Raw genomic sequence first — 144,179 nt, forward strand, 5'->3', positions numbered from 1 at the left:
TCACCATACAATATGCTTTCTTTTGTGTTTGGCTTTCTTTAACTTAACATTATGTTTGTGAGGTTTATCTGTGCATTTTCTTTCTGTATAGCATTGTACTGTATAAATATATCACAACTGATTTATCCATTCTACTATTGGTGGAAATGTGGGGTGCTACGTGTTTGGGATTATTATAAATTGCTGCTGTGTACCTTATTCTACATGTGTTTTGGTAAGTACATATACAAATTTCTATTGTGTATACCTAAGAGCAGAACTATTAAATAATAAGGTCTATATGGCCAGCTTTTAGTGATACTACCTCAGTTGGGAGACTCTTCTGGAAGGATTTTTATGCCTGTGGTGAATTTGCATCAAAAGCATTTATATTGGTTACTTTTGGGGCCATAACAATCCACACTGAAACTTAGTGGCTCAAATCAACTCTTTTTTGTTGTTCATGATTCTGTAGGTCAGCAATCTGGGTGGCATCCTAGTCCATTTTCTGTTGCTATAACTAAATGCCTGAGACTGAGTAATTCATAAAGAAAAGAAATCCATTTCTTAATGTGGCACATCTACACCACGGAATACTATGCAGCCATAAAAAATGATGAGTTAATGTCCTTTGTAGGGACATGAATGAAGCTGGAAACCATCATTATCAGCAAACCATCTCAAGGACAAAAAACCAAACACCGCATGGTCTCACTCATAGGTGGGAATTGAACAATGAGAACACATGGACACAGGAAGGGGAACATCATACACCGGGGCCTGTTGGGGGGTGGGGGGAGGGGGGAGGGATAGCATTAGGAGATATACCTAATGTTAAATGACGAGTTAAAGGGTGCAGCACACCAACATGGCACATGTATATATATGTAACAAATCTGCAGGTTGTGCACATGTACCCTAAAACTTCAAGTATAATTTTTAAAAAAAATCCATTTCTTACGGTTCTGGAGGCTGGGAAGCCTCAGGTCAAGGGCTGCATCTGGTAAAGGCCTTATTGCTGGTGAGGACTCTGCAGAGTCCCAAGGTGGTTCAGGGCATCCCGCAGTAAGGGACTGAGCATGCTAGCTCAGGACTCTCTTTCTCCTCTTATAAAGCCACTGACTCCCCATCCTCATGACTTCATCTAATCCTAATTACTTCCCAAAGGTCCCTCTTCTCAAATGCCACAGTCAGATTCCCCACCCTCTTAATATGGTTACAGTGGGGACTGTGTCAACATGAGTTTCAGCGGGGACTAATATTCAAACCATAGCAGGTGGCTATGCCAGTCAGGTTTTCTGCTGAGGTCACTAACGTAGCTGCCGTTATCTGGCAGCTCCACAGGGTCAGATGGGATAAAACGACCTCATTATGTCTGGTGGTTGGTTCTGGCTCTTGACTGAGCCGCATGTCTCCCGAAGGTCAGCTTGGGCTTTTCACATTAGCGTGGCATTCAAAGAGGAAGAGAGCAGACACTAAGATCTCCTGAGGCCTTGTCCTCGTCCAGGAAGCCACCCAGCATCACTGCAGCTGCATTCCACAAGTCAAAGCAGGGCACAGGGCCAGTCCACATTCAGGGAATGGGGGATAAGCTCCATTTCTTTTTTCTTTTTTTTTTTTTTAACTTTTATTTTAAGTTCAGGAGTACAAGTGCAGGCTTGTTTCATAGGTAAACTTGTGTCTTGCAGGTTTGTTCTACAGATTATTTCATTACCCAGGTATTAAGCCTAATACCCATTAGTTATTTTCCCTGATCCTCTCCCTCCTCCCACCCTCCACCCTCCAAAAGGCCCCAGTGTGTGTTGTTCCCCTCTATGTGCCCGTGTGTTCTCATCATTTAGCTCCCAAAACTCCACTTCTTGATGAGAAAGTCAGCAAAAAAAAGTCAGCCATTTTTTTTCCAATCTCCCATAGTCTTTCGTCTGACCACAATTATTTATTTTCCTCTCACATGCAAATTATGCTTGCCCCACCCTAGGAACACCAAGTGCCTCTAAGTGCCTCATCCAATTATGGCATCATGCTCAAGGCTATGGTCTAATCATCTGCATTGCGTCCACGTGAGGCTCCTGGAGGACTTATCCTCAGGTGCAGCACCCCTCAGTCTGGACACCTACAAAATAAAAAGGCAAGTTTTCCACCCCACACATACCCAAAATATCATAGTAAAGCAGGATAACCACAATAAATAATCCTATTCAAAAGGGAAGGATGGAGGGACATAGAAGTCATTTTTCCATGGCAATTCTCAAACACAGCTGGACACCTGTTGCCAGGTCCCCCTAAACTGGAAGCCGGGAAAGTTCTTTTTTTGTTTTTTGTTTTGTTTTTGTTTTTGTTTTTGAGATGGAGTCTCACTCTTGTCGCCCAGGCTGGAGTGCAATGGCGCTATCTCGGCTCACTGCAACTTCCGCCTCCCGGGTTCAAGTGATTCTTGTGCCTCAGCCTCCTGAGTAGCTGGGATTACAGGTGTGTGCCACCATGCCTGGCTGATTTTTGAATTTTTAGTAGAGACAGGGTTTCACCATGTTGGTAATGCTGGTCTTGAACTCCTGACCTCAAGTGATCTGCCTGCCTCGGCCTCCCAAAGTGCTGGGATTACAGGCGTGGGCCATTGTGCCTGGCCCTGGAAAAGTTCTTGATTAGGGTTCATTGCTGTTCCTTTGGCATGGAACCACCCAGCTCATATCTCGGAGTGGTTCTTGGTTCTACACTACACTGGGGGCCCTTAGCTCAGCCCTCTGAGACAACTTTTCATTTCTATAAGAAATGGCCCATTTTGCCACTTGAGTAGCTTTCTCAGTCTGCCTCCTACCTAGAGAAAGTTGGGAACCCACAGTTCATTTTCTTTTTTTTTTTTTTTTTTTTTCTTCCACTTTGAACAGTCTGTTCCTTTTAGTGCAAGCTGGCAGTGCCTTTACCAGGAAAATTCTCTTAAAATTTTTGTGGATTTCTTGTGACTTTGCTATAGATCTTCATGTGGCAAAAGTCACATTGATAATTTTTGTTTAGACACTTATTTTTCTACGTTGGGTCATAAGTCAGGCTGAGTGCAACAATGCTCCTCTGTCTACTGAGAGTGTTCAGGAGACGCTGCCTTGACTCTTTTGGCAACCTTAAATATGATGTCACAGCTGTACACTTAATTTGGGACTGGGCCCCGGGTCTCATTTCATTTTGAGAATCTTCTATGAGCTGTGGAGACCAGGGATGATCAAACAGTTTTGTCTTCCAACCCAGCAAATCTTGGATCCTTTCTTTTTTTATTAATATGTCATAGTTGTACACATTTGGGGGGGTGCATGTAATATTTTGATACATGTATATAATGTGTGATGATTTGGATCCTTTCTGTTTTCTCTGAATTCTACTTGTAAATGAAACAGCTACTTCTTGACTTCATCTCTCTCTTCCTCTACCTTACCATATATATATTTTAGACCAACATGCTGACACTTTCAACATTCTGCCTGGGGACTTCCTTAATGAAATCCAAAAGTTTATTAGTAGCATTTGCTGTCTTCCAAGTTATTGTAGACAACAGTCTTGCAGATTGCTCTGTCATTTACCCCGATTGCTGGAGCCATCTCTTCATTGCTTTTCCAATCTCCGCTAATAATTGGTTTGCCACTTACACAGCCTTGATGAAAAGTTTTATCATCACTGTCTGTTCTTTTTCTCCATGTCATTTCTCAGGATTGTTTATTCAGCTAGTAACCTTGAGAGATGGGATGGTGTCTCCCCCAGGACAAATAGTAGGCTGCTAACTGCTTGCTCTGAAAGTGTTGGGGTCCCAAAGCTCAGTGTTTCTCAGTGGCATCTCAGACCCACTGCATGGGTGGCATTCATCTAGGTCACGTTGCATTGTCCCCTTAGGACTTGGAGGCAGAGAAAACCAAAGCAAATATGCTGACACCCATGCTGCTTGCTCTGCCATGAATAATAAAGGCCTTTATCTCTGACACAGGAATCTTTGTCTAGCGCCAGCATCCGTGAAACAGGCACAGGCTCACTTATCAGCTTGTAAGTAGGCAAAAAACAAATCCCAGATCCAACAGTCTCCATCTCCAGAAGGTATTCTCAGATTAATTTCCAACAAACCTCAAGTTAACACTACCAAAATTTGGACGTGACCTGAAAAAAACTCTCTTCCCTGAGATAGAATTGGAGGAAAAATTATGTCCATAGCATTTTTAAAAATTCAGAACCATGTCAGGATTCAGAAATGGAAGTAAATCCTATTAACATCTCTGTGCTTATGCTTCTGTGTGACCTCAGAGCTAGCCTAGCCTAAGATCAAATGAAATATTACAGCATTGTCAAAAACCACGTATTCTCTTCAGGAAGTTTTATCTTTAGGATCACTTATCCATCTTGCAAGAAAAAAATTCCAATAACTTGCCAACTGCAATGCTTTATGTAGTTTCTGAACAAACATTGTAATCTTTAACTCCATGACTCCCAAATAATGTCTGTGTTACAAAATAACAAGTCAGAAAAAAAAAAAGATTAGAGACATAAGGAGGAAAAAAAGATAAGTAGCATTCATATCTCACCTACCACATGCCAAGGAACTGTAGAAACTTTGTTGATATTTATGTAAAACCCTATGATAATTGCTACTGCAACTTAAAATAAAAGTTACATTAAAAAAATAACAATTACCTCAAGGATCCGTGGCTCATGCCTGTAATCCCAGCACTTTGAGAGGCCAAGGCAGGCGGATCAGTTGAGGCCAGGAGTTCTAGACCAGCCTGGCCAACATGGCAAAACCACAACTCTACTAAAAATGCAAAAATTAGCCAGGTCTGGCAGCACATGCCTGTAATCCCAGCTACTCAGGAGGCTGAGGCACGAGAATTGCTTGAATCCAGGAGGCAGAGGTTGCAGTGAGCTGAGATTGTGCCACTGCACTCCAGCCTGGGCAAGAGAGTGAGACTCTGTCTAAAAAATAAAAATAAATAAATAAATAATAACAATTGCTACTGCTTTAATTTCACGATGAATAGTACAGCCTGGTGCCTAGGAACAGACTCTACGACAGACCACCTGGGTTTACAGCTCAGCTCACTGCTAATTAGCCCTAAATGTGGGGGCAAGTTACTCAGCTTCTCCAAGCCTTTGTTTCCTCATATGCAAAATGGGGATACTATTCATTCCTACTTCATAGGCTTACTGTGTTATTTGAGGTAAAAGGGTTAACTCCTGTAAAATGCTTGTAAATGTGCTGTTTAATTTCAATGAATAGTATCTAGGTCAAAAACACTGAATGAGGAGGATGAGAGAAAAAGAAAAAATGTTACCATGTACAGGAACAGAAATGGCTGGAATACACTCTCAATGATCCAAGAGTCTGGGAAGAAGGAATGCAGTACTTCCAATGCCTGGATTTCTGGATGACTGCAAGTTGACTCCAGAAACTTTTTTTGCATTAGCATCTTTCTAAAATATAGAAATCTAATGTCCTTAATCTCAGACATCTAGCCTCAAAAACTATGAGACAATGCATTTCTGTTAGTCAAGCCATACAGTTTGTGGGTCTTTGTGACAGCAGCCCTAGGAAACTAACTCAAAACACACTATGTAAATTTGCACTATCTTTTCTGACTTCTTCTTTTCTTTTTTTCTTTTTTTTTTTTTTTTTTGAGATGTAGTCTCGCTCTGTCACCCAGGCTAGAGTGCAGTGGTACGGTTTTGGCTCACTGCAACCTCCGCCTCCCAGGTTCAAGCAATTCTCCTGCCTCAGCCTCCCAAGTAGCTGCAATTACAGGCACTTGCCACCACGCCCAGCTAATTTTTGTATTTTTAGTAGAGATGGGGTTTCACCATGTTGGCCAGGCTGGTCTCGAACTCCTGACCTCAGGTGATCCACCCACCTCGGCCTCCCAAAGTGCTGGGATTGTAGGCGTGAGCCACCGCGCCCAGCAGACTTCTTTTCTAAATGAAGACACAGTACAGAAGTGCTTATAATAACAAGTAACAATTCCTTACCCCATCCCTAGTCCCTCTCAGTTACAATCTAAAGAGCCTTTTAAATTGCTGTTAAATTTCGTTTTTCTTTAAAGCCTTTCCAACTACCTGGAAATGCAGTGTGGGTTTCTCATTTCTCGTCCATGTACTCTGATATGAATGTTCCACTTTGCAGCACACGAACCGCCTATGCAATGCATATGCATAATAAATTTTATTTTTTTTAGTGTTTGAACAACTCCACGTCAGACTGCTTTGGAAGGACATTGGTTTTATGAAAGTCTGTTTTACGTGGAGGTGCTGTGGGCAGCTGAAAATAGCCCAGGCTTCACGGGGGGTCCACTGCCTGCCTACTCTACCTCTAGCCAGGTGACTTCAGTGCCCCACACATGGTTGCCTTATTTTTTTTAATGGATGTAGGGAGATAATATCTCAAAATATGAATCTCAGTGCTCTTCTTTTCTTTTTTCTTTTTTTTTTTGAGACGGAGTCTCGCTCTGTCACCCAGGTTGGAGTGCAGTGGCACGATCTCAGCTCACTGCAACCTTCGCCTCCCTGATTCAAGCGATTCTCCTGCCTCAGCCTCCCGAGTAGCTGGGATTACAGGCGCCTGCCACCATGCCTGGCTAACTTTTGTATTTTTAGTAGAGACAAGGTTTCACTGTGTTGGCCATACTGGTCTTGAACTCCTGACCTCAAGTGATCCATCTGCCTTGACCTCTCAAAGTGGTGGGATTACAGGCGTGAGCCACTGCATCCGGCCACTTCTTTTCTTATTTTACTGTGAAATACAAAACATTCATAGTTTAATCACTACCTAAGTTAGAAGATAGAACACTGCCCCTCCTCCAGGAATGTTCCACATCACTCGCCATTAAGGAAGTGCAAATTAAGGCCATGATGATCTAACACTACACATGTATCAGAACAGGGGAAAAAAGTGTAATAGCAGCAATAGCAAATGCTGGCAAGGATGCAGAGAAATTGCACTTCTCACACATTGCTGGTGGAAATGTAAAATGGTGCAGTCACTTTGGAAAATAGTGTGTTGGTGTCTTTTAAAACTAAGCATACACTTACCATAAAACCCAGCAATTGCACTCCTGGGAATTATTTAAGAAGTAAAAATGTGTATACACACAGAAACCTATGCACAAATACTCGTAGTAGCTTTATTTGTAACAGCCAAAACTGGAGGCAACCGAAATGTCCATCAAAAGGTGCATCCATACAGTGAAATGCAACTCAGCAACACAAAGGAACAAACTATTGATAAGAACACGTGTTGATCTCAAGCAGATTCTCTGATTGTACAAAGCCAATCTCAGAAGGTCATGCGTTACACAATTCCATTTATATAACATTTCCAATGACAAAATTACAGAAGAGGAAAATAGTCTAGTGGTTGTTGCCAGGGTCTAGGGATGGCGGGGAGGGGCTGGAGGGAGGAAACTATGAAGGAGACGCACACGAGGAGCTTTGTGTATGTGTAATCAAATGACACAGAACTAGATCCATACATTGGACCAATGTCGATTTGTACTATCATTATGCGTGATCCAACTATTGGGGAAATTGAGTGACAGGTATGCAGGACATTTATGCACAGTGTTTGCATCTTCCTGTGAATTTATAATTATTTTAAAATATATATATTTTTAATTCTAAAGTAGCCACCACCTAAGTCAGAAGATAGGATAGTGTCTCCTGTCCCACACATTCCTCCCCACTGAAAACCCTCTTCCTTGCCATTGACATCTTGCTTCCTATTATATATTGACCACCTGTCTTTGTCTGTTTATGTTGCTACAAAGGAATATCTGAGGCTGGGTGATTTATAAAGAAAAGATATTTGGCTCATGGTTCTGCAGGCCGTACAAGAAGCATGGCACCAGCATCTGCTTCTGGTGGGGACCTCAAGCTGCTTCTGCTCATGGCGGAAGGGGAAGGGGAGCCAACGTGTGCGGGTCACATGGTGAGAGAGAAGGAGGCAAGACAGAGCGAGCAAGAAGGTGCCAGGCTTTTTTCAACAACCAGTTGTCTCGGGAACTGAGAGTGAGAACTCACTCACTCCCAAGAGAATGGCACCAAGCCATTCATGAAGGATCCAAACACCTCCCACGAGACCCCACCTTCAACACTGGGGATTAAATTTCAACATGAGACTTGGCAGAGCTAAACAAACTGCATCCAAACCATAGCACCACCTACACATGCTTTCCTAAAAATAAATTATTTTTTGCCTAATTTAAACTTTATACAGATGGAAGCAATCATACGAAATCTTTTGACTCTGCCTTTTTTCACTAAACTTTTTCACTAAACATCATAATTGTGAGTTTCATCCATGGTGCGTGTAGCTGTAATTCTGTATTCCATCAAATGAATACACCACAATGAATGCATCCATTGTGTTGCAGATGACTTTTTGGGTTGTTTCTGGTTTGGGGCTATTATGAGCGATGCTATCAGGAGCATTATTGCACCCTGGTGCATCTGTGCATGCAGATTTCCAGAGAATATACCCAGGAAATAAGCTGCAGGCTCCTGGAGTATATTTATTTTCAACTTTACAAGAGAACAATAAATTATTTTCCAAAGGTTTGTACCATTTTTTACCTCCATTGGCTGTGTAGGTAAGTTCTTGCTTTGTTTAGCTTTGAAAGACAGATTTAGCCATTCTGGTGGGTGCATAATTGTGTCTTGTTGTAGCTTTAATTTGCATTTCTCTGATTACTTTTTGGTTGAGCATTGTTTCATTTTGGATTGTCTCTGTTATGAAATGTTGGTTCAAGTTTTTGACCATTTTCTATTGAGTGACGCTTCTTTTCCTTACAGATTTGTAAGAATTCTTGTATATTCCGAACACTAACCCTTAGTCTGTGGCTGTCCTTTTCCTTCATTCCCTGCTCTCCTTTCCCAATTCAGCAGGCATGGCCCTTCCTTTCTTCAGCCAAAGGCTTAGGTAAAAAGAAAATCAGTAATAGGAATATAACCAAAATCAAAATACTGTTTATTTTTATCTCTTAAATAAATTATTTAAACTATATTAGTTACACCCATGATCATAACAGCTCTATTCACAATAGTCAAAATGTGTCTGCAACCAAAGTACCCATCAATGGATGAATGGATAAACAAAATGTAGTATATCCATCCAATGGAATATTATTTGCCTTAAAAAGGAAGGAAATTCTGATACGTGCTATAACATAGATGAAGCTTAAAGACATTATTATTGCTAAGTAAAACAAACCAGACACACAAAAAATAGCATCTTTGAGCAAAGTCTGTGGGATTCCACTTAAATAAGGTACCTAGTCAAATTCACAGAGACAGAAAGTAGAATGGTGGTTGTCAGGGACTAGAGGTGGGGAGAATGGGGAGTTAGCATTTAATGGATACAGAATTTCAGATTTGCAAGATGAAAAAAATTCCGGGCCGGGTGCTGTGGCTCACACCTGTAATCCCTGCACTTTGGGAGGCTAAAGCAGGAGGATCACTTGAGTTCAGGAGTTTGAGACCAGCCTAGGCAACATAGGGCATGGACCAGCCCATCTCTACAAAAAATTTAAAAATTAACCAGGCATGGTGATGCACACCTGCAGTTCTAGCTACTCGGGAGGCTGAGGTGGGAGGATCACTGGAGCCTGCGAGGTGGGGGCTGCAGTGAGCAGTGATTGTGCTATCGCACTCCAGCCTGGGCAACAGAGTCAGACACTGTTTCAAAACAAAAAAAATTCTCGACATGAATGGTGGTGATGGCTGCACAACATTGTGAATATATTTAATGCTGCTGAACTGTACTCTTAAAAATTGATAAGACGGGGCCGGGCACAGTGGCTCACACCTGTAATCCCAGCACTTTGAGAGGCCAAGGCGGGCGGATTGCTTGAGACCAGGAGTTCAAGACCAGTCTGACCAACATGGCGAAACCTCGTCTCTACTAAAAATACAAAAAATTAGCTGGGCATGGTGACTCACGCCTGTAATTTCAGCTACTCAGGATGGGAGGCTGAGGCATAAGAATTGCTTGAACCTGGGAGGCAGAGATTGCAGTGAGCCAAGATCACACTACTGTACTCCAGCCTGGGTGACAGAAAGAGACTGATCTCAAAAAAAAAAAAAAAAATTGATAAGATGGTAAATTTTGTCATGTATATTTTATCACAGTACAAACTGTATTAGTACAGTTGTTTAAAATAACCTTTCATTAATACAGAAAGAAGCAATATGTGTATTTTTAAAATTAGAAAAAATAGGCAGCATGCAAAATAAATGAATAAAATGTTTTCATTTCTACCACCGTCACTGTGACAGTGAATGTAGAACTTCTGATCTGAAATGAGCCTTCGGCTGTACGTGTTTGATAATCTACCTTATTGTATACATGATTTATACTTTTTTTTTTTTTTTTTTTTGAGACGGAGTCTCGCTCTGTCGCCCAGGCTGGAGTGCAGTGGCGCGATCTCGGCTCGCTGCAAGCTCCGCCTCCCGGGTTCAAGCAATTCTCCTGCCTCAACCTCCTGAGTAGCTGGGACTACAGGCGCCCGCCACCACGCCTGGCTAATTGTCTGTATTTTTTTTTTTAGTAGAGACGGGGTTTCACCATGTTAGCCAGGATGTTCTCGATCTTCTGACCTTGTGATCCGCCCACCTCGGCCTCCCAATACATTTTTACATTCGATTTTTTCCAATTGAGCTAAACACATAACAATCGTTTTAAAGCCAAACCTGAGTTTGGCGTTTTGGTGCTTGTTTGTTTTGTTTGTTTGTTTGTTTTTAAAGAGTCAAAAAGCAAGGCTCTAAAGAGGCAGCCTATAAGATTCATCCTTAAGCAAGAGCTTGGGGCCAGGCACAGTGGCTCACTCCTGTAATCCTAACACTTTGGGAAGCGAGACATGCAGATTGCCTGAGCTCAGGAGTTCGAGACCAGCATGGGCAACATGGTGAAACTGTCTCTACTGAAATACAAAAAACCAGCTGGGTGTGGTGGCGGGCGCCTGTAATCCCAGCTACTCAGGAGGCTGAGGCACAAGAATTGCTTGAACCTGGGAGGCAGAGGTTACAGTGAGCCGAGATCATACCACTCCATACCGAGATCTCATACCGAGATCACTGCACTCCAGCCTGGGCAACAAAGCAAAACTCTGTCTCAAAAAAAAAAAAAAAAAAGAGCTTGGGAGGAAGTTAGAGCATGCTGGGGAGGAAGAGAAAACGGGAGGAGTTGAGAAGGAAAGAAGGTGGGCCCTCCACTCCTAGAGGAGCAGAGAGTGGCCTCAAGATGGCCTGGACCCTGTCAAGGTGAACACCCTTAGTCTCAGCTCCAGAAAGCAAGCTGGGACCTTGGCCAAAGACAGCAACTTCATAGACTTTAGTGAGCACTGCTTGTTGCTGTGCTAATAAACTACAGTGGTTTGCTGTGCCCTGAGTGGACATCCCAGTAGCAGCAAGCAATGTGCCAGGTGACCCCCAGCAAAAGTGACAGCTATCAGCAACTTAAGACTGCACAGCCCATCTGGAGTCTCCCATGGCCCAGAATATGTGTGGATATCCCTGAATGTCCCGTATTCCTGAGGAAAGTACCACCTGTCACAAAGGGTAGCTTTAAGGATGGAATAACACACCTGAAAGTATCTGGGACAATGGCAATCTCAGCTCTATGGATGTTTATTGTTCTTCATTTTTTTTTTTTTTTTTTTTTGAGACAGAGTCTCGCTCTGTCGCCCAGGCTGGAGTGCAGTGGCACAATCTTGGCTCACTGCAAGCTCTGCCTCCTAGGTTCACACCATTCTCCTGCCTCAGCCTCCCAAGTAGCTTGGGACTACAGGTGCCTGCCACCATGCCCAGCTAACTTTTTGTATTTTTAGTAGAGACGGGGTTTCACCATGTTAGCCAGGATGGTCTCGATCTCCTGACCTCGTGATCCACCTGCCTCAGCCTCCCAAAGTGCTGGGATTACAGGTGTGAGCCACCGTGCCGGGCCTATTGTCCTTGATTTTAAGCAGGCCTATCTCTAACTCCAATTACACAGTAATTGGCATGATCCCATTGTTACCTATGCAATCCATCCTATTTGAAGATAACTCAATAGCTTACCAGAGAGGAAAAGCAAACATCATTAACCACATTGCGTGGCTATAAGAAATGAGGTTGATTTTCCTGAGGGATGGTAATCTGACTCTGGATAGATTCCAAATTCCAAACAGGGGAATTTCCATGCTCTTTTGAGCAAAGCTGGTACCCCTGAAAAATCATACAGTCTCCCTGCTTGGAAGACCATCTCTCCTTTAAGTGTGTCAACTTTTGCGACTATTGTTCAGTTTCCTAAGTTTCATGATGTCATTGATCTCATGAATACCATGAGATATTTGTTATTGCCTAAGATGCTTTAAATTAGCTTTATGGTTCTCAGAAATCACTAGACCCACACAAAAAAATTCTGTCTGGACTGCAAATTTTCAATGTCCTATTTACATTGAGCAGTTTAACCTCTTCCATTAGCAGGCAATAAATGTCATCAGTTTTTAATGAGTAAATACCAGGTGCATGGCATTGTTACAGGCATTAAGGTGTAACAATGGAGAGATTTGACATGGTCCCTTGACCTCTGGTTCTACTCAGAAACATAAGACACCGGACATGGATGAAGCTGGAAACCATCTTTCTCAGCAAACTAACACAAGAACAGAAAACCAAGCACTGCATGTTCTCACTCATAAGTGGGAGCTGAACAATGAGAACACATGGACTCAGGGAGTGGAACATCACACACTGGGGCCTGTTGGGGGGTGGAGGGCTAGGGAAGGGATAGCATTAGGAGAAATACCTAATGTAGATGATGGGTTGATGGGTGAAGCAAACCACCATGGCACGTGTATACCTATGTAACAAAACTGCACATTCTGCACATGTACCCCAGAAATTAAAGTATAATTTTAAAAAAAGCAACATAAGACACCTTAACAATGAGAACAATATAGATGTGAGGGAAGTGGCAACTAGAAAAATGCTTAACGATTTTTATAATTAACATAGGCTTTTACAAAGCCAAATTTGGAAGAAAAATACTTTTTATTAATTTTTAATGTTCATGTAAGCTTTGTTCACGTTAACCATGATTTCATTAAGCTTTTATTCTTATATTTCTTTACATTTTACTATGCCATATTCATTAAGTTTTTTGTTTTGTTTTGTTTTTGAGACAGTCTTGCTCTGTCGCCCAAGCTGAAGTGCACTGGCGTCATCTCCGCTCACCGCAACTTCTGCCTCCCAGGCTCAAGCAATTCTTGTGCCTCAGCCACCTGAGTAGCCGGGATTACAGGTTTTCCCACCACACCCGGCTAATTTCTGTATTTTTAGTAGAGAAAAAGTTTTGCCATGTTGGCCAGGCTGGTCTCGAACTCCTGGCCTCAAGTGATTTGCCCACCTCAGCCTCCAAAAGTGCTGGGATTCCAGGCGTGAGCCACTGCGCCCAGCCTATATTCATTAAGTTTTAAGAGGAGATAATAAAACCAAAATGAAATGAATTAAAAAAAAAATAGGTATCATAAATTTTCTTTCAAGGAAAGAATTGTTTCAATAACAGCAGTTCTGTTGTGAATCACATATAAAATATTGTTATAATCTGTGCATTACAATAATATTTACTTGTTTAATCATTCAGTGAGAACATTGCTTAGAGAGAGGTAGGCAGGTTATACGATGACCATTTTATAGAAAAGAAAATGTACTCAAGAGGTCATGTGACTTCTCCCAAATCTTACCATGAGTCATAAAAGCAGAGATTAAGTTTCCTGACTCTCAGGTCTTTGCTGTGCCCACTTCATGCTGTGTTCACTGATTTTAAAACTTGACTCCCTCAGTCTGTTTCCAGCTTCTTTTCATAGCTGATTACAGTTTTGCCTTCCACAGCTCAGAAAAGTGTTTTCATTTGTACATGTTCATGCTTTCTCAAAGGATGCCGACGTTCATCACAGGACTTCAGACCTGCAAGGGGTCTTTGAGATCTAGTCCACCGGTCTCATTTTATAGGCAAAGAATCTAAGGCCCAGAATGGTTAAGAAGCTCCAAGAGAGGTAGAAAGGCAAATAATGGCATAAAAATGAATCCTATAAGAAAAGGTTAAAGGCACTGAAATCATTTCCTCCAAATGGCTAATATAATAATGGCCTTTGAGTATTAGAAGATTTATGATTCAAGACAAGGAAGTTTTTTACTCTTCTCTATCTCTACCAAAAACAAAACAAGTGTTTATCAGAGTGAGCAAAAAGAAAAATACTAAATATGGGAAAGAATTTTCTGGCAAGACACAGTGGCTCATGCCTGTAATCCCAGCACTTCGGGAGGCCAAGATGTGAAGATCACTTGAGTCCAGGAGTTCAAGACTACCTGGGCAACATAGGGAGACTGTTTCTACAAAAAAAAAAAAGTTAAAATTAGCCAGATATGGTGGCTCATACCTGCAGTCTCAGATACTTGGGAGGCTGAGGTGAGGGGATCACTCAAACCTGGGGGGTCAAGACTGCAGTGAGCAGTGATCATACCACTGCACTCCAGCCTGGGTGACAGAGCAAGATCCTGTCTCAAAAAAACAAAAAGAAAAAAAAGAATTTTCTGGCAGCCAGGAAGAAATCTAGAGAGATTTCTTTTTCATTCTTTCTTTCTTCTTGAGATATAATTCACATACCATACAACTCACTCATTTAAAGGACACTTCATGGTTTTTAGTATATTCATAGCTGTGCAACCATAAACATAATCCATTTTAGAACACTTTTATCAATTAAAAAAAACCACACCCTTTAGCTATCATTCTCCTGCCCCACCCCCAGCTCCACTAGCCCTAAGCAACCATTTAGTCAACTTTGTCTTTATAGATTTGCCTATTCTAGTTCATATAAATAAATCATATAATATGTAATCTTTTGTGACTGCCTTCTTTCCCTTAGTGTACAGTTTTTAAAGTTCATCCAATGTTGCCGCATATATGAGTATTTCATATTTCTTTTTATTGCTAAATAATATTCCACTGTATGCATGTACCACATTTTATTTATCCATTCCTCAGTTGGTGGACATTTGGGTTGCTTGCACTTTTTTTTATTTTAGAAACAGGGTCTCACTCTGTTGCCCAAACTGGATTGCAGTGGTGCAATCATAGCTCACTGCAACCTTGACCACCCACGCTCAAGTGATCCTCCCACCTCAGCCTCCCAAGTAGCTAGGACTACAAGTTCCTTCTTCTCTTGGGTATATGCCAAAGAGCAGAATTGCTGGGTCAAATGGAACTCTGTTTAACTTTTCAAGAAACTGCCAGACTATTTTCCAAATCAGCTGCACCACTTCACATTCCCACCAGTAGTGTAAGAGGATTCCAATTTCTCCACATACTCACCAACATTATTATTATGACTTTTTTTTATAGCCATTTTTGTTTGTATGAAGTGGTATCTCACTGTGGTTTTGATTTGCATTTCCCTGATGACTAATGTTGGGCATCTTTTTTTCCCCCTGAGACAGAGTCTTGCTCTGTCACCCAGGCTGGAGTGCAGTGACACAATCTCAGCTCACTGCAACCTCCAACCTCCACCTCCCGGGTTCAAGCGATTCTCCTGCCTCAGCCTCCTGTGTATGGGCATCTTTTTATGGGCTTATTAGCTATCTGTATATCCTCTTTGGAGAAATGTCTATTCAGATCTTTTGCCCATGAAAAATTTCTTTTTAAAAGGTTAGGCCAGGTGCGGTGGCTCATGCCTGTAATCCCAGCAATTTGGGAGGCTGAGGCTGGCAGATCACCTGAGGGCTGGAGTTTGAGACCAGCCTGACAAACATGGAGAAACCCCGTCTCTACTAAAAATACAAAATTAGCCGGGCATGGTGGTGCAGCACCTGTAATCCCAGCTACTCGGGAGGCTGCGGCAGGAGAATCGCTTGAACCTGGGAGGCGGAGGTTGCAGTGAGCCAAGATCGTGCCATTGCACTCCAGGCTGGGCAACTGGAGCAAAACTCTGTCTCAAAGAAAGAGAGAGAGAGAGAGAGAGAGGAAGAGGAAGGAAGGAAGGAAGGAAGGAAGGAAGGAAGGAAGGAAGGAAGGAAGGAAGGAAGGAAGGAAGGAAGGGAGGGAGGGAGGAAGGAGAAGGTTAAGTGCAGATTAGACTCTTATTCTCTGGGTTGCTTCGTATCTAGTCCTCTCTTACATAAATTATGTAAGTCCTAATTGTATCAATTAGAGTTCTTCTGGCCCTTTCTAGTTCAATGAATCTATAGTTTAAAAGAATTTTCATATCTGAAGTTTGATTTTTGTAGAATACAAGCTGAAGACAAAATGCTACAAAATGTCCCCTCTCCCACAGAGATGAATTTTTGAGTAGAGAGTCTGCGGAGATGCATTTCAGGAAGATCCTTTGTTTCAGGGGCAAGTCCTACAGAACAGAACAGGCTGTCCATATTGGTGCAAAACCTGGCACAGATAGGGGCCAGTGGGCTAAGGGGCTTCATTTCCTCTAGCATTTTAGAATGATTGCCTGAAAAAAAATAAACCTCGCTTTTGTCTGAATTACAACACGATAGGCTGATTCATCTTCAACCCCCACTGAAAGGGTATAGCTGAGTTGCTTCACTACATGTATGATGTAGCATGAAAATATGCGTCCCAAGAAAGGCAGTTCAGCAGGGTCTCCGTACAAGAATGCTCAGCCTTGGTGGAAATGCCAACACTTGGCTTCCAGGCCTTTCCCTTCCTCTCTAAATGAGTTGCTTCATTTATATGTGAACACTTTAATTTTTCTTTTTCTTTTTTTTTTTTTTTTTTTTTTTTGAGACAGGGTCTCTCTATAGCCCAGGCTGGAATGCAGTGGAGCGATCTTGGTTTACTGCAACCTCCACCTCCCAGGTTCAAGTGATTCTCCTGCCCCAGCCTCCCCAGTAGCTGGGATTACAGGCGCACAACACCACGACAGGCTAATTTTTGAATTTTTACTAGAAATGGGGTTTCGTCATTTTGGCCAGGCTGGTCTCAAACTCCTGGCCTCAAGTGATCCGCCTGCTTTGGCCTCCCAAAGTGCTGGGATTACAGGCGCAGGCGTGAGCCACCGCGCCCAACTAAAAATATTTTTTCAGTTGGATTTTTTCTTTCTTTCTTTCTTTTTTCCCCCCAAGACATGGTCCCTCTCCATTGTCCAGGCCAGAATGCAGTGGGGTAATCACGGCTCACTGCAGCCTCAACCTCCTGGGCTCAAGCGATCCTCTTACCTCAGCCTCCCAAGTAGCTGGGACTGCAGGTGTGTGCCACCATGCCTGGCTAATTTTTTATTTTTTGTAGAGGCAGGATATTGCTATGTTGCCCAGGCTGATCTCAAACTCCTGGGCTCAGGCAATCTTTCCACCTTGGTATCCCAAAGTGCTGGCATGAGTCACCATGCCTGGCCCTAAGTTGTATTTTTAAAGCCTGCAGGCTCAACATTCAAAAAACTAAGACTAATGATGTTAAAAAGGAAATAAGTATGTACCTGTTTGTATGTGGGTAGATGTGGTGTTAGGTTTAGGAGTTAGAGTAAAAAGTTATGACTACTTCAGGGGCACCTAAAGGCACCACAGTTAATCACTTGAACACAGTATAAGCTCATTGAATATTTTAAGAAATAAGGACAAACATTTTTCATCCTTTCTCTTCCTTTTTTTTTTTTTTTTTGACAGAGTCTTGCCCTATCACCCAGGCTAGAGTGCAATGGTGTGATCTCGGCTCACTGCAACCTCCGCCTCCCGGGTTCAAGCAATTCTCCTGCCTCAGCCTCTCAAGTAGCTGGGATTACAGGTGCGAGCCACAATGCGCGGCTAATTATTTGTATCTTTAGTAGAGATGGGGTTTCACCATGTAGGCCAGGCTGGTCTCGAACTCCTGACCTCGTGATCCACCCACCTCAGCCTCCCAAGGTGCTGGGATTACAGGCGTGAGCCACTGTGCCCGGCCCCCTTTCTCTTCTTTTAAACAAAAAACAATGTACATTATTATCCATCACTAACAAGGATACCACTGCCCTTAATAGTATAATAGAATTAAAAGAAATGTCCTAGGCCCAGCCTGGTGGCTCACACCTGTAATCCCAGCACTTTGGGAGGCCAAGGCGGGTGGACCACCTGAGGTCAGGAGTTCGAGACCAGCCTGACCAACATGGTGAAACCCCATCTCTACTAAAAATACAAATATTAGCCAGGCGTGGTGGCAGGTGCCTATAATCCTAGCTACTGGGGAGGCTGAGGCAGAAGAATCACTTGAAACTGAGAGGCGGAGGCTGCAGTGAGCCAAGATCATCCCACTGCACTCCAGCCTGGACGACAGAGTGAGACTCTAAAAAAAAAAGAGAAAGAAAGAAAGAAATCTAAAATAATGTTAACTGAAGGACAACATATCAACGTATCTAAATGATCATCAGAGGGTGGACATTTTAGAAGAAGAAAAAAGAACAGACCATGGGGTTTTCCGATTATCCAAGATTCTCACAGCCCATCTATGGCTACATGAAGCGAAATGAATAAAAGGCAAATAAGGCCACTCATATGGTTTGGCTGTGACCCCACCCAAATCTCATCTTGAATTGTATCTCCCACAATTCCCATGTGTCATGGGAGGAACCTGGTAGGAGGTAATTGAATTATGGGGGCAGGTCTTTCCTGTGCTTTCTCATGATAGTGAATCAGTCTCATGAGATCTGATGGTTTTAAAAAAGTTTCCTGGTTGGGTGCCGTGGCTCACGCCTGTAATCCCAGCACTTTGGGAGGCCAAGGCAGGTGGATCACCAAATCAGGAGTTCAAGACCAGCCTGGCCAACATGGTGAAACCCCGTCGCTACTAAAAATACAAAAATTAGGCCAGGTGCAGTGGCTCACACCTGTAATCCCAGCACTTTGGGAGGCCGAGGCAGGTGGATCACCAAATCAGGAGTTCAAGACCAGCCTGGCCAACATGGTGAAACCCCATCTCTACTAAAAATACAAAAATGAGTCCAGGCATGGTGGCTCATGCCTGTAATCCCAGCACTTTGGGAGGCCAAGGCAGGCAGATCACCAAAGATCAGGAATTCGAGATCAGCTGGCTAACATGGTGAAACCCCATCTCTACTAAATATACAAAACAGCTGGGCATAGTGGCACACACCTGTAATCCCAGCTACTCAGGAGGCTGAGGCAGGAGAATCGCTTGAACCTGGGAGGTGGAGGTTGCAGTGAGCCAGGATCGCATCACTGCACTCCAGCCTGGGTGACAGAGTGAGACTCAGTCTCCAAAAAAAAAAAAAATACAAAAATTAGCCAGGCGTGGTGGCATATGCCTATAATCCCAGTTACTCGGGAGGCTGAGGCAGAATTGCTTGAACCCAGGAGGAGGAGGTTGCAGTTAGCCGAGATCACGCCACTGCACTCCAGCCTGGGCAACAGAGCAAGACTTTGTCTCAGGAAAAAAAAAAAAAGTATCCCTGCACAAGCTCTCTTCTCCTGTCTGCCGCCATGTGAGATGTGCCTTTCACCTTCCGCCATGTTTGTGAGGTCTCCCCAGCCATGTGGAACTGTAAGCCCAACAAACCTCTTCCTTTTGTAAATTGCCCAGTCTTGGGTATGTCTTTATCATCACCGTGAAAACAGACTAATAAAGCCACAATGCAAAATATCCACCATAGTGCTCTCTATATGTGACTTTCTAGCCTACCCTTATCCACCATGGTGATTTCTATTCAGTATTCCACTGGTTGTGCCTGCTGATGAAGAAATCAATATATATTCCCCTAAATCCTGTCTTTGGTGTAGGTTTGGAATGCCCAAGGATCAGCCAGTGCAGTCAGGTCTGCTGGCACCTTCCAAAAAACCAAGTGATATGGTTTGCCTGTGTCCCCACCCAGATTTCATCTTGAATTGTAGCTCCCATAATTCCCGTGTGTTGTGAGAGGGACCTGGTAGGAGATAATTGAACCATGGGGGTGGTTTCCCTCATACTGTTCTTGTGGTAGTGAATAAACCTCACGAGATCTGACGATTTTATAAGAGGTTTCCCCTTTCACTTGGTTCTCATTCTCTCTTACCTGCCACCATGTAAGATGTACCTTTTGCTTTCCACCATGATTATGATGCCTCCCTAGCCATATGGAACTGTGAGTCCATTAAATCTCTTTTTCTTTATAAATTACCCAGTCTCAGGTATGTCTTTTTTTTTTTTTTTTTTTTTGAGACCAGGTCTCACTCTGTCACCCAGGCTGGAGTACAGTGGCACAATCTCGGCTCACTGCAACCTCCACCTCCTGGGTTCAGTGATTCTCCTGCCTCAGCCTCCCAAGTACCTGGGACTATAGGCAGCCATGACCATGCCCAGCTAATTTTTCTACTTTTAGTAGAGACAGGGTTTTGCCATGTTGGCCAGGGTGGTCTTGAACTCCTGACCTCAGCCTCCCAAAGTGCTAGGATTATAGGCATGAGCCACCATGCCCAGCCATGGTCTTTATCAGCAGCATGAAAACGGACTAATACACCAAGCAACTGGTCAATGTCATAGGCGCTAGAGAAACTTCTAGGATTTGTTCTTTTAAAATGTTCTTCAGGACGGGCACAATGGCTCACCCCTGTGATCCCAGCACTTTGGGAGGCCAAGGTGCTCCCAGCTCACTTGAGGCCAGGAGTTCAAGACCAGCCTGGGCAACACAGTGACACCCTCCCCCAATGCACCCCCAGCCCAACGTCTACAAACTTTTTTTAGAACATTACCCAGGTATGGTGGCGCATGCCTCCAGGCATTCAAGGCTGCAGTGAGCCATGATCGCATCACTGGACTCCAGAGTGGGTAACAGTGCAAGACTGTCCCTAAAAAAAACTAAAAAATACATAACTAAATAAAATGTTCTTCATACATTCTGCAGTAACGTTGTAACCATTCAATCACTGATTCTGAATCTATGTAAATTCTGGTATCAGACCCTTGGTAAGATGCTTGAGCAAAATGCCATGAAGAGACCTGCCCACAAGCCAAAATGTTAGAAGTCAGGTGCAGCAGCGAGCTCCTGCAGTCCCGACCACTTGGGAGACTGAGGCAGGAGGATCTCTTAAGCCCATAGTTCGAGACCAGCCTGGGCAACATAATGAGACCCCTGTCTCAAAAAAAAAAAAAAAAAAAAAAAAGAACAAGTGACATAGGATGAGGACAGAGAGAAGCAAGGAATAGTGCTGAAGAACTTTCAGGATATGCGGGGTGACACTAGAAAGTGCTTAGACATCACATGTTACCAAGAAAAAAATGTGACCTATAGAAAGGAGTCTGCACATGTCCTATGAAACAATTTAAAAATCAAAAACAGGCCAGGCGCGGTGGCTCATGCCTGTAATCCCAGCACTTTGGGAGGCCAAGGTGGGTGGATCACGAGGTCAGGAGATCGAGACCATCCTGGCTAACACGGTGAAACCCCATCTCTACTAAAAATATAAAAATTAGCCGAGCATGGTAGCACGTGCCTGTAATCCCAGCTACTTGGGAGGCTGAGGCAGAAGAATCGCTTGAACCCGAGAAGCAGAGGTTGCAGTGAGCCGAGATCACACCAGCCTGGGCGACAGAGAGAAACTCTGTATCAAAAAAAAAAGAAATAAATAATAAAAATAAAAAACATGGAGTTTGGCTTCAATTAATGATCTGAATTAATAAAAACAACAAAATGCTAGGCCAGCGCAGGGGCTCATGCCTGTAATCCCAGCACTTTGGGAGGCCGAGGCGGATGGATCACTTCAGGTCAGGAGTTCAAGACCAGCCTGGCCAACGTGGTGAAACCCCATCTCTACTAAAATACAAAAATTATTCGGGCATGGTGGTGGGCACCTGTAATCCCAGCTCCTTAGGAGGCTGAGGCAGGAGAATTTCTTGAACCCGGGTCGTGGAGGTTGCAGTGAGCGGAGATCACACCACTGCACTCCACCCTGGGCAACAGAGTGAGAATCTGTCTCAAAAAAAAAAAAAAAATGCTAAATGTACAAAGCTAGGACATTGAGAACCATGAGAATACAGGGCAAAATTGACGTTAATCTGTCATATAATAATTTAATTACACCCCATAAATATCTACAATTTTTTATTGTTTATTTTTTGAGACAAGGTCTCACTCTGTTGCCCAGGCTGGAGTGCAGCAGTGCAATCACAGCTCACTGCAGCTTCAACCTCCCCAGGCTCAAATGATCCTCCCACCTCAGCTTCCTGAGCAGCTGGGACTACAGGTGTGCACCGCCACACACATCTAATATTTGCATTATTCATAGAGATGGGGTTTGGCCATGTTGCCAAGACTGGTCTTAAACTTCTGAGCTCAAATGATCCTCCCACCTCGGCCTCCCAAAGGGCTGGAATTACAGGCATGAGCCACCCCGCCCAGCCAATATTTATAATTATTACATGCCAACTAAAATAAAAGAAAAAGTAATTGAATTACAACCCAGTTGACATAAATGTATGTAATATGGAATTTCCTGTTGTTTCCATACAAATTTATCTTTGTCTATTTGAGAGATCAATTTCTCTTTTCAGTATTGAGTAGTGAATAGGATCAAAATCTGTAGGTAAAGAAACTACTCAGACAGTTTCAAAACTGAATTTGATGACACATTTGTACCCAATCTGAGTGGCCCCCACCAACATGGGTTTTGAGTTCTCAAAGGCCAATAGATAGCTCCCCTTCCTTTCCACAGCTTTGGGAGCTTGGGCTACCCTGTAACGTCTAAATGCCTGTGTAGTGTGGGCCGGTGAAGCTGGCAGGGTGGGCAGGGTGCCCACCAGCAGGAGCCAGCTGACCTCCTGCGTGTCACAATAGCAGCCAGGTGTCTCCACAGTGACGTCTCTGAGCCAGGAGGTCAGAACTGTGGGATTGATGACCTCCCACAACTGGAGCAGCCACAGTGCCGGGAACAGCTCTGACCACAGTAAGTCATCCCACAACCTCACATCCAGATGAAACCATTTAAGAATTTCATCTGCACCGAGGAACAATTGAGCGTGATACTGGAGGGAAACAGTTTCCCTGTGAGATCCAGGAGGTCCCTTTAGCTTGTCTCCTGATGTCACCACAGTCATACCCAAGAGGAAGGAAAGGTCAGAGACAATGATTTGGAGAACATTCTACATGACGGCTCACTGTTCTTTGGTATCGTGCCTTACGTGAGCTGGGGACTAACTCCGTATCCTTAAGGAGGCATCACTTGATTAGAGTTGCCCAAAAGAATGTGGGTTATTATCCTAAAGGTCTGTGTAGCCATCCTGAAACAGTCAGAAATGAGTTTTTATTTCACTTAGGTGGTTCCGGGGAGAAGCCTTTCCAGGACCCATGTGCAGGCACAGCTGTTTTACCTGATCGGGATCCTTGCGGCACTCAAGTGAGTCTAGAATTATCAGATTTTGTTCTGTCTCTGTTCACTGTGAATTCTATTCTTTATTTCCTTTAAAACAAAAAGCTCCTGCTATTTTCTCCTATAATTATGATATTTGTTTCTCGATCATTTTACCTTCTATTCACCAATTAATTGAAATCCTACCCATCAGGATTATCTACCCTGCTTTCCTATAGGGAAAATAAAAAGTGCTTAGAAGCAGTCTGATTTTCACTGCCTTTAATTTCTCAAATCTCAAGATGTTCCATTTAAAATCTTTAGAGTATCTATTTTGTCTTCTGTACATTATGGTTGTATTCCCTCAGAGGCCGAGTATATTTTATCTTAGTTTTCAGAGATCACTAAAGTCAAGTAAATGAAGGAAAACAGAATTCATTTTCATTATGGGAAAACAAAATCAATCCCTAAGTAGTCAAAAGATTACTTACTTAAGGAACCACCTGGTTAACTTCTTCTCCTAGAACTTAATCCCCTAACTAGGGGTAAAAAAGGCTCATTGTCATCTTATAAAGTATTAAGATACCAGGGACTTGTCAAATGGGAATGCCTTTATTATAGAATGTTTAATTTAGGCCTTCCTAAACAGTTTTGCTTTCTTCTGTCATTTGTCTGTGATGGAACCTCAAAAACACTAACTAGTATGCGAGACAGATTTGTGTTGGAACATTGTGTTAGCTTTCCAGTAGAGTTAAAATTCTGGAATGCAGTTATAAACCTCCAAATGAAAAATACCGGCCGGGCACAGTGGCTCACACCTATAATCCCAGCACTTTGGGAGGCTGAGGTGGGAGGACCACTTGAGCCTAGGAGATTAACGTCAGCCTAGGCAACATAGTGAGACCCTATCTCTACAAAATATAGAAAAAAGTAGCCAGTTATGGCGGAATGCGTCTGTAATTCCAGGGACTCAGGAGGCTGAGGTGAGAGGATTCCTTGAGCTGGGGAGGTCAAGACTGCAGTGAGCCATGACTGTGCCACTGCACTCCAGCCTGGGTGACAGAGTGGGACCCCATCACAAAAAAGAAAAAAAGAAAAATACCTAAGTGGCCAAATGCCTTATAAAGTTCACGCATGCTACCCTACAGGAAATATCCTCAGCTGTCTTCTCTGTGCCGGGTTCATATGCTCTTGTGCCTAGTTCATACGTGTTTGGTCATCTGCTTTCCAAAGCACACAGCAAACCAGATGATGAGAGCAGCTGACAAGTGGAGACAGCTGTCATTTTACGTTGGCAGCTACAATAAATGACACTGTCTGATGGAGAAAATAAGCGGGGAAAACACTTCCAAAACACAGGCAGAAATATAAGAGTTGAAATCCCAGAGTTCCAGAACAATTTCACTTCAGGGCAAGCAAGCCTAAGTGGCCTGTGTATCCACCACTCTACTACAACCCAGTGACATAACCGACTTGATGGTCCTCAGACGCCGGAGCTGGGAGGATCCCCTAGGGTGCTGTCCAACTCGCCCCAACTTACAGATGAGGAAACGGAGGCCTCAGGAAGCAATGAGAGCCCAGTTCAGGATCATAGCTAGTTAAGAGGGAAGCTGCAACTACAGTTAGGATCCCCTGACCCCAAGGGCCAACTTCTATCCTATACGCCCCACTCTGGAAAGGTGAAAAATAATTCAGCATTTTGGCCGGGTGCGGTGGCTCATGCCTGTAATCCCAGCACTTTGGGAGGCCGAGGCAGGCGGATCACAAGGTCAGGAGACCGAGACCTTCCTGGCTTAACACGGTGAAACCCCGTCTCTACTAAAAATACAAAAAAATTAGCCGGGCGTGGTGGCGGGCACCTGCAGTCCCAGCTACTCCGGAGGCTGAGGCGAGAGAATGGCGTGAACCCGGGAAGTGGAGCTTGCAGTGAGCCGAGATCGCGCCACTGCACTCCAACCTGGGCGACAGTGCGAGACTCCGTCTCAAAAAAACAACAACAACAACAAAAAAAAACATAAAAATAATAATAATTCAGTGTTTCAAAAGGTTTCAAAAGGCCAGGAAGGAATTAATACATGTTTAAAGAATTTTCTTGGCAAAATGGTTGAAGGCTCATTGGTTACATATGAGAATTAAATGAGATAAAGCATAGAAGGTTATCCCTCAAACACAGAAAGAAATCAAAATGTTGTCAGTTATTATTATTACTTAAAAATCTGATATATAAAAAAGTGCTTTTTTACAGAAGTCAGAAGAAAGTAGGTTGAGCATTTTTAATACTAATCTTTTAAATACCTTTGCTCTGCCAGAAAATTAATTTTCATAAAGCAATACATTGTTGGATCTCACCCTGAGGAAGGTCTTCCCTGGGCACCCTATTTTAACAGTACCCCATCACCTCTAGCTCTTTACTTTGATTTAGTATGCTTTATAACCTATTACCATATGAAACTAAAGATACGTATAAAATCTTTTCTCTAAAGCTTCTCCTAAAGTTCACAGCTAAAATACTACGATTTCCTTCTGGTTTTTAAATAGTCCTCTTGTTAGAAAAGATTTAGCCCTTATCCTCAATCTCACAGCCACTAAATAGTCAATTCACACAAGCCAAGTGATTTGTAGGATAGGAGTCTCTGCAAACTGAGTCCAACCAGCTTGAATAATAACATCATAACATAATGGGATCCCTTTATAGTGGTAGTGTCCGGGTCCAAATACCAAAATTCCTATTTGAAGCTGTATTAAGATTTTCTAAATGTAGCTATGTTTCAAGAGAAAATGCTTGGTCTATGGATAGCTGAAGCCACGTAAAACAAGCATTCTTATCACACGGGTCCAATATCGCTGATTTTACATGGCAGATAGACCTTAAAACGCATTCCTACTTTTCCCACTCCCTCCCACATTCTTTAAAAGGGTAGGGTTTAATATCTCTCTGAATACTCAAATGAAAACTTCAGTGTATAAACAAAACTAGACAAATCCTTAGATTAAGATGGAAGGAAGATGGTCTTTTGACCTCTTAATATTAGTTTGATCTAACATCTTTTTTTTTTTTTTTTTTTTGAGACGGAGTCTCATTTTGTTGCCCAGGCTGGAGTGCAGTAGCGTGATCTCAGCTCACCGCAGCCTCCACCTCCCGGGTTCAAGCAATTCTCCCACCTCAGCCTCCTGAGTAGCTGGGACTACAGGCCTGTGCCACCATACCTGGCTAATTTTTTTTTTTTTTTTTTTTTTTTGTAGAGACGGTTTCAGCATGTTGGCCAGGCTGGTCTCGAACTCCTGACCTCAGGTGATCCACCTACCTCCCAAAGTCCTGGGATTACAGGCATGAGCCACCGCACTCAGCCTGATCTAAGTTCTTTAAATGATCATTCCATATTGTTAAACAATGTTTCTAAGTGAGAGGTAGAGAATTATATTAGATGGTAGGAGGCCTGAATGGTTGAAGACAATTTAGAGAAAACTAGTTATTTCCTTGGCACAAAGTAAATCCTACTACTCCTGAAGTATAAGAAAAAATAAAAATTAAAAACAATAAAAATAAACAATTCTTTGATCAAACAATTTTTTTAATTGACTTGTTCTGATCATTAGTGCCTACTTGTTCAGCCCACTATCCTTACATGCATTAGTGGATTCCTTCTCTTTTTTATCTCTGAAGATTCCAGAAGTAGATCCGTGGATTCCTTAAATGTTAAAGAAACCCTGTCTTCTGTAATCCCAGCTACTCTAGAGGCTGAGACAGCAGAATCACTTGAACCCAGGAGGTGGAGATTACAGTGAGCCGAGATCGCACCACTGCACTCCAGCCTGGGTGACAGAGTGAGACAGAATGAGACTCTGTCTCAGAAAAAAAAGTAAAGAAAGAAACCCTTGCAATCAGAGAGAAAAAGAGAATTAGAACTTAAAGTGACTAATGTTAAATATACTATTATATTTGTACTATATATAAACTAGAAACCTCCAGGGCCTGGCCTCAGGTAGAGTTGTCTTGCAGCTGATTGCTTGGCTCTCTTCTCTCTTCCCAACTTGATGTCATCCACTTCCACAACTTTAAATGCCATGAAAGTGATGGCTTGCCACTTCCAGCCCTGCCCTCTTCCTGGGCTCCATTGTCCCTCTATCCTCAGCCACGTGGCTGTTTCCTGGGTACCACAAAAGTGCCACGAAAGAAACCCAGCTCTTCTCTCCAGACCTTACCCCAAACACCTCCTTCTCATCTTAATAGCATCATCAGTTCCTCAGTCACAAAACCTGAGCATTCTTGATCTCTCCCGACCTCACCCCCACCATCGGGGGAGGACTCACCAAGAAACTCCAGAAGCTTAAGTGTCAGGGACTCTCCTTTGCTCAGGACCCTCTATCTCATTTTGTGTTATCCCATTGCAGGGTCCTCTATCTCATTTTGTGTTTAGTTTTTATTTTTTCTTATGGAAGGCCCTCAAACCATATGATTTAGGCCTCACAAACCTTGGATCAGCCTCTGCACCCTCTGTCCAGCTCATTTCCAAAAGAAAACTATCTCAAAAAAAAAAAAAAAAGAAAGAAAGAGAAAAGAAAACCATCTAAAACCGACCACCGTGAACACTGTTGATTGCTACCACCTCAGTCCAAGCCCCATCCCACCCCACCCCATACTGCAGCCAAGATGATCTTTCAAAGTTGAAAGCTTTTCAGGTCAGATCTCTTTCTTAACCCTCCACTGGATTCCCCTTTCCCCTAGAACAAGTCACACTACAAGAGGCAGGACACGGTGGCTCACACCTGTAACCCCAGCACTTTGGGAGGCTGAGGCAGGTGGATCACCTGAGGTCAGGAGTTCAAGACCAGCCTGGCCAACATGGTGAAACCCCATCTCTACTAAAAATACAAAAATTAGCCAGACGTGGTGGTGGGCACCTGTAATCCCGGCTACTCGGGAGGCTGAGGCAGGAGAATTGCTTGAACCTAGGAGGCAGAGGTTGAAGTGAACCAAGATCACGCCACTGCACTACAGCCTGGGTGACACAGCAAGACTGTCTCAAAAAAAAAAAAAAAAAAAGAGAGAACAAGTCACACTACAGAACCATCACAATGCCCTAGTAGCAGAACATGCCGCTGAACTGTCAGGGTGCCCTGGGTGATCTGGCCTCTGCTGGCCTCCCAACCCTCTCAGCTTTAGCTATCCCCTTCTTTCCTTCCTGGAATACCCCAACTTGTTTTTGCCTGTCCTTCGTATTGTCACCTCTGCTTGAGAGAGCCTCCTCCATTTCTTCACTTGCCTCATCTTTCATTGTCACCTCCTCTCAAAAGACTGTCCCGGCCGGGCACGGTGGCTCACGCCTATAATCCCAGCACTTTGGGAGGCCGAGGCGGGTGGATCACAAAGTCAGGAGTTCAAGACCAGCCTGGCCAACATGGTGAAACCCCGTCTCTACTAAAATACAAAAAACAAAAATTAACCAGGTGTGGTGGTGGGTGCCTATAGTCCCAGCTACTCACGAGGCTGAGCCAGGAGAATTGCTTGAACCCGGGAGGCGGAGGTTGCAGTGAGCCTAGATAGCGCCACTGCACTCCAGCCTGGGTGACAGAGTGGGACTCTGTCTCAAAGAAAAAGAAAAAAAGACTGTGTCCCTAGGGTATGACCCCACCCCAATCCAGTCATTCGTGATCCCATTATCTTCTTTTTTCACCTATAACTATATGCAAGTATCTTATCAGTTTACTTGTTTATTATCTGAATTCTTTCAAAAGAGCTAAGCTCCCTGAAGATGGGAACCCTGTCCACATGCTCACCATGGAATCCCCACAGCCTAGCAGCACCTCCCACAGAGGGGTGCCTAATATTTTTCTAAACAAATGAATGAAGGAAATGTTCATTAAACAAATACTACTGCAGTTAAATGTGGCATCAAGCAGTACTACACATAGGGTGCATGGAATTGAAGCCTATGAACCATTAGAAGGTCCCTTTCATTTGTTCCTCATTAACTGTGGATGACTAAAAATCCGTGCTGCCAATAGCTCCAACTATGAGATGTGGATCGATGTCACAATCCAGACTCCATTATGCATGTCCTCATAATGCAGGAGGTGAAATGTGTATGTCATGTGTCCAAATTGTAAGATATTTGCTGTAAGTAGCAACAAGATGGGAAGGAAAGTCTACAGGCCAAATCATGTCTGAATCTCCCCATTCTCCCTCTCCACAAATATTGGTTTAGGAATTCTCCGAGGTTTGAAGGTTATGAATGGTTATCATTCAAGGATTCAGAACTGAGGTAAAAATACTGTGAATTATAAGGAAAAAAAATCACTAATTGAAGTCTAAATCAATATGCTTCAGCTCTCTGAGGAAATGTATTTTTAATATAATAGCTTTATTGAGATACTCATACACCATAAAGTTCAAACTTTTACATTTTTATTTTATTTATTTGTGTGTTTTTTTTTTTTTTTTTTTGAGATGGAGTTTCACTCTTGTCACCCAGGCTGGAGTGCAATGGCATGATCTCAACTCACTGCAACCTCCACCTCCTGGGTTCAAGCAATTCTCCTGCCTCAGCCTCTTGAGTAGCTGGGATTACAGTTGCGCACCACTATGCCCAGCTAATTTTTGTACTTTCAGTAGAGACAGCATTTCACCATGTTGGCCAGGCTGGTCTCGAACTCCTGACCTCAGGTGATCCACCCGCCTGAGCCTCCCAAAGTGCTGGGATTACAAGCATGAGCCACCGCACCCAGCCTAAAGTTCAACCTTTTAAAGTGTACAATGGAGTGTTTAGTATATTCAGTGGGTTGCACATTCATCACTATCACTCTTTCCTCACCCTAAAAGAAAACTCCATACCTACTAGCACTTACTGATTCCCCTACCCAACCCATGCCCAGGCACATGGAGAGCACCAATCTACTGTCTATGGATGTGCTGATTCTGGACATTTCCCATAAGTGGGACGAAAAAAATGTGTGGTCTTTGTGTCTGATTTCTTTCAGGCAGTCTAATGAGTTTAAGGTTCACTCATGTTGTTACATGTATCGTTACTTTATTCTTTTATTGCCAAGTAATATTTCCTTGTATAGTTAGATGACATTTTGTTTATCCATTCACCAGTGGATGGACAGTTGAATTGTTTCCACTTTTTGGCTATGGTGAATAATGTTGCCATGAACATTCATGTACAAGTTTTTGTGTCGACATATGTTGTCTTTTCTCTTGCATGTATACCTAGGAGTGAAATTACTGAGTCAAATGGTAACTCAGGCTGGAGTGCAATGGCAGGATCTCAGCTCACTGCAACCTCCGTCTCCCAGGTTCAAGTGATTCTCATGCCGCAGCCTCTCGAGTAACTGGAATTACAGGCGTGCGTCACCACACCCAGCTTATTCAGACTGTTTTCCAAATTGGCTGTAACATTTTATGTTCTTATTAGCAAAGTATGAGCGTTTGAATTTCTCCACATTCTTCTCAACACTTGCTACTGCCTTTTTTATTAAAGCCATTCTATTGGGTATGAAGTGGTATCTTACATTGTGGTTTTGATTTGCATTTCCCTAATGATGAACGATGTTGCACATCTTTTCATGTGCTTGTTGGCCATTTGTATATTTTCTTTGGAGAAATGTCTATTCAAATGTTTTACCCATTTTTTTAATTGGGTTGTCTTTTTTTAATCGAGAGTAGGGCTTTTTAAATATTCTGGCTATAAGTCCCTTATAAGACGTATGATTTGTGGCCAGGCGCAGTGGCTCACACCTGTAATCCCAGCACTTTGGGAGACCAAAGTGAGTGGATCACTTGAGGTCAGGAGTTCAAGACCAGCCTGGCCAACATGGCGAAACCCCATCTCTACTAAAAATACAAAAATTAGCTGGGCGTGGGGGCGCACATCTGCAAACCCAGCTAATCTGGAGGCTGAGGCAGGACAATCGCTTGAACCTGGGAGGCGGAGGCTGCAGTGAGCTGAGATCATGCCAATGCATTCCAGCCTGGGTGACAGAGTGAGACTTTGTCTCAAAAAATATACATTATTTGCATATATTTTCTCCCATTCTATGGGTTGTCTTTTCACTTTTTTGATGGTGTCCTTAAAAGCACAAAGGTTTTAATTTTGTGAAGTTCAATGTATCCATTTTTCTCTTCTGCCTTTTGTGATTTTGATGTCATAGCTGAAAAATGATTGCCTACCCCAAAGCGATGAAAATTTAGTCCTATATTTTCTTGTAAGAATTTTATAGTTTTAGCTCTTACATTTAGTCTATGATCCATTTTGAAGTTTTTATGACGTGAAGTATGGATCCAGCTTCATTCTAACGCATGTGGATATCAAGCTGTACCAGCAACAATCTTTCCACAGTGAACAGTCATGGCTCCTATATTAGCCAGGGTCCTCAAGAGAAAATGAACCAATAAGAAATAGACAGGATGGGCACAGTGGCTCACACCTGTAATCCCAGCACTTTGGGGGGCCCAGGCAGGCAGATCACTTGAGGTCAGGAGTTTGAGACCAGCCTGGCCAACATGGTGAAACCCCTGTCTCTATTAAAAATACAAAAAATTAGCTGGGTATGGTGAGGCACATCTGTAGTCCCAGCTGCTCAGAAGGCTGAGGCACAAGAATCACTTGAGCCTGGGAGGCAGAGGTTGCAGTGAGCCAAGATTGTGCCACTGCACTCCAGCCTGGGTGGTGACAGAGTGAAACTGTCTGAAAAAAAAAAAAAAAAAAAGGTAGATAGATTAGATTTATTTTAAGGAATCTGCTACATAATTATGAGAGATGGCAAGTTCAAACCCTGCAGGGCAGGCTAGCAGGCTGGAAATTCAGGTTTGAGTTGATGTTGCAGTCTTGAGTTTGAAATCTGAAGGGCAAATCAGCAGGTGGAGATTCGGGCAGGGTTTCTGTGCTGTGGTCTTGTAGCAGAACTGTTTCTTACCCCATAAACCTCCATCTTTGCTATTAAGGCCTTCAACTGATTAGATGAAGCCCACCCACCTTGTGGAGGGTAATTTGCTTTAGTTAAAGTCAACTGATTATAAATGTTAAATTGTATCCACAGATACTTTCCCAGCAACATCTAGACTGCTGTTTGACCAAACAATGGGGCTCCAACAGCCTAGCCAAGCTGAAACATAAAATTAACCATCACAGTACCCTTGTCAAAAATCAATCTGACAACACATGTAAGGTTTATTTCTGGAGTCACTATTCAATTCCATTGATCTATATGTCTGTCCTTATGCCAGTAACACAGTGTTTTAATTATTATAGCTTTTTTTTTTTTGAGACAGAGTCTAGCTCTGTCACCAGGCTAGAGTACGGTGGTGGAATCTCAGCTCACTGCAATCCCGCCTCCCGGGTTCAAGCGATTCCCCTGCCTCAGCCTCCCAAGTAGCTGGGACTACAGGCACGCACCCTCACACCTGGCTAATTTTTTGTATTTTAGTAGAGACGGGGTTTCACCATGTTGGCCAGGATGGTCTCGATCTCCCGACCTCATGATCCGCCCACCTTGGCCTCCCAAAGTGCTAGGATTATAGGTGTGAGCCACTGCGCCCGGCCATTATTATAGCTTTATAGTAAGCCTTGAATTCAGCAACTGTTAATCCTTTGAATTTTGTTTTTTTCGACTGCTTTGGCTACTCAGAGTCTCTTACAACTCTAGATGAATTTTTAGAATCAGTTTGTCCAATTTACACTCCCACCAACAGTGTAAAAGCATTCCTATTTCTCCACAGCCTCGCCAGCATCTGTTGTTTCCTGACTTTTTAATGATCACCATTCTAACTGGCATGAGATGGTATCTCATTGTGGTTTTGATTTGCATTTCTCTAATGACCAGTGAGGATGAGCTTTTTTTCATATGTTTGTCAACAACATAAATGTCTTCTTTTGAGAAGTGTCTGTTCATATCTTTTGCCCACTTTTTGATGGGGTTGTTTTTTTCTTGTAAATTTGTTTAAGTTATTTGTAGATTCTGGACATTAGCCCTTTGTCAGATGGATAGATTGCAAAAATTTTCTCCCATTCTGTAGGCTGCCTGTTGGTTCTGATGACAGTTTCTTTTGCTGTGCAGAAGCTCTTTAGTTTAATTAGATCCTATTTGTCAATTTTGGCTTTTGTTGCAATTGCTTTTGGTGTTTTAGTCATGAAGTCTTTGCCCATGCCTATATCCTAAATGATATTGCCTAGGTTTTCTTCTAGGGTTTTCATGATTTTAGGTTTTACATTTAAGTCTTTAATCCATCTTGAGTTAATTTTTGTATAAGGTGTAAGGAATGGGTCCAGTTTGTGTTTTCTGTATATGACTAGCCAGTTTTCCCAGCACCATTTCTTTCTTTCTTTCTTTTTTTTTTTTTTTGAGAATGAGTCTCGCTCTGTCACCCAGGCTGGAGTGCAGTGGCGCCATCTCGGCTCACTGCAAGCTCTGCCTCCTGGGTTCATGCCATTCTCCTGCCTCAGCCTCCCGAGTAGCTGGGACTACAGGCACCTACCACCACACCCGGCTAATTTTGTGTGTGTGTGTTTTTACCAAAAAAAAGTAGAGACGGGGTTTCACCATGTTAGCCAGGATGGTCTCGATCTCCTGACCTCATGATCCGCCTGCCTTGGCCTCCCAAAGTGCTGGGATTACAGGCGTGAGCCACCGCGCCCGGCCTCCCAGCACCATTTCTTATATAGGGACAGTGTGGCGATTCTTCAAGGATCTAGAACCAGAAATACCATTTGACCTAGCAATCCCGTTACTGAGTATATACCCAAAGGCTTATAAATCACTCTACTGTAAAGACACATGCACACGTATGTTTATTGCAGCACTATTTACAAGAGCAAAGACTTAGAACCAACCCAAATGCCCATCAATGATAGACTGGATAAAGAAAATGTGGCACATGTATGCCATGGAATACTATGCAGCCATGAAAAAGAATGAGTTCATGTCCTTTGCAGGGACATGGATGAAGCTGGAAGCCATCATTCTCAGTAAACTAACACAGGAACAGAAAACCAAACACCACATGTTCTCACTCATAAGTGGGAGTTGAACAATGAGAACACATGGACACAGGAAGTGGAACATCACACACCAGGGCCTGTCGGGGGGTGAGAGACAAGGGAAGGGAGAGCATTAGGACAAATACTTAATGCGTGCAGGGTTTAAAACCTAGATGATGGGTTGATAGGTGCAGCAAACCACCATGGCACATGTATACCTATGTAACAAACCTGCACGTTCTGCCCATGTATATCAAAACTGAAAGTCAAATTAAAAAAAAAAAATCAGCTTGTCCATATCTGAAAAACAGAGGCAGCTGGAATTTTAATTAGGATTACCTTGAATCTATAGATCAAGGGAGGGGGGTATCACCATCTTAATAATATTAAATCTCCCAATCCATGCATATAGACTGTGTTTCCCTTTATTTAGATCTTCTTTAATTTCTTCCAACAATGTTTTATAATTTTCAGCATACAATTTCTACAGTTCTGTGAAAGTTACTGTTACTTTGTTACTGAGTCTTATTTTTTTTTGATGCTATTGTAAATAAAACTGTTTTCTTAATTTCATTTTCGGATTGTTTATCGCTAGCGTATGGAATTACAATTGATTTGTATATATTGATCTTGTCTCCTGCAACCTTGCTGAACTTGTTTTGTTTGTTCTAATAGTTTGTGTGTGTGTGTGCTTGTGTGAATTCCTTAGGATTTTGTCTATACGAAATCATGTCACCTGTGAATAGAGATAGAACTTCCAAGGCTGGGTGCGGTGGCTCATGCCTGTAATCCCAGCACTTTGGGGAGGCCGAGGCAGGAGGATCATGAGATCATGACAGAGATCGAAACCAGCCTGGCCAACATGGTGAAACCCCATCTCTACTAAAAATACAAAAAATAGCTGGGTGTGGTGGTGCGTGCCTTAATCCCAGCTACTCAGGAGGCTGAGGCAGGAGAATCACTTGAACCAGGGAGGTGGAAGTTGCAGTGAGCCGAGATCTGCACTCCAGCCTGGGCGACAGAGCAAGGCCCCCTCTCAGAAAAAAAAAAAAAAGATAGAACTTTCAGTAAAATATTGAGTAAAAATGGTGAGAATAGACATTCTTGTCTTGTCTTGATCTCAGGGAGAAAACATCCAGTTTTTCTCAACTAAATATGATGTTAGCTGTGAGTCTGTCACAGATGGCTTTTATGAAGTTGAGGAAATTCCTCTTTATTCCTAGTTTGTTGAGTGTTTTAATAATGAAAAGGGATTGGATTCTGTGAAAAGCTTATCCTGAATCAATTCAGATGCTCATATAGTTTTTATGCTTTATTAATATGGTATGTTACCTTGATTTTCATATGTTATGCCAATCTTTCATTTCTGGGATAAATTTCACTTGGGCATGGTAGATAATCCTCTCTATATGTTGTTTAATTCAGTTTGCTAGTATTTTGTTCAGAATTTTTGTGTCAATATTGGTCTATAGTTTTTTTGTTTTTGGCAGCAGGGCACAACTGGCCTTATAAAATGATTTATTAAGTGTTCACTCTGCTTCTATTTTCTGACAAAGTTTGAGTAGGAATGGTGTTAATTGCTGTTTAAATGTTTGGTAAAATTCACCAGTAAAGTCATCTGGTCTGGGACTTTTCTTTGTGACTTTTAAAATTACTAGTTCAGCTGGGTGCGGTGGCTCACGCCTGTAATCAAAGCACTTTGAGAGGCCGAGGTAGGTGGATCACCTGAGGTCAGGAGTTCAAGACCAACCTGACTAATACGGTGAAACCACGTCTTTACTAAAAACACAAAAATTAGCCAGGTGTGGTGGTGTGTGCCTATAGACCCAGCTATTTGGGAGGCTGAGGCAGGAGAATTGCTTGAACCAGGGAGGCGGAGGTTACAATGAGCTAAGATCATGCCACTGCACTCCAGCCTGGGTGACAGAGCAAGACTCTGTCTCAAAAAATAATAAAATACAATAAAATAACTAATTCAATAGTTTTACTTGCTGTAGATCTATTCATATTTTCTATTTCTTCGTGAATCACTTTTGATTTGCGTTTTTCTAGAAATGTGTCCATTTCCTCTAGGTTATCTAATTTGTTAGCACACAATTGTGTAAAGTATTCTCTTATAATTTTTATTTCTGAAAGCTGGGTAGTGATGTCTCCTCTTTCATTCCTGATTTTAGTATTTGAGCCTCCCCTTTTTTTTCTTGGTCAGTACAGCCAAAAGTTTGTGAATTTTGTTGATCTTCTAAAAAGAAACAATTTTGGGTTATTTTTATTTTCTCTTTTTTAATTTTCTATTTCATTTATTTCCTTTTTAGTCTTCTTTTTTTTTTTCTTCCTTTCTCTTTCTTGCTTTCTTTCTTTCTGCTTGTTGTAGATTTAGTTTGCCCTTCTTTCTTTAATATCTAAGGAAGTAGGTTATTGATTTCTTCTTTTCTAATTCATAAGGACAGCTCTAAGTGTCCCTATGAGCGTTGCTATCACTGCTATCCCATAACTTTTGGTATCTTATATTTTTGTTTTCATTCATCTGAAAGTATTTTCTGTTTGTTTGTTTGTTTGTTTGAATCTCGCTCTGTCGCCCAGGCTAGAGTGCAGTGGCGCGATCTCAGCTCACTGCAAGCTCCGCCTCCCGGGTTCATGCCATTCTCCTGCCTCAGCCTCCCAAGTAGCTGGGACTACAGGTGCCCACCACCACGCCCAGCTAATTTTTTGTATTTTTAGTAGAGACGGCGTTTCACCATGTTAGCCAGGATGGTCTCGATCTCCTGACCTTGTGATCTGCCCACCTCGGCCTCCCAGTATGCTGGGATTACAGGCGTGAGCCACCGCGCCCGGCTCAAAGTATTTTCTAATTTCTCTTGTGATTGTTTTCAATATAGAGAAGGGGTCTCACTCTGTCACCCAGGCTGGAATTTAGTGGTGCGATCATTGCTCACTGTAACTGAATTCCTGGGCTCAAAGGATCCTCCCACCTCAGCCTTCCAAAGCACTGTGATTAGAGACATGAGGCACCATGCCAGGCCATCTTGTGATTTCTTCTTTTACGCACTTGTTATTTAGGAGTATGCAGTTTAATCTCTTGTGAATTTCTCAAATTTCCTTTTGTTCTTGATTTCTAATTTTATTCTGTTGTGGTCAGAGAACATACTTTGTATGGTTTCAGTCCTTTAAAATTGACTGAAGCTTGTTTTACAGCCTAACATATGGTCTATCCTGGAGAATGTTCCATATTCACTTGAGGAAAATGTTTACTCTGCTGCTTTTGGGTGGAGTGTCTTACACTTGTCTTTTAGGTGTAGTTGGTTTATCTTGTTCTTTGTCTTCCATTTATCATTGATCTATCTAGTTATCCTATCCATTATTGAAAGGTGGGAACAGAAGTCTCAAACTATTTTTGTTGAATTATCTATTTCTCCCTTAATTCTGTCAGGTTTTGCTTTATGTATTTTGGTGCTGTTAGGCACATGTGTTTAAAACTGTTCTATCTTCCTGATTGAATTTTTTATTATAAAAATGTCCTCTTTATCTCTAATGACATTTTTTGTCTTAAAATCTATTTTGTCTAAAATTAAGAGAGCCATTCCACCTGCTTTTGTTTTTTGTCTTTTTGAGATGGCGTCTTGCTCCGTCACCCAGGCTGGAGTGCAGTGGCACCATCTCGGCTCATTACAGCCTCTGCCTCCCATGTTCAAACAGTTCTCGTATCTCAGCCTCCCAAGTAGCTGAGAGTACAGCCGCCTGCCACTACACCCAGCTAACGTTTGTATTTTTAGTAAAGATGGGGTTTCACCATGTTGGCCAGGCTGGTCTTGAACTCCCGACCTCAAGTGATCCACCCACCCCGGCCTCCCAAAGTGCTGGGATTACAGGTGCCTGCCACTACGCCTAGCTGACGTTTGTATTTTTAGTAGAGACGGGTTTTTGCTATGTTGGCCAGGCTGTGTATCTGCTTTTGAATACTGTTTGCATGGTGTGTCTTTTTCTATCCTTTTACTTTCAACCTATTTGTGTTCTAAGAAAAATCATTTAACTTAGAAATGAAATCTTTCTGCTAAGTATATATATATGTATATATATATATACTGTTGCCCAGGCTGGTGAGCAGTGGCTCGATCTCAGCTCACTGCAAGCTCCGCCTCCCAGGTTCACACCATTCTCCTGCTTCAGCCTCCTGAGTAGCTGGGACTACAGGCGCCCACCACCACGCCTGGCTAATTTTTTTGTATTTTTAGTAGAGATAGGGTTTTACCGTGTTAGCCAGGATGGTCTCGATCTCCTGACCTCGTGATCCGCCTGCCTTGGCCTCCCAAAGTGCTGGGATTACAGGCGTGAGCCACCGCACCCGGCCTCTGCTAAGTATATTTTTATTTCAGGTTTTAAAATGCAACAAATGATTTTTAAAAATCCATTTACCACTTTTAAATGAAAACAACATCAAGAAAAGGCATTTTTATTTTCTCCAACTCTTAACCAGTCTTTGATTTAACTGATAAGGATTTATTCTTAAAATCAGATGTGATGTTTAAGAATATCATCTTCAAAATTAAGTACCATCTAATGGTCCACCATTCTGTTTCCGTCAAATCAGCAAAGGAAAGAAATTCCTAAGGGAACACTGCTCAGAAAGTACTGTACCATGTCTTCAAATGCCTGAGGATCAAGTTGGAAAACTAGAAGCAACAGAAAACACAATAAGGTAACTGATTTTACCTGGGGAAAAGTCACTTCCTGTTTTGTTTTTTTTAAAAGAGACAAGGTTGTATGTACCATGTTGCCCAGGCTGGTCTCGAACTCCTGGTCTCAGGCAATCCTCCCACCTCAGCCTCCCAAAGTGCTGGGATTACAGGCATGAGCCATCACACCCAGCCAAAAGTCACTTGCTAAATGTCAATGTACAAAGTATGTAGGACACCTATGTGTAGCTAGTTGTCTATTTTATTCTCTAGCAAAGCACTGCCCAATCAAAATATAATATGAGCCACAAATACAAATCACATATGCAATTTTAAAATTTCTAGTAGCCATATTTTTAACAAGTAAAAAAAGTGAAATTAATACATTTAACAATAGTTTGTTAATAAATATAACTAATATATTTTATTTAACACAATATATTAACATTTCTACATGTGATCAATATAAAATTGTTATTCCTAATTTCCTACTAAGTCTTTGAAATTTACTGTGTATTTTACACTTAAAATATAAGTGTATAAGTGGCTCACGCCTGTAATCCCAGCACTTTGGGAGGCCGAGGCGGGTGGATCACGAGGTCAGGAGTTCGAGACGAGCCTGGCCAAGATGGTGAAACCCCGTCTCTACTAAAAATTTTAAAAAATTAGCCGGGCATGGTGGCGGGCGCCTGTATTCCCAGCTACTTGGGGGGCTGAGGCAGGAGAATCGCTTGAACCCGGGAGGCAGAGGTTGCAGTGAGCTGAAATCGTGCCACTGCACTCCAGCCTGGGCGACAGAGTGGGACTCCGTCTCAAAAAAAAAGAAAAAAGCATATCTCAGTTCGACACGCCATATTTCAATTGGTCAACAGTCATAATGGCTAGTGGCTACCATAATGAGCATTGCAACTGTAGCACTGAAAGCCTGAAATAGCCTTTAAATAGCTCTGTGATAATCAAATCAAACTTGATTTTTTTCTTAACCACAATTATTATGCATTCCTGTAACATGACCACTTATATAATGGGAATATAAAAATGCAATAGTCTAACAGGTAGATGTCCAATCAAAATTAAAGTTACAAATTTTAGAGGTTGCAATCTGTATTAGCAATGACAGCCACTATTTATTAAGCATTTACTCTGTGCCCAGCACTACTGCCAGGTATTTTAATCAGTAGTAAAAAAATACTTCTATTACGCCCATTTCAGAGAAGAAACTGGGCTTGAGGAAGGTTAACTTGGGCAAGATCACACAGCATGTAAGTTGTGAAGCTAACATTTGAACTTGCACATTGGCCAGCTCTAGAGCCTCTGCTCCCAGCCTCCCTAAAATGAGTCCCTCCACCTGCAGATATCCACTGAATCTCAAATATAAAACTAAGAAAGGGCACAAAAGAAAACAATCAAATCAAAATTTCCCTGGCCTGTGTTCCATTCCACAATTTACTGAGGGCCTATTGTGCACAATGTCCTTCGGGATTGTTAGGGTCCCACTTGCCCCTGGCTGGGGTGCACTGACTGTATGTAACAGACTGCTTCAGAGCAGGAACTTGAAAGTTTTGATAAAAAGCAGTTGAAAAAAAATGTGAATATTTCAGCATATTTTCAATAATTTTTCAACCGTTCAAACTCTTTTTGCTAGCTCTTATCTAGGCAACAGAAAACATCAATATTAGAGTCAGAAATCTTACTTATCAGCCAAGTGTCTATTGAATATCTGTAATCCATTCCATACACTATTTTACTCTGCACAATTGGGAGACTAATAGAAAGTATGCAAGTAGATTTTATATAAACACAAATGTGATGCACATGACTATGCATCAGATGCAGCCTTAAGAGTAATTACTTGTTTAAGGCCAGGCGCGGCGGCTCAAGCCTGTAATCCCAGCACTTTGGGAGGCCAAGGTGGGAGGATCGCTTGAGCCCAGGAGTTCAAGACTGTCCTGGGCAATATAGCAACACCCCATCTCTAAAAAAACAAACAAAAAGAGTAATTACTTGTTTAAGGTCACATTTAACTCCCAAATTCATCTTACTAATAAAAGAGATAATTATTGAGTATCTACTTATGCAGACACCACACTATGTGAATTTACACATATTATCCTAACTTTCAAAACACTCCTATGAAGAACTATCATTCCAATTTTACAGATGAGAAAACAAAGCCAGCATTCTTTTTCATTGTACCAGGTTAATTATTAACAAAAATAATAATGCCATCAGCTTACATTGGTGTAGTTACAGATTATAACACTTTGATTTATATCATCTAAATTGACCCTCATAATAAATTGTGATATCAAGAGCATAAGTGCTTACAACTACCAAGATGAGGAGTCATAGAGACCCGAGACAACTTAAAAAAAATTAGATTATTCACTTGGGAGAATCTTACGTTATTTGCATGCAGTACTCTGCAAACCAGAAAGGGCAGACAAAACCAAATTCTATCCCAGTTGAGAAAAGCTTTCACAGAGGTCTTACAAGCCTAACTTCTCCAACCTTCTCCCACTTCCAGAACACTCCCATCAACATGGGAGCCCATAAAACTAAGAGCAGTAGCGGGAGAGATTCTGAAGCTCTCTAGTTAAGGAGCCTTGTCTCCTGCAGTATTACAAACAGGTGTCACGCCCAGGCTGTGCAGTACTTCCTAACAGCAAAAATCCTAAACTACCTAGATTTCAAGTAGCAGTTGAGAGAGACTTCGTTTTCTTTCCCCCAACCTCACCCTTTTCGTAAGGGGTTGCAAATGCTCCAGGCAAATTTGCCTCCAGTACTTAATGGAAGTAGTGTCCAGTCTAATAAACTGAAAGAGAAGGGAGCTGGCCATTCACAAGATAAACCACTAAGCACATTACTTTGGGGCAGTTTTGTGTTTGTTTTTTTAATTTTAATGTGGCCAAAGCAATGGCAGCGTATACCGAGTGAGCAAAACTCAAAGTTTTCTATCCTTGCATTTTTACTTCCAATTATAAGTTAATGCTAGAAGAACTTTTATGATTAATAATATTATACTTTTTATTATCCCCATTTTATAGATGAGAAATTGAGGCTTACTGACATTAAGCACTCAAGGTTACACAGCTAGTAAGAGACTAAAGATACAAATCCCCTAGACTCAAGTTCAATGCTCTTTACTTTCCACCATTTGATCTCCTTGGGAAATAAATAAATCTATAGTCCTGCGGGCTGCCTTTATGCAATATCTTAGTTATTTTCTTTTCTTTTCTTTTCTTTTTTTTTTTTTTTTTTGAGAGGGAATCTCACTCTGTCACCCATGCTGTAGTGCAGTGGCATGATACTGGCTCACTGCAACCTCCGTCTCCTGGGTTCAAGCGATTCTCCTGCCTCAGCCTCCCGAGTAGCTGGGATTACAGGCATGCACCACCACACCCAGCTAATTTTTTTTGTATTTTTAGTAGAGACGCGGTCTCGCCCTGTTGGCCAGGCTGGTCTCAAACTCCTGACCTCAGGGGATCCACCCGCCTCCCAAAGTGCTAGGATTACAGGCGTGAGCCACTGCACCCAGCCCTTGAGTTATTTTCTTATAAGAAAATGATACTCTTATAAACAATAAGGACACTGTTTATGGGAAATGGGTTTCTAAGTGCAGTAAACTTCCCAGAAAGCTGAGCATTATAAAGTCTTCAAAATGGCAAGCCTGCTACCGAAAATACAGTCCCCACCTAGGAGGTTTTCTGGACACCAGAACCAGTCTTCATTGTCAGGACATCTGCTATCTACCCCAAGTTTACTGGAATTTCTCCCATTTTGGGTGGGGGGGGTGGTCTCTTCATTGATTAACCTTAAAATTCTTCTCCTTCCCTTTTGATTGGATATTTAAAATGTTAAAATAAGGCTGGGCTGTGATTTCGTTTTCTAGTAGTTGATGTCACCACTAATACAAAATTGTTCCGTTTTTAGCCTGCCTGAAATAATCTTAGGTTTACGCTTTGCCTCGTTAAAAAACAAGCTCCTGGCCGGGTGTGGTGGCTGAGGCCTGTAATCCTAGCACTTCGGGAGGCCAAAGTGGGAGGATCGCCCGAGCTCAGGAGTTTGAGACCAGCCTGGGTAACAGGGAGAAACCCCATCTCTACCAAAACTACAAAAATTAGCCAGGTGTGGTGGCTTGTGCCTGCAGACCAGCTACTTGGAGGGGCTGAGGTGGGAGGATCGCTTGAGCCCAAGAGGCGGCAGCTGCAGTGAGATCACACCACTGCTCTCCAGCCTGGGCAACAGAGTGAGACTCTGTCTCAAAATAATAATAATAACAATAATAATAATAGTAACAAATATCAGCAAACTTGATTGGAATTTCTATTATTTAGTAACTATTAAGCAAATATATGTAACCTACAGACTCATTGCCAATAGAAACACATACCGCAATAGGTGTTAAAAAGTAACTGGAGATTGGGCCACGCCCTAAGCAGCCTCTAGGCAATTTATCATATTTCACTGTTAACCTAGTCATTTGAATGAGTTGTTTTTGTCTGTAATTCTTTTTTTTTTTTTTTGAGACGGAGTCTTGCTCTATCACCCAGGCTGGAGTGCAATGGCACGATCTTGGCTCACTGTAACCTCCGCCTCCCAGGTTCAAGCGATTCTCCTGCCTCAGCCTCCCGAGTAGCTGGGATTACAGGCGCCCACCACCACACCTGGCTAATTTTTGTATTTTTAGTAGAGACGGGCTTTCACCATGTTGGCCAGGCTCGTCTCGAACTCCTGACCTCAGGTGATCCGCCCACCTTGGCCCCCCAAAGTGCTGGGATTACAGGCGTGAGCCACCTTGACCGGCCTGTAATTCTTAAAACCTTAATAACCTTGGCTGATGATGAAACCTCCTCAGAATCCAGACACCTCAACTACCCACAAAAAAAAAAAAAAAAATCAAAATCAAACAAAAAAAACTGCCCCAAAGTAATGTGCACAGTGGTTTGTCTAGAAGAAATAACGTGGCATAAGAATGAAAACTTGTCACATCTAAGAAATATAAATTCAACAAAGATAGGTCTGCAGACCTCCTGTAGAGAACCCATCATTGTCATGGCCCAAAACTTTCTAAGAGAATTTTCTCTAGGAATCATTAGAATCCTTTAGAAAAAAATCTTGGCTGGCCATCCCAATTGCACGTGGATCCCAGGGCTCAGCCCAGATTCTGGACACAGTGGCCAAGATTTAAAATCATTCACCAAAGAGCAAATGTTTTGACTTTCAAAGAGCAGAACTGCAGCAGAAGAGCCAACAGGAAATTAAATTCCCTAAGTTAAATGCTATGTACTGCCAGCGGTGTAGAACTACTCTCCATCTCACCCAGTATGAAACCTCCTCACTAGAGATGTAGTGTCCCTTTGGGGCAGAAATGAATTGTTTTTTGTAGCTGGACGCAGTGGCTCATGCCTGTAATCCTAGCACTTTGGGAGGCCGAGGGTGGGGGGTGGAGTATCACCTGAGGTCAGGAGTTCGAGACCAACTGGGCCAACTTGGTGAAACCCGGTTTCTACTAAAAATACAAAAAAGTTAGCTGGGCATGGTGGAACATGCCTGTAATCCCAGCTACTTGGGAGGCTGAGGCATGAGAATTGTTTGAACCCGGGAGGCAGACGTTGCACTGAACCGAGATCGCGCCACTGCACTCCAGCCTAGGCGACAGAGCAAGGCTTCCACTGACACCCTTAGCCCAATATATTGGATACAACAGGGTCTCAACAGAAGTACCCTTTGATTTGTACACTGCTCTCTGCCTTTGGCAGCCCCAGGAGTTAAAGAACATTGCGTGTATTATCTGCGCATTAGAATGCTGAAATTGAAATTACGCCTCTAGGTTCCTAGACTGAGATTGAGATAATCAGCCCTGTAAACCAGTGCTCCTTTAGGAAGAAAGGTGTCTCTCTTGACGTTCCCCAATCATTGCGAGAACAGAATCCCTAAACAAGGGATTCAAGGGAACAGTCACAGATCCTGGGGTGGGGGCATGTTTGCTACGTGGACATCCGAGGACGACCGCGGGATCGGGACGGACGGCCTGGCGGGAGAGCCCCGGGCTGAGTAACCCCTCTTCCGGGCAAGCCCCAGGCGTGAGTCACTGGCGAGCGCGGCGGGAGGAAGGGGCGCCCTGAGTCCACAGCCCTGGGGGAGGTCGGAGGGTCTGAAAGCGAGAGGTGTCCGTGAGTGGAAGGTACGTAGGAAGTGGCTCTAAAGGGACTGCCTTCCTGGGGGTGGGTGAAGGGCTGGATCCCAGGGAGCGAGGGACCAAAGGGGTGAGGCCTGCTCCAGCGGCCACGGGGAGGGGCCGGGGGTCCGCGAGAAGGAGGCCGACCAGCCCGCGGCGCCGAAATCTCCCGCGCTCAGCAGCTGGCCCCTCCTCCCTGGCCAGGCCTCGGGCCCCTCGCCGCGACCGGGCCCGCCGGCCGGCTCCTCCCGCTGTCCCCGCGACGCAGCTCTGGCCCCAGCCCAGGCCTCGACCTCGACCTCGACCCCGACCCCGACCCCGATCTCAGCCCTGGCCCGGCTGCGAAGCCGCCAGCCTACCCCACCCGCGCACAGGCGGCGGCCTCCAGCGCGCGGCCACTGACGGCACCGCAGGGTGCGTGGCCAATCAGCGCGGCCCCCGAGGAGGCGGCCTCGGCCCCGCCCCCCTTCGCCCAGGGCCAGTGAGGCGCCGGCGCCGGCGGCCGCGGCGGGGTGAGAGGCCGCGAGGCCCCGCCCCGTCCTCCCCTTTCCCCTTTGCCCCGCCCTTCCCGCCCGGCCCCCCCTCAAGCCCCGCGCCGCCGCTGGTGCCGGTCCCCGCGCTGGGCCCGCCCCCGCCCCTCCCGCGGCCCGCGAGCGCGCCTCACGGCTCCTGTCTCCCCTCCCTCCTTCTCTCTCACGCCTAGCGCAATGGCGGCGGCCGCGGCGGAGCAGCAACAGTTCTACCTGCTCCTGGGAAACCTGCTCAGCCCCGACAATGTGGTCCGGAAACAGGCAGAGGTAACCGAGTTCGCCGCCCCGGTCTCCGCGCCCTGGCCGGCGCGCCGACCCTTTCCCGACGCCAGCCGCGCCGGCCCTCGGCCGGTCCGCGGCGGCCGCGCAGGCTGGGCCCGGCGGGCGGCGGCCGCGCAGCCCACGTGTGAGGCCGCCCGCTGCTCCCGGTCGTGCCCCCGGGCTTTTCCGGCCATTGCTGCCGCGGCGCCTGGCACCAGTTACCTCCCCGCCGCCGCTCGCACCCACGTGCGGCCGCTCCCGACTCGCAGCCCCCGTCCAGGTGTGGGGTGCCGGGCGGGCCCCGGGCCCCAACTTCGCTGGCCACCCCGCTTCCGAGCTCCCCGCTTGCCCCTTTCCCGCTTTCTCCCAGCGGGAGCCCCCACCGCCCTTCCAGCCGCTGTCTCCACCCAGCCTAGCGCTGTGGGTCTCCCAAACCCTGGCTGCTACCTGACCCGTCACGCCTGCTTCTATCCCCTGCTCATCTCCCACACCTTCTGTCCCTCTCTTTTTAAATACGTGCCCTGCCTTGTCGCTACTGCCTTTTTCCATTTAGTTCTTTCTCATTCTAGTTCGTAACATCAGAAGCCAGATTTCCCTACCCCCTCCCACCACCAGTTTTGTGAAGTTGCCTTTAGGGTTTCTTTCTATGCAGTTTCCACGTTACTTTGGGCTTATAATACACTTACTCTGCTCTTCAGACAAATTTTCTTTGCTCTCTAGAGAATCGTGGGATAAATGGGATGTAGTGGGACTTCCGTTGTTTAACTGGGCCAGTACCATATGTTTAAGTCTTCAACTTCATTAAATCTAACCGTAATCTCTTTTTTTCAAATCACCTCTTGTTCCTGGCCTCCAAAATGTGGAGATACTTTCAAGTGACAGTATTTTAAATATATCTGTAAGCTCATTTACCAAGTTCACTAGAAGACTGATGTTACATTGTCAGCGTTTGAGACCACTATTCTTGTGGGATACTTCCAGGGGAGGGAGAAACTTTCCAGTTTCTTAGCTGACCGCCGAACTTGGTTATATATGGGGTTTTTGCAACCAGGCGATTGAAGAGTTTTATAAGATTAAGTGAAGGATGTTCAGCCAAATATTTTTAAATAACAAAAATTAATTTCACATATAGCCAATGAAATTGACTACAGGTCCTCTTCTGAACTCAGGCCTGAAGACTTTTCCAGGTGTCTTTGAAACGACAGTGGTAATCCTTGTTTTGAATAGATGGTGGATATGCTGGTTACACTTAGGGGTTTTATATTAAGTGAAGTAAAGACACCCAAAATTCGGTTCTTTGTGAAAAGGCATTTTCAACTATTCACTTCATTAAGTTTTTATTTATTATACATGTAATACATGTTCAGGGTAAAAATTCGAACAGTGAATAGTTTCTTATCCCGTTTCCCAAAGGTGACCGCTTTTAAGTGTCTCGTGAATCTTCCCTGAAAATTTAACATACACATTCATTTTTTACTTAATGGGCTTATAATACTTTTCACACTATTTTGCAACTTGAATTTTTCACTCTACATTTCACATTGCCTCATAAGTGAGTTTTTTGGTCAGCTATAGATTATACATCATATGGATAGATATTTATATAAGTAACCCTCTATGAAATGGATATTGCGGTTTCCATTGACCTGCTCTTTCAAAAATAGTACTGTGCGCAGGAGTACATGTATACCTATCTTTGCATACTTTGCCAGGTTTGCTTGTAGAATACTGAAAAGTAGCATTTGTTCCTAGAAGTAATATGCGTGTATTGCACCAATTTGCCTTGGGGATATGATGATGCTAAAAAAAAAATTAATGCTTTCTGCTAACTCTTGAGATAATTTTTCGCCAAAATAAGTTTTTAATCCCAGCCTATAATAAAAATTTTCATGTGTTACAAAGCAGAACAGCATTGTAATTAGTAAGCTAGTTTAATTCTCCGTCTTCCCTCCAGTTGCTTAAGTCTCCATTGTCAAGCCTAGTGGGGAATCTCTCTTCTATTGAACTAAATACCAGTGTCTGGTTTAGCTTGAATTCCAGTTGGTGCCTGTTGTAAATCTTTTATCACTTACATCACTTTGGGGATAGTTACCAGCATTCAGCACATTTTCTCATAAAGAACAATTGGAAATAAGTACTTTATTCTCTTAGTCTCTTTATTCCTAGTGAAAACATTCAGATACTAGGTTTTTACTTTCTTTGTATATCCTGAGAATATATTAATATGTAAACAAAGTACTGTGATACAGAATTTTCTAATTTAACCCCCAAAAAAGTAAATGTTAAGAGAAGCTCTCTGGTGCCATATAATGCCCCTTTCTTTTTTGCCTAATGAAATAAGCGTTTTATAAGAAATCAAATGAAATAGAATTAGCATTAAGTCTGATACAGCAAATATAGAAATATTTTCTATGAACTGAAAAATTGGCCAGGGCTCAGTAAATATCTTTGTAATTTACTCATTCAAAATAAAAATACTTAGTCGACACATAAATACCAAACTGTTGACTAAGGTGACTTCTTTTGTATTCAAATATGGTTATATATTTGGTTGAAATCATTGAAGGGACATCAAAACTCTAAAAAGTTAAAACTTTTTTCATATACGCCATTTAGTAGGCTTTATAGTTTATTTCTATTTTTAAAAATCTGTAAGGATATTTCTCTTTAACTTTATAGAAAATGTTTCTCATTTGAAGAAACGTATGTGAATGTCCCTGAGTCTCAGAATACAGTAACGTGAATAAACCATTGAATAAATAGTTGACAAGTAGTGCAAAGTAGAGTATTCATGGTATTTATCACTAGACATTTTTATATGGCATAAGCTTAAGTATTTATTAATCATATGCATGGATTTTATTTTCTTACTAAGGTTCTCCATACAGAATTTGTTCCTCATTGACTCTAATTGGAGAATTTCATTGAGTGTTTTTTGTAGAGACAGGGTCTTGCTGTGTTGCCCAGGCTGGTCTTGAACTCGTGGCCTCAAGTGATCCTCCCATCTCCCAAAGTGTTGGAATTACAGGCATGAGCCACCACACCCAGCCCATTGTTGAGATTTCAATAGACAGAGGATAACATTGAAAAATATACCTGATTGTTGAGGAACCAGGGTGTTAATAGATAAAAGTCATGCATCCCCTCTTTTACTTTTCCTCATATAAGGTAGGCTCACTATAAATATTTATGGAATGAGATGAGTACATATGAGCATTTATTCTTCGTGGGCAGGGAAGAGGCAGAGGAGAAGTCTTTGCATTGTGTAAATTGTATAAGGTGGGATCAAATCGAATTGAAATTTTGTTTGCCACAACTGGTAACATTCACTGAATCTAACTGGACTAGTGCTAGGAATAGTATTAGAAACAGTCTTTATAATTCTTATACGCTAATGTGCTAGGTACTCAGATACAAAGATAAAGAGTTACCATCCCTGTCTGTGTGGAACTTAGACTGTTTAACCATTATCCTTGACCATTGTGATGGTATTGATGTAATACTATATTTGGATTACCACAATGGAACATATCAGATGGAGAGAACCCTGTCTCAACAGACATCATCTGTCACTCGTACTAAACTCTCCCACCATTGGCTTCTAATTCATTATGGAGTAGAGTTTAATATTTGACCCAATGTTAAGTTGGGTCAAATGTTAAGTCTACTAGAGTTAGCATAGTCACACCAACAGTTCCGCCTGGGCAAGAGTAGGGAGCCTCAGGATTTATATTAGGTTTTCTGAGAGTGATAGCCTAGTAGAGAAGTTTTTGGCTGGGCACGGTGGCTCATGCCTGTAATCCCAGCACTTTGGGAGGCCGAGGCAGGTGGATCACGAGGTGAGTTCAAGACCAGCCTGGCCAAGATGGTGAAATCCCGTCTCTACTAAAAATAAAAAAAAATTAGCCAGGTGCGGTGGCAGGCGCCTGTAATCCCAGCTACTCAGGAGGCTGAGGCAGGAGAATCTCTTGAACCTGGGCAGCAGAGGTTGCAGTGAGCTGAGATCGCAGCACTGCACTCTAGCCTGAGCGACAGAGTGAGACTCCATCTCAAAAAGAAAAAAAGTTTTTGCAAAAACTTGATTTACACCACTGAAAATTTAAGTGTTAAACATTGATCACATTACCAGTGTTTAAGTGGCTAGGCTGGGTGCTTTTTATTGTATAGTGAGATACTTTTTAAATGAAAACATACTACTGGTATAAGGAGTTGCTTTGGTAAATATTAAGTGAAAAGTCTCAAAGGTACATAACCATTTTTGCATTCAGCTTGTGAATGTCTTTACATAAATTATCTCTTCTGGATAAATAAATTCAGACCATCTTCTCTCCTCAGCTGTGAATACTTTTTGGCACAGTTTTCAGCATTGTTAAGATCCTATGTGCTTTTTACTAGAATGGGAACTTGAGGTTATCAGAAGATCTTGAATTCTCCTTTCCCCCAAAATCTGTTCTTCCCCAGACAGATATGTTTGAAAAGTTTGAAAACTGTGTAGCACTGCATAAATAGAACTGGTTGTTTAATGAAGTGAAACAAAGCTTTCAGTACCAGAGAGATTTTGAATATGGTTGGCCTTAGAGGACCAGAGTTCTGTGTGCTATTCATTGTCTGTGATCTTGGCAAGTCATTAACTTATAAGCCTTAATTTCCTTATCTGTTAATATCTCATGGATGCCATGGGGCGCTTAGTAAAAGGTTTAAGGTAGATGTGGATTCAAAATAGCCTTGTTTTTCCTCCCTTGTCACTTTGTTTCAGAGAAGCCACGTAGACATAGAGGTATGGTAGCAATGAGAGCAGGTAAGCTCTAAAGAAATTAATGTTACCCACATTAGACTCAACTCTAAATTGCTAGATAAGAATGGATTATCTATTTACTAAGAGGCTTCTTAGAGTAAGCAATTCCAAGTGTACTTAAATTGATTTCTTTTCCACAGTGAACGAATACCATTAGAATTCTTGCATATGAATCTGCACTTCTCTGGACAGCATATAGTTGGTTCTTGTTTTTTAATCCGTTCTGATCTTCTGTCTTTTAATTGGTGTCAACTTTTTATTGTTAACCAATTTGTTTTGATTTGACATTATTAGCAGAGGATAGAGTGTCCTGAGTCACAAACCTCTTGCTAATAGATCTACAAAAGACGATAAAGCCTCCTGGCCAAATGTATCCTGACCACATTCATTTATCTATGTAGTAAGGTTTTAGTATGATCCTTGCTTGGAAGAAAATGTAGCATAAAGGATTTGAATACTTTGCTTCTCTGACTTACTTCCAGGTGTGTGTCTGGTGGTTCTAAGCAGTGGTAATTTGAACCAGTTGTACATCATCCAGTCTAAAAATGTTAACAAAACAATTTCTCATGATGTAAGATGATTTTAAGTGAGCACTAAAGTTTGCAGCACAATGGCTTAAGTCACATTTGGCAATTTTTTGGCCCTCTTAGGCCTTGAGTTTTGTTAACCAGGGAGCATAAGTTGGGAAAACATGCACACACATTAGAAACATTTGTTTAAGAGATGTATGTAGAAAGGAACTTGATAAGTAACTCTTTGGACATCTCTTCCCTAACGTATCTGAAGTATATTTCATGTCACAGAAGGTGTTAACACCAGACCTAGATTAAATAATTTCTCATGCATCCTTCCACCTCTTTATTTCATTCACTGGTTTACTGATGAAGTTTTCTAACATTCTTTCCTAACCATTTTTTTTTTCCATGCAGGAAACCTATGAGAATATCCCAGGCCAATCAAAGATCACATTCCTCTTACAAGCTATCAGAAATACGACAGCTGCTGAAGAGGTACAACCTTAATATTTGTGACTATTACATTCTTAGAAAATAAGTTATTAGATGATGATCATAGCAGAAATGAGAATTGTGATTAACCACATAGACTTTACTAGAACTTGGTACTTATTTGCTAAAAGCTACTTAGGAGTTATGATGTAATTTTTTGAAGTACTTTGTATTAAGAATGAGAATTGTGTTTTTTCCGCATAAGATAATGTGTCCAGGGTAGATGAAGGTTAATGGTTTTATAAGTAATTGCATAAGAATTATTAAATTAAAGTGATTTGATTTGATTGATTGATTTTGAGATGGAGTTTCACTCTGTTGCCCAGGCTTGAGTGCACTGGCACCATCTCGGCTCACTGCAGCCTCTGCCTCCTGAGTTCAAGCAATTCTCCTGCCTCAGCCTCCCGAGTAACTGGGATTACAGGCGTGCACCACCACACCTGGCTAATTTTTGTATTTTTAGTAGAGACGGGGTTTTGCCATGTTGGCCAGGCTGGTCTCGAACTGCTGACCTCAAGTGATCCACCCCCTTCAGCCTCCGAAAGTGCTGGGATTATAGGCATGAGCCACCACGCCCAGGCTAATTTAAGTGCTTTTTGCAGCTAAAAGTTTTCTTTCCTTGAAACAATTTATTCTAAAGAAGTAAATTAGTTAAGTGTTTTGATGTGTTATCAATGTTTTGAAAAAATATTTTTTTCCAATCTTTAAAAATTTATGCTTATAACCATCTCTAGATGAAAGTGTATGTGCTAAAGATATACTTAGGAACAGAGACATTTTCTAGAATATTTTATTAGAATCATGGTTTTTGGCTAATTACCTAGTTCCTATACCAAATTCAAATTTGTTTTAATTTTAAGAATTACTTTTCCCTATGGTAAAACAAGGCTATTTCCTAGGATTTTATAGTTTCCTACTATTGATTGAGGCATTTTGTAGCTAATTCCTGCCCCCCTGTCCCCCGTCCCCCCCGCTTATAAGTTAATATCCTCATAAATATTGAATGCCATTGAATATCTGTTTACTTTGGAAAAGGTATAAAAATACCCAAGTCTAGAAAACTATTCTCCCTACAAAACATTACATTTAGAGTTTGTAGTGTAAGACTTTTTTGCTAGCAAACTGTATATAAAATGCTTATCCTTGATGGAAATAAGTCACACTAAACTTTTACATTATGTTTCACCTGACTTCTTCCAGTCAGTTTTCTCTAAGGAGATGAAGTCAGTTTAGACTAGCAACTTTATGTTCTCTCAACCACTTTAAAAGCCATATAAAAGTATCCCAATTTTTTTTTTTTTTCCTAGATGACAAGGGATACTTCTTTGCTTTTGTAACATGTTCTTTTCTGTAACTCAAAATGGATGTCAAATGTGAAGAACCCTATATAGGGTAACTTCTATCACTAAAAACAGATGACTGTTTTAATTCTTGAAGATTAGTGCAAGTTAGCTAGTAAACAAATTTTAAAGCCAAGAATACTGAATTTTTTTAGTAACTTGTATTAAGCCTTATTTAAATCTTAACTTGATTTAAGAATTAGATGATTGTTGTGAATTAGTGACAGCATCTTGATTGCGGCTTTATAGTTTTTGGTATATGTGTGAGAAGAATTGCACATGAGTTTTAACCACTTTTATAAGAATTGTAACCACTTTGAATTCTTTCTAGAACATGTTAAATATTTGTAAAGGTTTCTACCTACCACAAATGTTTCAATAAAAAGATTTCTCGGTGAAAAGTAATGGAGGAAAAAAAATAGCCAATTTTATTTGTATAGCTTAACATTTTTTGTTGGTCAAATTCCCAAAGTAATTATAGTGATAATGAGTAACATCAGCTTGGAGAAATCGAGAGCAGGAAAGATTAGGTTCAATATTCCCAATAGTTTATTGGCTTGATTTGATAAAATTTTAGAATGGCATTTGTCTTAGCTTTTCTTCTGATAATCTCAAGAAATGTTATACAGAAAATGCCAAACTTAATTACACAGATTTGAAAATGAAAATCCAAGAATACACATGTTGAGATGGATAAGCACTTTTTAGGTATTGGGAACTTGTAATGTTTGTTTGCATGAAAGAAGCATTTTATGTAAGATGCTAATGAAAGGGCGGTTATGTAACAAGTTAGGTCAGGCTAGGAGCCTAAGGTTGGGTGGGAAAGGCGCTTGATATTCTAAAATGAGACCAGACAGAGAGGTAGGAAAAGAGCATTCATTATAGGGTTTACAATTTAAGATTTGTTTTTCTCCCAAATAATGTGTTAAAAACAGGGATTAAAGACAGGTTTATCATTGCTAAAATACGTGTTCCTAATTGAATTGTAATGTGATTAGGAGTTCTCCTCACCTTAAGTACAAATGGCTTATTTTGTGGCACTAACAAAATAAGTCTGTAAAGACTAATGTAATTAGAAAGAGTTATATATTTACTTCTTTAGAAAATTAACAAGGCACTTTTGAAATATAAAAATACAACAGTGAAATACATCAATGGCAGAGTGAATCTAGTTATTAACAATGTTATCTGTTTATAGGCTAGACAAATGGCCGCCGTTCTCCTAAGACGTCTCTTGTCCTCTGCATTTGATGAAGTCTATCCAGCACTTCCCTCTGATGTTCAGACTGCCATCAAGAGTGAGCTACTCATGATTATTCAGATGGAAACACAATCTAGCATGAGGAAAAAAGTTTGTGATATTGCCGCAGAACTGGCCAGGAATTTAATAGGTGTGTATGCAGGTGCACTCATATTACCCAAAACATGGGTATATCCTTCCTTTTTTTTTTTTTTTAATGGAATCTTTTAGAGTAAGATTCATAAGTACGTGAGTACAATTTATTCTGTTTAAAATGAGTGTGCTTATGGATTTTGCATTTAGAGCCAGAAATTACAGATAGATGTTTGTGAAATCCAGTCATAGGACTCACCTATTGGTATTCAAAATACCCATGTGAGGCTAGGCACAGTGGCTCACACCTGTAATCTCAGCACTTTAGGAGGCTGAGGTGGGCACATCGCTTGAGTCTAGCAGTTCAAGATGAACCTGGGCAACATGGCAAAACCCCGTTTCTACAAAAAATTAGTGGGCGTGATGGTGTGCACCTGTAGTCCCAGTTACTTGGGAGGCTGAAATGGGAGAATCACCTGAGCCCCGGAAGCTGGAGACTGCAGTAAGCCGTGATCATGCCACTGCACTCCAGCCTGGGCAACAAAGCAAGACTCTCTCAAAAAAAAGAAAAAAAAATCCATGTGGAAAAGTAATTTTGTAATTTGCTTGAAAATTGGCAGTTACATTTCCTCCTAAATCTATAATGTTTTAGAAGCACAGGCTAATTAATGGCATAACCTACTTTGTACATTAAACTTGCCAGTTGAACTAAAAATCAGTGACTCCAGCACTTTTGCTGTTGTATATGTATGGTGACAAATATATACATATACTGTTATGCAGCTATACTATGTACTTTTTTTTTTTTTTTGAGACGGAGTTTCGCTCTTATTGCCTAGGCTGGAGTGCAGTGGTGTGATCTTGGCTCACCGCAACCTCCACCTCCCAGGTTCAAGTGATTTTCCTGCCTCAGCCTCCCGAGTAGCTGGAATTACAGGCATGCACCACCACACCCGGCTAATTTTTTTTGTATTTTTAGGGTTTCTCCGTGTTGGTCAGGCTGGTCTGGAACTCCTGGCCTCAGGTGATCTGCCCATCTCGGTCTCCCAAAGTGATGGGATTACAGGCGTGAGCCACCGCACCTGGCCTACAATGTACATTTTTAATGCCCAAAAAATATTTTTTTAAGTGAGGTAAAAGGCAAACATCATAAAAAAATGCATTTTACTAAAGGTAAAAATCCTTTTTGGTCAACTAAAAATAATAATAATGTAATTGAACATGCTACTTTTTTATCTTGCTGCAAAAAGCTTTATTTCCATTTGATCTAGGGCTTGGGAGAGGGCTCCAGCTTGGTTAAAAAGCTACCTAATGGCTAGAGGGAGAGGCTCAGGCAGAAGCCCTGATACATTGAGGGGGACCCTCAGAGGTCACTGGGCTTTTAGTGTTGTTTGATGATGAGCCTTTTGAAGAGACACTTGCCAAGCTCAACATAGGAGCCAACTAGCCGGTGGAGGTTGGTCACATGGTCACCCATCTTAATGAGTTTCACTTCCTCATCTAGGAAGTGGCTCTCCAAGAGGTCACAGAGATGGAGATCTGTGCAGGCAGAACCCAGGGCATGAAGATCCAAAAGGGCCTGGTTCCTGGTTCAAGTTCTTCTCCAGGGCCATGACAGCTTCCATGGTGTCTCGGGTTTTGTCCCACTCATCTTCATACTTCCTGCTCGTAGAAGAGAGTGTGGCCACCACTTTTTATTTTTTTATTTTTTATTTTTGGACAGGGATTGATAAGTGTGGTTGTAAGCGCAGCTTGTTTAGATGGCATTTGTAATAGTTGAAATGAAGATCGAGGTTAAATGGGAGATTACTATTGATTGAGCTTAGTACATTATGACACTAATTTTAAAATCTCATCAACCAGTAATACAGTAAGTTCTTGTTCAATTCAGCTAGCAGATTGTATCCTTTCTTATGTCAACCATTTCTTAGAAACTAATGGGGAATGTGTCAATTCTTTATATTTTAGATGAGTTCAAGTTAATTTTTTTATACAGTTTTGCTCTGTTGCCCAGGCTTGAGTACAGTGGTGTGATCATGGCTTACTGCAGCCTCCACCTCCCAAGTTCAAGTGATTCTCTTGCCTCAGCTTCCCACACACCCAGCTAATTTTTGTATTTTTTTAGTATAGATGGAGCCAACTGGGTTTCACCCTGTTTGCCAGCCTGGTCTCAAACACCTGACCTCAAATGGTCTGCCCACCTTGGCCTCCCAAAGTGCTGAGATTAGAGGCGTGAGCCACAGCACCCAGCCCTAATTTTGAATATTTTTAAATTGTTTAGAAAATTCTACTTTCCAGTTTTAAGTATGCAGATATGAATTTTTATAGGTGACATCATTTCTCATTCAGAAACACTTAACAATGCAAACCTTTCCAAAGTATTCAAAGTGCTCTCATAGATTTTTTTTTTAAGCTGCTATTTTATTTCCCCTCAAAGCATCATCTTTAGGTTGAAGAAACATTTAATGTCAGCTTAGCAGCACAATTGTCATTTCACAAAAGTTCAAATATGGGGGGACATTTAAAAAGAAAACATCTGTAATTCATCTGTAAGTTGTATAACTCTTAAGGTCTTTGTGGCAATATAACCAGGGTCTTACAAGGGGCACAGTAGATTTTTGTGGTCACTCATTTTTATTATAAAGTATTATTTAAAATCTCTTAATCTTGTTAAATAGTAAACATATTAATAACATCCTCTGGCACTGTTTGAACCAAACTGCAAAGTGTGAGCACCCTGTATGGGTCCTGAGATTCTAACCCTGATGTCTTCTCAAGTTCCAAAGTAATTGTTACTTTGGTTTCAAGACCTTGCCACCGAATACTAGCTTTGCCTACTTTTTCAACTCTTTAATAGCAATGGTATATATAAAGGAGTCAATCAATCAGATATCTGTACGGTTAAAAGTGCTGCCTTCTCTTCAAATGCCACTCCTTAGAAATAACCTCTTCCAGCCAGGTGCGGTGGCTCACACCTGTAATCCTAGTACTTTGGGAGGCCAAGGCAAGTGGATCACGCAAGGTCAGGAGTTTGAGACCAGCCTGGCCATCATGGCAAAACCTCGTCTCTACTAAAAATACAAAAATTAGTCAGGCATGGTGGCGGGCATCTGTAATCCCAGCTACTCAGGAGGCTGAGGCAGGAGAATTGCTTGAACCCTGGAGGCAGAGGTTGCAGTCAGCCAAGATCATGCCATTGCACTCCAGCCTGGGTAAAAGAGTGAAACTCCATCTAAAAAAAAAAAAAAAAACCTCTGCTAATATCTGATTATCTAACCCAAATACAGAGTTGTTTGGTTTGTTGGTTTGTTTGTCTTTTTTTTTTTTTTTTTTAACATGGTTATGATGCCATTTTTATGGCTAAAGGACAGAATTTTACGGAGTTTTTAAAAATAGCAAAAGTGACATTTTTCACTACTCCATGTTTTGAATGAGGCTTATGAAATGAAAGGATTTACTCCTAGTATATTGAAGTTCTGACTTACACACTTTATGTCTGGATTTCTTTACTTTTAGATGAGGATGGCAATAACCAGTGGCCCGAAGGTTTGAAGTTCCTTTTTGATTCAGTCAGCTCTCAAAATGTGGGACTGCGGGAAGCTGCCCTTCACATTTTCTGGTATATACATTAGTCTCGTTTTTTGAGACATTTGATTTAATGAATGCCCTAAACACCTTTTAATTGATTATTTTAGCCTAATTTAACTTTATACTTAAAATGAAAATAATGCCTTTACATAAGTTTTGTTTGTATTTGTATTGGAAACAATTTTTTTTAAAAGGGCCTTTTATTTCACATTATGATCTTTTTTGTACACAAAGGTTCTCTACAGCTTGCTTGCTTTCTCTTTGTCTTTTATGATTCTGAAAGTTTTATTGAACAGTTTCCTCTCCTTTATTTGGAGATTAACACAATACTGGATGTAGCTTTTCGAAAGCCACATTAATAATGGCGTCTTGAAGAGGAGAAGGAGAATTCAGGTGAATCCCCGTTATGTTTTCTGGGTCTTCTGTGACCAAATTTTATAATAATGTTAAGAAACCTGTATATTTATAAGCAAATAGTCTAAGTTTAGAATTAAGTGATTATTCTTTGCCCCACTGTGCTATATTTTTCTACTACACCTAAAATGTGATCAAGATCATACACATTTTAGGCTTTATATCATTTTCTACTTTAGTTGTCATATATATCTTTGTTTATATCAGTAATTCAGATTAGAGAATGCAGATGGCCGGAGAGCATAGTTCTTGTAGTTTTCATCTGAAAACCTGTGGTTGCTCTTGTCCCATCCTGCACTCCAGGTCAGCTTTCGACTGAGACAGAGTAATAAGGATAAAAGCATGTAGCTGGGAATGGGCTTCTGAGTAGCCTCTACTCCCAGCCCAGACTTCTCCAGTATGTTTTCATTCACTTAACCCAAAAACAGGATTGCTTAGAGAATGGGTAGATGATGTTCAACCTATGGATTAATGCGTACTGAGTCAGGTAAACAAACAGTTCATTAGAGATTCTAGCTCATACTTTACCAAGATATTAATATAATGTAGCTTTTAAAGAATGTTTGGATTATCTTTTAGGAACTTTCCTGGAATTTTTGGGAACCAGCAACAGCACTATTTAGACGTCATCAAACGAATGTTAGTTCAGTGTATGCAAGATCAGGAACACCCGTCGGTAAATAATTTCAATCCTATTAATATAACCATCTATTTTAATCTAATTTGTGAAAGAAATTAGTATATTAGGAGGTTGTTTTTACTTTTATACTTTAAAATACAAACACCAGTTTTACTGATAAAGAATAATTTGATCTTGAGTAAGAAAACTTGAATTTGCGTTTATCAAAAATTTCTCATGTTTGACATTTTTTCTCTTGATTTTAGATCAGGACATTATCTGCTAGAGCTACAGCTGCATTTATACTTGCAAATGAGCATAATGTTGCTCTGTTCAAACATTTTGCAGACTTGCTACCGGGATTCCTACAGGTATGAAAACAATATAGAATAAATCATAATTATATCTTATTTGGTTCTTTAATGCATTCAATCATTTATGCAATAAATTCATATTGCCTATTATGTTCTGGCACTAGGCATACAGCAGTGAACAAAACATGCAAATCTCGGTCTCCATTAAGCTTATGTTTACTGCCTTTGAAAGACATTTTTAGTCTCTTACAATATTTATAGTTATAAAATTTTTCTGTAATGTAAATGTTGTAAGCAATTATATGCTTATTGTTGAATTTATGGTCATGTAGATTATTTCCGTTAAATCAACCAAATAACCTGTGAGATTTAATGCCCATTTTACATAAGGAGAAACTACTCTTAACTACAGGGTGTGTAGTAGTTTGTATTATAATGTAAGATTGTGGTTAATTCACATTATCGTTAAGGATGTTAATTTTTAAGAATACTTTCTGCTTTAATCAGAAAGCAAAATAAGATTAGACAAGATAGAGCATATATTCAGGGCAACTTGAATCTATGCTCCTTGGGAAAAAAAATTTATATTAATTAAAATTTAAAAGATTGGACAAGTTAGTGGTTCCCAACCTTGTCAGACTCCAAACTCTTTTTTTATGACAGTCTTTTAGTAATTTTTCATACACTCTTCTAAAAATGAAATGCATAAGTAGTGTAATATATATGCACAATTTTTTAGAATATTAATATATGGCCTTAACTAAATACAAAAAAGAAATGCAAAGAAACATATAATAAAATGGCTTGCTTTTCCTTATGTAAATGGTCAGACAAGACTACACTGGAAGACATAATAGACTAGGTGGTTTCCAAGTGATCTGTACAAATACAATAGCTAAAACTGGACTAATAGCAAAGATATTGGCAAGTCAAACACCACAGTTCCCATTAAAATTGGTGATAAGATTTCCTAAAATAGTAAGGTTCTGAACAAAGCAAAGTAGAGGTTGAGTGTCTCTTATTCAGAATGCTTGGGAGTAGAAGTGTTTCGGATCTCAAAATTTTTTCAAATTTTGAAACACTGTATTTGTGTTATACTTACCAGTTGAGCATCTCAAGTCAGAAATCCGAAATACTCAAATGCGCATTTCCTTTGAGTGACGTGTCTGTGTTCAAAAAGTTGAGGATTTCAGAGCATTTTGGATTTGGGATGTTCCACCTGTATGTATCCATTCTTAATTGATACAGTAGTTACATTGCGGGGGGAATAACAGTTGTTAAAACCAGGCAAAAAATAATTTGTGAGTTAGTTTCTAGGTTCAGATCATATAAAGAGTTTTTTCCTTTTTATAAATGTCTGGGATTTGTAATAATGTGAAATGCATAATGAGAAGATCATGTAAGTCCCTTGTGCTTGTGTCACAGGTGCAGGACATTTAGTATCCATGGCCTTTGCCCATCCTCAACCGTGTGACCATCAAGAAATATCTCCTGGGTGAAAAACCATTCCTCTTGAGAACCACTGAGTTAGAGAGGATTTAGAGGAGCTAAAATTGAAGGTTTCCACATGATAAAAAGTTATTTAAAGGATTTAGTGAAACTTCTCTCCCCATGCTATCACAATGAAAAGATAGTTTCGTGACAGAACATAAACTATGACATACTATTACTTTAGTAGTTTATTATCTGAAATCTCTACTGTTGAAATCTAATCCCAGTTTTCTTCCTCTGGATTTAGAGTAGGTTAAAATGTTTACCACAACTTTTAAGAGTTGTTATTCTGAAACAGATAATGATAAACACAAAATGCATACTTTAATACCACAGTGACCAGACTTAACATCCAAGATAAATAAAATGGGTAATATTGGACACTTTAAACGTATTACAGGTTCTAGTACTTACTATGCGTATGAAAAAAACCTGGGCATGGATATCAGAAAGGATAGAAGAGCCAGGTGTGGTGGCCACACATGTTGTCCTGGCTACTCAGGAGTCTGAGGCACAAGAGTTGGAGGGTACTCTGAGCTATGGTTGTGCCACCACACTCCAGCCTGGGCGGCAGAGCGAGACCTTATCACTGAAAAAATAAAAGGACAAAGGAAAGGGACTCCTGGTTATAAAAAAAAGTAATTCCTTGGCTGCCTTAAGTATTGTAATGGTTGTTATAGTTTCACTGATTTTCATTTTGACTTAGATGTACATCTGTTTTATATGTTTCTAGTTAACATCCATCAGAAGGAAGGTATACATGTGCCTGCAGGTAGAACATTTGCATAATATAGATTGCTAAATTATTTAGTGAAAAATAGTTTAGTAATATTTCTCTATTGTCAGCATCTTAGGAATCTTTTGGCTAATGAGGCATCATAAAGTGAATCTTCAACACCGACTTTCTATTTCATCTTTTCTAGGCTGTAAATGACTCGTGCTACCAGAATGATGATTCTGTCCTAAAATCCCTCGTTGAGATTGCAGATACTGTTCCAAAGTATTTGCGTCCTCACTTGGAAGCAACTCTACAGCTAAGTCTAAAGGTAAATTAAGTACGTTAGTAAACGTTCTGTTTGTTATTTTCAGGGACTAATCTAAATTATTAAATGTATACAAATATGTCTTCTTTGTAGTTGTGTGGAGACACTAGCCTCAACAATATGCAACGCCAGCTTGCCCTTGAAGTGATCGTCACCCTCTCTGAGACTGCAGCTGCCATGTTAAGAAAACATACCAATATTGTTGCACAGACTAGTAAGTCAATGGTCTTCAGATAGTTTATGTGTATTGTGGCCAAATTTTTGGATAAATTTGCTGAGGGTTGTGTAATTTCTCAGATTGTTGAGAATATAATGAATTATCCTTTTAGAATCAGATGAATTTGGGAAAATGCATCTCAATACATGAAAGCACGGACCCCCACATTGTGGTTATGCCTTTAAGGCTTTGCAGAAGCCCTGAAATCTGGTGTTAAAAATGACATTTCTAGAGTGGAGTGTGACAGACTCTGTCATTTATATGTTAATATTGGGCACAGTTAATAGAGTCAAAAACAATTCAGCGGGGATATATAGATGCACAGTAGTCAACTGCAAACCAAGATAGCATGTGTTGCTTACCAGTGAAGACAGGATAAGAAGAACAAGGTCCAACACTAGTCATGGCTCTGTTCACTATACTACATTGCTTTTGTTTTATAGACCCTCGTTGCAGCAGAAACTTAAATGGCTATTGTGCTATGGAAATACTAAAGTTTCATTGTGCTGGGATAAGGGCTTGAGAACTAACCTGATCATTTTCTGGCCTAGCCATTTCTTAATGAGCTAATGAGTACTTGAACACTTAATCTAGAGGGTAAATACATCACCAGATTTATTTTGTAGTAGTACCTACCTTTTGTCTTACACTGAGGTAGTGGTTGAAATTTTAGAAACATTCCCATTAAAGTCAGGAACAAGAAAAATATCTCGTTTATCACTGTTCATGTTGTACTGACTGCCCCAGCTGATGCATTAAGAGATAAAAATATAAGCATTAGAAAGTTATAAATATAACTTTAAAAAAATATAAGCATTAGAAAAATATAAGCATTAGAAAGTTATAAGCATTAGGAACAATGGCCGGGTGCGGTGGCTCATGCCTATAATCCCAACACTTTGGGAAGCCGAGGCGGGCAGATCACCTGAGGTCAGGAGTTCAAGACCAGCCTGGCTAACATGCTAAAACCCCGTTTCTACTAAAAATACAAAAAATTAGCCAGGTGTGGTGGTGCACACCGGTAATCCCAGCTACTCAGGAGGCTGAGGCAGGAGAATTGCTTGAACCCAGGAGGTGGAGGTTGCAGTGAGCCCAGACCATGCCATTGCACTCCAGCCTGGGCACCAAGAGCAAAACTGGTCTCAAAAAAAAGAATTAGAAACAAAAATATTGCTTATTTGTAGGCTATGTGGTTATTGTCTACAAAAAGTTTTAAAGACTCAACAGATAAACTGCTAATCAAAGGGGTTAAGCAAGATCCTTAGGTATGAGAACATTTTATTGTAAGTGTTCCATTATTCATAGTAATCATTTAGAAAATTTTATAGACATGAGTTGTAGTAACTGGGAATAAATCAAAAGATGTATAAGACTTATGTGGAGAAAGTTGAATAACATATTGAAAGACTAATAGAAGAACGAATTATCAGTTCTCAAGTTAATCTAGGGTTATGATAGAACAATCCTGAAATTCTTCTGAAAGAACATAGGGCCTGGAGTAGCCAAGACAACTTTGACGAATAAAGTGGAGATCTTGTTTCATCAACTCTGTGAATCTAGAATGCATTGATGCAGGTGTTGACAATGGATCGGATGCAACAAAGGGTAGAGTGTAGGAGAGGATCCACTCACATGGGAACAAAGCCGTTTTTAAAAAGATAATTGATCAAAAGTTCTTGGGGCCAGGCATACTGGCTCAGGCCTGTAATTCCAGCACTTTTGGAAAGCCAAGGTGGGCAAATTACGTGAGCTGCTGAGTTTGAGACCAGCCTGGGCGACATGACAAAACCCTGTCTCTGCCTAAAATACAAAAATTAGTCGGGCATGGTGGCACACACCTGTGGTTCTGGCTGCTCAGGAGGCTGAGATGGAGGATTGCTTGAACCCAAGAGGTCAAGGCTGCAGTGAGCCAAGATCACACCATTGCACTCCCGCCTGGGTGACGGAGTGAGACCTTGTCTCAAAAAAAAAAAGTTTCTGGGATAACTGGTTCATTCTTTCTTTCATTCTTTTTTTTTTTTTTTTTTTTTAATAGGTTTATGGGGAACAGGTGGTGTTTGGTTTAGTGGTGATTTCTGTGATTTTGGTGCACCCATTACGGGAGCAGTGTACACTATACCCAATGTGTAGTCTTTTATCCCTCACTCCCCTCCCACCCTTTCCCCTGAGTCCCCAAAGTCCGTTGTATCATTCTTACACCTCTGCATCCTCATAGCTCAGCTCCCACTTATGAGTTGAGAATATAACTGGTTATTTCTATGGGGAAAAAAATTCCAACTCTAGACAGCTTATTAAAAAAATAGGCCGGGCGCGGTGGCTCACGCCTGCAATCCCAGCACTTTGGGAGGCCGAGGCGGGCAGATCACGAGGTCAGGAGATCGAGACCATCCTGGCTAACACGGTGAAACCCCGTCCCTACTAAAAAATGCAAAAAATTAGCCGGGCATGGTGGTGGGCGCCTGTAGTCCCAGCTTCTCGGGAGGCCGAGGCAGGAGAATGGCGTGACCCTGGAGGCGGAGCTTGCAGTGAGCCGAGATGGCGCCACTGCACTGCAGCCTGGGCGACAGAGCAAGACTGTCTCAAAAATAATAATAATAATAATAATAATAATAATTTGGGGTTTACTCAAGACCTGAATATTACCTTGCACGCTGGAACTAGTTTAAAAAGTTAAGGGCTAAGTATTACAGATATATTTTACAAGTAATGCTTAATAGTAGATAATTTTTTAAGACTGAATCACAAACCATTGATGTAAACATTGCCAAATTTGCAAATGCTAAAACAATTTTTTGACCAATCAGATACACCATAAATGAACTGAAAAAATAAGCCACAAACTGGAAGAAAATAATTACAGTGCACACAATCAACAGTTTTGTTATCTAGAGACTACACAAAGGCTGAGAAGAGGAAATTCATTGCTTTTTTCTTCTTTAAGATGGGGTCTTGCTCTGTCATCCAGGCTACAGTGCAGTGACATGATCTCAGCTCACTGCAGCCTCCCAAGTAGCTGGGACTACAGGCACGCACTACCACACCTGGCTAATTTTTGTGTTTTTTGGTAGAGATAGGGTTTTACCATGTTGCCCAGGCTGGTCTTGAACTCCTGGGCTCAAGGGATCCTCCCACCTAAGCCTCCCAAAGTGCTGGGATAACAGGTGTGCACCAGCAGGCCCAGTCAGGAAATTCGTAAAAGAGGGATCTGAAATAGCTAATGAACCCTGCTAAGTCTCAATAAAAACAAGTGTAATTGTGGAATACAAGTTGTCCAAAAGTTTGACAATATCAATTGTTAATAAAAGATGTGGAACTGAGAGGACACTTATTCCAGCCCCAGGGCACTTCACACATTTTTGTGAAATAACAGAGACCTCCACTTAAACTTCACATAGTTTATGCAACAGCTGTGCAGAGCACAGCTTGTTTGATTATTTTTTTTTTTTTTTTTTTTTGAGACAGAGTCTCACTCTGTCGTCCAGGCTGGAGTGCAGTGGTGCAATCTTGGCTCACAGCAAGCTCCACCTCCCAGCTTCATGCCGTTCTCCCGCCTCAGCCTCCCGAGTAGCTAGGACGACAGGCGCTCGCCACCACACCCGGCTAATTTTTTTGTATTTGGGGTTTCACCGTGTTAGCCAGGATGGTCTCAAATCTCCTGAACTCGTGATCCGCCTGCCTCAGCCTCCCAAAGTGCTGGGATTACAGGCATAAGCCACCGCGCCTGGCCTTGTTTGGTAATTTTTTAGTACTATTTGAAGATAGTAATAACAATTTCATGCCTAGACTCATGCTTGTCAAAGAGAAGATGTAATAATCTCATCAAAGCAAATTTTATAGGAGGAAAAAACTGGAAACAACCAAAATGTTTATCAGCTAGACAGTGGGTAGTATGTTTATATAATGGAATGCTATTAAATAAATTGAAATCCTTATGTATTGAGAAAAAAGCAAATTGCCGAGGTACATATATTATGAAACCATTTATTATATAAAAAATCAAATCTTGAAATAGTACTATAATTTTGTATAGAGATATGGAAATCTGTAGTTCAAGTGTGAAAAAACAATTGGGGAATGAGAAACATTTGTGATGTTGCTTCTTACCTCTGGTGACGGGGGGAGAATGTAATGGGATTTGGGAATTTCATAGGAGGGTTTGACTTATGAATGTTACTTTTTAAAGAAACAAAGCAAATATGACAAAAGGTTAAAATTTAACAAACCAGGTTTTGAGGGCACAGACAAATAATTGTTTTGTCTTGTTCTCTTACAGACAAAGTAAAATCTTAAAATTCTTGTTTATAAATAGTGATCTGGATAAGATAAAGTCACAGTCTTCAGGTATGAAATAATTGTTTACTTTAGTTCCTCAGATGTTAGCAATGATGGTTGATTTGGAAGAAGATGAGGACTGGGCGAATGCAGATGAACTAGAAGATGATGATTTTGACAGGTAATCAAACATAGTGTCCAGGGTGGCAGTGAGAGCCCTAGGGCTCCAAGGTCCATCTCTTCACTATTGCAGCCTGTAACCTGAAGGTAAACTTTTAAGCCTGGAATATGGGGCAGTTTGCCTTGCTGTTGTATGTATTGCTGTGTCACATTTTATAAGTAGTATTTTCTTTAGTTTTCATGTATAATTTATATTAATAAAATTTATGTTTCTTGGAAGTTCATAAAAATAATAGTTAATACATAAAGTTGTGTTTTATAATCAGGAACTGAAAGATACCTACAACAACAAACAAGGAAGATTTTCTTTTTTAAAAAAAAGTATGACATGAAAACAGCAAATAAAGTAGCTATGTTTTTTGTTTGGTTTTGAGACGGAGTCTCGCTCTGTCGCCCAGACTGGAGTGCAGTGGCGCGATCTTGGCTCACTGCAAGCTCCGCCTCCCGGGTTCACGCCATTCTCCTGCCTCAGCCTCCCGAGTAGCTGGGACTACAGGCACCTGCCACCGCGCTCAGCTAGTTTTTTGTATTTTTAGTAGAGACAGGGTTTCACCGTGTTAGCCAGGATGGTCTCGATCTCCTGACTTCATGATCTGCCCACCTTGGCCTCCCAAAGTGCTGGGATTACAGGCGTGAGCCACCGCACCCAGCCAAGTAGCTATGTTTTTAACTGTCTTACTCTAAATTATTTCCAAGCTTTTTGTTTGTTTGTTTGTTTGTTTTTTTTTTTTAGTTTGAGTATCTTTTAAAACATGTATAAAGCAGCTTTCTTGTGATAAATGCTTTTACAGGCAGAGACTTCCCTTAGAATAATTGTTTCAACAAAATTCCCTGCAATGTACATCATATTTTCCTAGTAAAAAGCAGTTTAACTTTAGGATAGACAGCATCCAGTAGTGAAAAGATGAGAGTCAACTGGGTACAGTAACACTGGAATTACTATTGTACTTATTTATTTCAGCTTAGGAAGTCCCATGAATACAGGAAAAGTCAACCAAAATCTATATTCACTGTGCAGTAGTAATGATGGCCCCTTACATGTATATGAAACATAGCACCTCTGAGCTCTGTTACTTTAATCAACTTTATTAGTAGTCCCAGAGGTATATCATACTACAGATGCAGAAAGGGAGATTGAAGATTGAGTGATTTGTCTGAGGTTATGTAGCCAGTTAATGGACTGGGGTTAATTACCATTTTTTTCATTCTTCCCAGTGCATTATACTACCACCTTTTCTTTAAAAAAGCTGAAATTGGCTGGGTGCAGTGACTCACACCTGTAATCCCAGCAGTTTGGTAGGCAGAAGTGGGCAGATCACCTGAGGTCAGGAGTTCAAGACCAGCCTGACCAACGTGTTGAAACCCCGTCTCTACTAAAAATACAAAAATTAGCTGGGCCTGGTGGCAGACACGTATAATCCCAGCTACTCGGGAAGCTGGGCGAGAATCTTTTGAACCTGAGAGGTGGAGGTTGCAGTGAGCTGCCTGGGCAACAGAGCGAGACTCCATCTCAAAAAAAAAAAAAAAAGCTGAAATTATTCCCCTGAAAGACTTGGAGTCAGTATAAACTACTAGGTTAATAAAAGTAAAAATTAAAGACATTTGGCTTTAGAATATATGGTGCATTTTTGAGACTTAATCCCATTGTTAAAAATGACTGATTTTCTGGCTTTAATACTATTTTGAAGTATATGAAAGTAATCTTTCACTGGAAATCACCTGATAACGGCTGAAGAGAAGACCAGGGCTAGGTCGAATTTCCTTTCTGGTTCAGTTACTGTAATGTGCTGCTGCTACCTGTCCTTTAATTTGCCCTGCAAATGGCACTTAAATTTATACAGTTAAAGAAACTTTGTTTTCTAGACTAGATGAATAAGATTTTCTTATTTGTGAAACAGGGAATAAATATATTTTCAAGGTGAGATTTTTTTAAGTCTAAAAGCCTGTTCTGAAGATAATTTATAGTTTCATTTTTATAGTATTGTCTTTACACAGTAAAGATAATGCACATGAAATACACTACTGATCTTCCAGTTCTAAGCCAGGATAAGTCCAAATGCTTTTATGCCCACATCCTTTTGGCTTTCAGAGAAGACAATAGAATTGAGTTTCACATAGCTATGCATAGTTTTTGGCAGTGCAGTTTGCACCCCTTTAAAGGTGAATAAACTCACAGTGGGGAAAATTATACATTCTCTGCACCCTTTTCAGTTTTCTATGTTCTGTTCATTGATAAGTTTGAAGACTGTATTTCTAGGAAATGAAATACATGAGGCTCTTTCAACACTGCTTTTACTGGAGTGTTGAAAGTGTCAGAAGCTGTTTCTGAGAACAGTTTTTAGCCAGTAGCGGGTGGGGGTGGTCTTGAAAAAGAAGATTCAGGCTGGGCACAGTGGCTCACGCCTGTAATCTTAGCATTTTGGGAGGCCCAGGCGGGCGCATCATGAGGTCAGGAGATCGAGACCATCCTGGCTAACACGGTGAAACCCCATCTCTACTAAAACTACAAAAAAATTAGCCGGGCGTGGTGGCGGGCACCTGTAGTCCCAGCTACTCGGGAGGCTGAGGTAGGAGAATGGCATGAACCTGGGAGGCGGAGCTTGCAGTGAGCCGAGATCGTGCCACTGCACTCCAGCCTGGGTGACAGAGCGAGACTCTGTCTCAAAAAAAAAAAAAAGAAAGAAAGAAAAATAAGATTCAGGCATGACTTTCTAAACTATGGTGGATCATGATAAAAACATTTACTCTTTTTTCTTTTCTAAGCTGTAGAGTTTTTAACCCCTAATTTCAATTCCACATTTAAAGACAGCTTGAATTCTTTCTCAGTCTTAGTTCAATAATAATATGGTTAGAAGTATGTCTGTAGAGTATACTATTTCTTTTGTGTTTCAGATATATTGGGTACATAATTCTGTTTATGTGTTTAGCAATGCAGTTGCAGGCGAGAGTGCTCTAGACCGAATGGCTTGTGGACTTGGTGGAAAGCTCGTTCTGCCGATGATCAAGGAACACATTATGCAAATGCTTCAAAATCGTAAGCTGTGTCCTTCAAATGCTGGAATAGTGAAGTTGTGCCCTTTCTAAAGCTTAAATTCTAAGATATGTTTAGACTGTTAAAAATTAATCTTTGTCTTTTTACCATCCATATTTAACCCAATTCATTTATTTTACCCATAAAATTGTCAATCCCAAAGAAAATGTACAGATTTACTTCGTAGCCAAAAATATTTAGATTTGAATTTGAAAATGACGTTATTATTTGAATTTTTATGGAATACTAGAATGTTTGAATCATATACTCTTCTTTCACCCAATGTCTTTTATTTTTAAAAGAAGAAATTCTATCTAATGTTATCAAAAGAGAAACCACTTCTTTCTTTCTGTTTTTGCCCCTGACCGAGGTGATGGTGGAAGCCCCCCTGCCCTGGAGGGCAGCTGTTGTTGTTGTTGTTGACACAGGATTTCACCATGTTGCCCAGGCTGGTCTCAAACTCCTGGCCTCAAGCAGTCCTGCTTCAGCCTCCCAGAGTGCTTGGATTATAGGCATGAGCTACCACACCTGGCCATCCTTCTTTTTTATTTCTATGAATATTTCCCTAATATTTGGTCAGTTACCTTTGTACCTGTAATATATATGTATCAATCCCAAAGTTTATTGTTGTGTTTTATTTTCATTTGTCTTTTTTAATTATAAAATTAATGTGTTCTTTTGTTAAATTAAAATGCAGAAGCATTAAGTTAGAAGTTTGTTTTTTGGTGGAATCTCACTCTGTTGCCCAGGGTAATGTGATCTCAGCTCACCGCAGCCTCCACCCACAGGATTCAAGCAATTCTCCTGCCCTAGCCTCCTGAGTAGCTGGGACTACAGGCACATGCCATCACGCCCAGCTATTTCGAGACAGAATCTCACTCTGTCAAACAGGCTGGAGTGCAGTAGTGCAATCTTTTCTCACTACAATGTTTGCCTCCCAGTTTCAAGCAATTCTCCTGTCTCTGCCTGCCAAGTAGCTGGGATTACAGGCATACACCACCACACCCAGCTAATTTTTGTACTTTTAGTGGAGATGGAGTTTCTCCATGTTGGCCAGGCTGGTCTCAAACTCCTAACCTCAAGTGATCCGCCCACCTCAGCCTCCCAAAATGCTGGGATTACAGGCATGAGCCACTGCACCCGGCCTAATTTTTGTATTTTTAGTAGAGACGGGGTTTCACCATGTTGGCCAGGCTGATCTTGAACTCCTGACTTTAAGTGATCCACCCGCCTCAGCCTCCCAAAGTGCTGGGATTACAGGTGTGAGCCACCGCGCCTGGCCTGATACATACTTTTAGAATCAAGTAGTCACGCACTTTTTCTGTTCATTTTTCTAAAAAGTAAATATACAAATGTTTTGGTTTTTTGTTTTGTTTTGTTTTGTTTTTTTGAGACAGAGTCTCGCTCTTTCGCCCAGACCAGACTGCAGTGGCGCAATCTCAGCTCACTGCAAGTGGCGCAATCTCAGCTCACTGCAAGCTCCGCCCCCCGGGCTCACACCATTCTCCCGCCTCAGCCTCCCGAGTAGCTGGGAATACAGGCCCCCGCCACCGCGCCCAGCTAATTTTTTGTATTTTTAGTGGAGACGGGGTTTCACCATGTTAACCAGGATGGTCTCGATCTCCTGACCTTGTGAGCCACCGCGCCCGGCCTATACAAATGTTTTTATATTATATATACATATACCCTTTCCAAAAAAGTTTTGTGACTCTTTTCCAAAGAAGAACCTGTATACATCTCCCTCTACCAGAATGACATGTTTATAGTGTCTGATTCTATTCCATCGGTAATTTTTCTGTAGCTGACTGGAAATACCGGCATGCGGGATTGATGGCCTTATCTGCCATTGGTGAAGGGTGCCACCAGCAAATGGAAGGAATTCTAAATGAGATCGTAAATTTTGTTTTACTTTTTCTCCAGGATCCTGTAAGTACCAGTAAATATTTGATTCAAAATGATTAGTGTAGCTTCATGTGGAAACCTTCTTGCTTTTACTAATGAAAGGGAACATTTTCCAGCATCCAAGAGTAAGGTATGCAGCCTGTAATGCTGTGGGACAGATGGCTACAGATTTTGCACCTGGTTTCCAAAAGAAATTTCATGAAAAGGTAAGTAACAAGTCCTCAAACACTCAAATCAGTCTTTAAGAAGAGGGGTGGACATTTCAACATGTATGCCCATTTGGTTTCATTTCACAGGTGATTGCAGCTCTGCTGCAGACCATGGAAGACCAAGGCAATCAACGTGTGCAGGCCCATGCAGCTGCTGCCCTCATTAACTTTACTGAAGACTGTCCCAAGTCACTACTTATTCCATACTTGGATAATTTGGTGAAACATCTGCATTCCATTATGGTACTGAAGCTTCAAGAGGTAAGTTTTAAGATCTGTAGGCTGCTTTCTGTTTGTAGATTAATTTGGGTTGATTTGATTGGTAAGAACTGGAGAAAGAGGGACTTGCAGCATGACCATAAAGAATATAAAGTAAAAAAACTGAGGAAGCTATTCGGAGTTGTGGAATGATGAGTAGAGAAATTCAGATTTGACCAGAATGTGGGCTGATAATTGGAATTGGGAAAGATACAGCTAAAGGTCAGGTAAAATCAGTGTATATGGATCACCCTGAAAATAAGGCAGAGAAGTTTTTGAACTCTGATTTATGTAAAGTGTGAAAAACCATTCTATGTTCTTAAATGCTGCAGGAAATGATCATATGGTAAGAAATTAGTGTAGTAGCATTGGGTGAGGCATACACAAAAAAGGGAGAAGATTTAAGGCAAGACCATCATACTGTCATCATCCAGGGAGCTTAGATAGTAATAGTGGAAGAGGTGATTCTAAAAGACATTTCATGGGAAGCATTAACAGTTTGTTTCTGGCAGTTTGAATTTTAAAAGATGAAAGGGCCCGGCACAGTGGCTCACCCCCGTAATCCTAGCACTTTGGGAGGCTGAGGCAGGTGGATCACCTGAGGTCAGGAGTTCGAGACCAGCCTGGCCAACATGGTGAAATCCCATCTCTCCTAAAAATACAAAATTAGCCGGGTGTGGTGGTGCACGCCTGTAATTCCAGCTACTCAAGAGGCTGAGAGAGGAGAATCACTTGAACCCGGGAGGCAGAGGTTTCAGTGAGCTGAGGTGGTGCCACTGCCCTCCAACCTGGGCAACAAGAGCAAAATTCTGTTTCAAAAAAAAAAGATGAAAGAGAAGAAATTAAAAAACGTTGACTATTCTCACCAGAGTGACAGAAATACAGAAGTTGTAGAAGCAACATCATTTTTGAGTATCGAAGTAAAAATGATTATAGTTACAGCTGAAGTAAGGGATGCAACCTGAAAACAATTGAATGGTGTTAGTCCAGCACAGTGCGTGGAGATGTAGATGCGAAAAGCAAGGATTTTAGCCCAGTTTATTGTCAAATGCAATGAAAATGGATTACTACTATAAAAATGAATTGAATAGAAGGCATAGAAAATAAAAGATAAACCTGCTCTCAAATTGCTATAGAAGTTTCTAATGCCCTCAATTCCTATACTTAATATGAACTGGTAGCAAATAGTTAACAAACCACAGTTTGCGTAGCACTGGTGATTGATCAGGGAGCAAGACAAACAAGAAATGCAATGTCTCAGAAGCCAAAGACAGAGGACTTATAAACAAAGGCCCAAGTGCTCAGTATCAGATGACAGCAGACTAAGAATATGATAAAGGAAACATTCGTGTGCCCGAAGGCAGACCGAGGTGGACCCAAGTTGAAGGCAGATTGGTTGGTTGGTTGGTTAAATCAGTAATGGATGGATCCAACATAACTTTACAGGTTTGGGTGGATGGCTGTGGTTTGATAGTCCCTGTGTACCCCTGCCCTTCCTTCCTGCAGTGAGGCACTATATGGGTTTTTAAAGATAAGTGGAAGGAGTTGTTGGGATGGGATGGTAGGAGGACAGTGTTCACAAGGCAGAGTTGTACAAAGAGAAGGTAGCCTAGCAGAGAAGGAAAGACATTTCCTCTTGGGCCAGCAGCACAGTCCACACTAAACATGGAACAGAGGTTGAGGTGCAGAAGCAGGAAGTAAGATGACTTCCTCAAGACATAGTTGAATGCGTAACACAAGGTAAAGAACTCTGCTGAGAGTGTGGGTGTAGTTGACATAGAGAATTATGAAAATCTGGAGTAGTAACTGGGTCAGGTTCATATGAGTCAATAAATATTTTATTTTATTTTATTTATTTTTATTTTGAGATGGAGTCTCACCCAGGCTGGAGTGCGATAACGCACTCTCTGCTCAGCACAACCTCCGTCTCCCGGGTTCAAGCCATTTTCCTGCCTCAGCCTCCCAAGTAGCTGGGATTACAGACGTACACCACCACACCCAGCTAATTTTTGTATTTTGAGTGGAGACAGGGTTTCACCATGTTGGCCAGGCTGGTTTTGAACTCCTGACTCAGGTGATCCGCCCGCCTCAGCCTCCCAGAGTGCTGGGATTACAGAAGAATTATTTTAAAATATTGCTGGTGACAGGACGGGCCCAGCAGCAAATACTTAGTAAGCATTTGTTACTAGCTGGGTCAGAGAACACCAGATCTTTGGTGCAGAGAAAAAGGTCATCTCATCTGTTTCAGCAGGACAGATGCAAGAGAAGGCAGCAAGGTTCTTTGGTGGGATCTTCTGGGGAGTTGGGGTTAGAAGATAAAGGAAGCGGCCAAAGAGGGAATTTTCTTTATGACATAGTAAGACATCACAAAATATAATCATAAGTAGAGGAAATCAGTGAAGAAGAAAATGAGTATGAAGTGTAGGCATTAAAGTTGATGAACACAAAAATTTTGATTCCGTATCTGTACTCAAGAATTAGCTGTGCTTTGAGATGAGACAAAAATGAGTAAGGGGTGTTGTGTTAATAGAAGAGAGAAAAAAAATCTCACGTAAATAGTTCAACATAGATTCTTTTTATAGAAATTTCCTCCAAAACCTGCAGTCTCTGCTTCTGGAGAGGTGGTCTCATTCTGCTGTTTCAGAAAAGCATTCAAGAACTTGAAGGGAGTAGTAATTGTAAATTTAAATACTTCTTCCAGTTTTCCTTTGAAGTAATAATTTGTGTCTTCCTTCTAGCTGATTCAGAAAGGCACCAAGTTAGTTTTGGAACAAGTTGTGACATCCATTGCATCAGTTGCTGATACTGCAGAAGAAAAATTTGTCCCCTACTATGATTTATTTATGCCATCACTGAAGCACATCGTTGAGAATGCGGTTCAAAAAGAACTGAGACTTCTGAGAGGAAAAACTATTGAATGCATTAGCCTCATTGGTCTGGCTGTTGGGAAGGAAAAAGTAAGTAATTTCTTTTTCGTTTTTTTTTTTTTTCAGACAGAGTCTCGCTCTGTCGCCCAGGCTGGAGTGCAGTGGCACGATTTCGGCTCACTGCAAACTCTGCCTCCTGGGTTCACGCCATTCTCCTGCCTCAGCCTCCCGAGTAGCTGGGACTACAGGTGCCCGCCACCACGCCCGGCTAATTTTTTGTATTTTTAGTAGAGACGGGGTTTCACCGTGTTAGCGAGGATGGTCTCAATCTCCTGACCTCGTGATCCGCCCGCCTTGGCCTCCCAAAGTGCTGGGATTACAGACGTGAGCCACTGCGCCCGGCCAGTAATTTCTGTTATGTTAAATTTATTGTACGTAACTTGGCTGTGGAGGCATTGAGAGTACTAGGGGGATTTTTTCCTCCTGATAAATGGTTTTCTGGATGCTTGTTTTTTTCCTTACTCCTTTCACATTGCTCCTGTTTTATATACAAATTCCTGCCTTCATCTTTTCATTGTTTGTTTGTTTGGTTTGGTTGGTTTTTTTTGTTTTCTTTGTTTTTTTTTTTGAGACCAAGTCTCACTCTGTCACCCAGGCTGGAGTACAGTGGCGTGATCCTGGCTCACTGCAACCTCTGCCTCCTGGGTTCAAGCGGTTTTCCTGCCTCAGCCTCCCAGGTAGCTGAGATTACAGGCACCTGCCACCACTCCCAGCTGATTTTTGTATTTTTAGTAGAGATGGGGTTTCACTATGTTGGCCAGGCTAGCCCTGATCTCCTGACCTCAAGCAGTCTGCTCACGGGTGTGAGCCACCGCGCCCAGCCGTCTTTTCATTGTTAATATTAAGCTTTCTTTTTAGCTCAGCTATGCTCTTGATGCCTCCTCCTTTCCCCACCACACACAGTGCATCTCGTGGGAGGTGTGTGGAAGTCAGTATCCATGTTCGTTCCCTTTAAATATGTGCTTGGAAACATGTCACTTGCTTTCCTATTAATCTAAAATGCATCAAGTGTTCTAAGAGAGAAATCTATGCATATAGATCTTCAGAAAATAATTACCAAGGACCATTGGCCAGTGTGTTTCTCAGCCAACATCTCAGAATTGTTCAAGCTAATGCAAAAGAAGTTTCTCTGTCATTGAACCCTCATGTTCTGACCCTCAGAATTATCAACAGGGAAGCTCTGTCTTGCCTTCTTCAAAACCAGCATCAGTATTAATTTATATTTGGAACTGGTTTCTGTGAGACGCTGACCACTAAAACATTGGTATGTTTTATACCAATAAAATGTTTGTATGTCCCATACTCTATATATCTGGCTTTCAATGTCTATTTAAAACGCTGCCTGTCTATACAATGGAGATTACCAGACTGCAAAGAGTTAAGTGAAAATCATAGACAAAATTTTATGCAGTGAATTCTATAAACAATCCAAAATTTTCTTTCTGAATTTGAATTCAATCTTACTGCTTGAAATGCGTAAGCCATAGACTAACACCTGATGCCATTAGAAGTACCTTTATACTGTAGTTCACTGCCCTTCAGTGGAAAATATATTTTTCTAGAAAGTGAACTAAATCTGTCACAATATAGATGAGAATTTTTCAATATGATAGTTTTATCTATGGAAGTTATGACCTATGTGGGCAATGTAGTCGATTTTTTGGCAAAGCTTTGCTAATTACACAAGAAACAATTCGGTATCAACAAGTGTGTCTCTGCATATTTTCCTCTAGTTCATGCAGGATGCATCAGATGTGATGCAGCTTTTGTTAAAGACCCAGACAGACTTCAATGATATGGAAGATGATGATCCTCAGGTAAGTGGTCTTAATGCATTTGCTTTGATCCGCTAATGAGTTGTGGACAGCACATGGTTCAATATGTTTAAAACAAAAGGAGTGATAGGTTTCCTGACATACTATCAACCCCTGCTAGCAGAGACATTCTTCACTGATTTTCCTTCTGTTTCTCAAGCTACTTTTTCTCAGTCTGTTGTAGGTTGCTCTTGCTTTCTGTGACTCTCACGCAAGTTTTGGTGTTTGTGGGTTCTGTCCAAGGCTGTCTTCTCACTCCTGTGGAGCAGTGTCACTCACAGACATGGCTTCCAGTTTCCTCTGTGTGCTTGCAACTTTCAGATCTTCAGAATTGAAATTCATTTATCCAACATGTAATAGACATCTCCATTTGGGTGTCTTCTAGCCCTTTGAAGGCTGCATGACCTCCCTCCCCTGGCAGAAAATACAGAACCCAAGAATCTCAGGACACACTGCTTGCCTCTCCGCCGATGAACAGACAAAGGCATTTCATTAGGAGGAACCCCTGCCTCTCGACATACACGCACATACACACATAGGTATACACACCCAGCTAACGCTTGCTCACAGTTCTCATCCTTTACAAGATTTTCCTGATCTGTTCAGTCTCAATGGTGGGCAGTTCCAACACTGTTACAGTAACATCATAAATGTTTGTCATATCTTGATGGTATTCCCAACGCCTAACATACAACAAGGCACTCAGTAAATAATTGTTGAATTAAATTTTGACTTTACATAGCCACACTGTCATAGTTTAAATAGGAAAACATACCATTTTGCAAAGAAAGCATGTTTTGTTGTTGTTTGCTTTCTTTGCAAAATGATATGCAAATATACATGTATGTTTTGTTTGTACAGAGATAACAGGCAGGAGGGATACTTAGCAGACTGCTGACAGTAAAGAGGCCGAGGGGACTGTAAGCCGTAGGGAGGGGTGGTAAGGACGAGGCGTGTTGCTCACCTTTGTATCAGCCAGCATATAGTTTAATGCCTGGCATGTGAGAAACACCCAGTACCTATCTGAAGAGTGGGTGGACTTTTACATATGAAATCATTAAGAGGTGGGGCATGTGTCTATGCATGCTCAATAGATAAATAGGTAGGTGGATGACAGCAGGGGATAAGAATCACTTTCTAGGTTGCAGGGATGGTGAATGGAACCAGATTCTCTAGGTGATTTGCAGATGATGAAGTCTGTGTAAACACAGTAATAGGAGAAGAGGTGTTTTAAATATACTCAGCCACTTACGAGAAAATTATAACAGCTAAGAGAAAAGGATGTTTTGTTTCTTGGGTTTTAATAAATGTTTAATGAATGGAGTGGCAGGCAATAGGGATACAGAGTCAGATAAAATACACTTCTGTCTTCAAAAAATTTGTAACTGGGAGTGGATGAAATGTTTGGTTTTGTTTAGGTGATTAGTTTCATTAGATGATTCAGATGCTAAGAAAGAAAACCATTATCACTTACTGAAAGTAGAAAGAAATACCCAAGGTTCTGGTCTTTGTGTTTTGCCTCACCTGCTGTCCATATCCCAGTGTAGTGAGTTCACAGGGATTTCATTATTGATTCTGAACCTTTTAAGTACATAACCTTTAGAAATGCTCTTACTGCTAAAAGCACTGTGAACATATCAATAAAACATTGTTTCTATGAAATAAGGAAATGGCTTTCTTTATCACGTTTACCCGTTGTTTTTTAATCTATTTTAATTTTAAAATTTTTCCCCAGATCTCTTACATGATCTCAGCATGGGCCAGAATGTGCAAAATCCTTGGAAAAGAATTTCAGCAGTACCTTCCAGTGGTTATGGGGCCTTTAATGAAGACGGCTTCAATTAAGCCCGAAGTAGCCCTTTTGGATAGTAGGTGTCTTTAGAAGGAGCTATCGGTTATAATAGTTCTCTGTTTGTTATTATTTTTCATATGCATTTGTTTTCTTCTCCGTTAATAGCCCAAGATATGGAGAATATGAGTGATGATGATGGTTGGGAATTTGTGAACCTTGGAGATCAGCAAAGCTTTGGTATTAAAACTGCAGGACTAGAAGAAAAATCAACTGCTTGCCAGATGTTGGTAAGAGAGCACTGTTTTTACTAAACTTTTATTTTACATCTTATATACATTTCATATCAGTGCTTTTAATAGCTGCTAAAGAAATTACTTTGGAGAGCCAGTAATACGTTCCTTAAAAAGTAAAGTTTTCTTTCCATTTTAAAGAAATCGTATGGATAAACCTTTCATTATCAGTGCTGTTATAAATAGCAAAAAACAACAAATAGCCCAAATTCCTGTTAGTGGGAAGATGAATGATAAATTACTGTGCCTTGGAGTAATATACAGCCATTACAAAAAGTTTATAAGCTACATGAGGGAAGGATTTTTGTTTGTTTTGTTCTTAGTCTGTAGTAGGTGACCATGGAATGTTTTTTAAACAAATGAACAGAGTGTGTTCATGCTATTTAATGTGAAACAAAACTTGTATGATTTCAATTGTGTAAAAAAATAGATATGGCAGGAAAATCAAAATGTTCGGTTATTATCCCTTATGGTGTTTATGGTGTGCATATGTGTGTTTAGTTCCTAGTTTTCTTTTTGTTTTCTTTATGAGCATGCATTTTAAAGCGAAGGATAATACTTTTTTTTTTTTTTTTTTTTTTTTTTTGAGATGGAGTCTCTCTTTTTCACCCAGGCTGGAGTGCAGTGGCACGATCTCAACTCACTGCAACCTCCACCTCCAGCATTCAGTTGATTCTCCTGCCTCAGCCTCCCGAGTAGCTGGGATTACAGGCGCCTGCCACCACAGCTGGCTACTTTTTGTATTTTTAGTAGAGATGAGGTTTCACCATTTTGGCCAGGCTGGTTTCCAACTCCTGACCTCAGGTGATCCGCCTGCCGTGACCTGGGATTACAGGCATGAGCCACTGCACCTGGCCAATACTTACTTTTAAAGTTAGATTTTAGAAATTATGGTATATTACAAATTTAGCAGTTAAGTAAACCTAAATAAAAGTTGGTTAAATTTTATTTTTTGTATTTATATTACATGTTCTAGTTCATTTAAAAGTGTATTTCTTATTGTCATCTTTAATACTTAGTATCTATAAATTATAAACGCTTTGGATTTTTGTGGGTTTTTTCTCCTCTCAACTGGAGAGCAAATACAAATAATAACATCTTTAAACAGAATTAATCTTTAGATGTAGTAGAAGAGAATGAAACAATTGGGTTTTTGGGGTTTTTTTTTTTTTTTTTTTGCTTTTTGAGACGGAGTCTTACTCTGTCGCTCAGGCTGGAGTGCAATGGCTTGATCTCAGCTCACTGCAGCCTCCGTCTCCTGGGTTCAAGTGATTTTCCTGCCTTAACCTCCCAAGTAGCTAGGATTACAGGCGCACACCACCATGCCTGGCTAATTTTTTGTATCTTTAGTAGAGACGGGTTTTCACCATGTTGGCCAGGCTGGTCTCGAACTCCTGACCTCGCGATCCGTCTAGCTCTTTCACCCAGGCTGAAGTATAGTGGTGCCATCCCGGCTCACTGCCACCTCCACCTCCTGGGTTCAAGCGATTCTCCTGCCTCAGCCTCCCAAGTAGCTGGCATTACAGGCGCCCGCCACCATGCCTGGCTAATTTTTGTATTTTTAGTAGAGACGGGGTTTCATTGTGTTGGCCAGGCTGGTCTCGAACTCCTGACCTCGTGATCTACCAGCCTCAGCCTCCCAAAGTGCTGGGATTACAAGCATGAGCCACCGTGCCCAGCCATGATTTTTTAAAATACAAAATAACAGAAGCGTTTTCTACAGATTTGCAAAGTAAATGCTACAATTAACTGATGGTTTCAGGGTTTTTTGTATCTTTTAGAATGATTTTTCCTCAATTAGTGATACATTTTGTTTGATGTATTGCTGAAACTTTTTGTTTGATGTATTGCTGAATGGAATATGAATGATTCCAGCCTTTGAAGGACAATATATACGACAATAATTTCCTTTTTTTTCTTTTTGTCACTCACCAGTACTACAGTCATTTCATGACCCTTCTTTTAGAACTCTTTTTAGTTGGAAGACTAATTTGACAGTTCTACATGCAACTTTAAATGTAGTTCTAGTCAAAATACAACCTCCTGTGGTCCTTATGATTTTGCTGTTTGTTAATATTAATGCTTGAAAACTAACATGAATCTTTATTTCCTCCCAATACTTTGGTTACAGGTTTGCTATGCTAAGGAGTTAAAGGAAGGCTTTGTGGAGTACACTGAACAGGTTGTCAAACTGATGGTCCCTTTACTGAAATTTTATTTCCACGATGATATCCTACAACTTCTGAATACAAAACATGTCTAGATTTAGTAAACTTGTAGTTTCTTGGAGTATTAGACAGTGTTCACTGAAATAGACTTCACCATGATTGTTTGTATTTGCACTAAGTGTACTTTGAGGTGATAAACTCGGTTCTCTGCATGTGCCTTTGTTTCCACTTGTGCCAAAACATGAAAAAGAAAACGTGACCTATCCTATGTTTGTCAGCTTTCTGTGGCCCACTTAAGGATTTAAGGATAATTAGCAAATGATTACAATTATATATAGTTGCTACTTTCCCCAAATACCTTTTGGTAAACGTTAAGAAAATAAGACTTTTATTTTAAGAGATGGTGTCTCACTCTGTCACCTAGGCTGGAGTGCAGTGGCGTGATCAGGACTCACTGAAACCACAACCTCCCAAGTAGCTGGGACCCAGGTGCACAACACCGAGCCCAGCTAGATTTTTATTTATTTATTTATTTTTTTTTTTATAGAGATAAATTCTCCCTATGTTGCCCAGGCTGGTCTCAAACTCCTGGGCTCAAGCAGTCCTCCTGCCTTGGCCCCACAAAGTTATGGGATTACACGCCTGAGCCACTGTGCCTGGCAAGACCTGTCTTAATAGATTAGAGAACCACTGATAGATGGTCAGCTTTCCGTAGCAGTGAGAATCCTACATTTCAAATGTGGATAGCACCTTTGCGGGGAAACATCACTTGGCACATCTGCATTCTTTTTTGACACAGAGTCTCACTCTGTTGCCCAGGCTGGAGTGCAGTGGCATGATCTCAGCTCACTGCAACGTCCACCTCCCAAATTCAAGCGATTCTTCTGCCTCAGCCTCCTAAGTAGCTGGGATCACAGACATGCGCTACCATGCCCAGCTAATTTTTTGTATTTTTTATGTGTTTGTTTTTGTTTTTAAGTAGAGGCGGGCTTTCACCACGTTGGCCAGGCAGGTCTCGAACTCCTGACCTCAGGTGATCCACCCACATCTGCGTTCCAATATCCTTCTCAACATAATGATAGCCATAATTAATATTTTCCGGTACATTTTTATGCCTTTACACACGAGAGTGGTAAGAGTCCAGACACAAACCCAGATCTGTCTGACTCCAAAGCCCCTTTGTCATCATTCCTCTTACAGTATCCTATAGTGGTATCCTTTACAGAAGACAGCTTTTACCCAACAAAGACTTAACTTCCCAGGATACCAGAGGGCAAAGCAGGATTGCTTTTAAGAGGAAGTTATCAAGACCTTATTTTATAAATGAGATTAGATAGGGAAAGGCAATTTAATCTTTATTGAAAACTGAAAAGGCCAGCATAGGAAGAGGTCCTCGGTGGTTTTTTTCAGGTAAATGCTTCAGTTGCATTTATTAGAAACAGATACTACCTAAGGTTTTGAGGTAGGTACAGCTTGAGGCATGCTAATGGTCATGGGTCCTTCCATAGTCATTTTTGTATTTTGGTTTACATTTGAGCAATAGGCAGCCCTTCACTGCTGCTGGACTCATTCCTGCCACTATTATAGGTGACAGAGGAGACAGGAGGTATGTCTTTTCTATTTTTATACATGCTTTATATTTAACACAAGCTCTTGGGTATCTTAGATAAACAGAAGTTGCCTAGCACTCCTATTAGTGCATTGAACCCTTTAACATTTAAGCAAAATAATAAACAGTCTTTTGAGGTTCCTTAACAGTGAAACGTGTTCGAGTGGCAGCAGCAGAATCCATGCCCCTTCTCCTGGAGTGTGCAAGAGTCCGTGGTCCTGAGTATCTCACACAGATGTGGCATTTTATGTGTGATGCTCTAATTAAGGCCATTGGTACAGAACCAGATTCAGACGTCCTCTCAGAAATAATGCATTCTTTTGCAAAGGTGAATATTTTTCTCTTAAAAAATATGTATAAGGTTGTATGTTCATGTATTAGTCTTGCTAAAAGTAAAAAAAAAAAAAAATTTGAGACAGTATTGCTCTGTCACCCAGGCTGGAGTGTAGTGGCACAATCGCAGCTCACTGCAAACTCCGCCTCCTGAGTTCAAGCAATTCTCATGCCTCATCCTTCCAAGTAGTTGGGATTATAAGCATGCGCCACCACACCTGGCTACTTTTTGTATTTTTAGTAGATGTTCCCCAGGTCTTGAACTCCTGGCCTCAAGTGATCCACCTCGGCCTCCCAGAGTGCTGGGATTACAGATGTAAGCCAGCTAAATAAATTTTTATATGCTGTAGTGTATGACTTGTTAAAAAATAAAAATGTTAAATTTTTTGTTTTAATATTTTGGTATTATTATGTTTGTTTTAAAGAGGGTAAATTTGCCTTGGAAGGGCAGTATAAGTAGAGGGAATGATACAGGCAACGGCATGGAAGCATGCATTCTTTGGAAAAAGAGAAGAAATTCTGAATACTCTAGTATTTTAGTCTTGCACTTAATAATCCAACTATAGAAGCTTGGGTATCATCTCCAGTTTCTGTTCTTTACACTTTCCTCAGTTCTTCTCTTTTTTTTTCATTGCCCCATCTCTTTTTCATGCCATTGAAACAGCCTCACTTGGTCTACTCCAGATGTCTCCTTTCTTTTCCTCTCAGTTCATTCTCCTTTCCTCAAGCCTTCCTCTTCATTGAGTCACTTCCTTTCTCATACAGTGTCACTCCCATTTTGCACAACTCTAGTTTGCTCCAATCTTGATTGAAGATTTACAGTTTCTCAGCATCTTTATATGTCCTTATTTACATTCCTGGAATTCAGAATTCTTTCTGTTTTTCCAAAGACAGCATGCTTCCATACCTTTGCCTACCTCAAATGCCCTTCCTTCAATATTCTCCTTGTATGTTGTGTGTACGGAGTATGGATATAGCAATTGTGTTCCTTAGGAGCTGGTGTGTGTGTGTGTGGGTGTGTGTGGGTGTGGGTGTCTGTGTATGTGTGTGTGGGTGTGTGTGGGGGGGGGGTGTGTGTTCCGTCTTTGAATCCTCAGTACCAAGCATGTTGCCTGGCACCTAGGTATGCTCAGTAGTGTTTAAAAGAAAATATTTTTTTCTAACTCCAATCTCTAAAATGCTGTCCTTCTAACAAATACAAGCTAAGCATATGTAAATAATTAATCTTCCAGGATACTGAACTGTGTTCATTTTTCCATATGATTCTTAGTGGAGTTTAACTTTGGACTCTAAACACCCCTAATCTTATGGATTGCTTTCTTTCCTCAACCTCATTAGTGCATTGAAGTAATGGGAGATGGATGCCTTAATAATGAACACTTTGAAGAACTGGGAGGTATATTGAAAGCAAAGCTTGAAGAACATTTTAAAAATCAAGAATTACGACAAGGTAAGTTTTCCATGCTTTTATTTCTGAATATAATCCTTGACCATCTTGGCGATCATTTAAAACATTTATTTGGGTGTGTTTTAGTTAAAAGACAAGATGAAGACTATGATGAACAGGTCGAAGAGTCACTACAAGATGAGGTAAGTTATTCCCTTTGGAACTTACTTACATGACCACTTGCATCTGAAAGACTTGTAAATGCCTCAGTTTCTGATTTATGTGACTTGTCATTCTGATGTAATTACCAGTCTTGAGCAGAGGAGTCAGATATATTTCCTCTCTTAATTTATGAATAAGTAATTTGAAATTAAACTGGTATGTCTTTTGGTGCTATGTGCATTTTGTTGTAATACCTCACTCAACAAAACACCTTGAGGTTTACCTAGTTCATTTACATACTGCTCACAACCACCATTTGTATTTTGTGGTGCTTTCACTATATTAAATATGGGTAACCTAAAATTCCAATGTTAAATGATTGCCCAGAGTCACACTGTTGAAGGTCTGGAGGCTTTTTCACCATGTTACTTAGTTCTCTCATCAAACCACCTAGGACTGTCAAGCATACTTCATTGTGTGTTTAGAGTCCAGCATCTCATATGTGGCCGCTTGGTGGGCCAGTGCTGCCGTGTAGGTAGTACCAGCTTCCTGAAGGTGTCCACATGCTTGTAGGCCCAAATTGCCACTAACAGCAAGACCCCATTCTCCCCACCATCCACCCCGAAATGAGGATTATTCTGCTGAAAACAAAGTAAAAATAGTAAAAACACCTTCCTTTCAGAATGTAGAAATTAGAGATAATTTTTCAACCCATCTATTTTAAGTATGTTCCAAGGAAAATCTTTGCAATAAATACAGTTCTTGCCACACACCTTTGTCTTTCCAGGTAAGACTGGCCTTTGATTAGTAAGAGACATGATAACCCACCCTTGAAGGTTACTCCAGTCTCTAGACTCTTGATTTACCCTTAAGACAAGAATGAGAAATTGATTTTCTGCATTTTTTAAGGTTTTTATAAATGTTACTATTGATAATAGAAAATATACTTTTTAATCCATATGGGTGTGTATGTGTGTGTTTTTTTTAGGATGATAATGATGTTTATATTCTGACCAAAGTGTCAGATATTTTACACTCAATATTCAGTAGCTACAAAGAAAAGGTGTTACCATGGTTTGAACAGCTGCTTCCATTAATTGTCAACCTCATTGTAAGTGTTACCTCTCTTAATAGTTGTTTTGCATAGTTTACCTGGAATTCTTTTCACTGCAGTGTAAAATCTAATGCTTGAAGTTAAAATGGGTCTCAGAAATGATTGTTTCCATTGTACATATTTGATTTTATCAAGTTGACTGCATTACCCTGGATATTTTCTCATTCATTATACGCTTGAAGATTCCTAACTTGGTTTTCCATAGGTCAATTCAGTTCTAACACATCTGAAAGATATACAAGTGATTTTTTTATTATTTCAGATTATCTGTGCCCTCCTAAATTAATAAAAGGAAACAGAATGGTTACTTCTTTTTTAATGGACCATAGATAATTCAATTATCTTTGTTATGTACTACTAGCAATCATGGATTATGGATAATGGGCTTATTATATATTTTTTTAACCTTCTCTCACCCATATATTTGATTTTTTAAAAAATGTTTTATAGACTTCTTTTTTGTTGTTTATTTGTTTGTTTGTTTTTCTCAAGATGGAGTCTTGCTCTGTCGCCCAGGCTGGAGTGCAGTGGCGCAATCTCAGCTCACTGCAACCTCCACCTTCTGGGTTCAAGCAGTTCAGACACACGCCACCACACCCGATGAATTTTTTGTATTTTAGTAGAGATGGGGTTTCACCATGTTGACCAGGCTGGTCTCCAGCTCCTGACCTAGTGATCCACCCCGCGTCGGCCTCCCAAAGTGGTGGGATTACAGGCATGAGCCACTGCGCCCAGGCCTACACTTCCTATTTTAAAGCAGTTTTAGATTCACAACCAAATTGAACAGGAGGTACAGAGATTTCCCATATGCCTCTGCCCCCGTGTGTGCGTGGCCTCAGCACCATTAACGCCCCCCATCACAGTAGTAGATACATGTGTTTCCATTTATGGACCTACATCAACACATCATATAATGGCCTATGTGTATTCAGTTTTTTTGTTTGTTTGTTTCGTTTTTTTGTATTTTTAGTTGTGGTTTTTTATTGGGTTTTTAGTAGAGATGAGGTTTCACCATATCAGCCAGACTGGTCTCAATCTCCTGACCTTGTGATCCGCCTGCTTTGGCCTCCCAAAGTGCTGGGATTACAGGCGTGAGCCACCTCGCCCGGCCGTGTATTCGGTTTTTTAAAAATATATTATAAATTAGCAGCTATCATCAGATGTTTGGAATTTTCCTTTTTGGCTTCAGTTTTGCATTTTATTGTATTAAGTAGTGCAGTACATTTTTTAAAAGATTCAGGCACACATGACTTAGCCTGTTGAATAAATGCTGTAAGTTAAGATCTTTGCAGCTTTTATTATTGTGTTTTTTTAATGTAGTATTACCATTGTCTTTTTTACAAAGTAAATTTATATACAATGCTGCCACTGTCAGTTCTTCTGTGTGATAGTGTCAGATTGTAGAGTTCTATAACAAATCATACAAGTCTTTGAAACCCAAATTTTTTATTAAATCTATGTATTTGATTGAATATCGTTGGTCACAAGAAGTGGTTGTTACTGTGTCTTCTTTTTTTCTTTTGCCTGTATCAGGAATATCAATGTAGGCAGATAGTCTGTAGTGAATATTTCTTTACATTCTTCGTGTGCACCAGTATTTGAAGCTTACAAGAGAATTTCTTTTGTAGTGTCCACATAGACCATGGCCAGACAGACAATGGGGATTATGCATCTTTGATGATGTCATAGAACACTGTAGTCCAGCCTCATTTAAATATGCAGAATATTTCTTAAGACCAATGCTCCAATATGTATGTGACAACAGCCCAGAAGTCAGGCAAGCAGCTGCATATGGCCTGGGAGTCATGGCACAGTATGGTGGAGATAATTATCGCCCTTTTTGTACAGGTACCTTTGCTTATTCAGTTACGTGCATTTCATTCCAGACATCCTGTGAATCCCTGCTTTACTCTCTTTACCACACTCCCAAACATCATTTGCCTATTTCTGCTGTAGTCTGTTTTCAGACATCTCATCTGTAGCATTTAGGATTTTAGATGATAAAAAGATGACTTATTCTCATAGAGATAGAATCAAAGACATCCCCTGCCCCCAGCCTTCCAGGGTGCATTTCTCTTTGCGTTTTGGCAATATACAACAGCCTTAGAATAGGACTTTTTTTTTTTTTTGATTGAGACGGAGTCTCACTGTGTCACCCAGGCTGGAGTGCAGTGGCACAATCTCGGCTCACTGCAACCTCCGCCTCCTGGGTTCGAGCAATTCTGCTTCAGCCTCCTGAGTAGCTGGGACTACAGGCGCATGCCACCACGCCTGGCTAATTTTTTCTATTTTTAGTAGAGATGGGGTTTCACCGTGTTAGCCAGGATGGTCTCGATCTTCTGACCTCGTGATCGGCCCACCTCAGCCTCCCAAAGTGCTGGGATTACAGGCATGAGCCACCATGCCTGGCAGAATAGGACTTTTAAAACTTACTGGGGAATATAGTTAGGCAGCTGTTAAAGTTTAAGGACCCTCAGGTGACGTGGTGAGTACTATAAATCTGGAGGCCACTAATCTCTCTGGGTCTCTAAGTTAGTAGAGGGCTAGTGCTCCTGTCCATGCTGGGGCAGTCCCCCTTCTGTTGCCATTCTGTAATGACATAGCCAAGAAGACAACACTTCCCATACACTTTAACATTTCTTTACCATAATATCTGAACCAAATACAAAAATACATACATTCATTTGCATGAAAATGCGAGGTTTTAGCTGAACTTCTTTCAAATGCTTATTTTAGAAGCACTTCCCCTGCTGGTAAGAGTTATTCAGTCTGCGGATTCTAAGACCAAAGAAAATGTCAATGCTACAGAGAACTGCATCTCAGCAGTAGGGAAAATGATGAAGTTCAAGCCTGACTGTGTAAATGTTGAAGAGGTCCTTCCACACTGGTTGTCTTGGCTTCCACTACATGAAGATAAAGAAGAAGCTGTTCAGACTTTCAATTATCTGTGTGACCTGATTGAAAGGTAGGAAAGCAGACTGTGACCTTATTTCCTTCTCCACAGTGCTTCCTGGTTTTTCTTGCCTAACATCAGTCTTTTAAGGTTTAACCACATGATCTCTGCACAGTCCTCAGTTGTATAGGTTTATAATAGTGCTGTCTTTATAAATCATATTAAGAAACCATATCACAGTTAACATTGCCCTTATAATAAGGCTAATTTTGAGTTATTCTTTATGAAATTAGATTCAACAGATGAGGCACTTTATTTATTTCTTTGTTTTTAAATTTTTTTGGTAGCGACAAGATCTTAACTGTTTTGCACAGGCAGGTCTCAAACTGTTGGCCTCAAGAGATCCTCCCACCTCAGCCTCCCAAAGTGCTGAGATTACAGGCATGAGCCACCAAACCCAGCCTAAGGGCATGTTGTTTAGTGTCTGTTTTCTAAGTCCAAGTTCCCCCCAAATATCAGTCAGATCTAAGCTCTGTCACTATTAATTATTATTTTTAGGTTATGAATAAATTCAAGGGCTACAACCACTGCCACTATTGTAGCAATAGGCCTATTGTAGCAATAGGTCAACAGGTATATTCTCCATGCTTGTTTAAGTTCAGGTTCACGTAAGAAATGGGTTTGAGTCTTCCACTGACCATATCATTAAGGAATGTAACAGCCATCCTGCAGACTACATGCTCCTGACCTGCTCCTGCATCTGAAATGACCAGGTCTTAATCATGCTATTTGATCATCTCCCTTGGAAACGACTACTCTGAAATTCTCTTAGTGACAAAGACTAGAATCCTTAAATTTGCTGTTAGGTTTTTTCCCGTTAAACTTGCCTGAGTTTATTTCCCAGTTTATTCTTGAAATGTTTATATAATTTTTTTGAACTTCAGAGTTATTTTAGAAGCTATTTTGTAGTAGCAAAATAAAATTTGTGTTAAGAAACTTATTCTTAATAATACAATACATTTTTTTAACACATCACAAATTATTTATAAGGTATTTAGAGCATTCTGTTGTTTGGCCCTTAAAACAATCCTGAGAGATGAGCCCAGTATTTTTTTTTTCTAATTTATATAGGAAGAAACTAAAGAGTTCATATATAAGATTGGCTGGTTTTCTTCCTACTGAATTTAAAAGGCCATTGATTTTAGTGAACACATAATCATATTTCTCCTTATAAATTTCACTTACTAAGGTTTTCTTCTCATTTGTCAGTAATCATCCAATTGTTCTTGGCCCAAACAATACCAATCTGCCCAAAATATTCAGTATAATTGCGGAAGGAGAAATGCATGAGGCAATTAAACATGAAGATCCTTGTGCCAAACGTCTGGCCAATGTCGTTCGCCAAGTACAGGTAAGCTGATTTGGTTGAATTGGGGAAGGGGAGATAAAACTTTTTTTTCTTTATATTCCTCTGTGAGAAGAAACTAGAAATCTAATGAGCTAAGGAAATTTTATTTTTATATTTTCATAGTCTCTTGTCTCCAAGCCTCAAATGGATTATACTTAATGTAATCCATCCATATGTACTTATTATTTATTAGAATTAAAACCTTCATCTTAGGACATTTTGAGCTTACCAGCTGGTGCTTAACACAAGCTTATTATGTGTAGTTTTTCTGCCTATCTGAAGAAAAAAAATGAGATTTAATAATAACTTGTCACCTGCCAAAAAACTATATATGATTTTTACTTCCTATATTCATGTGGTATATGGGTTACTTTAAGATGTTACCTGCTTAGTGTAGCTTTATCAATGCAAAAATGAAGAAAACTTACTGGAAATGAACTTTAAAAAACTGAACAGATTTCTTGCTTTTACAATGATACTCATCAAAATAATCTACCTAGGGAGAAGGTATTTTGCCATTATTACAGTCTACCTATGATGATGATTAAAATCCTTCCAAATGAGCATTTCGTCCTGTCTAAGTCTGTGAAAATGTTTCTTTCCCTAGACTTCTGGAGGACTGTGGACTGAGTGCATAGCACAGCTCAGTCCTGAGCAGCAGGCCGCCATTCAGGAGCTCCTGAACTCTGCGTGAAGGGCCTTAATGTCACCCACCAGAAAACTAACTCCAAATAAACGCTTACCCTTTCGTTTAGGTTTCTTTGTTTTGTTTTTGAGCAAAAGAGATCGGTAGTGTTGTGTGTAGGCCATTCTTCTGGAGAGCCACGAGCAGGAAGAGCAGCGCTGTGTTGCAGAATGGAGTTTCCATGGATTTCTACCAGACCACTGAAGGAGTTCCTGAAAGCCCTGCGGTAGCACTGAAGAGTATTTTTCTATTGGTATAACCCACCCACCTGAAGGGGAAAGGGAAATCAAATTAATTTTTCTCATTAGACATAAGGAAATTTAAGGAAAAACAGCTTTAAGAACAGTTACTCAGCGTAGATGTGTGTTCACACAAATTGCTCTGCACTCAGTGTTCATTGTGAATTAGAGTGTGAGTCTTTCTGTAGGGTAGAAAGAAGCCTACTACCCAGGAAACCAGTAGACCCAAAAGTTGAAAAAAAACTGATGACAGACAACAAGCATGAAGATGGCATATTTGATGTCACTTTGGTTCTTTTTCCCAGAAGGCTTATACAGTGACTCAGTCGGGAAGCTTTCCAGCTTCCAGCCCTTGAATGTGAAGTGTCATTGGCATGTCTGGCAGTAGTCTCTCATTCACTCCTCAATAAACAACATTGAATACAAAAGAGGCTTGTGTAAAAACTCAGTACTGTCTGGCTTGGATTCATTTCATGTTTTTAATATAAGAATGATCTAATATTTTTTTAAAGTAATAGCTATCAGTAATAGCTGAGTGTTTTTTCCCCTAATATTTTCCTTGTGCAATTCAGACTTAAGCATCGAGTTTTTACCATCTTCCACTTTAAGTTATGATACCTATTCCATTCACAATTGGTGTTCTTTTTAAGGTTTGCAAATTTCAACTAATTTTGTAGCTAGGATTGTTCTGATCAGCTCAAAAAGATTTGGCTTAGTGTTTTCATTGCAAATTATAATTACTGTAGAGCCACACACAACTTTTGAACTTTTAATTATAAGTATTATGGCTAAAGTTATTTACTGAAAATTTCAGTAAAATGTGTGAATGTTTCTTTATGTATTAACCTCATAGCAGTAAATGACTTGCTGTTGTTTAATTTTTCTAAGGCATCTTAATAGACTTCTGTTGAAAACTTCAGTGTTAACATTTTTATAGTTTGTACTAAATTTAACCGTGATATAAAAATGAATTTTATGCATAGATCAGAATTTTAAATTAAAGGTTTTTTCTTTAAATGATTTGTATTACTTTATTAAAACTAAATCTGAAATGGAATAGAAAATAGAATGGATTACATACAGATGGTTTACTTGTTAGCAGATGCCCTTCAAATATATTTTACGTTTGCAGCACAACACCATTGCCTGGAGGCTTCCAAATCTAGCAAAACAGCATATTAAATGATTCCACCTGCACAGTCCTTGTTTTCAGTGGATAAACACCTGTGGGCTCTTGTATTGTGTGGTAATATTTGGAGCTTTATAGCCTGTATTCCTTGGGAGAAAAAAATGGGAATTGGAGTAAAAAATGTGTCAGGACAACCCCTTTCTGCTTTCTTATGTAGCATCTGCAAAGCCGATTCATGTACTGATGCCAATCAGCTAGAGCAATGTAGGCTTTTTTTATTTAAATTATTACTACACTTTATTACTACACTTGCAGAAAAGAAACATGTTAAAAACATGGCACACCTGCAGAATTTCAGATGACAGTGTGGTCAGAAGATGTTTTTTGGGAGAACCTAGTGTTTGCTGGGCACTATGCTAAGCACTTTGGGAGCAAGAACCTCCTACCTTCCAGTTTAAACACTAGTGGTATTGTCAGATACCGTTAGTATCTGAGATGTACTTACAGCAGGGTTCTAAGAGCTCTGAAAGAAGTGCTCTGTTAGATGTAGACTGGCAGCATCCTCCTAGATAAAAGCAGAAAAGCAAAGAGGTAATTGGAGTTGAATCAAGTTAATAGGGAAGGTTGGTAGTAAATGCTGTTAGTGTGACATGATTCTGAAATCCAGAGCCCAGAACTAACTGTAAGATGTACCATGAACTAACAATTCTTTGAAAGGACCTGCAGAAGCATTTTTAATACCTCATTCTGTCTATGCAAGATGAAAATTCGTGGAGTTTTTTCTTGGCTTTTGTACCAAATTTAGGGGTCTTGCATGTCAGCAAGTGATATATATTGTTTATAAATGCAAGCTATTTCTGGAGGGGAAAAATGTGTGTGGCTCTTACATTTTCTGGGAATTTTGTAACAAGTTACACGCACAAGTGTTAGAAACTTTGGCATAACGCAATTTGGAGTATTTTTTAAATGCTGTAACTTTAAAGAAAAGTAAAATTGTCTTAAAGCTAATTTGACACTTCTGTAATGAGAGGCAACCTTATAACTCTGGAGTTGTAGTTTGACAGAACCATCAGTAAAGACATAAGCAAATAAATGGTCTTGGTGCACCTGGTCTGATAATAAATAAGGGGGGTGCTTACAGTCTTGCAAGCATTATATTTTTATGATCTAATCTTTTGAGTGGGTGCCTGTTTAAGCAACGTAAAAGGCTAAGGAGCTAGCTAAATGTTGTATTAATAACTGCTTCATTCTGCCTAGGAGGATTGTTGCGTCAGTTTTCTGTGTTGCACAGAAATCACTTTGCAGGCCGGGCGCGGTGGCTCATGCCTGTAATCCCAGCACTTTTGGAGGCCAAGGCAGGCAGATCACCTGAGGTCAGGAGTTGGAGACCAGCCTGGCCAACATGGTAAAACCCCACCTCTACTAAAAATACAAAAAGTAGCCAGGTGTGGTGGCAGGCGCCTGTAATCATAGCTACTCCAGAGGCCGAGGCAGGAGAATCACTTGAACCTGGGAGGCAGAGGTTGCAGTGAGCCGAGATTGTGCCATTGCACTCCAGCCTGGGCAACTGGGTGAGACTCCATCTCAAATAAAAATAAAAATTAAAAAAAAAATGAAATCACTTTGCTTCTCTTAACCTTCTTTGCCACAAAAGATTAACAGCCAAAACCTGCCATGTTTGCTATTCCTAAGCAGATTTTCTTTCTCAGCCCTAAAAGTATGAGTACCACTATTTTAGAAGAAGAAAGTGAATGACCCGCAATGTATGCACATCACACTTGGGAGGAAGCATGGATATTTATTTCCAGCACTTGGAACTTCCGAATGGTGATGCTGAGGAGCAGGGGTTAATTCTAACAACATCCTGCCCTAGACTTGCACCCTTCTTCCCCGCACAGCTGTAATCCTTACAGTGTGTGCCAGACAGCATTTGGGCTGATTATTTCTATGTATTATATTTGAATGGATGAATACAAACATTTTAAAAGTAAATTATAGCTATATTATTCACTTCTCAAAATGAATCCAAAAGTGGTACAATATAATTTTTTTGTAAAATATTACAAAAAATTTTTTCTAAATTCCACTAAGGCAGCAGAGTATAATTCTGAAATGTGTTCTTTCATGATTCAGGAGCTTTCATTGTGTATTTCCTGTTGATTGATGTATCATTTCTGTCCCCTTGACTAGCATTCAGATTGTAATGGAAACCAGAATAGTGCCACTTGCTATGAGTCAGAAATTAGTTCCCCTATTTCCCTAAAAGTTTTGTAACAGATGGGTAGAAAATGTAAGAGTTTGGATCAGCCCCACAACTTGCTCCTGTGATCTTAAGGTGCACCTTAAAAGATGATGGTGTTGTATGGTTAAGACCAGAGGTTGGCAAATGTGTTCTCTAAGTTCGAGACAGTAAATATTTTAGCACTCGTCACCAAACAAGTATGTGTTTGCAAGCTATAGGGTCTCACAAACCACTTAGCCGTTGCAGTGCGAAAGCAGCCATGGACCATAGTAAACAAATGGGTTTGGCTGTATCCCAGTGAAACGACAAAGACAGGCTAGCCATAGCTGCTGACCTCTGAATCAAATCACTGCGTCAGTTTAAAAATCCCAGTCTACCAGGTACTCAGCTTACCTAACCTCTGTATGCCTTAGTTTCCTTCTCTGTAAAATGGGAACAATAATAGTACATACCTTATAGAGGATTCAGATGGATTTAGAAGCCAGGCACATTAAGCATTAGCTATCAATTACACCTAAATTCTATTAATACTTCCAGAGAATTTAGGCAAACTTTTTTTTTTTTTTTTTTTTTTTTTTGAGGTGGAGTCTCCCTCTGTCGACAGGCTGGAGTGCAGTGGCGAGATCTCGGATCACTGCAACCTCTGCCTCCCAGGTTCAAGTGATTCTCGTGCCACAGCTTCCCAAGTAGCTGGGACTACAGGTGTGAGCCACCATGCCCAGCTAATTTTTGTATTTTTAGTAGAGACAGGGTTTCACCATGTTGGTGAGGATGGTCTCTCTTGACCTCGTGATCTGCCTGCCTCGGCCTCCCAAAGTGATGGGATTACAGGTGTGAGCCACGGCGCCCAGCTGCAAACTTTTTTTTTTTTCAAATTCTCAGCCTTGGCATTAGGAGGAAGCCTAGAAAGTTGTGGAAAATATTGGGAAACTTTGCAAAGTCAGTGAAGTTGGGCCATAAACGTGGTGTGTGTGAACTACTTTACTTTCTTGACACTGTGATTCTGGTGTATGAAGATGCCTGATCTGCATAAGACATGGCCCTAAATGCAACCATTGCCTCATCTGGAGCTCCACCCTAAAAAGCAGCAGTCTGTGTTTGGAGAAGACATTCAGTTTGCTGCAAGAGCTGGTTTGTTCGGTACACTGAACTGTAGGTCACCAGGGACTTTTGCCCCCATGGTGACATGAATCTGGCATCTATGTAGGATGAGATCACTGTCAAGGCCATTGTACAGGAGTGGACAGCTGGAAAGCTTTGCCCCCTGGGGTCACACTTCCTGCCTGGCTGTGGCCTCTTGCGGGAGCTCCTTAATCTCTTCCATAAAACAAAGTTAACGGCTACCACACAGGGTTATTGTAAGGCTTAATATATGTATAAAGCACCTAGAGCAGTGCCTAGCATTGTACATTTGATATTATGAGTACACATGCTGAAGAGATGGAAGTACCTTTGGATAGCATTTCTTTTTGTTAGTGTCAACCTAAAAGAGGATCTCTAAAAAGAAAACATGTTTATTTGGGAGTAGAGCATTGCAATGGGAATGTACATGCCATCATAGATGATGAGTATATTCAGGAAGAAAAAGGTTTTTGTGGGTTTTTTTGGTTTTGTTTAATTTTGTGATGACAGAGTCTCCCTATGTTACCCAGACTGCTCTTGAACTCCTGGGCTCAAGTAGTCCTCCTGCTTCAGCTTCCCAAAGTGCTGAGATTATAGGCGAAAAGAGAAAGGTTTATAAAGGAAGAAATGAGGATTACATCGTTGTTTTGAGATAATTATCCCTGACTGCACAGGTCAGTAACAAGGGTGATGCCAGTCCAAGGCTGACAAGCAGTTGGATGTGTGCTTGCAGAAGTATTTTTTGTGTGAGATTGCAAAGGCCTTTGTGCAAAGTTGTGATTTTTGTGGCCTTTGTCATCATACGTACAAACATGAGAACCCTCTATGACCTTCTCTAGCTGTTTGTCCGGGTGTTCTTAACATTAGTGACTCCTTTTTTTTTTTTGAGACGGAGTCTCGCTCTGTCACCCAGGCTGGAGTGCAGTGGCGCAATCTTGGCTCACGGTAACCCCCACCTCCCGGGTTCAAGTGATTCTCCTGCCCCAGCCTCCTGAGTAGCTGGGATTACAGGCATGTGCTACCATGTCCGGCTAATTTTTGTATTTTTAGTAGAGACAGGGTTTCACTATGTTGTCCAGGCTGATCTCGAACTTCCAACATCAGGTGATCCAGCCACCTTGACCTCCCAAAGTGCTGGGAGTACAGAGTGAGCCACCGAGTCTGGCCTAGTGACTCCATTTTGATTCTGACAATTTTCAAATTAGTTACCTATGTCATAAAACATGCAAACCATGGAAAACGGAAGTACTTGCTAATCAAGAATTTGATTGACTTTTATTAAGCTATTGACCAAAACTACGTTAGGCTTGCATAATGAAGGGCTGAGTAAAACACATGGTCTCTGCTACAGGGGACACATCATTAAGGAGAAGTAAAGAGTGCATTGGGTGTACCCTTTGATGAAGAAATCAAAGAAGTAAATTCACTTAATATTGCAAATAGGATGTGCATTGAGCTGCCTCAGTTTCAGCATTATAGCAAACTGCACCAAAGATAAAAATACATGTGCTCCTGGTCATTGGGAAATCCCTCCCCAGGTGATGCATTTTCCAGCCTTGCTACTCATAATTGGTTGTTCTTGGGCTGCTGTAGAGGTGATCCAGAGTGAGACATTTGTGGCCAGACGGGTCACCGGATGTGCTCCCTTGGAGGGTGAGGGAGCCAGACAGGCAAACAGGAAGTTTTGGTCTCCCAAACTGCCTTACACCCAACCCCAGATCCTTCCTAGGGGCAGTATTGCTATGAGATAGTCCCCTTTCAATTAACTGACAATTGGGTTGGCAATGAAGAAAACCTGCCAGATTATTTGTAGCCATTTAGAAAGTTGGCCCCAACCCCCAAAGCAGTTACTATCTTGTTTCATCCGTTCCTAGAAATCTCCTAGTAGGGTATGTGGTCTTGTTTGGTGTGTCTGTTTCTGTCCCAAGTGTGCTGCTGCTGCTTAATCACACTCCTGAATTTTCTCAAATCTTCTGTGATTTAGGGATTAACTGGCATGTTTTATCTAGCTTTAAGAATTTAGCCTGCCGGCACGGTGGCTAATGCCTATCATCCCAGCACTTTGGGAGACCAAGGTGGGTGGATCACAAGGTCAAGAGTTCAAGACCAGCCTGGCCAATATGGTGAAACCCCCATCTCTACTAAAAATACAAAAATTAGCTGGGCGTGGCGGGAGGGCAAGGCAGGAGAATTTCTTGAACCTGGGAGGCAGAGGTTGCAGTGAGCCAAGATCACACCACTGCACTCCAGCCTGGGCGACAGAGCGAGACTCCGTCTCAAAACAAACAAAAAATAATAATTTAGCCATTGAGGCTGGGTGCAGTGTCTCACACCTGTAATTGCAACATTTTGGGAAGCTGAGGTAGGTGAATCATTTGAACCCAGGAGTTCAAGACCAGCCTAGGCAACATGGAGAAACCCCATCTCTACTAAAAATGCAAAAAAAATAGGCATGGTCGTTCAGGTGTGTAGTCCCAGCTACTTGGGAGGCTAAGGTGGGAGGATAGCTTGAGCCTGGGAGGCTGAAGCTGCACTGAGCCATGATTGCATCACTGCACTCCAGCCTGGGTGACAGAGTGAGACCCTGTCTCAAAAAAAAAAAAAAGCCATTTAAATAAAGTCCCTTTTGATTAGGAAGTATTGAAAGTGAAAATATTTAAGCAGTTAGGACCCTATTGCATTTTCTAATTTAAAAAAGAATGTACAGTTTATTACTGAAGGGTCAAAGAAGATGGTTGTGTTTGAAGAAAAATATAGCCCATCACTATCTTGAGTGTTCTCCAATTGGTTTTCGTGGGAAAAGGCTGCCATTATTACAAATGGTCAATAGCCAAAAGACAAAGGCTCACATTGTAGCTGATATTTCAAGAAGAATAAAAATAGGAAACAGCAACACTAATGTGGAGACTGGCGATGGTCAGAGACGGTGACTGCAGTCGGGTCTTTAGTGCAGTGACTGGCTCGAGCGGCAATGACAAAGTATCCCAAGGCAGGCCTCGTGGAGGATCTGAGGACACCCCAAAGCTGTCTGTTTCACAGAATGGATTACCCTTTGCTCCAGGGATAAGATCCTCAAGAGTCTTGGGACCGTGTTGTCGGGGCTGCAATCATCTGTCCAGTTACTTTAGTGGCATGGTGCGTGAGGGGCCCGCACTGGCCTTCAGGGCGGCCACTCGCCCAAAGCTGCTGCCTTTCCCCAGCAATCCGCCCATGCAGTGGGAAACACCAAGAGGCTATTCCCAGAAGGAGGGCCGATTCCATCCCCATCATCCAACTCATTACTTAAAGCCTCTCCCGCCCAAACTCCCCAACAGACTTCCGCCTGATGAAGAAGCCTGCACTCGCAGGCTTTCTGCTGCTGCTTCCTGGGCCTTCAGGTAAGGCGCTGTTTTCCTGATCCTTGCTTGTGCTTTATGGCACCAGGAAAACATTTGCCCCTTCCTCAGGCCTGTTTCCCTTGCAAACTTACTGTCCTAGTAGCACCGCCTTCGGAGAGCGAGTAATATAGAAGAGAATGCGTTCTTTGTAAATAGTGACTTCTGGGTGTCCCTCTGGTTTCCTCTGCTACATTTGTGGTGGAGGGTGCTGGTGAGAATTAAATGGAAGGATGTAACTGACGTGCTAAGGGCAGTGCCTGCTCAGCACTGGCAGCGGCTGCCGTGACAGCTATGCTCAGATCCCGAGGACCAGCCCCCCAATCATTCGAACATTCTAAAAGCCAACCAAGATTGAGAACCTGCTGGAAATCTGAGCTTCCCGCTTCTAAACTCATCTGAAAATTTTGCAGGAAATATTGTAATCACTTGAGAACAGATGAGAAAAGATTTCTCAAATCCACTGGCAGGGGTGTATAGAGAAGGAATGCGTCTTCCTTTTGTTTTCACGTTATAAACTATAGGGTTATTTTCTCTCTCTCTTTCTCTCCTCTCTCTCTCTCTCTCCTCTCTCTCTCCTCTCTCTCTCTCTCTCCTCTCTCTCTCCTCTCTCTCTCCTCTCTCTCTCTCTCTCTCTCTCTCTCTCTCTCTCGCTCTCTCTCTCTCTGTCACTTTGGTAGAGACAGTGTGTTTGTTACTTTGTTGCCCAGGCAGGTCTCAAACTGCTAGTCTCTTCGGACTGCCAAAGTCCTGGGATTACAGGCATAAGCCACTGTACCAGCCTATATATGAGTATTTTAAGATAAAGTCTAGAGAGCGGTAATTGGTTTGTTTTGGTTTTGGTTTTTTGTTTTTTTGTTTTTTTGAGACAGAGTCTTGCTCTGTTGCCTGGGCTGGAGTGCAGTGGCGCCATCTTGGCTCACTGCAACCTCCGTCTCCCGTGTTCAAGCGATTCTCCTTCCTCAGCCTCCTGAGTAGCTGGGATTACAGACGCCCGCCACCACGCCCGGCTAATTTTTTGTATTTTTAGTAGGGATGGGGTTTTGCCATGTTGCCGAGACTGGTTTCAAGCTCCAGAGCTCAGATATTCCACCTCTTTCGGCCTCCCAAAGTGCTGGGATTACAGGTGTGAGCCACTGTGCCCTGCCGGTTTGTGGGTTGTTGTTTTTTTTTTTTTATTGTTTTACTTTTTTACACAATAGGCCACCTGTACATAGTTCAAAATTCAAGACTTGGACAAAACATTATTATTCAGTGAAAAGTCTCTTCTCTTACTCCTCAGCCATCCCCACCCAGCTTCCTCCTCTTATGAAAGAAAACTCCACAAACGATCCTGACAGAACCTTTTTGCTTAATGTAATTCATAACCTCCTTCTGGAAGGAAATTAATGAAATGCCTACATGTCTTTCTGATGGGTAGGAACTATTCTAAGAAACCAACTGCCCACCTGGTTAACCCAACCTGAATTCTTTAACCAGACATTATATAAGTCAGCAATGAGGCTGGGCGCGGTGGCTAACGTCTGTAATCCCAGTACTTTGGGAGGCCAAGGAGGGCGGATCACGAGGTTAGGAGATCCAGACCATCCTGGCTAACACAGTGAAACCCCATGTTTCAGCCTGGGCAACAGACAGAGCAAGACTCCGTCTCAAAAAAAAAAAAAAAAGTCAACAATGATTAACTACATTTATTTTTTGCCTCTAAAATATCTCTACAACAAAATAAATATTTGAAATTTAAGTAAATTTATAACACTCGTAACTAAATTATCTGAAAAGGGTTTTTTTAAAACGTCCTCCCATAAGGAAAGATGATCAATTCTTATGTATTGTTCTAGGGATATAAATATTCAGGAGGCTTTTCAGAATAAAAGTTAAATCATTTTAGCGGGGAATTCTCAAAATTTAACCCTGTTAAAGATGAAAGTTGGCCGGGCGCGGTGGCTCACGCCTGTAATCCCAGCACTTTGGGAGGCCGAGGCAGGTGGATCACGAAGTCTGGAGATCGAGACCATCCTGGCTAACATGGTGAAATCCCGTCTCTACTAAAAAAAAATACAAAAAAAAAAAAAAAAGATGAAAGTTAAGTATCTTTTGCCCTTTTCAATAAATGACAACCTATAAATTAGTATGGCCAGTGCTGGTGATCATCAAAATGTTGAGAATAGCATCACCATACTGAGTTAGAGCCTCATTTCATCTTAAACTAAGTGGCATTGGGCTAAGTCTCCTTTAGTACAATTCAACATATGAAGTTCTATTCTCATTGGGGAGCATATTTTCAAGTATGCGTTTTTATAAATTATAACAATTGCTTGTTTTTTAAAATTTAATAACATTGTTCTGTTTTTAACATTTATTTTATGGTTACCTTCTATTTATGACAAATGGGTCAGGCTCAGTGGCTCATCCCTGTAGTCCCAGCACTTTGGGAGGCTGAGGTGGGAGGGTTGCTTGAGCCCAGGAGTTCCAGGCTGCAGTAAGCTATGATTGTACCACTGCACTCCAGCCTGGGTGACAGAGTCAGACTCTTGTCTCCAAAACAAAAACAAATACCAGTTTTTCGTTTGTAGTAATGATTTAAAATTTTCTTTTCAAACACTTCAAAAAAATAAAATTCAGTGAGTTGACTTATTTTAAATGTTAATGTAAACAGAATTACAGTTCTGAGGATGTGGCAAAAATCATGCAGATGATACTGATGATGGAAGTTCAGGAAATCCTTTTTCTTGGCGGAGGGTAGCCATGCAAATATGTCTTTGAGAAGTTTTGTTCTACTTAGTTTAAAGAGATACAATGATTCTGTGGGACTGGATGAACAAGGCTCAGTCAGCAAGAAGAATCTGGCTCTGCCAACTCTCTCCATTAAACAGTAACTTCCCACCCACCACCCAGGCTCCTGGCAGCCCCCATTCTACTTTCTGTCTCTGTGAGTTTGCCTACTCCAGATACCTTGCGTTAAGTGGAAGCATACAGTATCTGTCTCTTCGTGTCTGCCTTATTTCATGCAGCATTATGTCCTCAAGGTTCATCCTGTTACAGGATGGGTCAGAACTTTCTTTTTAAGACTGAATATGTTGCCTCTTTTTTTTTTTTCTCTCTCTCTCTCATCCTTCTAACATCTATATGACCAGTTTGCTCTATTAAATCCCTGTTTGAAATACCTAGTATGGTCTCTGTTTTTCTGATTAAATCTTGACAGATATTAAATGTACACAACAACTTATTTAGTGTATTCGATGTATATACTTTTATGAGTAAATTAATAAGAAAAATACATTTTTTACTCTGTGATCCTCAGTTTTGACAAGTTAAACATTCCTTAACATACTGGTAAGAAGAAAACAATATTCAAGAAGGAAATGTTCATTTAATATTTTCAAGAAATGAATTCATTATAACAAGTTTTAGTTAATCAGTTCATTTGGTAAATTCAGATCATGGATAGTGGGCAAATAGATCTTTTAGTAACATAGCTTTTGGCAAATTGATGTTTGGTAAATTGGCCCCCACTATTCTCTTTCACCCCAGCCTGGCTCAAAAGTCATTTCTTTTGTTGTTGATCTTTTTTTTTTTTTTTTGAGATGGAGTCTTGCTCTGTCACCCAGGCTGGAGTGCAGTGGCACAATCTCGGCTCACTGCAACTTCTGCCCCCCAGATTCAAGTGATTCTCCTGCCTCAGCCTTCCAACTAGCTGGAACTACAGGCACATGCCGCCATGCCCAGCTTATTTTTTATACTTTAGTAGAGACGGGGTTTCACCGTGTTGCCCAGGCTGGTCTCGAACTTCTGAGCTCAGGCAATCTGCCCACCTCGGCCTCCCAGAGTGCTAGGATTACAGGCGTGAGCCACCGCTCCTGGCCCCAGCCTGAATTTGAATTGCATGTATATTCTCTATATTTCCAAATCTCTGGATTTGGAAAGTGGACTTAACATCATTTTCTGCCTCAGTTCACTCATTGGGAAATGGAGAAACGCCTCCTTGGTATGGTTGCTGAGAGAATTGAGTGTGGACAGGAATGCAGAAGGCCTGGGAACCACAGGCAGACGCCCTGTGCTGTGCTGAGCCAGCAGAAGGCCTGCCTGGCCCTTGTACCTTACATCTCCATTCCCTTAAGAAAAGGAGAGTTTCGCAATTTCTAAAAATTAACATCTACAGTGTCTACTAAATTATTTTATCCCGGAACAAAAATGTAACAGAAAGGTTGATAGTGTACACAGTAAAATAATAGAATGGAATTTGTGATGACTGATTTATACTGTGATTATCTTAAAACCTAAGAACATATTTTAAAAGTTTTGCTCATTTATCTGAAAATGCATGCAAAATGTGTTTTTAATTATATATTTTAAGGATTCATCATCCCTGAATTATGCTACAGGAAAGACAATTGCCACCCCACAAAATCAGTATATGGAAAGTCTTATTACTGGGTTTTTTTCATAATTCAGACTATCAATAGTTTGCATTCTGAGCAGCTTATGTGTGGTTTTCATATTGTATTTTGAATGGCCTTTTTGGTTATTTAAAAATGTGTCTCAGCCGGGCGCGGTGGCTCACGCCTGTAATCCCAACACTTTGGGAGGCTGAGACAGGCGGATCACAAGGTCAGGAGATCAAGACCATCCTGGCTAACATGGTGAAACCCTGTCTCTACTAAAAATACAAAAAAAATTAGCCAGGCGTGGTGGCGGGCACCTGTACTCCCAGCTACTCAAGAGGCTGAGGCAGGAGAATGGCGTGAACCCGGGAGGCAGAGTTTGCAGTGAGCCGAGATTGCGCCACTGGACTCCAGCCTGGGCGACAGAGCAAGACTCCGTCTCGAAAAAAATAAATAAAAAAAAATAAAAATGTGTCTCTCTGGCCAGGCGCGGTGGCTCACGCCTGTAATCCCAGCACTTTGGGAGGCTGAGACAGGCAGATCACTTGAGCCCAGGAGTTTGAGACCAGCCTGGCCAACATGGTGAAACCCCCCTTGTCTCCACTGAAAATACAAAAATTAGCTGGGTGTGGTGCCAGACACCTGTAATCCCAGCTACTCAGGAGGCTGAAGCAGGTGAATTGGTTGAACCCTGGGAATTGGAGGTTGCAGTGAGCTGAGATGGTTCCACTGCATTCCAGCCTGGGCAACAGAGCAAGACTCCGTCTCAAAAATAAACAAATAAATAAATAAATAGATAAGACTCTCTCTGGAGAAAACTGAGAACCTTGAGGGGGCAGCAGAGGAGCATCACTCACTGCTTTAAAAAGTTAGAGAACGACAGCTTCTGGAGCTTCACCGTCTGAGGGAAAAATGCTTATGTGGAAGCATTTCTAAAGAATATATCAATTAGATGAGAAATACGTCAAAGCTGAGGACTTCTCTCCAGGTGTGCGGTGCGGCTGCCGTTTCAGCTGCTGGACAGGGCGCTGCCTTCATCCTTCCATGCTCAACTGAATTCAGAGGGCAGACAGGCGATAATGAAGCTCATCATGAACAATAGAAACCTAGGGGCAAGAAAGGTACAAATGATTCTCTAACGGAGCCATCGTGGGTTAATTATTAGTGTGGCTTCGGGAGCCATCGTGGGTTAATTATTAGTGTGTCTTCCACGAAGCCGTCCTGGGTTAATTATTAGTGCGTTTGTACTGTCTCTTCTGATCCCCCTCCCTTGTTGGGGAAAATATCTCACTAACAACATACGATTGGTAAGGCTTGAGGTCTGAGCTATTATTTAATTAAAGTTATTTTGAAATTTTTGTTGTTGTTTTTTGAAACAGGGTCTCACTGTCACCCAGGCTGGAGTGTGCTAGCACGACCTCCGCTCACTGCAACCTCTACAGCCCGGGCTCAAACAGTCCTCCCACCTCAGCTTCCCGAGTCGCTGAGACTACAGGCACGGCCACAACCCCGGGCTAATATTTTTTTGTTTTTTGTAGAGACGGGGGTCTCAGTATGTTGCTCAGGCTAGTCTTGAACTCCTAAGCTCAAGCGATACACCCACCTCAGCATCCCAAAGTGCTGGAATTATAGGCATGAGCCACCACACCTGGCCTGAAAGTATTTTTAATTTGGAAATATTTTAGAAACTCTTTCTATACATTCAGTGCCGAATAAATGCAGTCATTAACATATGACAAATAATTAATTGCTATTTGATTATCTAGTGTTATTTTTTAAGTGCCTTTTTCTTTTTTTCTTTTGAGACAGGGTCTCACTCTATCACCCAGGCTGGAGTGCAGTAGCGTGAACACAGCTCACTGCAGCCTCGATCTCCCAGGCCCAGGTAATCTTCCCACCTCAGCCTCCCAGATAGCTCAGACTACAGGTGCACCACCACACCCTGCTAATTTTTTATACTTTCTGTAGAGACAGGGTTTCTCACTATGTTACCAGGGCTGGTCTCGAACTCCTGGACTCCAGTGATCTGCCTACTTTGGCCTCCCAAAGTGCTGGGATTGTGGCCGTGAGCCACCACGCCCATACTTTTTTTTTTTTAAGAGATAGGATCTCACTGTGTCACCCAAGGGTGGAGTGGTGCAATCATAGCTCACTGCAGCCTCAAACTCCTGGGTTCAAGCCATCCTTCCACCTCAGCCTCCCAGTAGCTAGGATTACAGGCATGTAGCACCACACCCAGATATTTTTTTCATTTTTTGTAGAGATGGGATCTCGCTGTGTTGCCCAGATTGGTCTCAAACTCCTGGCCTCAAGCAATGCTCCCACCTCAGCCCCCTAAATTGCTAGAATTATCGGCATGAGCCACCGCACCCAACCTTAAGGCAACATCGAGATTCCAGATTCCACACATTCCCACTAGAATTATGGCCTGCTACAATATGGTAAGCAAATGAGTAAGAATTTGGAGAAACGTTGAGAGTTTTAGGACCACAAATAATAGCATAGTAGGATTAAGGGAAACATTGAGGATAAATATTAGAAAATGTGAAAAAAAAAGAACTGTTACCCTAAAATACAGGTTAAGCTAGCGCTATGTACTTAACACATTTCTGAAAAAGAATACATGTTCCATATGGTGAATACTTTTTATATTGTTATAAATGTGGCACATGCCCATGGAGAGAATGATAGCCTTTATGCATGATGAAACCCGTCATTTTGACATAACTCTGGACTTGCTCAATTATGTCTTTCGCCGTTAATACCCATTTTAATGCATTTAGCTCTCCCACTCAAAGTGAGCAAAAAGAATGCTCAATTTATTGATTTCTCTGTATAACCAAAGGCAGACATGGGGGTGCGCACCTGTTACCTCAACTACTTGAGAGGCTGAGGCGAGAAGGTTGCTTGAGCCCAGGAGTTCAAGGCTGCAGTGAGCTATGATTGTGCTACTGCACTTTAGCCTGGGCAACAGAGCAAGACCCTGGTGACAGAGCAAGACTCTGTCTCTGGGGGAAAGAAAAAAAAACTTGTGTGGGCCAAAATATGTGGCTGTGTAGTGGTTTTCTGTAGAGCAAAAGGGCAACCCCATGACTTCAAGACTTCAAGAGTTAGCACGGAAATTTCCCCTGTGTGGAGTGAGCATTTTCATTTCCATCACCCTGAAAAAGGCAGGTCCTAGATTCAGAACTGGGGACTGGAGAAGCAGGCTTTTGATGAGAAGGTTTGGGACCTAGTCATGTGGGTCTGGTCTCTGACTGGCCCAAGCCCACGCAAGGGCACTTTCCCATTGGAAGCTCAACCAGACTTTGCCACATGGAGCCAGCCCAGACCATCAGGGAGACTCTGTTTCTTTTGAGATGGAGTCTCACTCTGTCACCAGGCTGGAGTGCAGTGGCACAATCTCGGCTCACTGCAAACTCCACCTCCCAAATTCAAGTGATTCTCCTGCCTCAGCCTCCCAAGTAGCTGGGATTACAGGTGTACACCACCACACCCCGCTAATTTTTTGTATTTTTAGTAGAGACGGGGTTTCACCATGTTGGCCAGGATGGTCTCGATCTCTTCACCTTGTGATCTGCCTGCCTCAGCCTCCCAAAGTGCTGGGATTATAGGTAAGAGCCACCGCACCTGGACAAGATTCTGTTTCAAAGGGCCCCGGGATTGGTTCTGCTCACAGTAGCTGGTGGACTGATGTAGGCGAGCACTAGGATGTGCTTCCCTCTGTGATTTCCAAATTGTAAGTGTAGTTGTATCCAAGGTTGCAGTCTGGTCCCTGCTCAGCCACTTCTAGAACACCACCACAGAACAACCCCGCTGCAGGGGTTGCTACCTGCACCATAGTAGAAGGTGAGAAAAACAGGGAGTTACCACCCAACCGCGGACTCTGGAGTGACACTGCTTCGGCTGTGTGCAGACAACAGGGAGCTGTGGCCACGCTGCTCTCTCCAGACTTGTTCTGCATTCAGGTTCTGTCCCCACAAAGTGTGGACCTGGCCTGCTGCTGCCTGTCACCCCACTCGCTTCCACTCTCAGTTCAGACCCAGTGTGAAGGCATCAGATTGGTAGAACTCAAGTTCCATCTGAAAACCTAGCTGTGGCTGGGTGCAGTGGCTCACGCCTGTCATCCCAGCACTTTGGGAGGCCAAGGGGGGTGGATTATTTGAGGCCAGGAGTTCAAGACCAGCCTGGGCAACATAGCAAGACCCCATCTCTACTAAAAGTACAAAAATTAGCTGGGCATGGTGGCACATGCCTGTAATCCCAGTGACTTAGGAGGCTGAGGCAGGAGAATCACTTGAACCCAGGAGGTGGAGGTTGCAGGGAGCCGAGATCGTGCCACTGCACTCCAGCCTGGGCGACAGAGTGAGGCTCCGTCTCAAAAAAAAAAAGACCTACATCTAGGCCTGAGGTTGTGCTATATGCTGGCTGTTTATGTCTCCCAAAAATGCATGTTGAAACCTAATCTCAAACATGATGGTATTGGAGGTGGGGCCTTCGGGAGGTGATTAGGTCACGAGGACAGAGCCCTCATAGATGGGATTCTTGCCCTTAGAGAGCTTGTAAGGGAGCTCCCTCACCCACCTGCTAGCAAGAAGACAGTTCTATGAAGCAGGAAGCAGGCCCTCTCCAAACACTTAGTCCACCAGTGCCTTGATTTTGGACCTTTGGACCTCTCAGCATCCAGAACTATGAGAACTAAATTTCTGTTGTTGACAAGTCACCCAGTCTATGGTAGGATTTTTGTTGTTGTTGTTTTGAGACAGAGCCTTGCTCTGTCACCCAGGCTGGAGTGCAGTGGTGCATCTTGGCTCACTGCAACCTCTGCCTTGCAGGTTCAAGCGATTCTCCCACCTCAGTCTCCCGAGTAGCTGGGATTACATGCGCCCACCACCATGCCCGGCTAATTTTTGTATTTTAGTAGAGATGAGGTTTCACCATGTTGCCCAGGCTGGTCTCGAACTTCTGACCTCAAGTGATTTGCCCGCCTTGGCCTCCCAAAGTGCTGGGATTGCAGGTGTGAGCCACCGCACCCAGCCTATAGTAGTTTTGATAAAGCAGCCAGAACAGACTAAGGCAGGTGGGGAGGGTGGAAGGAACCGCACAGGCAGAGGCCTGGCAGTGGGACCATGTGGTGCGCTGCAAGAGCTGAACTGGTGTAGGAGCTGGACAGAACAGTAACGTCAGGGCAGGTGTTTCTGTTTCCAGCTGGACAAAGACAAGTCATGGGTAGGGAGACTCAAAAGACACAAGGGTTTTTCTCCCTCTCATGATTAATTTGAGATAGATTCAGTAGCTGAGAAGCTGTGGTAAGCTTGGCATTTTAATACTTACAGAGTGAGTGAAAAATGACCTCCACACAGAGGGGAAAGCTAACAAATTGAGGGATGATGGATAGCTTCTCTCTCTTCAAAGAGGGGAGCCCCTTGAAAGGTTTCTGACATGAAGGTGAGGTTCTAGAGCTGAGCTGTCCACCCGGCAGCCACCAGCACATGTGGCCTTGAGCTTGAGACGTGGCTAGCACTTTGGATGGGATGTGCTGCCGGTGTGAAATATATACCTGACTGCAGGAGACAGAGCGTGGGGAAAAAAGGAATCTCAGTAATAATGGAATATATGGATTCCATGTTGAAATGATACTATTTTAGATATATTCAATTCAACAAAATATATTGTTAAAATTAATTTTACCTCTTTCTTCTTACTTTTTAAAGTGTGGCTACCAGAACATTTTTTTTTTTAAGATGGAGTTTCTCTCTTGTTGCCCAGGCTGGAGTGCAATGGCGCGATCTTGGCTCACCACAATCTCCGCCTCCTGGGTTCAAGCAATTCTCCTTCCTCAGCCTCCCGAGTAGCTGGGATTACAGGCATGCACCACCATGCCTGGCTAATTTCGATGCACAGTTAATTTTTTTTTTTTTTTTTTTGTATTTTAGTAGAGACAGGGTTTCACCATGTTGGCCAGAATGGTCTCAATCTCCTGACCTCATTATCTGCCTGCCTCGGCCTCCCAAAGTGCTGGGATTACAGGTGTGAACTACCGTGCCTGGCCACCAGAACATTTTTAATTACACACACGGCTAACATTATATTTCTTTTTTTTTGAGATGGAGTCTCGCTCTGTTGCCCAGGCTGGAGTGCAGTGGTATGATCTCAGCTCATTGCAACCTCCACCTCCCGGGTTCAAGTGATCCTTCTGCCTCAGCCTCCCAAGTAGCTGGGATTACAAGCATGAGCCACCACGCCCAGCTAATTTTTTTATTTTTAGTAGAGACAGAGTTTCACCCATGTTGGCCAGGCTGATCTCAATATCCTGACCCCAAGTGATCCACCCACCTCAGCCTCCCAAACTGTTGGGATTACAGGCATGAGCCACCACACCAGGCCCTAACATTATATTTCTATTGGACAGTGCTATTTTTGAGTGCCTTATTCTACCTAAATAAAATTCAAAGGAATTTGTTTAAAGTGGTTACCTCTGAAACCTCAAAGCCTCAAGCAATTACTTTTCCCTGTAAATTTCAGGTCTGCCAGCTCCCTAGCCCTGTCTTGCTTGAGACTAGATTTTTATGTTATAAACCATGCTTCCAATAATATATTCATCTTTGAAGAATGAATTTTGAAGTTACAGAGTTATGTTTTTGGTAAGAAAGAATATAATTTAAAAGTTTTATATGGGTCCTTAATATCTCGTGATGTGACTGCTGCTCACTCAGGGCTATCAAAGCACAAAAAGCAGCTGCTCCACTGCCCCTGCAGCCACATCCCTGGAGCCCGAATGGGCAGTTCGAGCCTTGTCTGCCCACATCGCCCTGGCTCAGGGCCAGCTGCAGTGGTCTCCAAGGGAGCAGGAAGGTGGATTCTTCAAGTAGCCATTGCCAAACAAGAATACCTGAGAAGTTGGCTGGGCGCGGTGGCTCATGCCTGTAATCCCAGTGTTTTGGGAGGCTGAGGTGGGTGGATCACTTGAGCTCAGGAGTTCGAGACCAGCCTGGCCAACATAGTGAAACCTCGTCTCTACTAAAAATACAAAAAAAAAAATTAGTTGGGTGTGGTGGTGGGCACCTGTAATCCCAGCTACTCTGAAGGTTGAGGCAGGAGAATCGCTTGAATTCGGGAGGCGGAGGCTGCAGTGGGCCAAAATTGTGACACTGCACTCCAGCCTGGGCAACAGAGCGAGACTCTGTCTCAAAACAAACAAACAAACAAACAAACAAAACCCCACAAACCTGAGAAGTCCCTCTAACTGAATTCCCTTCTTCCGGTCACTTCAGTGAAATTCTCATGCACACCAGCATTTGACCACCTTCTTCTCTCGTCCTTTTTGTCCCAAAGCCATTGGTTCCATCAGCACGGAGGAACTCCCTTGGGCCCCCTCTTTGTAATTCACACTAGCCTCTCTACTCAGCCCCATCCTGGTAACCAATAATGTTTTTCATCTCTATAGTATTGTCATTTGCCCGACAGTGGCTCACACCTGTAATCCCAGCGCTTTGGGAGGCCAAGGTGGGTGGATCACTTGAGGTCATGTGTTCGAGACCAGCCTGGCCAACATGGCAAAACCCCATCTCTACTAAAAATACAAAAATTAGGTGGCATGGTGGCGTGCGCCTGTAGTTGGGAGGTTGAGGTATGAGAATCGCTTAAACCCGGGAGGCAGAGGCTGCAGCGAGTCAAGGTCACACCACTGCACTCCACCAGACTGGGCGACAGAGAGAGACTCTATCCCCCACCATTCCCCCGCCAAAAGAATATATATATAGTATTGTCATTTCAAGAATGTTATAGAAATGAAATCATACAGTAAGTAACCTTTTGAAATAGACTTTTTTCACGAAGCGTAATGTCCTCAAAGTCTATCCAGGTTGCTGCTGGTTCATTCCTCTAGTGTTCTGTGGTAGGGATATAACAGAGTTGGTTCAGCCACTTATCACGGAAGGACGTTTGAGTTGTTGGCTATAATGAGTAAGGCTGATGTGACCACCCGTGTACAGGATTTTGAGTAAACGTAAGTATTTCTCTAGAAAAAAACATGCTCAATAATGTGATGGATGGGTTGCATGGGAAGTGCATGTTTCACTGTGTTAGGAACTATCAAACTGTTTCCAGAGCAGCTGAACTATTTTATGCTCCCAACAGCAAAGTATGAAAGATCCAGTTTCTTGGCACCCTTGCCAGCATTTGGTGTCATCCCTGGTTTTTATTTTACCTGTTCTAGTAATTGTATAGTAATTTTGTGATTTTAACTTCATTGCCCGGGTGACTAATGATGTTGAACATCTTTTCATATGCAAATTTGCCCTCTGTGTCTCCTGTTTGGTGAGATATCTGTTCATATCTTTTGCCCATTTTACATTTGAATTGCTAGTTTTTTGTTTTTGTTTTTGTGTTTTAGTATCAGATTTTGAAAATTCTTTATATATTACAGATATAAAGTCGTTGTCAGATACATGATTTGCAAATACTTTCTCAGTTGGTAGCGTGTCTTTTCATTCTCGTACCAGGATCTTGTGCAACACAAGACAATACAGGCTCTGTATGCTGAAAAGCACAACAAACCGATGAAATAAATCAAAGATCTAAATAAATGGAGACATCTTCTGTGTTCATGGATTGGAAGACTCAATATAGTAATGATGCCAGTTTTTCTCAAATTGATCTATAGATTCAACACAGTTCCTATCAAAATCCCAGCAAGATTTTTTGTAGATATAGATATTCTAAAATTTATATAGAAAGGCAAAGGAACTAGAATAGCTAAAATAATTTTGAAAAAGAAGAATTAAATGAGAAGAAATACTCCACCTGATATTAAGACTTACAATATAGCTATAGTAATCAACACAGCATGGCTGGGTGCGGTGGCTCACGCCTGTGATCCTGGCACTTTGGGAGGCCAAGGCAGGTGGATCGTCTGAGGTAAGGAGTTGAAGACTAGCCTGGCCAACATGGTGAAACCCCAACTCTACTAAAAATACAAAAATAAGCCAGGCATGGTGGCATGTGCCTGTAATCCCAGCTACTCAGGAGGCTGAGGCAGGAGAATCGCTTGAACCCGGGGGATGGAGGTTGCAGTAAGCCGAGATGGCGAGCCGCTGTACTCCAGCCAGGGCAACAGAGCAAGACTCTGTTTCAAAAAAAAAAAAAAAAAAGACAGCATGGCAGCAGAAGAGGGATAGAACATAGATCAATGGAACAGAATGGAAAACCTAGAAACAGACCAGTGCAATATGCCTAATGAATTTCTAGGAAAGGTGCAAATCAATTCAATAGAGGAAAGATAGTCATCTCACAAATGATGCTGGAAAATTGAACATCTGTAGGCACAAAGTGAAGTTTGACTCAAACCTCATAGTGGATTCAAAAATTAATTTTAAAATGGGCCATGGTCAGGCATGGTGGCTTTGACTAGCTACTGGGGATGCTCAGGCCAGGAGGATCCCTTGTGTTCAGGAGTTCTAGGCCTGCCTACTAGACAACATAAGGAAACCTTGTCTCAAAAAAAAAAAAAAGTCATGAATGTTAATGGAATACAAAAACACTTTTAGAAGAAGGCATAGGAAAATGTGTTTAGGACTTAAGACTAGGCAAAGAGCTCTTTGACATGACATCAAAAATATAGACCATAAAAGAAACATTTTTTAAATTGGATCTCATCAAAATTTTTATGCCCATCTTCTTTTGTTTGTTTTTGTTTTTTGAAATCGAGTCTCGCTCTGTCGCCCAGGCTGGAGTGCATTGACCTGATCTCGGCTCACTGCAATCTCTGCCTCCAGGATTCAAGTGATTCTTGTGCCTCAGCCTCCTGAGTAGCTGGGATCACAGTATATACCACCACACCCTGCTAATTCTTTGTACCTTCTGTAGAGGCAGGGCTCACTATGTTACCCAGACTGGTCTCGAACTCCTGGGCTCAAGTGATCCACTCACTTTGGCCTCCCAAAGTGCTGGGATTATAGGCGTGGGCCACCACATCTGGCCTTTGGCCTTTTATTTTATTTTAAAGATAGGATCTCACTCTGTCACCCCAAGCTGGAGTGCAGTGGTGCAATCATAGCTCACTGCAGCCTCGAATTCCTAGGTTTAGGCCTTCCTTCCACCTTAGCCTCCCAATAGCTACAGGCGTGTAGCACCACACCAAGCTAATTATTTTATCTTTTGTAGAGATGCAGTTTCACCATGCTGGTTAGGCTGGTCTTAAACTCCAGCCCTCCAGTGATCTGCCCACTTCAGCCTCCCAAAGCGCTGGGATTACAGGTATGAGCCACCGCTCCTGGCCCCCATCTTTTTTGAGGAACCGTTCTTTTTTCTCTCTGAATGTGGAAGCTGTCATTTCTTAAGTGATCCCATCTCTACAGGACATCAGACCCAAGCTGGGCCAAATGAAGTACCTAGTCCCCTAGTCATGGGACTTGGTGCAAAGCATGAACACAAGATGCAAGTGTTAAAGGAAAAAGAAAAAAGCTATTTATTTACATTTGTTAAAGCACAGAAAGGATGACTTTATTCACGACCATCACAACAGGTGAGACTACAGCAATGGGATTTTGCTGTGGGAGAGAGTGAGCTCACCTCCAAACACAGCATGGGCAAGTAGGAAGTTACAGCCCAGGAGCAGGGGAGGAGTCAATGGATGGAAAATTACTAAAGAAAAATCAGGGTAAGAAGTAGATTCTGACTAAAGCCACCTAACAGGGTTCTTGCTGAGGACAGGCCAGGGCAATGAGACATCATCACCTGGCAGGAGGTAGAGGCTGAGGACCCTGACCACATATCAAAGGTGATTAGATATTGGTGGTCAGGGGGTGGGCGGGGGTGGGTCTCGCTAAACTGACTTAGCAGGGTTCTTGCTAAAACTGGATTTTACAAGCAAGTGCAGAGATGGGCCTAGGAGAAGGTTCGGGAGGCTGACTAAAGTTTTGTCAAGCAGAGAATCTTTGCCACGAGCCAAGCCAATCAGAATAGCCCTGGGAGTGCTCTACCTGGAGCCTGGGGAAGCAAATTCCTTTCTTTTCTAACCACAGGCTGTAAAGATAGGAACCCAAGCGGTGTCAGTGGTCGCATGAGACAGCAGGTGTGCGGTGGCAAAGAAGTTGGCAAGCCTAGGAGAGCAGAGTGACCGCCCCGCACATTCCTACATCGAGGGGCCTGCCCTGGTTTGCCCGCCCCCTCCCTGGGGCCAAGGGGAGGAACCTCCCAGCACACGTGTAGCCCAAGTGTGGTCCACTTTTCAGGAAGCTCCGCAGTAGCCGGCAAGAACCCCTTTGTGTGTAGGCTTTTGGGATTGGGTTCCTGACACTTGTGATGGGAGAATTCTGACTCCTTTGTGGGGCAAAGACAGTTTGGGGACCCAAGGCCATCTGGTTTCAAAGGCTGTGCCCTTCCCCACCACATGACAGTCTAGCTCCCGCACGTATGTCCTCAACATAGAACTACATTTCTGAGAGGTTTTTTGTTTGTTTGTTTGTTTGTTTTATCTGGGAAACACCCTTTCAGGGAGGTCATCATTTGTTAGTCTGCCATGGTTTTCACGACATTTTCAACTATAGCCAATGCTCCTGTGAGTAAAGAATATTGGCCAGGCGTGGTGGTTGACGCCTCACCCATAGTGGCTCATGCCTGTAGGCTGAGTTGGAAGGACCATTTGAGTCCAGGAGTTTGAGACCAGCCTAGGCAACGTAGTGAGACCCCATCTTTACCCATCCCCCAAAAAAGAATATTGAGGTTCGGCTAACAGTCGTTGATCATTTATACTGTGCCACAGATTATGCTTTTTCATATAGTACTCAAAGGGATTCGGTGATGCCATAGTTTCCGCATTTCGCCAACGAGGAAACGGGCTCCATGAGAGTGAGGAACTGGCCCAAGGTCATTGGTAATTTCCACTTCACTGATACTCCAGTGTTCTCTGTAAGCACTGCCCTTAATGAGCTCCAAGACATATACGCCTGTCCCTGGTGCCTTTCCCTTTTTTTTTTTTTGAGATGGAGTTGCCCAGGCTGGAGTGCAGTGGCACCATCTTAGCTCACTGAAACTTCCTCCTCCTGGGTTCAAGTATTTCTCCTGCCTCAGCCTCCTGAGTAGCTGGGACTACAGGCACACACCACCACATCTAGCTAATTTGTTGTATTTTAGAGATGGGGTTTTGCCATGTTGGCCAGGCTGGTCTTAAACACATGACCTCAAGTGATCCATCCGCCTCGGCCTCCCAAAGTGCTGGGATTAGAGGCATGAGCCACAGCGCCTGGCCACCTTTTTTTTTTTTTTTAATTGAAAAAAATATATATTGGAAACTTCCTATACTGCTGATGAAAATGCAAAATTATTCAGCCACTGTTTGACTCAAAAAAGTTAAATATAGAATTACTATATGACCCAGCAATTCCACCCCTCAGTCTACACCCAAAAGAATTGAAAGCAGGGACTCAAACAAGCACATGTGCACCCATGTTCATAGCCACAGCCAAGTGTCCATCAGTGCAAGAGTGGATGAACCGACTGGGCGTGGTGGCTTACGCCTGTAATCCCAGCACTTTGGGAGGCCGAGGCGGGTGGATCACGAGGTCAGAAGATCGAGACCATCCTGGCCAACATAGTGAAACCCCATCTCTACTAAAAATACAAAAATTAGCCGGGCATGGTGGCGCATGCCTGTAATCCCAGCTACTCGGGAGGCTGAGGCAGGAGAATCCCTTGAACCAGGGAGTTGGAGGTTGCAGTGAGCCGAGATCGCGCCTCAGCACTCTAGCCTGGCGACAGAGTGAGACTCCGTCTCAAAAAAAAAAAAAAAAAAAAGAGTGGATGAACCTATTGTAGTATATACACGCGATGGAGTAGTATTCAGCCATGGAAAGAGGCGAAGTACTGACACAGGTTACTATTAGAGGAACCTTGAAAATATTATGCTGAATTAAAGAAGCCAGACACAGAAGGCTGCACACTGTGTGATTCCATTTATATGAAATACTCAGAATCAGTAAATTCACAGAGACAGGATACATGGTGTTTGCCATGGGCTGGCAGAGGTGGGGGTGGGGTGGGAGGGAACAGAGAGAAACCGCTTAATGGAAACTGGAAACAGCTTTATTTTGGAGCGATGGAAATGTTTGGGATCTAGATAGAGGCGTGGTTGCACGGCATTGTAAATACAGTAAATGCCACTAAATTGTTCACTTTAAAATGTTTAACTTTATGGTATGTGAGTTTCGCCTGCATCATATTTTTTAAATTTTATATATGCATACATATTATTACACCAAAATGCATAAATATCATCATAGCATATCTATTATTTTTGGTTTTGGTTTTGGTTTTTTTGGTACAGGCTTTCCCTTTTTTTTGTTTTTTGAGATGGAGTTTCGCTCTTGTTGCCCGGGCTGGAGTGCCCTGACACGATCTCGGCTCATTGCAACCTCCCCCTCCTGGGTTCAAGCAATTCTCCTGCCTCAGCCTCCTGAGTAGCTGGTATCACAGGCATGCACCACCATGGCTGGCTAATTTTTGTATTTTTGATAGAGATGGGTTTTCACCATATTAGCCAGGCTGGTCTTGAACTCCTGACCTCAACTGATCTGCCCACCTCGGCCTCCCAAAGTGCTGGGATTACAGGTGTGAGCCACCGCACAGCCCAGCCTTTCTTTTCTTATGTAGCTTGGCTTCTCCCCTGTCCCTTCCTCCCTATATCCTCACATCAGCTGTCCCCACCACAAGTAACACATGTCCACACACTGTTTCTCTGTGCTCTTATAATCACATACAGACATTGTATATATACGTAGACGAATACAAGAGGTTTTAGTCGTTTCATAAAGTGGGATCATACCATACATACCTTCTACATTTTGTCTTTTTCACTCAGAAATTACTGCTGAAATATTGACTCAAGTACTGGTATAACTCTAATTTGCTCTTTTTTTTTTTTTTTTTTTTTAGACAGTTTTGCTCTTTGTCGCCTAGGCTGGAGTGCAATGGCCAATGGCGCGATCTCGGCTCACTGCAACCTCCACCTCCTGGATTCAAGCGATTCTCCTGCCGCAGCTTCCAGAGTAGCTGAGATTACAGACACCCGCCACCACACCCAGCTAATTTTTGTATTTTTAGTAGAGATGGGGTTTCACCATGTTGGCCAGGCTGGTCTCGAATTCCTGACCTCAGGTGATCCTGCCTGCCTCGGCCTCCCAAAGTGCTGGGATTACAGGCGTGAGCCACTGCGCCCAGCCTAATTTGCTCTTTTTAATGGCTGTATATTGCCTTACTAACAAACATTGAAGACCCCCATCCAATCGACAGTGTTTACTGTTAGTCCTTATTTTATTCTCCCCTCACAGCTCCTTAAAAGTCCTCTAATCTTGCCCATCTACAAAAGGGCTCTGAAAACCCAAGATCAATGAGTCATGTACTTGTAAACTGGTTTTCTGATCGTGCCAATGGACATGCCCATGATGTCCCATTCTGGCCCTCCAGGGACTGGTGACATGCATTTTTTATTTATTTATATTTTGAGACCGAGTCTCACTCTGTCGCCCAGGCTAGAGTGCAGAGGAGTGATCTCGGCTCACTGCAGCCTCCACCTCCGGGGTTCAAGTGATTCTTCTGCCTCAGCTTCCTGAGTAGTTGGGATTTCAGGCACCCACCACCACGCCCGGCTAGTTTTTGTATTTTTAGTAGAGGCGGGGTTTCATCATGTTGGCCAGGCTGGTTTTGAACTCCTGACCTCAGGAGATCTGCCCGTCTCGGCCTCCCAAAGTGCTAGGATTACAGGCATGAGCCACTGCGCCCGGCCAACATACATTTTTAAGATGGCCAAGGTCGAGGTACAGTTTGTGTCAGGAGCAAAGGTCACTTGTCTACACGGTGACTGAACCCAGGGCTTCCGCCTCATTACTGCCATGCTTGAGCTAAGGAGACAGTCAGTGGCTGAAAATAATTGTGGTGCAGACAGCCTCTCTCTTCCCATGGGTCTGTAATAACAAAAACAGTCTTTTGAAGCAAATAGAACAAACTCAGATTCTTTTTCCGTGTTGGAATGGAGTTATTTTCCTCAGCTTCCTCCAATATAAGACTTACTAAATAAGGATTGCTTAGGTTAGTCGCACAGGTGGTTTAGGAAAAAAAAAAAAAAACAAAGAAAGAATCCCTGATTTTGTCATTTGACTTGCTGTCAGTGGAAGCCGTTTTCACTTCCTTTCTGCAGGCTCAGAGAAGGCAGGCCGGGACGCTTTCTTCTTAGATTCTCCGAGCACATCCAGCACAGCGGGCTGCCTTCATCCCAGGAAGGTGCCAGCCATGGTGATTGCTCCGAGGAATGAATGAGTGGTCTTTGCTAATGAAGATTGAGCCCTGTGCCAGGTAAGTCTGTCATCCTCAAGGGGGAGATAAAAATGAGATGTGGCCTCAGGCTGAGACTTGCAAAGTCACCTCGGCCTCAGATGTTCCACAGGCTTCTTCCAATAGATGGAAAACATGATGTTGCTATCTATCAAAGGCAGGAAAGTAACGATAATGTTTTAGCAGGAGAACTTCCAGATTTTCTGGGGTTTTCAAGTCATGCAATTCAAGGGGGCTCTTTTTAAAATAAAATACAAAAATATATTGCCTTTGCAAATTTTACAAAAATTTATGACAGGGGAACACATTGGCGGGGCCTTGGGAAGAACTCCTGCTGGGAGGGACCCCTGAGGCTTATGTTCCATAGGCTTTAGTGTAAATGCACCCTGACTTTTGAGGACCTACTATGTGCTAAAGATTTTCACATGTTCTTTCATTAAACTCTCCCAACAATCTTGTGATGGTATTAGCACCTCCATGTTTTCAGGGTGTTGAGAAAATTACTCGCTTTTTTTTTTTTCACTTTCTCTTCTTCTTTATACTTTATGTATTATTTGAATTTTCTTTCTTTTTTTTTTTTTTTTTTTAATAGAGACTGGGTCTCAGTGTGTTGCCCACACTGGTCTCAAACTCCTGGACTCAAGCCTCAGCCTCCTCGACCCACCTCAGCCTCCCAAAGTTCTGGGATTACAGGTGTGAGCCACCGTGCCTGGCAATATATCTGTTGTTTGTTTGTTTGTTGTTTGTTGTTTTTTGAGATAGGGTCTCACTTTGTCACCCAGGCTGGAGTAGGTTGGCACCATCCCGGTTAACTGCAGCCTCAACCTTCCCAGGCTTAGGTGATTCTCCTGCCTCGGCCTCCCGAGTAGCTGGGACTACAGGCCTGCACCACCACGCCTGGTTAATTTTTGTATTTTTAGTAGAGACGGGGTTTCACCATGTTGGCCAAGCTGGTCTCTACTTCTGACCTCAAGTGATCCACCTGCCTCGGCCTCCCACAGTGCTGGGATTACAGGTGTGAGCCATCGTGCCCTGCCCGCATTTAGCTTTTTTTTTTTTTTTTTTGAGATGGAGTCCTGCTCTGTCACCCAGGCAGGAGTCCAGTGGCACAATCTCAGCTCACCACAACCTCCACCTCCTAGATTCAAGCAATTCTCCTGCCTCAGCCTCTTGAGTAGCTCGGACTACAGGCATCTGCCACCACACCCAGCTAATTTTTTGTATTTTTAGTAGAGATGGAGTTTCACCGTGTTGGCCAGGTTGGTCTCAAACTCCTGACCTCAAGTGATCCACCCACCTTGCTCTCCCAAAGTGTTGGGACCATACCCAGCTGCATTTAACTTTTTATTATAGAAAATTTCAAAGACTCCCCAAAATAGAGAATTCAAAGACTCCCCCAAATAGAGAAAAGAGGCTAATGAACCCCTGTGTAACTGCCACCCAGTTCCACAATTATCAACATTCTGCCACTTTGTTTTATGTTCCCCCCACTTTTTCTTGAGTATTCAAAAGCAAATCCCAGACATGAAACTTTTACTTGTAATACTTTAGTACATCGCACTGTTAAAGAGTCATTCTTGAGAGGTTGCTTTTCTTCTTTGAGGATAAATATTTACCAATTAGTGGCAAAAGTTGATCACCAAAAACAAACACAAGATACAAAGTAAAGCCTTGACATACAGACAGATCAAATCTGTGTTGGACTGTAACTCTGGCAGGATGTTTATTTAAGCATCAAATGCCGTTTTCTGTGACTGCTGCATGCTGGCACTGTGCCAGGTCCTGGGAGCCAGAAGACAGACAAGTCACTGCCCATGTCGAGTGGACAGCATGGAGGACTTGGTAGAGAAGGACTGTGAAGACATGAGCAGCTGCCATAGAGCAACTAAAGATACACACGATGGACAGAAAAAGCCTGTAAGCCTGTAAGGTCACACAGCTAGCAGCAGATGAGTGGGGCAAGGCTAGGAAACACCATCCCACACCCCATTACCAATTTGGTGCTTGAGAATCAGAGAGGGCATTGGCACCTGGAGGGCAAAGGATTTCCCTCTGCTCATGGCTGTGCATGATCCAGAATGATGTAATCCAAGAGTGGACCCAGATCCAAAATGGAGCTTTCAGGTAAATTAGGCTCGAGAGGATTGCTAATGTGGATGTTGTTGTTGTTGCTGTTACAGAGCCTTGCTCTGTCACCCTGGCTGGAGTGCAGTGATGCAATCTCAGCTCACAGCAACCTCCGCCTCCCAGGTTCAAGCGATTCTCCTGCCTCAGACTCCCTAGTAGCTGGGATTACAGGTGCACGCACCACCACGCCTGGCTAATTTTTGTGTTTTTTAGTAGAGACAGGGTTTCGCTATGTTGGCCATTCTGGTCTTGAACTCCTGGCCTCAGGTGATCTGCCCACCTCGGCCTCCCAAAGTGTTGGGATTATAGGCGTGAGCCACCATCCCCAGCCAATTTTTGTTTGTTTGTTTTGTTTTTTGATTTCTTTCTCTTTTTTTTTTTTTTTGAGACAGAGTCTCACTATGTCGCCCAGGCTGGAGTGCAGTGGTGCCATCTCAGGTCACTGCAACCCTCGCCTCCCAGGTTCAACTGATTCTTATGCCTCAGCCTCCTGAGTAGCTGGGATTACAGGCATGTGCCACCATGACCAGCTAATTTTTGTATTTTTAGTAGAGTCGGGATTTTGCTAGGTTGCCCAGGTTGGTCTCCAACTCTCGGGCTTAAGCAGTCCACCCGCCTCTGCCTCCCAAAGTATTGGGATTACAAGCATGAGCCACTGTGCCTGGCCTGTTCTTTAAAAAATACACACATTCAGCCCAGTGGGATTGTGGGCTCATGCCTACAATCCCAGCACTTTGGAAGGCCAATGTGGGTGGATTACCTGAGATCAGGAGTTCAAGACTAGCCTGGCCAATGATGGCCAACATTGCGAAACCCCGTCTCTACTAAAAATATGAAAATCAGCCAGGTGTGGTGGTGCGCACCTGTAATCCCAGCTACTTGGGAGGCTGAGTCAGGAGAATTGCTCGAACCCAGGAGGCAAAGGTTACAGTGAACCGAGATTGCGCCACTGCACTCCAGCCTGGACAATAGAGTGAGATTCTGTCTCAAAAAAAAAAATACACACATTCCAAGCGCTGCACCATACACATGCAAAAATATACTATGTCATTCGTTATATAGGATTTTAAGCAATTGTCACAGCCGGGCCAGGCACGGTGGCTCACACCTGTAATCTTAAGCACTTTGGGAGGCTGAGGCGGGCAGATCACCTGAGGTTGGGAGTTCGAGACAAGCCTGACCAACATGTAGAAAGCCCATCTCTACTAAAAATACAAAAATTTGCCAGATGTGGTGGCACATGCCTGTAATCCTAGCTACTTGGGAGGCTGGGGCAGGAGAATCGCTTGAACCCGGGAGGCGGAGGTTACAGTGAGCCAAGATCACGCCATTGCACTCCAGCCTGGGCAACAAGAGCAAAACTCCGTCTCAAAAAAAAAAAAAAAGAAAGAAGGGAAGAAAGAAATTGCCACAGCCACCCCAACACCCCAACCTTCAGCAACCACCACCCTGATCAGTCAGCAGCCATCAACATCAAGGCAAGACCCTCCACCAGAAAAAGAAAATTATGACTTGCTAAAAGCTCAGATGGTCATTAGTATTTTTTAGCCATAAAGTATTTTTAATTAACTCATTTCCTGTTTAGAAAAAAAAAAAATTGCAGCTTGCCACCAGTGCTCATTTAATTTGACATAAACATACTCTTTAAGGCTAAAGCAAATCTGACTGATTTTCAACGTGAAAATAAATATAAAAACTATTCTTGGATTTATTTTTAAACAGAACTTGTCTCCAATCCTAATGTAACAGAAATGTGTATAAAATATAAAATAAAATATAAAAAATATTTTTGGATTTATTTTGGATCCACCTGCCTCAGCCTCCCAAAGTGCTGGGATTACAGGTGTGACCCACTGCGCCTGGCCGTATTCCCTTCTTTTTTGCATGAAGTTTAGCATTCTACAGGTAATCTTTTACTCTTTGATTTTTCTACTTGACAATATGTCCTGGAAGTTACTCCCTACCAGTTCATAGCTTCCTCTCTCTTCTTCACAGCTGTATAGTACTCCATATGTAACCTACTATACTCAACTGCTCCCCTATGGATGGGCACTTAGGTTGTTTCTGATGCTTTGCAATTACAAACAATGCTGCAGTGAATAATCATGTGCATATGTATTTTCACATTGTTGGAGGTGTATCTGCAGTGTGGGTTCCTAGGAGTGGAGTTGCTGGATTGCTGGGTCAAAAAAGTAGAAGTGCATATGTAGTTTTGTCAGATACTGTCAGGTTCCTCTCCAGAAGGAGAATGCCTGAGTGCAGGCCCACCAGCAATATGTAAGAGTCCCTGTTTCTCCACAACCTTGATAATAGAATATGTTGCTACATTTTAAAATTTTTATCACTTGGATAGCTAAGAAGTAATATGTCAGTGTTATTTTAATTTGAGTGAATTTGGACATTTTTTCATATGTTTGAGGGAAAATTTTATATCCCTTTTTTGTGGATTGTCTGCATGTATCCTTTCCACTTCTTTCCGTTGTTTTCAGTCCTTTGTCCCTTAATTTTTAAGTTGTTTTTTAGTATAATATATTGGGATATTGGCCTTTTCTGTAATGTGTTACAAATATTTTCTCCCTGTTGGTCAGCAGTCTTCTTTTTTTTTTTTTTTTTTGGCTTGTTTTTTGTTTTGTTTCATTTTGCCTTTTTTGAGATAGGGTCTCGCTCCATCACCCAGGCTGAAGTACAATGGTGAGAACATGGCTTACTGCAGCCTCTACCTCCTGGGCTCAAGTGATCCTCCCATCTCAGCCTCCTTCACAAGTAGCTGGGACCGTAGGCACATGCCACCATGCCTGGTTAATTTTTGTATTTTTCATAGAGACTGAGCCTCACCATGTTGCCCAGGCTAGGCTTGAACTCCTGGGCTCAAGCAACTCTCCTGCCTTGACCTCCCAAAATGCTGGGATTACAGGTGTGATCCATGGCGCCCAGCCTTGTCAGCTTTCTTTTAACTTTGTTTGTGTTTTGTTATTATTGTTATTCAATTTTTTTAAATATAGCCAAGTTTATTAATCTTTACTTATTGCCTCTGGATTTGGGGTCATAATTAGAAAGTCCTTCGTTATACCAAATTTAAAGAGAAATTCACTTCATTTTTTTTCACCTAGACTTTGTATGTTTTCATATTTTACATTTAGAGTCCTGATACATTTGGAGTTTGTGTTTGTGTATGGAGTGAAATGCAAGTTTAATTTTTTCTTCCTCCAAATGGTTATGTAATAGTCCCAGCACCGTTTATTAAAAAGCCCATTCTTCCCCCAGTGATTTGAGATGCCACCTCTGTCATATACTAAATTTCCCTGTGTATTTGAGACTAATTCTGGACTTTCCATTCTATTCCAGTTGTCTACTTACCTATTTACGTGTCAGCACTACACTGTTTTAATTACAGTGGCTTTAGCCTATACTTTAATGTCTGATAGAGTGAATCTACCCTTTATTTGTCACTGTTTCCCTGCTATTCTTGCATGTTTGTTTTCCATAGAACCCGAATCACATCGTTCAACTCTATAAAATAGCTTGTTGGTATTCTTACTGGGTGGGCTTGCATTGAATTTGTCAATTAACTTAGGCAGAACTGACATTTTAAAAATGTTGAGTCATCCTATCCAAGCACAGGGGATGTCTTTCTTTTTGTTAATCTATTTTTGTATCTTTCAGGAGTATTTAAAAAATGTTGTCATATAAGCTGTGCACATATCTGTTCTGCTCTCCTCCTATTTACCCCATTGGTGAAGAAGGGATTCCCTGCCTTAAACAGCCTGTGATCACCAAACATGTCACCCTGACACTGGACAGATGAGCAGGGGAGCAGCTCATTAGTCACATATGCTCACAGCCCAGGGGAAGAAGACACTGCCCGCCATGCAGAGCCACCCAGAGCTGCCCACAGGAACAGCGAACCAGCAGGGACTGTGGGAGGCAGACTTCATAGTAACAAAGGGTAGAGGTGCCCCCTGGTTCCCACGGGAGGATGTGATCAGCTTGTTTGGGTGAAGATGGGGAGCCTTTGCAAGATAAGGGGAACTCACGGTGGAGCCTTTGGAGGCCCTTGAGAACCAAAGATCTCAAGGCAGTGTAGAATTGCAGTCCTACATGCAATGTCTCATTAAATTAATTCCTAAGTTGTTTCTCTTATTTGCAGCTTTATAAATGGGGTTGTTTTTACTGTTATGTTCCGTAGCTAAACAATATTTTTAAAAGGTTAACACGGGCTGCAGAGTAAAGCAGCTACCATTCAGAGACACAAAGACAAGAAAACCTCAATTTTACAACTGAAAAATCAGAGAAGATATTTACGGAGCAATTAGGACCAAGCATTACCATCCCAGGTCAGCTCCCTTGTCAAGCTGTTTTGCTTTGAAAGTAGAAGAGCAACCTTTATAAATCCTCAGGAACAGAAAGGGCTACCATTAAAAATCGTTCATTTCAAGGATCATTTAAAATGGACAATTTAATTTGCATTTCGAAAGTAGACTCAGAAAAGATAAATTTGTCAGGATGACTAATGGGAAAAGCTTCATGGTGCAAATTATCTTTCATCTTCATGGAATATATGGTATATAGCAACAAGGTATAAAAAGGGAACTAAAGAGATTTAAAAGCCTTAATGATTTAACAAAGATCAGGGATAAGACGATGAAACCAACTATCCCTCAAAAGGAACTTCAAACTAATTTTTTAAATCCATAAAGAGCAACATGAATGTCTCACTCATTTATTTATTCTGCAACCATTTATTGAGTGCCTTCTAGCAGCCAGTGTTCTTTCTAGGAGCTGGCATTCAGAGGTCAAGTTTACAATCCCGGCCCTCGGGTTGCTCACAGGACTTACAGGGAAGATGAACCAGCAAACAGATGTTACAGGTAACAGGTGCCACAGCTAACAGGTGCGATAGGGCTCTACTTGAGCTATAGGAAGAGGTGAGGAATGGATCAGGAAGAAAAGACTTCTCAGTGGGGTGGAGGGGATTTTAACCAAAATTTCAACGGTAAAGAGGAGGTATCCAGGCAATGAAAGAGGGGAAGGGAATTTCTGGCAGAGGGAGGAGGGTCAACATTCAGGGACATGGGAAGTGAGGTAAGTGGCTGGGGCTTAGCACAGAAGGAGGCTGTGGCTGGGCAGGTGTGCAGGCTTTGCATAAGAAGGATCTTGCATTTCATGGGAAGACTTTGGATCCAATTCTGAAGGCAATGAGGAGCATGGAAGGATTCTCAGCAGGGGGAGATAGGATCAAATTTGGAGTTTTGGAAAAGTCCTCCAGCTTCACTGAGAGGGGCAGGCTGTAGGCTGGGAGGGCAAACAGGAAGATGATGTAGCAGTCTAGAAGAAAAGATCTCAGGGCCTGGAGGCAGAGGGGTTGGAGACCAGACAATGGGACAGAGATGGGTTGTTTTATAGAAAGAGATGCAACAAGACGTGGTCATTGGCTAGACTTGAAAGGTGGGGCCTGATAGGGGTGGAGGAAGATTGTCCCAAAGTTTTGTTTACCTGGATGGCTGAGGTTCTAGGGAGCAAAGAAGATGGTTAAGTTATATTTGTCACGTGCTGAATTTATTAAACTTGGAAGTACTAAAAAGTTCACTAGACCAGTGGATCTCAAACTTGTATGTGCTTCTTGATCTCACCTGAAAGATAGGAGTAGATATACCTAATTTATAACATCTGAAATGTAATACAGATAAAATGAGGTGAAGAAGAATAAACTCGAAGAATTGCTTTGGAAGAAATGCTTCCATAAATGCTTGGGGTGGGAGGTGAGACTAGAAGAAGCAGGTAAGGAACTGTGGGGCGCAGGCTTTGCGAGGGGACGCCCACCTGGAAAGGGGAGTGTGATGGTGTGGTGCTGTGGGCAGGCCCTGGGGGCCATCCTCTCATTCTCCTGATCATCAGGGAGGATGCATGGATCCCTAGTGGTCTTGTTGGGTGGTGGGGAGAGGGGGGACATGTGTGTGCATGTGCATGATTGTGTGTATGCATGTGTGTGTGCATAAGTGTGTGCACGTGTGTGTATGCGTGTGGTTGTGTGTGCATAAGTGCATAAGTGTGCATAAGTGTGTGTGCATGAGTGTATATGCGTGTGTGCATGAATGTGTGCGTGTGTGTGTGCATGAGTATGTGTATGCGTGGGCATGTGTGTGCATAAGTGTGTGTGCATGAGTATGTGCGTGTGTGTGCATGAGTGTGTTTATGCATGTGCACGTGTGTATATGCATGTGTGCATGTGTGTGTGCATGTGTGTGTGTTTGAGGCAAGGCTGAGTTCTGCATCCAGGCAGTGCACAGCCAAACACAGATCCAGCAACAGGGACAAAGGGCCCGGTGACCTCTGAGTTTCATAAAGAACATCTCAACAAAGCAAAACATCCTCGATGATGAAGGATAGCACCACGTCACAGTTACACAGGAACCAAATTCTCTGAAAAGGAAGAGTCCCCGAGTGGCTTTAAAACCCAAACCCAAGGATATGATGGATCCAAAGACAAGTTTCAAAAAAAAAAAGGCAGACTAAAATTACCCCGAGCAAATGTAAGAAACAGTAGTTTTTACAATGGAATTTTTCTTTGTATATATTTAGGCAGAACAAAGCACAGGTTCTTACATGCATATATCGCATCGTGGAGAAGTCTGGGCTTTTAGTGCCCCCAACGCCCGAACAGTGAACACTGCACACAACAGGTAGTTTTTGAACCCTCACCTCCCTCCCACCTTCTGGAGTCTCCAGTGTCTATTATTTCACTGTGTGTCCATGTGTACCCCATTGTTTAGCTCCCACTTGTAAGTGCGGTATTTGACTTTCCTAAGCAGGAGGTTTAATCATGATCTCTGACACAACAGACTTTACACAAAAGTGTGGGAAGCTATCAACAATGACACATCAGAATGATCAAAGGCACCGCGAGTAATGAAAACACAGCATTAAGTGCCACACATTTGGTAGCAAAAAAAAAAAATCGATGAAAAGATGACAGATATCTGAGAAGAAATAGAATGAAACTCTACCTGGATTCCTTAGTACCCTGCTTTCAGAATATAGCAAATCAAATAAAAGAATGGTCAAAAATTACAGAGCTGAACACCACCATTAATAAGGCAGAATTAAGAACAGCTACAGAGAATTCCACTTAAAAAATTAGAGAATGGCCGGGCGCGGTGGTTCACGTTTGTAATCCCAGCACTTTGAAAGGCCTAGGCAGGTGGATCACTTAAGGTCAGGAGCTGAAGACCAGCCTGGCCAACATGGTGAAACTCCGTCTCTACTAAAAATACAAAAAATTAGCCGGGCGTAGGGGCATGCACCCATAATCCCAGCTACTCGGGAGGCTGAGGCAGGAGAACAGCTTGAACCCGGGAGGCAGAGGTTGCAGTGAGTCGAGATTGAGCCACTGCACTCCAGCCTGGGCAACAAGGCGAGACTGTCTCAAAAAATAAATAATAAAAATAAATAAATAAATAAATAATTAGAGAATGTACCCTTTAAAAATGTGTACTCTCATACCCCAAATAATTATATTTTAGGTTAAGAATTTTCAAGGGGCTGGACACAGTGGCTCTCGCCTGTAATCCCAGCACTTTAGGAGGCTGAGGCAGGAGGATTGCTTGATTTTTGCTTGAGTGCAGGATTCGAGACCAGCCTGGGCAACAAAGTGAGAGTCCACCTTTACAAAAAATAAAAAAAATTAGCCCAGTGTGGTGGCAGATGTCTGTAGTCCCAGCTACTCAAGTGGCTGAGGCAAGAAGATCACTTGAACCCAGGAGATCAAGGCTGCAATATGCTGTGATCACACCACTGCACTCCAGCCTGGGCAACAGAGTGAGATGCTGTCGAGAAAAAAAAAATTCAAGGAAATAAAAAAGATTCTACAGATAGGCCATACGATGATGGAATTAGAAACAGAATAGCAAACACAAGGAGCATATCATGTAACAGGCATTCTTTTCTGTGTTTACAAATATTAACTCATTTAATCTTCACTATAACCTCACAGAGTAGGTATTATTTTTATTAGCCTCATTTTAGAGGTGAGAGAACAGAAGCAGACAGAAGTTAACTGTCCAGAGGCCTCCCTGGGAAAGTGACAGTCACTGCACGGTGAACAGGTAGGTGTAGCCGCCCAGTTCACAGTGCTCCACTCAGTGACCCCGGCGACCCTCAGAGGCGGGCCATGTCTGTGTCGTAAGACTCTCTCTTCCCACTGGACCCAGAAGTGGACATCTGACCCAAGCTGGGCCAATCAGATTTCATCTCCAGGAGTTTAACCCTGGCCCAGAGAACCCCTGAGGCTTGACAAGTCTCCAGCTGAGCCCCATGAAAGCCATGGGCTCTAGTGGACTCAGGCCTCGGGCTGCCAGACACCTGCGTCCTGAGAGCCATTGCTGGGCTCTTCCTTTACTGTTAGGAGCCACCCAGGGATCCTTCCAGTACTTTCTAGTTTTGCCTAAGTTACCCAGTGACCCACAAAGCCTTAATACCCACACTAAATTTAAAAACACTTCCCCAATAGCAATGAAATCACAGAGAATATTCACAAACATTAATAACATACCATTAAAGAAGCAAACTCCACCCATCAAAATTCGTGAGTGCAAGGTTTTATCTAGAAGAAAATAGGTTTCTCTAGATACATATGCTGTAAGAAGGCAAAGGGAGGATATAAACTAGATCTCATTACAGGATTTAGAAAAGGAACAAAGTAAGTTGTTCAACAGAATAGCACTGAACAAAATAGAAACTAACAAAAAATAGAAAATGTAAACAAACCAATGATTAGTTATTCAAAAGATCAAGCAAAATAATATATCATTGAATCAACTTTTTAAAAAGACAGGAAAAAAATTAAGAAAGTAAGAAGGTGATTAATTCCCCAAGAGAGGAAGTTGGCAGTAAACCTAAGCCCACAACGGTGTAATTCGAATGTGTGGATTAGCTGCGCTTATATGCTTAAATTACACATTTATTAAATCTGTGTATCCTTAAGCCGTACTGTATCTTTGCTTCTTACCAGCTAATTCCTTTGTTTTTTGTGGGGTTTTTTTTTTTTTTTTAAAGTGCCTGGCTAAAGAAATCTGCCAGGAATGATAAATCAGAGTTCTCAAATCTCAGAGGATGGAAATGGCTCAGCTTGGGTGACACAGCGACACAGCTGTGCTCACTGGCCAAGGGCCTGGGGTGAGTGGCCTTCACCACCACCCAGGCCACTGTATATGGCATCAAGCTGCTGTCATGTGGAGTCCCGTCCTGTGATGCTGGTGTTATTAGGCTGTCTGCTAAAGGCAGAAATCCTCATACTTCCATCTTGCCCTGTCTCAGGGGAGGCCCAAGGCACCTCTCTCGCTTCTGGCTCTCCCAAGCCTCAGAACCCCTTTCTCATTCTGGCTCACTGCCATCTTTTGAGAACCTTTGGCTTTCCCAACCACGATGGGGTGGGCGTTCTCCCCTGGACACTTGGGATTTCTGCTCTTGGCTCAGGGTCCCCAAAGCCTTTCAGGAACCCCTTAAGCATTTAAAGGCAAAATCTTGCTTCTGAGGACTAAGCTCTAATGTTTTTATCTTGCCCAAATTCCTAGCTAAGGGGTCTGTGTGAGTCATACCCTACAAACCATAAATTCTCATCAGACGGGTTTTATTTGACCCTTTATATCGTGACCTACTTTCCAATCTGACTCTGGAATAACATTATGAGATAAGGAAAAAAAATCAAAATATTTCACCCCAGAACATGTTTCTCCGCCATATCTTGAAATGGCCCTGCAAAGCAGTCCTTTGTGGGGGGAAAATCTGCATCTGTAAAGAATCTCTATTAACATAGCTAGATCTTTTTCTTCCAGGCCCTCCCAATCCTGAAGAAATGAACTAAAAGTCTAGCACCTTTTAAAGATCTGAATAGGAAACATTTGTCATCTCTTGTCTCTAAGGGCAGCCACTGTAAAACTTCAAAAGAACCTTGGTCTCCACAATCTTTTATCTTACCCTGAACATTTCCTTTCTATAGATCCCAAGACTTTAGACAAACTCAACCAATTGTCAACCAGAAAATGTTTAAATTTACCTACAGCCTGAAAGCCTCCCTCCACCAACCCCCCGGCTTTGAGTTGTCCCGCCTTTCTGAACCAAACCAATGTATTTCTTAGATGTATTTGATTGATATCTCATGCCTCCCTAAAATACATAAAACCAACCTGTATCCCGACCACCTTGGGCACACGTTCTCAGGGTCTCCTGAGGGCTGTATCATGTGCTGTGGTCACTCCTATTTGGCTCAGAATAAATCTCTTAAAATATTTTACAGAGTTTGACTCTTTTCGTCGATACTTCCTTGGAACAGAAAGAAGGAAAAACACAGCAGCAAGAGACCAACACAAATTAAAATTGCTATAAATTATCCTGGTGTGGTCCTAAAGGGTTGCTGGGAGGATCCCTAAGCTCCGTGAGAACTACCCGTTGACGTGAGGCTGTCAGCTGTGATTCCTTGGGCTTAAACCAAGAAGGCACGTTCTGGAAAGGAGCCGGGAGAGCTGGCCACAGAGAGAGGTGGCCACAGAGAGAGACAGCATGGTTGCCATTCTTGCATGTTCTCTGTTTCATGCGCATCCATGTGAAGAGACCACCAAACAGGCTTTGTGTGAGCAATAAAAGCTTTTAATCACCTGGGTGCAGGTGGGCTGAGTCTGAAAAGAGAGTCAGCAAAGGGTGGTGGAGTATCGTTAGTTCTTATAGGTTTTGGGATAGGCGGTGAAGTTAAGAGCAATGTTTTGCGGGCATGGGTGGATCTCACAAAGTACATTCTCAAGGCTGGGGAGAATTACAAAGAACCTTCTTAAGGGTGGGGGAGATTACAAAGTACATTGATCAGTTAGGGTGGGGCAGGAACAAATCACAATGGTGGAATGTCATCAGTTAAGGCTATTTTTACTTCTTTTGTGAATCTTCAGTTACTTCAGGCCATCTGGATGTATACGTGCAAGTCACAGGGGATGCGATAGCTTGGCTTGGGCTCAGAGGCCTGACACCTCTTTTGTTTTTTCTTTGTCTCCTCTCTTTCTTTCTCATCAAAGGCAAAATTACAACAAATTTAGTTTTAGAACTTATTGGCTTGTATTTGCAACTCATGAATCCAGACAGCTTCCAATCTACAAAATAGAATGGGAGCTCCCACCAGGAAATGGCAGGTTTTTAAGTGCGGAACAAGGAAACAGAACAATAGAGGGAAAAAACAGATTGGTTAACATAAGGTTACTTTTCGGAAGGGTTAAAGCAGAAGGAACTTCCTTATTACTCAGGTAGACTGAAATCTCTTGTTTTCAGGAAAAACTGATCTGTTTTGGGATCTGTCTACTTCCTTAAAGCTTCAGTTTGATTATGTGGCATTTAGCCTAAGTGACTCCATTTGCTTTGGTCTGGTGGATTGTGGCTTCATGCAGGAGTTCAGTCCAAGAAAATACTCTATAATAATTCTTCAATATGCCAGCAATGTTGAGGACCTGTTGGCACTGACTAACCTGGGAAGAATCTGAGTAGTCACAAAGGTTTTTTTTTTTTTTTTTTTTGAGAGGGAGTCTTGTCCTGTTTCCCAGCCTGGAGTGCAATGGCATGATCTCGGCTCACTGCAACCTCCACCTCCCAGGTTCAAGCAATTCTTCTGCCTCAGCCTCCTGAGTAGCTGGGATTACAGGTGTGTGCCACCACACCTGGCTAATTTTTTGTATTTTTAGTAGAGATGAGGTTTTACCATGTTGGCCAGGCTAGTCTTGAACTTGTGACCTTGTGATCCACCCGCCTTGGCCTCCCAAAGTGCTGGGATTACAGGTGTGAGACACCGAGCCCAGCCCCACAAATGCTCTTTTACCTCCAAGTCAAGGAAGGAAGTTCTTTGTATTGAAACATGTCACAGAAAAGCTCTGTTGGACAAACTTCTAATATTCAAACTTCCAAGTTTGAGAGTGTTTCACCTTGTAGTTGAACAGTTGCCTTTCCTATAAAGCTCCCAGGCTCATAAACCACACTGATATGGCTTGGCTGTGTCTCCACCCAAATCTCATCTTGAATGGTAGTTCCCATAATTCCCACGCATTGTGAGAGGGACCCAGTGGGAGGTAACTGAATCCAGCCACGTGGACCTGTGAGTGCATTAAACCTCTTTTTCTTTATAAATTACCCAATCTCGAGTATGTCTTTATCAGCAGCATGAAAACAGACTAATACACACACCCTCCTTTCCAAGGGACATAGCCCAAGTTTAGCAGGAACCCACCACTTGTGAGGGAGGCTGTGTTTGGCTGTTGCCATTAGTCACCTGTACAAGAAAAACTCCCAGGCCCTCTTTCCTTCTGGCAAAGCCTCCTTCACTACCTTCCCATTGTGGAAGTGAAAATACTTGTTACTTACCTGCATCCTCATAATAAACTCTATTCTTGCAGTCACTTGAGTGAATCTGTTTCTTCCAATGAAGAGAAGCCAACTAAACCAGGAACTCTGCACAATATGAGAAGAAACAGAAATAAGAGGCATCAATATTGAGAAGGAGAAACCGAATTAACATCATTTACAGGAAATAATAGCTAACATTCGGTGCATTCCCTATATGCCCAGCACACCATTCACACTTGCGGGTGTTATATCAGTTAATCCTACAGTGCCTTAGGGGACGGGCAGGTGGTTATCTCTGTCTGTGGTGGGGAGGAGACTGAAAGCTGAAATGGACTAGGTCACTGGCCTTAGGGCAGACAGCTACTAGGTGGCTGAGCCAGGTTGGGAAGCCAGGCAGTCTGATATGGGAGCCCACACTCACATCACTGTGCTGTGTTGTGTTTTTGGGTAGTCAGTCTGCCTCCTGGGATCATAATTCCATACCTAGAGAGGCTATTCTCCCAATTAGAGTCCACTAAAAGATTGCACATTTCTCTAATTTTTTTTTTTTTTTGAGGCGGAGTTTCGCTCTGTCACCTAGGCGGGAGTGCAGTGGCATGATCTTGGCTCACTGCAACCTCCACCTCCAGAGTTCAAGCGATTCTCTTGTCTCAGCCTCCCAAGTAGCTGGGATTATAGGTGCCCACCACCACCAGGCTAATTTTTGTGTTTTTAGTAGAGACAGGGTTTCACCATGTTGGCCAAGCTGGTCTCAAACTCCTGACCTCAAGCAATCCACCCACCTTGGCCTCCCAATGTACTGAGATTACAGGCATGAGCCACACCACCCGGCCTCTCTAAAATTTTTAAAACTAAATTTTTAAATATTAAATGTGTAATATATGCTACTGGCAAAAAAAAAAAAAAAAGTTTAAAACTTTGCAAAAATGTATTCAGCAAAATATTAAAGTACCATTATGATCCACCCCACCTTGAAAACGGGTTCTTTTCTATCTATCCAGTGAGGTTTCAGGCACATACATGCATTTATATAAATGTAACAGTTTAAGTGTAACTAGGTTATTATTATTTTATTTTTACATAAACGATATATTACTCATACTGTTCTACAACTGTACAAAACAAATCTTAGCATATCTGGGCCAGCTTTCCATACAAAAAATTTAGATCTAATTTGTTCCTTTAAAAAGCTGTATAGTAGGCCAGGCGGTGGCTCATGCCTATAATCCCAGCACTTTGGGAGGCTGAGCTGGGTAGATTGTTTCAGTCTAGGAGTTTGAGACTAGCCTGGGCAACATAATGAGACCCCGTCTCTACAAAAAATTAAAAAAATTAGCCAGGTGTGGTGACATGCACCTGTAGTTTTAGCTCCTGGGGAGGCTGAGATGGCAGGATTGCTTGAGCCTGGGAGGTGGAAGCTGCAGTGAGCTGTGATTGCACCCCTGTACTCCAGCCTGCCTGGGTAATAGAATGAGACCTTGTCTCAATTAAATACATAAATAAAGAGCTGAATAGTATTTCACTGTCTGTGCATATCAGCACAGTATTTATTTAATTTTTACCAGGTCACTCTTGGTGGACATATAGATCGTGTTTTAGGTTTTATTGTTATCAATAATACTGCAATAAATATACTTTTAAAAATAGATCTTTGTAACACAAGCTGATTATGTGCATTTCAGAGTTCATAGGAAATGGCAAATCATTACAAGTTTGTAACTGTTTCTATTTCACAGTTCACAATGAGCTTCCTGAAACAGACTGGACTCCCCTCAGACTGAGAACCTCAGAAAGCTCTTCACAGGGAAGAGAACAGAGTCCACACTCTGCTACCTGCGGAGTGTTTGCCGTGTCCACTCCACACGGACTTGCCAACACCTGCCTTCCCACCATGCACCCTGTTCTTCAGGAACGCGGAGCATCCTGCAGTTCCTTGATGACGTCAGAATATTTAGGATTCCATAGCTATGCACAGGTTTTATTCTCTGCCTTGAATGCCTTTCTCGTTCTGATATGGTTTGGCTGTGTCCCAACCAAAATCTCATCTTGAATTGTAGCTCCGGTAATTCCCAGGTGTTGTGGAAGGGAATCAGTGGCAGATAATTGAATCATGGGGTCGGTTTCCCCCATACTGTTCTCGTGGTAGTGAATAAGTCTCGCGAGACTATCTTCTTTTATAAAGAGAAACCTCTTCTGCTTGATTTTCAGTCTTTCTTGTCGTCACCTCGTGAGGTGTGTCTTTCGCCTTCTGTAGTGATTATGAGGCTTCCCCAGCCACGTGGAACTGTGAGTCCACTAAACCTTTTTCTTTATAAATTACCCAGTCTCAGATATGTTTTTATCAGCAGTGTGAAAATGGACCTCCTTCTCACTCTTCAAGGGCCTTAATTCTTGTGAAGCCTTTTTTTTAAATTTGTTTTTTATTTTTTGAGACGAAGTCTCGCTCTGTCTGTCGCCCAGGCTGGAGTGCAATGGCGCAATCTCGGCTCACCGCAACCTCTGCCTCCCGGGTTCAAGCGATTCTCCTGCCTCAGCCTCCCAAGTAGCTGGGATTACAGGCACCAAGCCCGGCTAATTTTGTGTTTTTAGTAGAGACGGGGTTTCTCCATGTTGGCCAGGCTGGTCTTGAACCCCTGATGACCTCTGGTGATCCACCCGCTTCAGCCTCTCAAAGTGCTGGGATTACAGGCCTGAGCCACCACGCCTGTCCGTGAAGCCTTTTTAAATTGATACTCCAGGCAAAATCAGTCACATCATCTTCTTTGTCCCCAAAGCTCTATCTATAGCCCTTGTTACAGTGTATTGTACTTACTGGCTTTAAATGTCTGTTCTACCACTAAACTATAAGTTCCCTGAGGCCACTTTTTATTTATTTTTGAATCCACAGTGTCTAAACGTGTTGCAGGGCAGGTGGGAGCAGCTTGATAAGTGATTGCTGAATGAATAAGCAAACAAGCAGGGGAAGAGGAGATCTTATATGTATCTGTTACAGTCTTGCAAATGGTTACTCAGAGCAAATGAAAATGGACAACCATGCACAGCAAAGACTGTAGATCTAATTACCTTGTCTCTGCTAAATTGGGCTAGGAGGTTTAGCATGAATAAAAATAGTAGCAGATGGACTTATTTAGCATATACCCTTTCCATTGGTTTAATGTGATATTCACACACTATTTTCTTAGTATACGTGCCATAAATAGCCCATAATTTGATTAGGTGTTAAATAAGTAACCATATCAATCCAGTAACACAATGATAGTTAATAAGGTTCCCAATTAATGTAAGAAAGAACATTTTTTAGCTGGGTGTGGTGGCTCATGCCTGTAATTCCAGCACTTTGGGAGGCTGAGGCAGGAGGATCGCTTGAACCTGGGAGTTCAAGATCAGCTTGGCCAACATGGTGAGAAACCATCTCTACAAAAAATAAAATAGAAACAAATTTGCTGGGTGTAGTGGTGTGCACCTGTGGCCCAAGCTACTTGGGAGGCTGAGGTGGGAAGATAACTTGAGCCCAGAAGATTGAGGCTGCCATGAGCTATGATGGCACCACTGCACTCCAGCCTGGGTGACAGAGCAAAACCCTGTCTCAAAAAATAAAATAAAATAAAATAAAATAAGAATTTTATATAAATATTTCCTATAATAGATTTAGATATTTGTGCCTGGGCACGGTGGCTCATGCCTATAATCCCAGCACTTTGGGAGGCCAAGGCAGGCAGATCACTTGAGGTCAGGAGTTCAAGAACAGCCTGACCAACATGGTAAAACCCCATCTCTACTAAAAATACAAAAAAACAATTGGCTGGGAGTGGTGACGCGTGCCTATAATCCCAGCTACTCAGGAGACTGAGGCAGGAGAATCACTTGAATCCGGGAGGCACAGGTTGCAGTGAGCAGAGATCGTGCCACTGCACTCCAGCCTGTGCAAGAGCCAGACTCCATCTAAAAAAAAAAAAATTTAGATATTTGTACATTTTACTAAGTACCTAATATGTCCTGGCTCTATAGTAGCCTCTTTTGTGTCAAGTTAGTTATTATGACAAGCAGAGGGTTTACTATTTTTCCAATTTTATAAGTGAGGAAATAGGCTCAAATAGACTGAATATTTTGTCCAGCACCAAACATGCTACTTCATACACCAAGAGACAAAAGTTTGGATGCAGATTTTCTGATTTCAAGTCCATTGCACTACTCACTATCCTGCAGTTGCCTTAAATGGCACACTTCCTCCACTTCTGAGAATTTTTACCTACTTTACTATGTGGCCGCAATATGGAAAGATCTACTCTTCTAAGACACACAGAGCTGGGCAAACCCAGACACTAGCATAAATGCGTCTGTGTGGAACCATCACACATATCTGAGGGTTGGTGAAACAGGTCAGTGTTTCCCAGAGATGACACCAGTAATGAGACGGGTGATTATCTCATTAAATAGGAGCCAGGAAAAATCATTTGTGTCTGTGTGAAATAATACAGAGCCAAAATTCTATCTTCTTTTCTGGTAAATGGTATTTGTAAAAACAATTACTTCTAGTTAGAATAATGAAAATGAATTTCAAACTCTGTCAATTTCAGGTTGCTTATTTCACAGTCACTGGAAGAGAGATGACATTTAAGGGCCAGGACTTAGCAAGACTAATGTCAAGGATTTTGTTTTTGCTGTTTTTAATAAGTCTTTTAAATGTTTTCCTAGAGGCAGAAGAGTGTTTTGTTTGTTTTGCTTTTTTTTGTAGAGATGGGGTCTTGCTATGTTGACTGGGTTGGTCTTGAAATTCTGACCTCAAGTGATCCTCCCGCCTTGGCCTTTTGAAAAAAAGAATCATAAACAAACATCCAGAAAGATAGATTCCAACAAAGATTCCAACTTCTAACTTTGTTAGAAGCAAAGATTGATAGGTGAAATTTTGCAGGAGTCCAGTCAGATTTCTTCCTCATAGTAGCTGCTTGCCTCACTGTATGTCCATAATTAAGACTCCAAAGTAGTTACATCTTGTGAAGTCCAAGAATTACAATTGTAATTATAAATTCTTTAAAAATGTATCTTTGTGGCCGGGAGCAGTGGCTCACGCCTGTAATCCTAGCACTTTGGGAGGCCAAGGTTGGTGGATTGCTTGAGGACAGGCGTTTAAGACCAGCCTAGCCAACATGGTGAAACCCCATCTCTACTAAATATATAAAAATTAGCAGGACGTGGTGTAGTCACACCTGTAGTCACAGCTGAGGCTGAGGCCTGAGGCTTAACCTGGGAGGCGGAGGTTGCAGTGAGTCCTGATCGAGCCACTGCACTCCAGCCTGGGAGACAGAGCAAGACTGTCTAAAATAAAATAAAATAAATATTTGTGATTCCATTGTACCATGAGGAATTACAATTAGGAAAACCAGAATTGGGTCAATTCTGACCTAAAGTCTAGATGCAAATTCAAGGAGCTGTTCCAGGAGGGAGGGTGACATTGCTCCCTTCATATCATTCCTTTCCACCATTGCTGGACTAGGATGAGCTACCAGAGGTGTTAATGCTCTTAGTGGGCGTGCCAACTCTCAACTTACCGCCCCTGAGCTCCAAATCCACTTTTCATTGCCCTGTTTGTGATACTGGAACATCTCTCCCTGGCCAGCTGGCATGAGCTTAAGCCCTGTCAATCCAGAGGGCTGGAGGAACACTGCAGAAGGAAGGTACTTGCTATGGTCTGAGTGTACTCCCCAGATTCATATGTTGGAACCTAATACCCAATGTGATAGAATTAAGAGGTGAGACCTTTGGGGAGTGATGAAGCCATGAGGGCTCCACCCTCATGGATGGGATTGGTGCCCTTATGAAAGAGGCTCAGGTAAGCCTTCTGTTACATGAGGATGCAATGGAAAGGCGCCATCTTTGAAGCCAAGAGCCAACCCTCATAAGATGTTGAACCTGCTGGTGGTTTGATCTTGAACTTCACAGCCTCCAGCATATAGGCAGTAGATTCCTATTGTTTATAAATGACACAGTCTAGCATATTTTGTTATTGCAGCCTGAATGGACTAAACCAAGGATCTTCTGTTTGTTCTAGACACCCAGTGGTGCTCACCCTAATGAGTTTCAGAGCTACCACCCCTCCAGTGGATTCCCAGTGATTTCCACATTTCAGCATCTCCCTGTGGGCAGTCATCTTTTCCCTGGTTCTCCAGTGGGCAGACTCATTGGGTTCCACCAGCATGGAACCTTAGCAAATATCTCCATCACCCAGTGGGCATGGCTATACTGTCTTCAACAAGGTCTGGATCCCAGCCCTGGCTGGGGACGAGTTCCCTCTTCTGGGTTTCTTCCTTTTTTGGGTTCTCCACCCCGACCCTAAAGGTAGTAGCTTTTCCTTCCACTTCCTTTACCTATATTCTTCAGGGTTCTCTCTGTGCCTTAGGAGGTAATCCTCTGTTACACTGAATCATTCTATATATTGAACTCCTTGTTCAGGTTACATGGCAGTTCGTTTATCTTGACTGGATCCTGACTGACCAGTGAGCTATACTCCTAATAATTCATAGTAAAGGATATCATAGTAAAGGACGGAGTCTCGCTCTGTCCCTAGGCTGGAGTGCAGTGGCACAATATCAGTTCACTGCAACCTCCGCCTCCTGGGTTCAAGTGATTCTTCTGCCTCAACCTCCCAAGTAGCTGGGACTACAGGGATGCGCCACCACACCCAGCTAATTTTTATATTTTTAGTAGAGACAGTGTTTCACCATGTTGGTCAGGATGGTCTCGATTTCCTGACCTCGTGATCCACCCGCCTCGGCCTCCCAAAGTGCTGGGATTACAGGCGTGAGCCACCGCACCTGGCAAGGGTTTCTTATATGATGACACTGTGTTAAGCATGTTACAAACATCTGATTTAATCGTTCCAATAGCACTGCAATGTAGATATCATTATCTCTATTTTCAGACGAGGAAGTTCAGGTTTAGTGTTGCCCAAGTAAGAAATGAGAGACCTGGTCTAATAGATTCAAGGCCTGTGCTGTTAACCACTGTACTCTGAAGAATTACCAGTAAGGAGGCAATGCAGGCCGGGCATGGTGGCTCACGCCTGTAATCTCAGCACTTTGGGAGGCCAAGGCGGGTGGATCACGAGGTCAGGAGATTGAAACCATCCTGGCTAACACAGTGAAATCCCATCTCTACTAAAAATACAAAAACAAAATTAGCCGGGCGTGGTGGCAGGCACCTGTAGTCCCAGCTACTCGGGAGGCTGAGGCAGGAGAATGGCGTGAACCCGGGAGGCAGAGCTTGCAGTGAGCCGAGATGGCGCCACTGCACTCCAGCCTAGGCGACAGAGCAAGACTCCATCTCAAAAAAAAAAAAAAAAAAAAAAAAGGAGACAACGCAATCTTGACCTAACTAAGGCGTAAGTGCCAATGCATGGGTGTAGTCTCCAGTAGGCAGAGATGAACATGCCACTTTCATCCACAGCTGAAGTCACACGTTTTCTTGGATAAAACATAAATAACTTCAATTGGCTTCCCTCATAAGTATTCAGTCGGCTCTAGGGCAAACTGCCTTCTTTGATAGTTTTCAGCCAATCAACTTGTCCAAGACAAAAAAATAAGGGCAATCTCTGGTTGGTCCACAGATAGTCTGCAGTTTTTATTCCATAAACCTTCCCTTGCCATTGTTTAGTAACATTTGATTTATAGGTGATTGATTGTCCTAGTATATACAAGTAAGTTTCAGCTGGGCTTCTCACTAAACTCACTCATCTGAATTATTCTTTGACAGTTATTTCGGGAGGACCTACTGAGATCTGCTCACTGGAATGTATTCATAGGAGCCTACAGAGACATGCAGTTTGTGAGCACTCCTCATCGGGACCCCGTGGGTCAGAGCTTGCCTTGTCTGGGTCCCTCTGGTGAGTATCATTTTGTGTCACTTAAGCTCTTCGGATCTTGAGTGCTGATTATACTTCCTGGCCAAATCTAGTTCTTCTGTGTCCATGTCCACCTTGTGTGGGGACAGGGGAGCTGCCAGACAGATCAAATCATGACAATTCTCTGGAAGTGTGACTTTTGGAGAACCCCAAGTCCATCTTCTCCCTCCAGAAGCTGACAGGCTGCTAGCTTTCGTAGCTACTGGAAGCCCCAGACTTGGTTTTCAAGACTACTACAGTTACAGAGAAGGGGTACGAAAGGGAAAATTAAACTGTCACAAAGATCATAGCTCTTACCAACATTCAACTGGTTTTCTTGAATAAACACTCCTTGGATCGTCGCAAGACTTTGATTAATTTCCAGAGTTCTAAGAAAGTTAATTTTGACATTTTTGGCCTGTGTTCTCATTGCTTTTAGGAAGAGGAGATTTTTGGAGGTGCTAACTCTGTTATTCCAGAAGTGCTTTGACAAAAAGGCTTAAGTAAATCCTAAATTTGAACTCTTACTTTGACTAACAGTCTTTCTGAGTAAGTACAGCAGAAAACAGCACAAAACGAAAGTCATAGAAATCTGCTCTAAATTCCACTAGAATTGCTGTATCTTGCCCGAGGAGATTTTCCATTGTGCAAGTATGAAGCTATGTTTCTAAACAGATAAATTAGTAGTATTATATATAAAAAATAACTCTGGCTCCCACCTCCATGTCCCCCTACTTAAGAATCCCTGGGCTCAATGCCTGTGAAGACCCTTCCCAATATGAGCATGTTATAACTCATGACATATGTCACATAAAATCCACTGCAGTTTGCATATTGACATGTGTGCAAATGCCAATAAGAAGTGTTTACAAGCTTAAGTCCAAGAATTTGTAGGAAATAAAAACAAGTCAGAGAGTCACATGCCTATTTGTGTGAGAGATTCTGCTTATCTGACTATTCTTGAACCCCTCTATTTTTTCCTGGTTTTAACAGTTTTATTTCTATCTAGTTTTATCCTCATTAAAATTATGCATGAATATAATTTCCTCAGTTGAATAATCCTGTGAAGCTTGATCTGCAAAATGGCCAGGCACAGTGGCTTCTGCCTGTAGTCCCACTGCTTTGGGAGGTTGAGGCAGGATGACTGTATAAGCCCAGGAGTTCAAGACCAGCCTGGGCAACAGAGCAAGACGCCATCTCTACAAAATATAAAAAATTAGCTGGGTGTGGTGGTACGTACCCATAAGCTTACTCGGGAAGCTGAGGCAGGAGGATCACTTGAACCCAGAGGGCTGAGGCTGCAGTGAGCTATGATTGTGCCACTGCACTACATCCTGGGTGACAGAACAAGACACTGTCTCTAAAAAAAAAAAAGAAAGAAAGAAAAAAAGAAAAACAACCATCATCCCATTCTACCACCAAATTTTCACTCTGTGGGTACCACTACTTTTAACTCTTTTAACTAATTTTGACTGATTTTTATTTGTATTTTTCCCTATTTCCTTAAATAACACACTTCTCTTGCTATTTCTTGGTTTTTAAACTTTAGGTATTACCTAATGGCTTCCGGCTATGGAATATGAGGAGATAGCTTTTCCTCCCTCACATCCCCGTGCCCTCATCCTTCTAGTAAAGCAATATTGTAATTTTGGTTAGAACAATAGCCAGTGTTCCATTACTAGGACTATGTAAATACCATTGGTAGATAGCTATATAATATACTTTGAAATTTTCCTTTCTGACCCAATGTTGCATTTTCTCTGGAACTAATAATTACCTTCTTTAATATGCTGAATTTTCTTTATTCTTACCACTGATTTATCTCCAAACTCTCCCCAGTTTGTATAAATCTCCTCTCAACATTTCCATTTTTCTTTGTCTTCCTTTTTCCTTTCCTTCTTCCCTTTCTTTTTTTTTTTTTTTTTTTTTTGACAGAGTCTCGTTCTGTTGCCCAGGCTGGAGTGCAATGGTACAATCTTGGCTCACTGCAGCCTCTGCCTCCCGGGTTCAAGCAATTCTCCTGCCTCAGCCTCTTGAGTAACTGGGATTACAGGCATGTGCCACCACACCTGGCTAATTTTTTGTATTCTTAGTAGAGACAGGGTTTTTCCCTGTTGGCCAGGCTGGTCTCGAACTCCTGACCTCAGGTGATCCACCTGCCTTGGCCTCCCAAAGTGCTGGGATTACAGGCGTGAGCCACCATGTCCAGCCCTTCCCTTTCTTTCTCCAAAAAAAAAAAAAAAAATCTCAGTGAAAGTCTTCTGATAAGCTCCAAACCACACCAGGAGATGTCTGGGCCAGCTACCATCATAGGCTCTCTTTTGACCATCATCCTGGGAGTTCTTTTATCTTTCTCTTGGGCTGGAACCCCACATTTTCTCTTTTCTGGGTTCACTATTATTTTGGTAGAGTGTATCTTCCACGAGCTTTGTGAATAAGTTTTACAGAAGGTAATTGTTTGAGGCCTAAAAATGTCTAGATTCTGTCCTTCTGCTTGATTGATAGTTGAGCTAGGTACGAGATTCTAAAATCTTGTTTAGAAACCTGAAATCACTCCATTCTTTGCCTACAGTTGTGAAATAAATACCATCGGAGGAAAGTGATCATTTCACAACCCTTCCCATTCTTTTATCTTCCTTCCCCTCACCTAATTTTTCACTGTTGTTGCACTGAAGATGTGAACAATGATGTTTGGCACTGAAGCCAAATAAACCAGAAACACTGCACTGCAGTTAGACAAGAGAAGTTTGCTGTGTACCCAGCACTGTTGGGAGATGCAGAGAAGCCAGAGGTGGTATTCTCATTCACAGAAGACACCTAAGCATAGGAACAAATGAACAACGTCATCAGAAATAAGCATCATTAATCGCATGTTTTCTCTGTGTGCAAAAAAAGGCCTAATGCCCCCATAGCTATGGGCCAGTGGATCAGGAATTTTCTAGAAGTGACAACATTTTTACATGGATTCAGTTCTTAGAATTCAGAGTTCTGTTTATTTGAAGTAGAGCAACAACAAAATGCTCAAAGAACAAGGTCCTACGGTATCAACTGTATACAGCCAGACAGGACAGAGCCCCTCAAGAGTGGGCTTGGAAATGTCTCAAGAAAGCCTCACCTGATATACATGAAGCAAGATTGGTTACGGTTTTGTTTGTTTGTTTGTTTGCTTGTTTTCTGAGACAGAGTTTCACTCTTGTCGCCCAGGCTAGAGTGCAGTGGCAAGATCTCGGCTCACTGAAAGCTCTGCCTCCCGAGCTCAAGCGGTTCTCCTGCCTCAGCCTCCCAAGTAGCTGGGATTATAGGTGTGTGTCACCACACCCAGCAAACTTTTTTTTTTTTTTTTTTTGAGACAGAGTCTCTCTGTGAAGTCCAGGCTGGAGTGCAATGGCGCGATCTCGGCTCCCTGCAACCTCTGCCTCCCAGGTTCACGCGATTCTCTTGCCCCAGCCTCCTGAGTAGCTGGGACTACAGGCGGACATCACCATGCCAG

General features: G+C 42.0%; 1 protein-coding gene across 4 annotated transcripts; it reads left to right on the top strand.

Moving 5' to 3' along the window:
* The first annotated feature begins 22,813 nt into the window (after nucleotides 1-22,813).
* IPO5 (importin 5) lies at nucleotides 22,814-91,169 on the top strand. 4 transcript variants are annotated; one of them, XM_054529165.2, is made up of 29 exons: nucleotides 22,814-22,887; nucleotides 23,258-23,337; nucleotides 38,851-38,958; nucleotides 45,820-45,913; nucleotides 51,632-51,712; nucleotides 54,248-54,440; nucleotides 57,899-58,001; nucleotides 58,964-59,060; nucleotides 59,270-59,374; nucleotides 61,732-61,854; nucleotides 61,945-62,065; nucleotides 66,434-66,521; nucleotides 69,448-69,554; nucleotides 71,353-71,477; nucleotides 71,570-71,659; nucleotides 71,750-71,923; nucleotides 74,659-74,877; nucleotides 76,581-76,664; nucleotides 78,397-78,529; nucleotides 78,619-78,740; nucleotides 80,875-80,971; nucleotides 82,676-82,848; nucleotides 84,192-84,303; nucleotides 84,388-84,443; nucleotides 85,391-85,513; nucleotides 87,145-87,364; nucleotides 88,253-88,481; nucleotides 89,679-89,820; nucleotides 90,425-91,169. In XM_054529165.2, exons 3-29 carry the CDS (start codon nucleotides 38,909-38,911, stop codon nucleotides 90,509-90,511), a joined length of 3,348 nt encoding a protein of 1,115 aa, XP_054385140.1. In that variant the 5' UTR covers nucleotides 22,814-22,887; nucleotides 23,258-23,337; nucleotides 38,851-38,908; the 3' UTR covers nucleotides 90,512-91,169. The 4 variants fall into 4 exon arrangements, with proteins under 4 accessions (XP_054385140.1, XP_054385141.1, XP_054385142.1 ...); XM_054529166.2 differs by having other exon boundaries at nucleotides 22,863-23,056; XM_054529167.2 differs by lacking the exons at nucleotides 22,814-22,887; nucleotides 23,258-23,337; nucleotides 38,851-38,958 and adding an exon at nucleotides 45,005-45,021.
* The last annotated feature ends 53,010 nt before the right edge of the window (nucleotides 91,170-144,179 follow it).

This window comes from Pongo abelii, chromosome 14, assembly GCF_028885655.2.
Source record: "Pongo abelii isolate AG06213 chromosome 14, NHGRI_mPonAbe1-v2.0_pri, whole genome shotgun sequence".
Taxonomy (NCBI): domain Eukaryota; kingdom Metazoa; phylum Chordata; class Mammalia; order Primates; family Hominidae; genus Pongo; species Pongo abelii.

Coding starts and splice junctions, on each gene's coding strand:
- IPO5 (XM_054529165.2), top strand. CDS start 38,909: ATGCCTGAGGATCAAGTTGGAAAACTAGAAGCAACAGAAAACACAATA. Junction 54,441..57,898: donor ACTGGCCAGGAATTTAATAG/GTGTGTATGCAG, acceptor CTTTACTTTTAG/ATGAGGATGGCAATAACCAG. Junction 80,972..82,675: donor GAAATTTTATTTCCACGATG/ATATCCTACAAC, acceptor TAACAGTGAAAC/GTGTTCGAGTGGCAGCAGCA.